Raw genomic sequence first — 144179 nt, forward strand, 5'->3', positions numbered from 1 at the left:
CTTTAACTGTGGAGGATGAAGTAACAGTACATCCTTCTAAATGTAAATTGTAGTCTAAGAGATTCTGTGTACAGGTTTTTGGTCCAATAAGTAATACTTCAGTCTTATCTGAATTTAATAGAAGAAAATGACTGGTCATCCAATGTTTTAACACACTCTGCCAACTTGGATATTGTAGAGATTTCATACGGTCGCGATGAAATATATAACTGAGTATCATCGGCATAGCAGTGGAAACTAATTCAGTGTTTTCTTATAATATCACCAAGTGGCAGCATATATATTGAAAATAGCAGATGGCCTAAAACAGACCCTTGCAGCACTCCATAATTTACTGATGTTAACTTAGAATTTTCTGTTTAAATAAACAAAATGTTAACCGTCTGATAGGTACGATCTAAACATATGTGTGCATATATATACAAAATTTATTCAGACACCTTGAACATTTCATTCATTAATACAGTTTATTCACTATAGTTTAAAAAAAAATGGTAAAATATGACAAGATCTCAGAGTTAAACTGTGTAAGAAAAATTAATCTTAATTATGTCAGATAACACTTGAGCAAAACATGGTCAGGTCAAAGTGTCTGAATAATTTTTGGTTCCAAATTTTTATCAATTTTTCTGGTAGTCCACTATATGAAGATTTTTTGGGTATAATTGTTACGGTTTGATGTTGTCAAAGACGAGGCTTTCACGGACGTCCACAACAATATGGGTATTTATTGATACAACGTGGAGAAACAACATCCAACACAAGGTATAACATAAAAGAACAGACAAGGAGTGAAGGGAGTGAGTCCATATATATAGGGAGTGCAAACGAGGAAGTCCAGGTGATGGTGATGGGTGATGATGAGGAGCTGACGAGGGAAGTGAGTGCAGGTGTGGAGACAAGAGGATCATGGGATATGGAGTCCGGGAGACAAGGGATCCGTGACAATAATATGTCACAGTTTACTTTATTTTGCTATCCTCACTTACATAAATGAACTCTAGTGTCCTGCACCCACTAGTAAAAATATATCAAAAATTATATCTAGTGTCTGAATAATTTTTGGTTTGACTGTATATATATATATATATATATATATATATATATATATATGTCTTTTTTATTTTTATTTTTTACTTTTTTAAACTATACTTTTTATTTATTTTTAATTTATTTCGAACTTAATTTTTTTAAGTCAAATATATCAAAAATATCAAAAATGTCTGAATAATTTTTGGTTTGACTGTATGTATGTATATATATATATATATGTGTGTGTGTGTGTGTGTCTTTTTTTTTTTTTTTTTTTTATTTTTTTAACTATACTTTTTATTTATTTTTAATTTATTTCAAACTTAATTTTTTTAAGTCCTTCAATGCTGTTGAAAATGTGTCCCAGGATGCACATCAGAAAAACATAATAAAAAAAATAAATAAATAAATACATTTTGCCTTGTTATTTGTTTCTTTATTTTACTTTTACTACTTTTTACTACTTTAATTGTTAAAAATCTCATTTAATATTTACATTTCTTTTTAAATGAAACAGTTGGACCAGACAGAGAAAGAAAGGCATCCAGATACATTTAAACTTCTTCAATAAGGTTTAAAATACACCTCATAAAATCATCTAAGAGAATGCCCAGGGTGTGCAGAGCTGTGATCTTGACAAAATAGTAAAATAGTTTGGATTTGTTTAACATAGTTTTGGTCGGTGGTTCCTGTCATGTTCTTTTTAGACTAATATTGTTAGTGTGAGACTTCCCGTCGCTCAAATCCCTTCTCTGTATTACAGAGCCTCCCTTGGACTCCTCTAAAAGAATTAAACTCAGACGTGTCTGACTGTGTGATCCCGGTTTAGCTGACCTCTGTTGGGATATCTGTGCCACATCCCATTGACGCACACAGACACTGGGCTAATTTAGGGATTTAATGCGTGTCATGAGGGTGGGATGGGGCAAGGATTATAAAGGAAGGAACAGACTGAAGGGACACAGTCTTCATGAATGGAACGTGTGTCTCAGTGGAGCCTGAACCTTGACTGATATAATACCTGCTATCTTCAGCTCAAGCCTGTGAAGCTACTTCAACTTCTGTACCTTCAACTCTCCCGAAGAAGAGCCAAGTGAACTGAAATTTTCCGCTGACGGAAATCATGGAATCCGTGTCGCATACGTTACCTCGCGCAGAAGGATCCGTACCACGGAGAGCCCTAAAGGTCCCGACTCGCGGGGCCTCCTCACATTTCGTGGGCTCCACCATTGTCATTCTCTCCTCTTACGCTGTAGCGACACTGGCTATGAACTGTGGGAAAAAAATCCAGGATCAGCGAATGGGCACTTTAAAAAACTGAAGCAAGAACAGTTCTTCAGGACTCGGAGCACTTTAGCTCTAATGGCTCATATGGAATTGCCTTATAACTCTGTAAACTCAGTTCATGTGCATGAGCTGGTGTTAAGAGTGTCTGCTGGCTCCGTCAGTGCTGCTGAAGAAACTCAACAACGAACAGAGCTGATATTACCATCATGTTGACAGGACAGCATGAATGGATTCAGGATGGCATCTGAGGAACCATCATTCCTGTGGACGCTCAGCGGGGAGCTGATAATACAACAATAATGTCACAATTTATTTTTCTTCTGAATGTAACATCTAGAGAGATCCATTACTGTAGAATCAATTTGTAGATTTAATGTTTAATTTGCAAGTTAGATAATAAAGACATTTAATAATGTCATTATTTTTTGTCTGTCCTTATTGATACATCCTGACAGATATTATTTATTATTCTATTCTAGTATTATATTATACATAATACTATTGTATTTATTAATATTTTCAGTTTTCATTTTAATTTTAGTTTACGTTTTAGTAATGTGCTTTTAACATTTTTAGTTTAATATATACCTTTATTTTTATAACAGTTTTAGTATTTTAAGTAGTTCAACTTTAACTTATTTTATTTCAGTTAGTTGCCAAGACAAAATGTTCAGTTTTATTTAAGTTTTTCTTCTAATATTTATATTTAATTTTATTTTATTTCAGCTTTGTTTTAATAAAGAAAACAAATGTATAGGCCTTTGAGGTAACAATAACATCATTAATACATATGTAATTCATCAGCGATTGTGTGTTTAAAATGTCTAAAATATCGTATTCATCATGAGGTGCTATAATTTAATGCCTCACATTGTGCGCTCAATGAATAAAGTTAGCTAAAAAAGAAAACCTGCCTGTTTAATCTTTTTTAACAGAGGTTTTAAAATAGAATAGAACTTGAAGATGTGACCTGACTACGCATAGATCATAGATTAGAGCAAATGAATGGAAATGCAGGTTAAGGTTTATTATAGTCTAATTATATGAAAGGTCAACAACCTAACTAAGAGAACACACTGTTATTATTGGATTAAATGTAAACCTGTAAAGACTAAAGTAGAATAGACTAGAACAGAGAAGATTAAAATAGCAAAAGCAGATCTTCACCATCATAAAAATATTAAAGGTGCAATATGTAATATTTTCTGTCCGCTAGAGGTTACTAGAGACCTATTCGAAACAAAGGCATAGCTTGATGACGCCAAGTTTAAACGCGGAATCTTGGGACATGTGGTCTTCACCTCAACGGCTGGCAGAAAAGAATTGGGATAGGACTCGGGAAGAAATCATGTTCATGGATGCGATTATTAACGTTACTGTAGTATGAAGCAGAGCTGGGCCGAGTGTTGTGGGAGCTGAACGAGGCCGCTGGAGCGATTGCACAACACACGCCTCATGAGCAGCAGATATTTTATGCCACAGTCGCCGGCGCTGCTTCCGCTTTTCCAGTCATGAGTATGAGGTTACACAGCTCTGTTTATCATATTAGATACATTTGATTGTGTTGAAAATTATGTTATAACGTTACTCTGTGCGTTCACTCGGCGGCTGCTGCGAGACACTTGTTTGAGACACACTGCAGTAAGATAGATCGATTTTAGATTATCATATTAAATGCCGGATGCCTTGTGTTGATAAATGGCATGCAATTCATTTTAAAACGTATTGTATGATGGAGAAAATGCTGTATTACTGTTACTAAAAATAAAGCTGCATCTGATTATGCTATGTTAGCTACTTCACAAAATAGTGTTTTTCTCTGAGGCATGGTAAAGCATGGTACTCGCAAAAAATCAAGAAAATTAGATTTAAACAACAAGACTAAACGTGTTGAGCTATATAACAATAATTAGTTTTCTGTCTATAAATATATCAAAACAGTTGTTCCCTTGTCTATTAAAACATGTTCAAATATTAAAGCGTCTTTGGTGTTTCCATGGTTTCTACAAAATAAAACCGGAAACCGAGGGTAACGCGGGTATGACGCAATTGACAGGCGACTCCTCACACGTCCCGGAGCCTTGGTTAAAATTGCAATTTCTCACGATTTACAAATAGTTGCAAACATTTGGGATATTGTGAGTACTCAAGTGAACAAAATATATAACACTGGCTTAGTTGGATATTTTTACTGCAAACCATATTGCACCTTTAATAAAACAAGGTAGGAAGGCATCAAGGCACTTAATCCAATGTTAGCTCTTGAGATACCTTCATCTGATCTATTTTAGAAGGCAGCATAAGATGTATCCTTTGATATCCCACATTCCTGTGCTTTCTTTCTGTTACAGTTGAGCTAAAAAATAAAGATGGCGTCCGAAATTGCGGTTGCTGGTCGGTTTGTGTGTACGTTTTTGATCAACGTTTTCCACTTTAATAGCCAGAAATTACTATTGTAGTAATTAAATATTCGCTTAGTTATCACCAAAGCTCTCTCTATTTTGATGTAGATCATTAAACCGCTACACTGCCTCAGAAGTTTGTCCGAAATCAGTTTCGTGAGATACTTTCGTACAAAAACGCATGTCCACTAGCGAGGCATCAAGTCAGCTGCCTATTTTTCTCGGACTCAGCCCATCTGTTGTTGTTCCCGGCATAAGCCATGATAATTCCAGGCCGGCAGGTGGCAGTATCGCGTCTGCTATGTGTTCTGTATGCCGCCCTACAGCCAGCAAAGAGCAGGACGTTGTGAATCACTCCGGGAAAATAAATAATACTAACTGAACAACAGCGTCCCGGACAAATTGGTCTTTTTACATGATGACTGTTGAGTGAACACTAGACGAGCGTTATCGGCTCCTCTCACAGACACATTGGTCTGTTTCACGCGAACACAGTCACATCACCCGGAGCCGGTTCGGTTGTGTCAGTCACCCATGAGAAGTGAGTGAATTGAGTGTGTGGTTCTGATCCTCAGGGATGTGTCATGGCATCGGTTCGGGTGGCAGTTCGGGTCCGGCCCATGAACAGACGGTGAGTGCGTGTTAAACACACAAATACACCAAAAAACATACACATGAACATGTTGGCTTTAATGTCGACACAACTGCGGAGGGAAACACAATGACACTAGTAAAGCAAAATATTATTAAACCAATCTAAAAACTAGTGAGCTGTAATTATTATCATTATTAACATTAAATACATTATTAATATTCCGTTTAATTATTTCTGTTTTATTATGATTATTTTTATCCATTGGGAAGTTGACATGACGCAGGGCAGATTCGAACCCGACTGTCCCTGACACGACGGTTACCCGCTGCGCCATGACTCTGACCAAATCTGTGTGCGTCATAGGCACTTTCAGAGTCAGCATGTCCTTAATATTATGCAGATAAGTGTGATTTGATACTGGAGTGTAATTAAAAACAATAAAGTGAACCAGATAAAATGACACACTTCTCTTTGATTTCATACTGTCTGGCCTTGAAAGTGAACTCTGATCTCTTTTTAGTCCATTAATGGGGTCTCGGTTCACCAACTTTGCCGGGAGACTTGTTTTTTGGATCCCGGATCAAATATTTATTATCATAATAATTGTTTAATATTTTGTTATTATTGTTTTGTGTCTTTTTTTTAATAATAATAATGGACCATTATTATAATGTAAAAAATATCTAATTCACTTAAGCGTCTCAACATTAAACTTTAAAGTATTTAGAAATATTATAATATGTAATTTAGTTGTCTAATTTCTGGATAGCTAGGTGTAATTAGTCTATTTAAAGTCTGTTTAAATTAATCAGATCAAAAGTGAACTGAATGGAAAATGCTCCATTTCTCTTTGATTTTATACTGTCCCTGGCCTTGAAACCAAATATAATATTTGTCTAATAGTAATAATAATAAGATATCATAATAAATACTTATTATAATTATTTTATAATTATTGGTTTTGCCTTTAATTTACATTTACAGTGTACAGATATTAAGTATTAAAGTAATGTGAACAAGCAATCATTAATGAGAATTATAAATAATCTGTAAAGTAAGACTGAGAATTTATGGCACTATATGCAAACAATGTATTATAAAAGAGCAGAAATATCTGTTTTATTTTATTTAGTATTTTGTTCCTGTGTTTCATTCAGGAACCAAAAGTTTTACTAAAAAATACTAATACTGTGAATTTTTAATTTCAAATGTTTTTTCTCTTAATCATTATGCTGATTATTTGTAATGAAACACATTTTTAACCAGTAAAATCAATTTTTTAACTCTATATATTCTGCTTTCTATCTTAAACAGCTCATAAAAGCATAAAGTTGACGATAGACTCCTGGTTTGATCTGTCAGTTGCTCTAAATTAAATCGTCTCTCGAGAGAGTAAATGCCTGTGGACTTACACAGATATACACTGTGCGTCAATAATGAATGAAGTGCATAAATATATGTTTTATTAATGTTTTATTGATTTTTGGCACAGGGAGAAAGACCTGTCTGCCAAATGCATCATCGAAATGGAAGGCAACAAGACCACCATCACCAACTTAAAAGTATGTTGAGCGACTCTAAGTGATTGAGTTCCACAGATGAAACTGTCATTTTTAGGCTCATTATTGTGTTGTTTTTTACATCAGATACCAGACGGAGTGACTGGAGACTCTGTGAGAGAGAGAGCAAAGACGTTCACGTATGATTTCTCTTACGACTCATCGGACTGTAAAAACGCCAGCTTTGTCTCACAGGAGAAGGTCAGTGGAAATATGAACAGACTGTCTGCTGAAGATTGTATAATTGTATGAAGATTGCAGTAATTTGTTCATTAGCTGTTAGCAGTTAGTGCTCAGGCAGGGATGACCAAGGCTTAGGTATTTATGTGTTCATTAATAAATAAAATGAATTAAATAAATAAAACAGAAACCAGGAAAGAAACTGATTTTAGCCCTGATTTTCACTCGCCAGTTTTGTGGAAATTGCTGACAAATGCCCAAAATTAGGAAGCAAATCGGTGCTGGTTTACATGAGTAATGTGTATTCTCAAAGACATGATCTGAGAGAAATGCTGATGCATCACTGATGCCCAATGCTAAATATCTGGACCTGTTTGCAACGACCTACAGCCAATGAGAAAGCAGGAGAAAGTTCAGGGGGAGGAGTCATAGACCTGCAACAGAACATCAGCAAGCAACCATTCTCTCCTTCATGTTCTTCTTTTTTTTTTTTTCTGACCCTGTTTTTGCATAATAAAAGAATCAGATCCGATTAGGAATTAATCCTCTTAGCATTTGTGTTTAGAAAGGTTTGTAACTTGCACTGAGATGTAACCACAGTCTTGGGTGTTGTATTGTAGAGGAAAAACTAAAATATTGGTATGGTTTCCCAGAGGCAGATTAAAACAAATCCTGATCTTAAATAAACTGTAAATGCCCAGCTATTATTAACAGTATAGTTGAGCTTAACAGAACATAGCTTGACTTTATGATTAGATTTTAGTGTTTTTTGGTTTAGCTTTGTGTTGTTTCTTATAAAAATACAGTAATGTCACAGGCATGATATGTGTGTGTTTTCAGGTGTTTAAGGATCTAGGCACTGATGTGCTGAAGGCAGCATTTGAAGGATATAATGCCTGCATCTTTGCCTACGGCCAGACCGGATCGGGGAAGTCACACACCATGATGGGCATCCCTGTAAGCTCTTCCTGTTTAAAGGATTAGTCCACTTTTAAATACAATTTTCCTGATAATTTACTCACCCCCATGTCATCCAAGATGTTCATGTCTTTCTTTCTTCAGTCGAAAAGAAATTAAGGTTTTTGATGAAAACATTACAGGATTTTTCTCCTTATAGTGGACTTCAATGGAGCCCAAATGGTTGAAGGTCAAAATGACAGTTTCAGTGCAGCTTCAAAGGGCTTTAAACGATACCAGACGAGGAATAAGGGTCTTATCTAGCGAAACAATTGGTAATTTTCGAAAAAAAATACAACTGTATATGCTTTATATACACAAATTATAGCCTTGCACGTGCTTCCGCTTTCCGTATTCTTCAAAACACTTATGCTGTATGTCCTACGCCTTCCCTATTCGACTTACAAAAGGACTAAACTGGTGCCGTGTTCGTTCCGTAAGTAGAATAGGGAAGCGTTTTGAAGAATACGGAAAGCAGAAGCAAGTGCAAGGCGATATTTTGTGTTTATAAAGCACATACAGTTGTATTTTTTTCAAAAATGACTGATCGTTTCGCTAGATAAGACCCTTATTTCTCGTCTGGTATCGCTTAAAGCCGTTTGAAGCTGCACTGAAACTGTAATTTTGACCTTCAACCATATGGAGTCCATTGAAGTCCACTGTAAGGAGAAAAATTCTGGAATGTTTTCATCAAAAACCTTAATTTCTTTTCGACTGACGAAAGAAAGACATGAACATTTTGGTTGACATGGGGGTGAGTAAATTATCGGGAAATTTTTATTTAAAAGTGGACTAATCCTTTAAGCTCTTTCAATAATACAAGTGTTTTTCTTTTTAGGTTTTGTCATTTCAAATTTGCTTTAGTAAATTTCTCAGGCAGTTGATTTATACCCTCGACTGCTTGTGGATTGTTGAATGTTGGCTCTGAATCGTGACTTGCTGTGCCGTAGGGTGATGTCGGGCTCATCCCACGGATCTGTGAAGGATTATTCAGCCGCATTTCAGGAATGACTCGGAGAGATGAAGCCTCTTTCCGTACAGAAGTCAGGTAAGTCGTATGTGAAAATCCTGCACTGAGTGATAGCTAAAGCATGACAGTCAAATGATAGCCACTCTTTACAGACACAGATTAAAGAGGTCATATTATGCCCTTTTACAAAGTCTTGATTTTGTTTTTGGGCTCTACTAGAATAGGTTTTCATGCTTGAATGTTCAAAAAACATTATTTTTCACCTATTTGACATATTTGAGTCCATGTCAACGCACTGATTGTTGCAGCACCTCTCTTCCCAGTCTGTCAGTAACGCTCTGGGGTGAGTTTCCCGAAAGCATCGTTGGTGAACCATGGTCGCAAGTCCCATTGAACTCTATTGGTAACGACGGAACTTGCGACCGTAGTTCGCTTTGGGAAACGCACCCCTGTTTAGTTCCTGTCTCTATGAAGACCCTCCTTCTGAAAAGTACAACGTGCTCTGATTGGTTGGCTGGACCAGTGTGTTGTGATTGGTCAACCGCTTCCAGCATGTTTGGGAAATGTCATGCCCCTTATAACCGCGAGTTTCAACACACTATTAACTTAACCAGGCCTCGTCCCTTAATTTGCATATGCCTTGGGTGGGAATTATTTAAATAAGGAATATTGTGACGTGTTCGTTCCATAAACGTGACTGTATTCAAGCAGTCCCCTGTCCCAAACTCATGCATTCATTGTTTGAGCCAGTGTTGCAGTGTCCACCCCAACTGACATTTGGTGCTGCTAGTAGCACAGAAATGATACACTTCACATTTAAGTCTTTAAAGTTAAACCAGTTGCAGATTGCATAAAGAAAACCTGTTCTTACTCTTATGTTTTGGTTATGTTGGCAGCTATTTGGAGATTTACAATGAACGGGTGCGGGACTTGTTAAGACGAAAAATGGCAAAGACGTATAACCTCAGAGTCCGAGAGCATCCTAAAGAGGGACCCTATGTAGAAGGTAAGACCATGACTTCAAACCTTATCCAGATCTCTGCAAATCAATGCATAATCATAAACATTGTATTAGTTTTACGATTCCCATACTGATTTCATTGATTTAACAGTCCTCTAATAAGAAAAAATTAAACATTAATATAAATAATCAAAACAATGGCATGTAGCCTTCTAGTATTGTTTAATTACGTAAACATTGCTTGAATTTTTCAAGTACTAGTTTAAGTAAATATGAAATAAATATTGAGAAAATATTGAAATATAAATTACATGAGTATATATTGACATTTTAAGTGAATTTTAAGAACATTTTAAAAACATTTTAAGTAAAATTAAGTAAATATTAAATAAATATTGAGTAAATACTGCAAAATTAAGTCAATAGTAAATATTGCAGTGTCATGTAAACGTGTAAATATTGCAATATTAAGTAAACACTGAGTAAACATTGAGTCAATGTTACAATATCATGTAAATACTGAGTAAATATTTATTAAATATTGCAATATTAAGTAAACTGAGTAAACATTGCAATATTTAGTAAATAGTGAGTAAAGTAAATATTGCAGTATCATGTAATCAAGTAATCTGAGTGAATATTGCAATATTATGTAAAAGTAAATATTGAGTAAATATTGCAATATTGAGTAAACATTGAGTAAATGTTGCATTATCATGTAAGCATTGAGTAAATATTGCAATATTGAGTAAACATTGAGTAAATGTTGCATTATCATGTAAATATTGAGTAAATACTGCAATATTGAGTAAACACTGAGTAAATGTTGCATTATCATGTAAACATTGAGTAAATATTGCAATATTGAGTAAACATTGAGTAAATGTTGCATTATCATGTAAGCATTGACTAAATACTGCAATATTGAGTAAACACTGAGTAAATGTTGCATTATCATGTAAGCATTGAGTAAATACTGCAATATTGAGTAAACACTGAGTAAATGTTGCATTATCATGTAAGCATTGAGTAAATATTGCAATATTGAGTAAACATTGAGTAAATGTTGCATTATCATGTAAGCATTGAGTAAATATTGCAATATTGAGTAAACATTGAGTAAATGTTGCATTATCATGTAAGCATTGAGTAAATATTGCAATATTGAGTAAACATTGAGTAAATGTTGCATTATCATGTAAGCATTGAGTAAATATTGCAATATTGAGTAAACACTGAGTAAATGTTGCATTATCATGTAAGCATTGAGTAAATACTGCAATATTGAGTAAACACTGAGTAAATGTTGCATTATCATGTAAGCATTGAGTAAATATTGCAATATTGAGTAAACATTGAGTAAATGTTGCATTATCATGTAAGCATTGAGTAAATATTGCAATATTAAGTAAACATTGAGTAAATGTTGCATTATCATGTAAGCATTGAGTAAATATTGCAATATTGAGTAAACATTGAGTAAATGTTGCATTATCATGTAAACATTAAGTAAATATTGCATTATCATGTAAATATTGAGTAAATATTGCAATATTGAGTAAATATTGCAATATTGAGTAAATATTGCAATATTGAGTAAATATTGCAATATTGAGTAAACACTGAGTAAATGTTGCATTATCATGTATTTATTAATTTATATATTTAATATATTTAATATTTAATAAATACTTATTAATATAAGTATTTAATAAATATTGCAATATTTAGTAAATAGTGAGTAAAGTAAATATTGCAGTATCATGTAATCAAGTAATCTGAGTGAATATTGCAATATGTAAACATGTAAATATTGAGTAAATGTTGCAATATTGAGTAAACATTGAGTAAATGTTGCATTATCATGTAAATATTGAGTAAATATTGCAATATTGAGTAAACATTGAGTAAATGTTGCATTATCATGTAAATATTGAGTAAATATTGCAATATTGAGTAAACATTGAGTAAATGTTGCATTATCATGTAAATATTAAGTATTTATTAAATATTGCAATATTAAGTAAACATTGAATAAATATTGCAATATTTAGTAAATAGTGAGTAAAGTAAATATTGCAGTATCATGTAATCAAGTAATCTGAGTGAATATTGCAACATTATGTAAAAGTAAATATTGAGTAAATATTGCAATATTAAGTAAACATTGAGTAAATGTTGCATTATCATGTAAACATTGAGTAAATATTGCAATATTGAGTAAACATTGAGTAAATGTTGCATTATGTAAATATTGAATAAATATTGCAATATTATGTAAGCATAAATACTGAGTAAATGTTGCATCATCATGTAAATATTGAGTAAATTTTGCAATATTATGTAAACATCGAGTAAACTTTGAGTAAATTTTGCAATATCATGTACGTGTAAACGTAAGTACTTTGTAAATATTGCAATATTATGTAAACATTGAGTAAATGCTGTAATATCATGTAAACATTGAGTAAATGCTGTAATATCATGTAAACATTAAGTAAAGATCAAGTAAATATTGCAGTTGAAGTAGCATTCAAAGGTGTCTGCATTTCTAGCCGCTGTGAGTTCTTACAGATGCTTCCTCATTGATTTCAGACCTGTCAAAGCACCTGGTGCAGAACTACAGTGATGTGGAGGAGCTGATGGAGGCAGGAAACATCAACCGCACGACAGCCAGCACCGGCATGAACGACGCCAGTAGCCGCTCGCATGCCATCTTCACCATCAACTTCACACAGGTGACTGTAGCGCATTACACATGGAACTACACCTGGAATGTCTTGTGTTGTTGCCACAGAATGTTCATTTGCATACATTTTGTTATTATTCTCTTCTTCTCAGGCTAAGTTTGATGCTGAGATGCCGAGTGAGACGGTCAGTAAGATTCATCTGGTGGACCTGGCAGGAAGCGAGAGGGCCGATGCCACCGGGGCCACTGGTGTGCGACTCAAAGAGGGCGGCAACATCAACAAATCACTGGTCACTCTGGGAAATGTCATCTCCGCCTTAGGTGAGAGGAACTATTGGGCACTATCGCTCTTCTTATGTATGAACATTTAGGTGCAAATGCCAGAACTTTCTTGAACACAAATGTAGTCTCTTTTAATTGGTATTCTGATGGCTCCTTCTGTCTTTATAGCTGATCTGTCACAGGAAGGAGGGAACAGTCATTTGAAGAAGAAGCAGGTGTTTGTTCCTTACAGAGACTCAGTGCTCACATGGCTGCTGAAGGACAGTCTGGGAGGAAACTCAAAAACCATCATGATCGCTAGTAAGTGAGCAATAATGTGACATGCATTCTTATGGACATTTTTTTTTAAATCTTATGTAAAAATGTTTTACTTGGCCTTTTTAGATGCACTACTGTTCAAAAGTTTGGGGTCAGTAAGATTTTTAATGGTTTTTGAAAGAAGTCTCTTCTGCTAACCAAGGCTGCATTTATTTGATCAAAAACGGTAACATTGTAAAACATTATTACAATTTAAAACGACTGTTTTCTACTTGAATATATTTTAAAATGTAATTTATTCCTGTGAACAAAGCTGAATTTTCAGCATCATTACTCCAGTCTTCAGTGTCACATGATCCTTCAGAAATCATTCTAATATGATGATTTGATGCTCAAGAGACATTTCTGATTATTATCAGTGTTGAAAACAGTTGTGCTGATTAATTTTTTGTGTTGTTGTGATTTTTTTTTTTTTTAACATTATAAATGTATTTACTGTCTCTTTCGATAAATTTAATGCATCTTTGGTGAATAAAATTATCAATTTCTTTAAAAGAATCCTACTGACCCCAAACTTTTGAACCAAAAAGAGCCAAACTTTAAAAAAAAATAACATGACTACAAAGAGTATTTCTGAGGAATATCACTACTGTGAGATCTTACCTTATTTGCAAATATATTTCTACAGCTATATCGCCTGCTGACGTCAACTACGGCGAGACACTGAGCACGCTGCGCTATGCTAACCGTGCCAAAAACATCATCAACAAACCCACGATTAATGAAGATTCCAATGTGAGACTTATCCGTGAACTCCGGGCAGAGATCGCTCGGCTGAAAGCGCTGCTCGCACAGGGAAATCAGGTCTGAACGTGAACTTGGCAATTTTTATTTACCCTAAATGATTATGAGCCTTTTAATTAACTTTATATTGTAACTGCCTAGTAATCGTAATTTCAGCTTTAATAATTCTTTTCATTTGCTATTATATTTTGTCATTTTCAGATAGCGCTGCTCGATTCCCCCACAGCGTTAAGTATGGAGGAGGAACTGCATCATAATGAAGCCAGGGTAACATACACCCCTTCATAATCACATAGCAACAGCTCCTGTACAAGCTCCTCTCAGCTGATGCAGTCACACTGAATAAGCAGTTTCTAAATCTACTCATTGTCAGCAGGCTATATTTTCACTAATACAGGGCTTGATGCTTACTTTTTTTCCCAAGAAGAACATGTGCTCCTAATTTGAATAATTTTGTAGTGCATAAAGGATTTTAGGGGTGCATTTCAAATTCATCAAATAATTAGCTTTTCCTTAGTAAAGGAGATATTTACAAGCAAAATTATTTAATTTATTAAATAATTACACTAGGTTTTTAAATAATTCTGCTTCAAACTGTATTTATTTAATAATTATAGAATTATGTGTATTCTAAATATCAGAATAATTCCAGATAGTTTATTTTGTAATTGAAATACCAATAATAATCAGAAAAAAATGTTCTGCATAATGTGGGACTTTTAATTATAAACAAGTCCGAAATGCGCTGGGACTCTTATTTTGAAATGGTTTTAGCTGCTCATTCAAACATATGATGGAGATAAAATATGCACTTTTAGTTGAATCATGCAATGTGTTTACTAAGGATTGCGGTAGTCAATTTACTGGTATTTGCGCCATTATTTACCGCCCAAGAAATGTCCTAACCGTAGATCAGCCGCACAACTCTCCACTCCCATTGGCTCCTTTATTAGATTGCAAAACCTCTTAAAATGATAATTAATGCTTTTGTCATACCATTTAAGACTTTTTATGACTCTAAATGAAAAAAAAAGAAAGACTTTTTAAAGACCCGCGGGGACCTACTTTTTATTCGCACAAGTACTCCTAAATAATCAAATATATAGTTTACACACATCTATTTTTAGTCGCAAATACGAGTGCTGTCAAGCACTGTAATAAATGCTGTGTGAAATTCTATTCTCTATAAAATGAAGCCCAGTATACCTCATGATGAAATCAAATGTAGGTTTTGGGATATGAAAAAACTCACACGGTCTTCTGCATGTTTTTCTGTCGCAGGTGTTGGAGCTGACCAAGGAATGGACAAACAAATGGAATGAAACTCAGAACATCCTCAAGGTTTGTCGCAGTGAACACACACAGCTGTCACACGAGCGTCTTATTTTTGTCACCTCATCCACTGAGTGTTTATGACGTGTGTGTTGAACAGGAAGAAACTCTTGCTCTGAGGAAGGAGGGAATCGGAGTGATCCTGGACTCAGAGCTGCCTCATCTTATCGGGATTGATGATGATCTGCTCAGCACCGGCATCATTCTCTATCATTTAAAGGTAATGGACGTCACAGAGATTGTGCAGTCAGTCTTAATTTTTACCTGCCACTACAGATAAAAGTATTCTGTATCAGTCTGTAGTTTACAGTAGAGTGTGCGTTGAGTGAATGTGATTGGTTTGTGTTTGTTTACAGGAGGGAAGGACGTACGTTGGCCGTGATGATGCCACTAATGAACCGGACATCAGTGAGTTTCATTGACTGAGCTCTCTCTGCTTCAGTTTAGTTACTGTTGAGTCAATGATGACTTGATTTTCATTTTAGGGTGAACTATCCCTTTAAACTGTGAAGGTTTTAATAATATATTTAATTTTCAGTTTTCAGTTACTTCGCATTTAAAATAAAAAGAAAATGATTTTTTCCTGGCATTCCAATTCAACATCCTATGGATCATATCATGTAATTTAGCCTGTGTAAATGTTTTCTCTCTCTCTCTGTGCAGTTCTTCATGGTCTGGGTCTGGAAAGTGAGCACTGTCTGATTGAGAATCGGAACGGGACGGTCACTCTCATTCCTCTGAATGACGCTCAGTGTTCGGTCAATGGAATTCAGATCACTGAGCCCTGCCAGCTCAACCAAGGTCACATATATACCCCTACTGACATCAAAAACTAGAATCTTATAAAATAAGGATTATCATTTATTAAGGCAAGACACTACAAGTGAATATAATCGACATCTCTATACAGTCCCTCCAGTTTTTTGCATCCGTGACCACTCTATACAACGCAAAATCAACAAAATGTAACTTTTTTTGTGATCCTGCATAATTAATTTCACTGTAAAAGTGGAAAAATTGTCCATAGGTTGTTTTAAAAGTTCAAACATAAGCTGTCAGATTTTGGTAAGAGACCAAAATAAACAAGCTTTATGGATTTTGTTTTTTCTTTGTATCATGGATGACTATTGTGCATCTAACATAATACATAATATAGCATCCTAATTATAAAATATATTATCGCAATTTTTTCCCAAATTTCTGGAAATTACCACCACAAAATCATTTTGGTAATTTTGATTGCAAAAATCACACAGACACACATCTTGAAATCCTGGTGGGACTGACTTTGCTTATTTTTTTAATCACAGTACAAGACATTTGTTTTGTATTAAGTTTAAATATGCAAATGAAGCATTATCTAATTAGAAATGCATGAATTTGCATACATTTCCATAACAGAATTCTGAACATTGGATAAAGCTAGGCTCAGAATTATTGGTTAAATTTGGTGACATATTAGAGTAAATGTGTATTATGTTCCCCCCCCCCCCCCCCCCCACTAGTGTGAAAGAAATGTTATGAACGCAAAATAGCCCAAAATATCAAAAATGACCAGTGCATGAAAAAGCAATAGTTTTGCTTTAGTGTCTTTCCTTAAACAGCAGTTTAATTTGTGCATTTGTGTTTCTCAGGTGCTGTCATTCTCCTCGGCAGAACCAATATGTTCAGATTTAATCATCCTAAAGAGGCGGCTAAACTACGAGAAAAGAGAAAGGTGAGAGAAATTCACACATGAAACTTCAACATCAGACACACGTGTGTTGAAGTCGACATGAAACGAAAGGTGCGATAGTATTTCTTTCCCTATTTTGATGTATATCTGAGTGAATTGGCGGTTTGAACAAGAACAAATGTTGGGCGGGACTTTTGTCCATTGGGAATTGATTGGATGCTTGTGATTTGCTATTGATGGAACTCATGTGAGTGACAGGTTGCCCCGCCCTCTCGGCATTAAATGCATCATCAGAGAAGAGAAGAGCTGCAAGAGCTTTAATATTTTTAAATCTTTAATATTTTGATTAAAGAGTACAAGGGCACATTAATTAAAAAAATAATGACGTGCACGGATGAATCATTTATAATAAACAGTGTAATATTCCATAAAAAAAATAAGGATTGTCCATTTTGATTTCATGGTGACTTTTTTCCCTGTTCTCCAGAGTGGCCTCCTAACCAGCCTGAGCTTATCCATGTCTGATCTTTCCAAATCCTGTGAAAACCTCTCCACGGTCATGCTCTATAACCCAGGGTAAGCCATCGCCTGTGTGCATATACATGTGCCTTAGAGCGAGTGGTATCTTCCTCCCCACGCCGCCTCCTCTTCCTCAGCCCTCATCCCTCTCTTCCTTCCCAGGAGCCTCCTCTTCCCTCCTCTCTCCATCCTCCTCTCTCTTCATGCCCTTCGGCGCCATTGCTGGTACTGCTGATGCCCAGTTCATTAAAACAGCTGACAAAAAAACACTAATTCAAACCCCGCTTGCCAGATCACCAGAGATCCTACCCCAAAACAGCCAATAGGGATGCACGATAATACCAGATATATACCAGATTGGTATTTACCAATGAAGGATAATGCACATATGTAGAAGTATGAATTGGGACAAGTATACAATAATGACCACCAACAGCCAATAAAATGTAGTTTATACACAAGAATTTGATATCATTAAGATTTTATTTATTGAAATTAATCCTTTTATTCAGCAAGAACACATTCAATTGATCAAAAGTGACAGATAAGACATTTATAATGTTACAAAAGATTTTTATTTCAAATAAGTGCAGTGCTTTTGATCAAACATATGAAGCATCAACATTGATGATAATCAGAAATGTTTCTTGAGCAGCAAATCATCATATTAGAATGATTTCTGAAGGATTATGTTTACAAGTTTTCATTTTTTTGAGAATCATCCCAAATGTTACTCCATAATGATTGATTTTCATCTAAATAATCCCCAGTGGTTTGATTTGGTCAGTAATGGATGAAAATAAAAATGAGTAAACATTAGTAAAAAGTACTAAACACATGCAACAATTTTGCTGTACATATTTGAATATTTCAAGCATGTATAATTATAGGTTAGACCTGGTTGTTCTAGTGAGAACACGTTTACAAAAATAAAAACAAGCTAAACTACAGATTTATCGGCTATAAACTTTTTTTTCTTTTTTATATTGATGCATCCCTAATAAACAACAAAATGCATGTTGGCTTTTTGCATCGTATATAATATAAAAATGAGTTTTATGATGGTTTTGTTGGTGAGGTTCTGATCTGCGATCACGCATGATGATGACCCTTAACAGTTGTGTTGTCACGACGGATCATGAACCTGGGCAATGACCCACTACACCAACTTCATGTCATGAATGAACGCCAACCACTCTCATTTTTACACAACTAAGTGTTTAATTTATTTCATTATTTGTTGTTCACCCAAAAAATCTGTCATCATTTATTCTTTTGAATTGACTTCAGAATTCAGACTAATGGTAAGGATTTGTGCAGCAGTTTTTGGTAACATTTGCTCTTTCTGAACTTCTTCATGGCAGTCTCTTCACTGAAAAGGGTCCCATCTTTCTCAGGTAGAACCAAAGCACGACTAGTGTTCTCATGTTAACTGTCGTGATTTATATGTATATTAATCATCAGTATTTGTTGGTTTAGTCTCTACACTTCTCATTCATCATGCTTGTGAGGAGCACATCATCATCCTCATAACACTTTAGTTGAACATGTGTGTCCATCTCTTGTTTTTTTTTTAGTTGTGTGTTCTGCAGCATGTGCTTATAGTTGCAGCGCATGCCATGTGACTGCTGGATGCTCATAATAATGCAGACCCTCATCCCATGTGCTGGTGTGAGTTTGCCGTGTGTGTGTGTGTGTGTGTGTGTGTGTGTGTGTGTGTTCTAAAGGATGGAAACTAATTATGTCTTATATGTCCCAGACTGGAGTTTGAGAGGCAGCAAAGAGAAGAACTGGAAAAACTGGAAACTAAAAGGTGTGTCTTGTGACTTATCAACAATTAATATATGCAAAACACTTCAGTGAAACATGTAATTGACATAAAGCAGTCCTGCCCACTAATTTACATTTAACATTTTATCCAAATTACCTTATGCAAATACACAAAAACATTATTGTAAAGTGTTACTGATTAACATTAGGTAACTACATTAGTTAACATGAACTATTTATGGTAAATTTTTAATTTCACCCTCCACTGGTTGATTTTGGGCCCTGGCCTGTCCAATCACCATCTTTCCCTTTGTTTTGTTGTTGGTCCAGGCGGCTGATAAAAGAGATGGAGGAGAAGCAGAAGTGTGAGAAGGCGGAGCTTGAGCGCATGCAGCAGGAGGTGGAGTCTCAGAGGAAGGAGTCTGAGCAGGTGCAGCTGCGCATACTCAGACAGGAGGAGAGCCTGCGCAGACGCAGTCAGGACATCGAGAGCCGTCTAAGGGACTTGATCGCTGAGAAAGAGCGATTCCAGGTCAGACTGCGTTTTTATGGTTGTCAATTTTAACAAGATGATAATATATATCATTGCCATAATGCAGGAATTGTTCTGTTCTTCCCACTGATAAAATCATAACAGTTATTTACATAAACGCATTAGTTTGTACTTGGGTTGTCTAATCTCCAGCCATTTCCACACCAAGAGGCAAAATTCATCTCATCGAAATAATGCTTTCTTATAAACCATCTTTGAATGTCAAGGCATGTCTGTTTTGTTCAGGAGGAGAGACACAGAGATCAGAAGGAGCAGGAACAGCAGAAGCAGAGGAGACTACAGCCAAAGCAGAAGCTGGAGGAGAAGGAGAAGGAGGAGGTGGTGCAGGAGGAAGATCTGGAGGAGGATGAAAAGGCTCAGGCCCAGCGAGAGCGAGCAGAACAGACCGAGCTCTTCCGTGAGCTGGAGCGGCTCAAAAGAGAGCGGGAGGTGCAGGCCGTCAAACTCCAGCTAGAACGCAGGTGAAAAAGTCAAAAACATTTACCTGTTGCTAATGCCTGATTTGGAAAATATTTTTAATTATATATCTATATCTATATGTCTCAGTATTACATATTAGTGTGAAAGCAAATTTAAAAATGTAAATCATTTATTTTTTCTTTTGTAACAACTACAAAAATAAAATTAATTATTAGTAGTATAAATGATTTAATTTAATTAATTTAATATAATTATTGAAAAATAAAATTAATAATAGTAGGAATTTATTGAATTAAATTATTATTTTTAATTATTATTATTAATAATAATAATTATATATATATATATATATATATATATATATATATACTGTAAGTATTCATATATTGTTAAATGTAGTGCTATGTAAAAAAATGGTATAATATTATTTTAAAATTTATATACATAATATTAGTATCACATATTATTAGTATATCTAATTATTTAATTATTATAATATAATTATATAATTAAAATTATTAAATTAACAATAGTAGTTATTTAAAAATAATAATTACTATGACTATATATATTATAATAATTTTAATTAATTACATATAGTTAAATGTAGTGTTGTGTAAAAGTAAATGTAATAGTTTTATCAGTTAAAGGTATAATCATATTATTTTAAAATGTATATACATAATAATATTAGTATCACATAATTAAAATAATTAAATTAGTAATAGTTATTCGTAAAATATATATATACATATATATATATATATATATATATATATATATTTATTAAAGTTATAATCATTATAAAGTTATATTAGAAGTGTTATGTTATTTACATAATAATTATAATTACACAAAAATAATCATATATATATATATATATATATATATATATATATATATATATATATATATATATATATATATATATATATATATATATATATATAATTATTTTTATTTGTTAAAGTTATAATCATTATAAAGTTATATTAGAAGTGTTATGTTATTTACATTTAGATTTTTTTAATATTGATATATTTGTATGGAGTGTCTACTTTTGAAACCATGTCGGAATGAATGTCTTCCAGGCGTCTGGAGGAGCGTGAGAAGGAGCAGCTGAGTCTGGTCGGGCGTCTGGAGGAGCAGCTGAGGGAGCGCAGCGAGGAGGCAGCCGCCCTGCTCACTCCAGATGAAGCTCGTCGACTGGAGGAGGAGAGACGGACGCTCACCGAGCTCAGGGAGGAGCTGCTCAGAGCAAAGGAGGCGCGCATTGATGGAGAGGAGGAGAGCGGGGAGGAGGCCCGGAGGAGCGCACAGGCACGCTATGAACATTTCAAGCAGATGCAGGTGGAGGAGCTGGGTTTGCTGGAGGAGTCACTGATCCAGCAGAAGGACCGGCTGGAACGGGAGGTGGCCAATGAACGCACGTCTCTCGGCCTGCTGCTGCACACGCACAAGGACAAACAGAGACAGGTAAAGCTGGACGTATTTCAAAAGCACACTGAAACCAGATATATAACTTTGTGAACAGGCCTATTATTTGGGTATTATCTAGAGTGTTATCTTTAACTATTGTGATAAGAGTGTGGCACATTTCCTGGCACTTATATACTGTTGAATATGGTAATGTTGTTTATTTTTATTTTCAAATATATATTCATATATTTTTGTACCAAGTTAGAAGAAACAAATATACATTGTGACCAGTACAGTCGAATTCATGAACTTTCTTTTTAGTGAATCAATAAAAGGGGTCACACACTGGATGAGAAGCGCAGTACAGACTTAATATCATGATGTCCTTAAATATAACATTATTGTTGACCACAGACTGACAATAGAATGGGCGCGTCTGGTATGCGATACCTCAAAGTTGTCCTAGACGCCCTTATTAAATCAAATCATGATGCAGTTCAACCTGTGTAGGTCAATTCATGTACAAATGATTCTTTTGAGCTGGTTCTTTTTTGTGAATCTATATAACATACAGCGGGACCAGTGTAGCATGATTCACAAACAAATGACTCTTCTGAGAATATTCTTTTAATCTTGTGATGCAGCGTGACCTGTGAAGGCCAGTTCACAAAAAAATGACTCTTTTGAGCTGGTTCATTTTTGTGAATCTACAACATACAACACAATCAGTGTAGCTCTATTCCTGAAACAAATGACTAATATGAGTCATAATAAATGGTTCAATAAAAAAGTGATTCAACAGTTTGAATCAGTCTGAAAAAGTGAAAAATTTAAAGCATTAGCAGAAAGAATTTCTTTCAAATGTGAATAAAAAGAAACAAATAACCTAAAAATAACCAAAAGAATCAGAATCAAATCAATATGAGATTTAAAATCTAATTGAATCGAATCTGGTGATTCACTGTGTCTCATCCTCTTCTCCTCTCTGCAGGTCCGTGACATGATGGAGCGTGGCGTTCAGGACGTGTCCTCTCTGAGTCAGGAGGAGGTTCTGATCCAGCAGGCCGAACACAGGCTGCAGTTTAAAGAGAAACAGCTCCTATCTCTCCGTGAGAAACAACTCCCCGCTGTCTCCGAGGAGCGACAGAGAGCCAGTGAGCTCCTGGAAAGAGTGAGAGGGGGAAGAGGGTCTCCTAGTTTGGACAGAAGTTCAGAAGAAATGGACAAAGAGCTGGACGAGACTCTGTATCAGGTAACACTCTGAAAACTCTGGTTAAATGGGATGATAAAATGGGCAAAACAGCTCCTGTAGACTTGCATTGAAGGAGGAGCTTGAGCAATACCAGAATATCTTGTTTAAACCCAAGATTTTCACCCTAAGAACTTGTTTTAGTAATAGCATCTCAAACTTTCCTTTATCTTTCTTTGCTGTCTGCAGGTTGAGAAGGAGCTAGAGGAGAAGGAAGAGCGCTTGTCTCAGTACAGCGCGAGCGCCGAGCAGTTGCAGCAGCTGCAGCAGTCGTACGAGTTCACGGCAAACGTGGCCCGCCAGGAGGAGAAGGTTCGCAGGAAGGAGAAGGAGATCCTGGAGTGGAGGGAGAAACAGCAGCGGGAGGCTCTGGAGCAGGCGGTCGCGCGTTTGGAGAGGAAACACACGGCCTACCGCAGGAGCCTCAGCCTGGAGCCGGACACCGAAGGACCCCGCAGGAGGTCACAGTCCGCACTAGGACAGAGCACTTCCAGGTTTACAGGAACACAAGACATGGACCAGGACAGGTGAGGAGTTGTTTTTTAGGAGCACACTAACACAGGGGTTTTCAAACTTTGTGATACTAAGGACCCTCAAATACGATGATCCTATTTTTGGACCCTGTTCATAAATATAAAGGTAGCTGAGCTCTATATTTTTATGTATAAAAATCCATTTATACTGTGTGAGAAAATGATTAAGCTATGGTAAAAACTTTATTAATCCCATTAAGAACATTCTAACCCTAGGACCCCCTTGCGGCTCATAGGCGTCTCAGAAATGAATGTGATAAATCTAGAGCTCTTATCCTTATGATTTTGTTGTGTAGTTTTCTCAGGATGGAGCGAGAGATTGCCCAGCTGAAGCAGAGGATCAGTGAGAGTGAAGGAAGCGTGCGGAGTCCAAGTGTGAACGGGGAGGATAAGAACAATGTGAACCAGTCGCCTGTCAGCCCCATGCAGACCCTTCCCTCTGTACTGTCGATAGGAGATGAGAGGTGCACACACTGCTCAATGCTCTCAAATGAGCAACATGTAGTACAGTTTTACTGCTTGCTTGTGATTTGGTCAGAACTTTCATTTTTGACTGAACTGTTCCTTCCTAATCGCTCATATATCCCTCAGGATAAATGCATATATTGAAGAAGAGGTGCAGCGGAGACTGCAGAAACTGAACCTGCTGAACAGAGAGAATAACAACACACTCTCACTGTCCTCAGACTCAGGTATGTGGTATGGTATGTGACTACAGCTCACTTTAAACTGAAACAACCATAGTCGAGACTAAAGGTAATGAGACACGGGGCAACTTTTGCCAAGCAATGTCACCAAGTGATAATGCTTGGGCACTTTCCCATTGAGAATGGGCAACAATTTTCTATCTGGATACTTTATATCGAAATTTGTTTCCCATTCTCAATGGGAACGTGCCCAAGCATCATCACTTGGTGGCATTGCCCAGCAACATTGCTCAAAAAGTTGCCCCGTGTCTCATCACCTCAAGAATTAAGATGAAGAATTAAGTCCAAACTCTTTAAAGTCTTTTGCAGTTAACATGCGTATTTTCTTCTCAGCCTGTTTTTTTTGGGGTGACCCTGCTGCCCCAATGAGCAATTTTTCCCCAGTGGTCAATTTCCAATTTCTTGCACTTAATTTTGCAATTTCTATAGTATTGCATCCTTCTCATGGGCATTTAATAATTTTTGACTTCTCAGTGTCATTTAAAACTCTTTTTTTGGCCCATTTTTCTTGTAAAAGAAAACCTGCTTAATAATTATGCACATCTGAATATAAGGTGTTTTTTCACTTCCAGCCCTCGTTAACAATTATATATCACTTATAGATGATTATATACAAAATAGTATATAGTAATTATTAAGATTGATAAGTTTGGAATTGGTAAAATGTGCTTGGAAATAAATAGGATCATAATATAAATATATGTATGAAATAAAATAAAATCACATGAACAACTTAAACTTAAATTAGAAATGTTGCCTGTTTAACTAACTGAAATGAATAAGTTTAAGTTGAAGTATTAAAATTACTAAACCTAAAACTGAAAAAAAAAAAAATAAAGCTAAAAAGATATGATAAAAATAGATAAATAGACAAAAATGACAAAAGCACATACAATTATTCAAACTTTACAGCAGAAAAAAAATATGTTTACAGCCTGGTACAAAAAGTGTTTTTGGTCTATATAACAAATTTTTGAGGGGTTGAATTTTTTCATAACTCATCCGTTTAAATTATATTAAGCCTTACAGTTTTGCATAATTAAGGGTGTGGCCACTTGAGTGACAGGTGGATTGCCGCTGCTGTCACTACTAGCCGTTTGTCTGCTGTCTATTAGCTCCACCCACGCCCCGCCTCTTTGCCCATTTTCGGTTACCCGGGAGTGACGCGCTGTCAAGATGGCGACGGCCGGCTCCGCCCACTTTGGGCTTTAAAAATGCTCTTCAGAAACCTACGGGTGATGTCATAGACACTACGTTCATTGTTTTATGCAGTCTATGAATAAAACCTACAGGATTGTTTTTGGCACCAACTCAGTTGTTTAACTCTACAGGAGGAGGAGCAGGATAGTGACGGTAGCTCTGTTAGATTGACGGATGAGGTAAGCACAGGACTCAGCCAATCAATGCCAGCTGAGTGGACTGTGATTTGCATGATCCAGCCTTAATAATTTGCATATCGCTGGCTCACAATCTCTGATGTCAGTAGATTGGGTCTTTCCTCTGAGGTTTTCCACTTTGGGAGCATGCAGCCTGCCCACCGATATCTCGCACAGATGCATTTTCACCTGCTTTTGCTCTCTAGCTACGTTTCCATCCGCTCGCTGTGATTTTGCCAAGTAAGACATGCTCCTGGATCAACATCTTTTGTTGATCCTGGAACAACATTCCTGTCCAAAAACATAGTCCTAACCCTATCCATAACTTCTCCCTAAAATCAGAGGGAAATGATGAATGTAGAAGCACCTAACCCTGGCTATAAGCTTAACAGCGACATAAACTCTAAACTTGTCCCTCAAATCTGATTGGTTGATTGGTATGTTGTTCCAGGAGAGTTTTGTCTGCACACTCTTGAGATGCTAGTCATTTACGATATATAATAAAGAGCCACAGTGACTTCCTTGATTGCAGCAACTTCCATTTTTATTACAGATATTTCGCGGCAATTTCAGGAAGTGACGATTTTATTCTCTTGAACAAATGGGATGGAAGCTAATGCAATATTCCAGTTAAATTCTAAGTTAAATTCACAACTTTGGATGGAAACCTAGCTATTGATGGGAAATGACAAAAAAGTGCTTGCTTGACCGCTGAAATCAGCTTTTTTAATTTGTGTTAGTAATTTTGTGACCCTAATAAACTTTCAATCTCTCAGGACAACGATAAAAAACGCATCGATCTGCGCAAACTGAAATACGAGGTATGATCTTACGGTATGGGTTTAGGAAATGTTATTTCGCTAGCATGTTTTCTGACCATCAGTTGGTCTTTCCACAGCGACTGGTGTCGATTCCTCTGGATCCAAGTCCAGAGAGTCTTAAGGATCCGGTGAAGATCAGTATTCCGCGTTACGTCCGGTGCGGACAGGGCAAAGACGAACACTTCGAGTTTGAAGTCAAGGTTTGTCTGCGTTTTATACAGTCTCAATCAGTGCATTAGAACTGTTGAATTGACCATCTGGTGACCTCCAGTAAATGAAATCTCTGAAAATCCTTGATGTTTAAGATATGGGGTTTTGCATTTGTTTTTAGATCACTGTTTTAGACGAAACGTGGTCTGTGTTTAGAAGATACAGTCGTTTTCGGGAGATGCACAAATCTCTGAAGCTGAAATATCCAGAGGTATGACCTACATGTACACATGGAAACATATGTGACACAACAAGCAGTGCATGACGCTAGCAACGGCAAGGTTATGGGTTTGATTCCCAGAGGATGCACATACTGATGAAATGTATACCTGGAATGCATCACAAGTTGCTTTGGATAAATGCATAAATATAAAATTTCAGATCAAATTCATGTATGTACCTTTTCAATTTTTAATGATTTTTATTATTTTTTATTAATGTATTTCAACCCAAAAGAATTATATATTATGCTTAATGTAAATTTAAGCACATTTTTAGGACCATCAATTTTTTATTTTTTTTTCATTATTTTCATGCAATAAGTTCTGGATAAGTGCATAAATCCAAAAGATTAAATTCACTTTCGATCAAATTTATTTGTGTAACCTGTTAATAAAAATAAATAAATTTAAAAAAAAAATTAAAAAAAAAAATTATATATATATATATAATATGTGTAAATAATATATATATATATATATATATATATATATATATATATATATATATATATATATATATATATATCTCACCAAAAAAAAATCTATATTTTGCTTAAAGAAAATTTAAGCACGTTTTTAGGACCATATTTTTTTTTTTTTTTTTATTGAATTTTTTTCATGCAGTAAGCTTGTTGTTCTGGATAAATGCAAAAGATTAAATTCATTTTAGATCAAATTTATTCATGTAACCTGTACATTTTTTTTTAACAAATTATCATTATTTTCTATAAATATATTTCACCTCAAAATAATTCTATATTTTTCAATTCTTTATTTTAGGAAATATTTAACCATCAATTTATTATTATTTTTTTCCACTTGATTTTGTGGTAAAATATGATCTAGACATGTTTTTGTGAGATTCACCCAACTATGTCATATTTTAATTTTGTTCTAGCTCGCAGCTTTAGACTTCCCTCCCAAAAAGATTTTTGGAAACAGAGACGAAAGAATGATTGCGGAACGCCGGAGTCAGTTGGAGGTAATCAGATGTTTACTGTCGTTCACCTTTGAATGAGAAACTTCTGAAATTTACAGGAGTTTCTCCTAATCTAAGATGCTGATTGTGTTTTCCCAGCAATACCTGCGGAACTTCTTCCATGTGATGATGACATCATCCTCCTCTTCCCCACTGAGAACGGATGAGTTTGGATTAAATCTCTCAAAACACGCCGTGTGCGACATTTCTCCTTTCTTTAAGAAGGGAGTGTTTGACTACAGCAGTCACGGGACGGGCTGACACACACATACACATGCACACACACACACACACACACACACACACACACACTCCACATAAACACTCATTGACATGCACTTTATGCAGCTCTCTGATATACACACACATAAATACAAACATTTCACTCACAAAGAAATTTCACCCTAAAATAAGAAATTATATTCTGCATTAAAAAAAACATTGTGACATTATTTGCATGACAATTAAGCACATTTTACCTTCAAATTACATTGTTTTTATTTGTGAGGTTTTTTTTGTAGTCTGGGGTGATTCAGAATTTGCGTTCTGTATTAAAATTAAAAATGACCCCAAAAATTATTATAAAAACACTACCATACTTTACAATCAGTTTAAACACTATCATTTTGTTTTTTGCGTATTGTCATGAAAATAATACCATAATGGAAACAATCCTAACAATACAAGGTTTTGAAGTGAAATATGACCTGGTTTCACTCGTATACTCATGAACACACTCAGGAACGTTGGAAATCAGGTGAAGCAGGAATGAAAAAACATCCAAAGTAGATGTAAATAGTTTTGTTAGTGCCTTGTTGGCAGTAATTGAGCTTTAAATGCTTCAAAAATCAGAAATATGGAGTTAATCTGACAACAGATGGTCATCATAACCTGCTTCAAACATCTTGTGTTTACATCGAGGACCATGAAGCCTGTTTCTGTGGACAAACAGGATGTCCTGTAGCTGCTACTTTGGTTAGTGATTCACTTTAAATCATGTTCATGTTTAAGTTGCTGCATATAATGAATTGCCACTGCTTTACTCTGTCCGTAAGAGTTGTAACTGCCATTAATGAGGCCTGTGATTGGCTCCAATCTATATATACTCACTATTATCCATTATACTCATGCTAACATTTAGCAGATATGTTTTTTAATAACCACTAAGAGGTCAAAGCTCACAAAATGGCACATGTACTGTGAGCCAATGTCTTCCAGAAAAGAAAACTAATGCATGTGAATCAGAATTATCGTCCTGCTCACTGCCCTGGACGCAGTTAAAGGGCTTTTAATGTAGAATATGCTGTAATTTGAACTCTAAAGAAGATTAATGTTCAGCACTATAAAGCCATATGTATATGCAGAATGTATATGTAAATGTATTGTACACTTGATCTGTACAGAGGAGCTTGTTCTCGTGATGTTTGGTGGAAAGGGATAGTACTGCTATATTAGCCGCTAGGATTTTCTTGAGGACTGTAGAACTGGACTTGTACTGAGAGAAAGATGTATACATTTTTAAAACAATATTTTCATTTGATTTTTTTTATTTCTGAAACTGAATGTAATAATTTGTGAGTAATATGATTTGGTAACTGTTTAGCACCATATTAAATTCATGGTTTATTTATGTTGAGTACATTTGTCAAACAAGCTTTTGCAAAAAATACAGTTTGTTGATGCAACATTTCAGTGTAATCATGTTCGTACAAGTAAAGCAGATCCTTCATAGCACAGAAGTTGATTTGAGGGATAAAACTTCTTCTTTCTATCCTAGGACTTGTCATTGATTTTCTGGTGGTCGGTCGTAAGTTTGCCTATTTTTGTCAAATCGGCAAACGAGACATTCGCCGAACCCCGTTTTGCTGGTTTCGCCTGTAAATTCATCACAAGATGGCAAAGTCAGTATCTGAATACTGTTCCATTTTTGGAGGAATGTGATTGGCTGTGGTTTGATCCATTCTGATCAATGAAAATGTAACAGACCTGAGAGTCATGAGGCTTCCAGCCAATCATGTAGAGGATCTGAAACGTGGCTGGAACTGAGCCGTCTTCACTGCCGTACATCTCTAAAAGAAATGACGTTAATACAATTACACTATATCTAGGATCATTTAGGTAAACGAAACACAATTTAGCGTTTCACATCAGTGGTTTCCAACCTTTTTGAGACAAAGTCAATATTTGAAGGTCCAAGATACTTCTGCTATAATGACAAAAATGCTAATTTTCAGAAAAAAAAATTAAAATAACTAAACCTAATTATAAATAAATTCCATAATTCCAATAACTGAATGTTCTTCGTACATTTTTTATTACCAATGAATTTACATGACTTTTGTTTAAATAGCATTTTCCTACCCAATAAAAGGTTTAGGGCTTGACTAAATTTATATAAACATACATATATAAATTATACTGGTGTAACCGAACCGAACCGAAAAACTCATGGCGTTCCGAACGCGCCCCGCCCCATTTGAGCTACACCAGTGTTGCCAAGTCTGCATTTTTTCTGCTGAATTGGGCTACTTTAACACTGCTGCTGCAGGGGTTTTTTTTATATCCGCGGGTTGAAGCGACCCCAAATAACATGATATTTTGCCCCTGGAATGCAAATTTTACCAGGGGAACCTTGCCAAAAATGCAGATTTTACCCCCAGAATGCGATTTTTACCAGGGGATCCCCTTGAAACGCGATTGGGCTAGTTTTGAGTAGCAATTTGGCAGGTTTTGATCAAGCGGCAACCTCCCCCTGTTTCTCGTGAAGCCAATACGGCTCGTGAATTAAACTGCAATTCATCGACTGGCCGCTAGGGACAGGCTGCAGAAGTGAGCAGAATCTCATTGACCATCATGTTAAATTAGCCAAGTTTACAGCAGAAAAAAACATGTTTACAGTCTGGTTCATATTGTGGTTTTGGTCTATACTGCGAATTTTGCCCTTCATGACAACTCTGAGGGGGGTGAATTTTTTTATAGCTCATCTGTTTAAATTATATTAAGCCTTAAAGTTCTGCATAATTAAGGGCGTGGTCACTTGAGTGACAGGTATGCCGCTGCTGTCTGTGAGCCGTCATGTTACCTCAGCAGCTCATTTCAGCCGCTGAATTTGGCATCTCAGTCGTAAATTTGTGCTTTTTTCTGTATTTTATACAATATGTGGCTTGCTGCATACTCGAGACAGATGTCAGTCTGTGTACATGTGCTCGCATGCGGAACACACGTTGTTGGATCGTCGTGGCATTGGCTGAAATCTCACGATGAAATCTCACGGTCTCTATTTCATTATAAAGGTATGAAATCCCATTTGATTTGTGTTATTTGCACACCCCACACAAATTAATTAGCCTATTGGTGTTGGAGCATCTATAACGTTATCGTAAAAAAATCACCGTAGATTGACAGTAATCCTTTAGTACTTTCTAATGATATTATTATCTTTATTAATATTTTAGATAGTATCTAAGATAGATAGCTAGGGCGGGCGTGGTTTCAGCAACAAGTCGCATGGGCTCCAACTTCGTCCCGCCTCTTTGCCCATTTTCAGTTATCCGTGAGTGACGTGCGGTCACGTGCAGCTAAGATGGCCGCGGCCTCATTTACGCGTCAAAACTGCTGTTCAGAACTCTATGGGTGACGTCACGGACACTACGTCCATATTTTTTTACAGTCTATGGTTTTGATGTGAAAACTTGGCAACCCTGATCCACACGACGCATACAGCGATGTAGCCTAACCACTAATAATCGCAATAAGCTCCGTGTTTTGTTACTTTCGATAAGAAACATCTTTCAAATTCTGTTCATTTTTATCACGAAATTACAAAAAAAAGCCGTTTTGACGCTCTTTAATGTGACGTGACAGATCACGCCTCATTTCAGGCTGGAGCGCGAGTGAATGCGATCATCTCTTCCTCTTTAATACTAGTTACAGAATAAACACGAATGAACATCTGAAGGTATGTTGAAAGATACAGCACAGCTTACTGAAACGAAACGTATAATATCTTGTGTAATCGCTCAATCAGTGTTTCAACGGCTGAAAAACGTCAATAAAATGTCCTCATATACTATAGCATATCCAGGTTGTCCAAAATCATGAGGATTACATGATTACATCTTAATTTTTGGGGGGTTTTTTACATTGTTAGCTATCTTTCTGCCACATTGGAAGTGTTGAGAACCACAGTTCCACGTAAAATTATTATTGTTGAAATAATAAATATATAATAAAATACTATGGAAATTTAAATTGTCATTAAAATGTTAATTTAAAATAAACAATATTTAAATATATATCAGCACATTAGTTATTTTTCCATCAAAAGTTGCGAATTTAACTTGGAATTAAATTGGAATACTGCATAACACATTTGTGAATAAAGCAACGTTTCCATCCCATGTGTTCAAGAGAACAAAATCGTCACTTCCTGGGAAATTGGTGGAAAATATCTATAATAAAAATGTAAGTTGCTGCAATCGAGGAAGCCACTGTGGCTCTTTATTCTTATATATTAAAAATGACTTCTTTTTTGTACATCATAATTGACTTACTTTGTCTCAGAATGCACAGACAAAATGCAATAAACGCGGCCATATTATCATTTCATAACAACGAAACTATCTGAGATGCTGTGCAATGTGATTGGTCCACTGGTTATCCAATCACATTCACTGTTGAGGCAAAGTCACGTGAGTTTTTTGTTGCGCATCGAGGGATTTATTCACTAAACATGTTTCCATTGTAGTTTATGCGCATGTCTTATCAGAATTAAAAAATGTATCTGCCTCAATTGAGCGCACACGTTTATTTTGCGCATTTTTAAAAATTATGCAAAAACTTGCCGTTTCCATCCAGCATTTTTATGAGATATCCCAAAACTTGCATAAAAATAGGTTGTTGTAAACATAGCTATAGTTACATTTGAGTGCAGTTCTCGGTTTGCGGTCTCACCTTTATAAATGGCAGCTGCCGCCAGTATAGTGTCTCTTTGCAGGAGTGACTTCCTGTTCCACGCACAGTTGCTCTCACCCATACCTGAAGTGGATGAATAAACCGTAAACACATTCTCCTTCAACTTTACAACAAATCACCAAATTTATAAGACTCAGAGTTTACCTTGTAAATCTCTCATGACCTCCAGGATACCAGGGTAATGGACCTGAACTTCATCAATGTCCTGGATTACAACACAATAATGAGCCTCAATATGATCACTCATACTTCAAATCAAACAGATTTATATATTTGACTATCATACCACAGTGAGCATGTTGAAGCCGGCCTGGCCCAGCAGGTTGCCCAGGTCAGTGACGGCTGTGTAGGGTGAGATATGGGGCGCAAACCCGCCCTCCCTCTCCAGCTCGGCTAACTGCAGAGAACATCGCAGCTCGTAGAGCGTCTCACCGCCGACCATTGCTCCAATGAACACGCCATCTGGCTTCAACACCTGCTGGATCTGAACGACAAAAAGAGGGTATTGTGGTTTATTTATTAGTTATGCACCACAGGATGGCACACTTGCTTAGATCCTCATACCTGTCTCAAAGCTCCAGGAAGGTCGTTGATCCAGTGCAAGCTGAGGAGAGAAATACAGGTTTATAAATGAGAGTTCATCCTTAAATTTCCCATCATGCACTGGGGTGGTACAGTACCTCAGGCTGCTGAGGACTAAGTCAAATGTGTTTTCTTTAAAGGGCAGGAACTCCTCATCTGCCAAAACACAATGAGTAGGAATCTCACATTCCCTCCTGTTCCTCTGAAAAACGAGGAGAAAGAAGGTTTGAGTAAATGTGAGTTTGTTTAAAAGTTTGGGGTCTGTAAGAGTCTCTTCTGCTCATCAAGGCTGCATTTATTTGATCAAAAATACAATAATATTGTGAAATATTTGTATTATTTAAAATAACTGTTTTCTATTTTAATATATTTTAAAATGTAACTGAATTTTCAGCATCATTACTCCAGTCCTTAGTGTCACATGATCCTTCAGAAATCATTCTAATATACTTATTTGATGTTTAAGAAACATTTCTTATTATTATCAATGTTGAAAACAGTTGTGCAGCTTAATATGATGAATAGAAAGTTCAAAATAATTTGAAATAGAAATCTTTTGTATCATTACAAATGTATTTACTGTCACTTTTGATCAATTTAGTATGTCTTTGCTGAATAAAAGTATTAATTTCAAAATGTTTTAACAATACAATCATGGGTTAGTCCCAACTGCACATCAATAAAATAAAGAAGACATGTGCAATCTCTTACCAGGGAAGAGTCGGAGATGTCTGTTAAGAAGAGACGTTCAACAACCTCCTGAGAAGAGAGAGAATCAGTGTCACAACTGGATGGAAACAATTTACGGAATAATTTACTTGCCTTCATGTCGTTCCAAAACTGTATGACTTTCTTGCTTTTGAAGAACACAAAAGGAGATGTTGTAAAGAATGTTCATGCTGCTCTTTTCCATACAATAAAAATACATGGTGATGAGGGAATGTCAAGCTTTAGTGTCTCAAAAACAATACAGCACACTAGGAGCTTGACAGCCCTAGTTTCCATTTACTTTCATTATATTTCTGTCATGACAACTCTCAGTGTTTGGCATGGTAATGGATATGACAATGATGATATGTTTTGGTCTAGGAATAGATCTGCTACTTGCTACTGCCAATACACACACAACAGACTGCTGTGAGCAAATAAGACATGCTGCTGCTGTACAATATAGCGTACATGAATTACCCGTAGCAGATCTATACAGGTGGAGCTGGGGAAGGTGGAGGGTTTGCACTGCCACAGTAAATGCCGACTAAGTATTTGAAAGTTGAGCACAGGAGGTCATTGGCTACTGATACAGCAGGAACCAATCAGCTGTGCCCTATAGAGAATGATGTGATTGCAAGCAGATTGAGTTAATCAGCCTGCGCCATCTAGAGTTTCATGACAGAACTTTGTATGAAAAAGAGTAATGTGAACATTCGTCAAATTATCTTATGTATTCAGAAAAACAAAAACATGAAGGTATTGCAAATTTTAATTTTCCAATGTCATTCACTGTATAAGAACAGTTCTACCTTACTTAAGTGCTCTGCGATGTGACTCTTCCCACATCCTACATCCAAAGCCAGAGGGAAAGTCCTGCAATTAAATTTTGTTATTATTTTTTCACCCTCATGTATTTCAAAACCCACATGACTATATTTGTTTGGGTTAAAACAAAATAAGATATTATTCGAAATGTCAGAACTGCCGTTACAATGAAAGTGGATGTGGACTGCAGTTCAAGAGCTCTCAAAATGCAATAAAAAAATACATAAAAAAAAAAAAAAAGAATAAATTTGTCTGTTCATTACCCAGAGCAAGTGTTGCCAAGTGGGTTGTTTTTCATGTCCGCGGGTTGAAGCGACCCCAAATAACATGATATTTAGCCCCTGGATTGTAACTTTTGCCCTGGGAGCCCCGCCAAATATCTGGATTTTACCCCCGGAACTCGATTTTAACTGTGGGACCCCCCCCGTGAAACGCGATTGGGCTAGTTTTGAGAAGCAATTTGACAGGTTATGTTGTGAAAACCTGGCAACCCTGCCCATATCCTCCTGGGACCCAGAAATATAGTTTTTTAATTTAGTATTTTTTCATGTCATTTTATTGTTTAGAGCACAAGAAACAAATGAAAAAATATTATATTATATTATAAAAATATTATATTAATATTACATTTTTGAAAAATTATATTTTATTCATATGTTATGCTATGTCCTCTGTAGTACACCAGGACTAATTTGTTAAAAAAAAAAAAAAAAAAGACATGAAATGACAAAAATAATGATTTTTTTAATCACCAATCAATTTTTAGGCTTCAGGATTTTTTTTAACCAAACTTTGTTTAAAGATGATTCTCAACTATGTTATGAAAGATGTAATGGAATTAATTGATATACCATTTTATTTTATGCAATATGTGGGTAAAATAGCCATGGATTTTCCTATTCAATACAATGCATCTATACACTATATCTAATTTGCATATTAATATATTCTAAGGGCAACATGTAATGAAAAAAGAAGTGTAATAATGGGAGTAATAATTGGCAACATTTTCATAATAATATCTAATAATTAATAGGAATATTGATATATAATTTATTTCGCTATTCACTTGTGTCTCCCAAAATGCCTGATAAACATGATTTAAGTCCTGTTGTCCTCTACAGTGGTAATGTACGAAATCAATGTCCTGTTTTGTAACAGAAAGTCATATTTTGATTAGAAACCCCATAACATTTTCCTGAGATGTTGAATTATGACAAACAATTTGAAATTATTCAGATGTAAAAGATAATAACAAAATATGATCATATTTCCATAAGGGTGTTAAATTTGATCATTAAATCAATGTCAGTCATATTTAAAGACCAAGGAGAGGGAGTGCTCACGGTGAAACCTCCAAACATTTGGTATCTCTGAAAAGCCCTGAATGTGATCTTTACAGGACATGAATGATGTCAGAGAAAATCACTAAAATATAATGTCCACTACAGAGGACAAAAGTCTATTCCTGGGTCCCAGGAGGATATGACTCCAGCAGACTTGAAGTATAGCACACAAGTCGTATGGACCACTTTCATGGTGCTTCCCCATTCACTGCTATTGTATGGTAAACAGCAGATCGGACATTCTGCTCGATATCTCCTTTTCTATCCCACAAAACAGAATAAAGTCAAACGAGGCTAGAACGACATGACATATAGTTAAAAAATACTTAATTTTTAATTTGCTGAACTGTTCCTTTAAGAACTAATGACATAATATTTAACATGCATGTAATATGTGGACAGTGACCTTGAGACATCATAGACTCTGTCTGCCACTCTGCTCCCCACCTGCACACACAACGACAGCAGAAGTTCAGACACACACTCTGACTTCTCATAAAAACAAATATCAGGAAGTCATCTCACCTCGTCTCGAAGGTAATCGTACTTGTCGCTGTCCAGTAAAGATGATGCCCATTCCTTCTGTCTGCGCTTCATGCTCCTGTCAAACACGTTCATCGCGCCTCCCTGCCGGGACGAGAAACACCTCCATCCTCGAGACAGACACCGGAGGCTTCTCACACTGATATTCATGCTTCCTTATTAATTCTCATTTTAACCACACATTTTCAAACACATTTCACCCGTGTGCCTCTAAACCGCTCTAAACAGAGCGCAGCTTTGCGTCAAACAACATGGAGATATGAGGGAAAATGTGGACTGGATCAAACCCGTACACTGGACTGGAACATGGACTGGAGTCAGTTTAAAGCGATTGTTCAACCAAAAATGACTATTCTATTCTATTCTATTCTATTCTATTCTATTCTATTCTATTCTATTCTATTCTAAAATGAAAAGCAACATAGATTAAGTACGAAAAGGAAAACGTCTAAATATACAGAACAACTGACAAAAATAAAAAATGTGACTTTATTTCGAACTTAATTTTCATTCTTTAACGGTTAATAATAATAATAATAATAATAATAATGGAAATAAATGATAATAGTAAAACTGCAAATATTAAAATTAATATATTATTATATTATACTATATTATACTATTATATTATATTATGTATATTACTATATTAATATTAATATTTAAAATAGTGATATTTAGGAGTTGTGGTCATATTTTTCTGATTTAAACTGATGATGAATATGGAAGTGAGCGAATATTTTCTTATTTGTACATTTATTTATTTATATATTTCCAGCTTAGCTACAATGTCGATTTAAAAAAAAATCTGTGTTATTTTAGTAGCCTAATCTGTTTTTATTAATATTTTATATTTTGTTTTTATTTATTTTTTAGTTATAGTTTTTATTTTCGGTTTTTATTTTAATTTAAAGTTTTAGCAATTTTGTTGTGTGTTTTTATGAGTTAGTTTTTTTCTAAATATGTCTATAAAAAATTTTATTCATTTTTTTATTTCAGTCATAGTTTTAGGCTAGTTATTTGAATACATCAATATAAACTAACGTTAAATGAAAATGAGAAATGTTGCCTTGGCAATTCGCTGAAATAAAATACGTTTAAGTTGTTTATATTTTATTTCAAAAAACGAAAAAGCATTTTTTCGAAAATGTGTTTTGAGCTTTTCGTCGCGCCGTAGGAAAAAGAAGGCGGGGTTTCAAAGAGGTCACAGCGGAAGTAGAGAAGCATCACGGGAAAACACGTGTGGAGCTGTGCAACATCGCACGAAAACACAGTAGGTCAGTATTGGCCTTTAAATATGTGTTTTTATCTGTCGTGTAGTCTGTTTTGTACTGAATTCTTGTGTTTTAAGTTGCTTGTTGTTACCTTCATAATAATACAGATATACAATTGTGCAAAATGTAAAAGAAAATACACTGTAAACAAATAATTGCACAACCAAAAAAGAAACCATAAATCCATATAGCCTAATGACAAATATACATTATAAAATATAATGCTCTGTTATTGAAAATATAAGATAAATTTACACTAAGAAGTACTGCAGTAAAAATTGTGACAACTAGCCCCGCTCTACCCTATTCTCCCTTATTTGTCAGTTTGTTTTGGTTTAACATCACTTGTTAAAATCAGTAGTTGACACTCAAGAACCACATTCTTTGGGGTTGTCTGTAATATTTTGTGACATTTCTTTAAATGGATATACATTGACAGGTATGCCAGTTGGTTTCACATGAACCAGAAATGAAGCTCTTTTGTGTTTTCCACAGGTTACTGCTTTCATCTGCTTCTCCTAAATAATCACCATGACTTCCAAAAACACTGTGAGCGGCGATGACCGCTTCTCCAAGGTTAAAAAGGACCCTCGCTTCTGGGAGATGCCCAACAGAGAGCGCAAAGTCAAGATCGACAAGCGTTTCCAGTCCATGTTCCACGACGAACGCTTTCAGCTGAAGTACACAGTGGATAAACGCGGCCGACCCATCAACCACTCGTCCAGAGAGGACCTCAAGCGCTTCTACAAGCTCTCTGACTCCGAACAGTCAGACGAAGAAGAGGATGACGAGAAGACAGAAGAGACTGAGAGGAAGAAGAAAGAGGCTGATGAGGAACCTCAAGACGAGAGTGATGAATCTGAAGAGGAGGAAGAAGCTAAGAAAACTAAAGAGCTGCCGATAAAGGGAGTGAGAGTGTTTGAAGAAGGTACTGCCGCAGAAACCTTTCTTACTGGGTTTATTGTCATTGTTGATCCGATTTATGTAACTTATGTTTTGGATCAGTCATCTTAAAGTGTTTATATTCTTCTGAAGACAATATGAGTGATGTCTGTTTGTTATTGATGACTTGATACCATTTGGTTTTATCAGATGAAGATGAGAAATCTGATGTTGAAGAGGATGATGAAGATGGTTCTACTGAAGGTGATGATGATGAAGATGATGATGAGGAGGAGGATGAGGATGATGAAGAAAATGATAGTGAGTTAGATGAAGACAGCGACAATGGACCGGATCTGGCCAGAGGGAAGGGTAACATTGAGACCAGCTCTGATGAAGATGAAGATGATGATGATGATGATGTTAAGTTGGAGGAAGAGGAGATTGAGCATGACTGGGGAGAGATGTGGAAAGATGCTCCACGCAGTGACAATGTGAGCTTTCATCCTTTATTAATCATATACACTACCGTTCAAAACTTTGGAGTAAGATTTTTTAATGTTTTAGTCTCTTCTGCTCACTAAGGCTGCATTTATTTGATCAAAAATACAGTAAAAACTGCAATATTGTGAAATATTATTACAATTTGAAAGAACTGGTTTCTATTTTAATATGTCAGCATCATTACTCCAGTCTTCAGTCTCACATGATCCTTCAGAAATCATTCTAATATGATGATTTGATACTCAAAAAACATTTGTGGTTATTATTATTATTAATGTTGAAAACGATTAATTTTTTGTTTTTTTTTGAAAATGTGATACATTTTCTCAGGATTCTTTGATGTATAAAACAGCACTTATTTGAAATAGAAATCTTTTGTAACATTATAAATGTCTTTTCTGTCACTTTTGATCAATTTAATGCATCATTGCTAAATAATAGTATTAATTTCTTTCAAAAACAAAAAATCACACTGACCTAATACTTTTGAATAATAGTGTATTTGTTAAATTAAAAATATATTTTATAATATTTGTGCTATATAAAAATATATTTAACAATAATTTATATTGTATTAAAATTGAAAATAATAATAAAAAAAACCTTTTCCCTACCAAATTTATGTTTTAGCATAATGCAATTAAAAGAGGCAGCAGCTATTTGCACTAAGTGAAAATAGCGATATATTCTGTTTACACTAGGGGTGTGACGAGATTTTGCGAGATTAAAATGCGACAAGATTTCTCGTTGAGGTTAAAGGATTAGTTCACTTTTAAATAAAAATTTCCTGATAATTTACTCACCCTCATGTCATCCAAGATGTTCATGTCTTTCTTTCTTCGGTCAAAAAGAAATTAAGGTTTTTGATGAAAACATTCCAGGATTTTTCTCCATATAGTGGACTTCAATGGACTCCAGACGGTTGAAGGTCAAAATGACAGTTTCAGTGCAGCTTCAAAGGGCTTTAAACGATACCAGACGAGGAATAAGGATCTTATCTAGCAAAACGATCGGCCATTTTCTAAAAAAATACAAATGTATATGCTTTATAAACACAAATGATCGCCTTCCAAGTGGTTCCGTCATTCCGCTTTCTGTATTCTTCAAAACACTTACGCTGTATGTCCTACGCCTTCCCTATTCTACTTATGGAAAAAAATTGAACTGCCGCCGCGTTCGTTCCGTACGTTGAATAGTTAAGGTGTAGGACATACAGCGGAAGCGTTTTGAAGAATACGGAAGGCGGAATGACGGAACCACTTGCAAAGGCGATCATTTGTGTCCGATCATAATCCTGGAATGTTTTCCTCAAAAACCTTAATTTCTTTTCAACTGAAGAAAGAAGGACATGAACATCTTGGATGACATGGGGGTGAGTAAATTATCAGGAAAATTTTATTTGAAAGTGAACCTTAAAGCTGTCTCGCGATATTGCCATGACGAAGTGTGAGGGTGAAATTAGGATAGAATTTGCCACCGCTACGTTTACATGACGCCTCCACTGTCGTTTTGCTTTTTATAGAAAGACAAAACATTTAATTCAGTTGGGGGCTCAGTTCAGGATTCGTTGCACAGCGGAGCCTAAGCGTCTGACAGATGTCTTATCTCAGCAACTACACCTACCCCTAACCCTACCCGATAAATACTTAATTATTAAACGCTCGTTACACACTTTATTTCCACTTTTCAAATATTTTCTTCATTTTTAGTGAAAATAAATGCCTTTCTGATCTGATATTTGATGGGAAAATGGAGAAGAGCGAGTTCAGAAAAAGGCGGATTCGAACTTTGCTCGATTGCATCAAAAGCTACTTCCACCAGGGTTTCCACGGGTCATGGAATTTCTGGAATATCGTGGAATTTTAAAAGGTCTATTCCAGACATTGAAAGTCAAGGAATTCTATATTTTTTTGTCCAAGTCATGGAATATCAGGGATTTTTGTTTGTCGCTTTAAATTTTAGTTTCCATTTATCAAAATGTAATTTTTCTATACCGCATTTTTTTATTGCGTTGTTCAGCTGCATTTTATTCCCTTCCCGCTTGTCAACTTCGGGAAGGGAATTTTGTAATTAAAAAACAAGTCAAACGCAGTCACCTGTACCTGTTAACATGCAGGAAAATGTAAATTTCAAGAGCTTTGGCTACAAAATGACCAATTCAAAGCCACGACATGAAAAAGGATTCTATTTTTGAAATGGTTTCTATATTTCTGGGATTTTGCAGCTAATAGTTCAGGTCATAGAGAGGGAACAAGGACTTAAATGCACAAAGAAAAGTATTTATTACTTACAGTTTAAATGTTCTTGTCTCCTTTTATTTCTTCGCTCTCATAGTGGCTATTAAAGTTATGCAAAATGATATTCAAGCTCAAAACATTTTAATATTAAGCAAAGCTCAAACAAGTGTATTTCACCGAGTATATATTTTGAATAATGTTTTATGGTTTAATTTTGTTTAGTTTTCATGTTTAGCTGTGAACAGAGCCCGCCCACACACTGTTATGATTGGCTGTGATTTATGATTGATTTTATCGTCTTGTAGCTTTGTCAAGTCTGGTTAGGACACAGTAAGCCGCCTTTTCACTGGACGATTGTTGCATTTCACCTCCTAGTGGCAGTCGCACAGAATTTTCAAACTGGTTATGCGTAGCCGTTACCTTCGCTTATTCACTGTGGTAGAATGAATAAATATGAATAAATTAATAAATGCACATTGGATAAACTTCCAACATTACTTCTGAAGGAAAAATATTATGACACTTAATGATTTAATAATTATTAATTATTTATTTCAGACTTAAATAATCATAACACAGAAATAGCCTAGTGTCAAACAGTCTAAGACGGTCTGCAAAAACTAAATGTGAAGAAATCAAAAGACTGAATGATGAACTTGATGAGAAACAGTAAATCCTTTAAAGCGTTTAACCCCTGAAAGCATAAAAACTATGAATTAATTTCTGTAGAAAAAGTACAGAAAAATATCAAAGTGCATTTAATGGGTAAAAGTGCAAAAAAAAAAAAAAAAAAAAGTAGTGTATGAATGTTTAACTTAGTTTTGTACTAAAAACATCTGTGAACAAGTAAATAAAGCTTGCAAATGGATGGATTTAAAATACTGTCTGTTTTTTGTCTGCTCAGTGCCCAGCACAACAGTTTTTCCGTTCATTATAGGTCATGGAAATTCAGCTTTTTAGTTAGTGAAAGTCAGGGAAAAGTGTGGGAATTTGACATTTGGCTTAGAGCGGGAACCCTGTTCCACATGCCATACTCCCTACGGCCTACGCCACTGCAGACATTGAATGACACGCATCTTTTGTAATCTTGTGTGGAACAACCAGACATTGGTAGGCGGAGTTAGTGTAAATAGCCTTTGCCAACAAGACACTTAGTGTAATTAGACACTCCGTTTAAACAATTTGCTTTTAAAAAGTATTTATATATATTATATTGGTGTTTGTGGCTGGTGTGTTTTAGTGTGTTATTTTCTGTGTTTAGACTTCACGGCGGTTGGCAGTTTGTAACATGAACTGGGACAGACTGAAAGCTAAAGATCTGCTGGCTCTCTTCAATTCATTTAAGCCCAAAGGAGGAGTAGTGCTGTCTGTAACGGTAACTATCCCTTCTCTTCCTCCTCTGGCTCCTCACGCAATCGCATTATCATTTCCGTTCTGCTGCGGCTGTGAGTCTGAATTGTTGGCGTGCGTTTGTCAGATCTATCCGTCTGAGTTTGGGAAGGAGAGGATGAGCGCAGAGCAGACCCAGGGTCCGCTGGAGCTCGCCAGCCTCCCGGAGGACCCCGAAGCAGACACAGAAGAGCAGAGGTACTGGACACAATCTTCATCTGGAGGTTTTACATGACCTTTCAGTGGCTCTTATTGGGGTTTGTCTGGACAAGATTTGCAGTACACTACTGAGGGCAACACCAGAATGCATTGCAAACAAACTTGGTGGCAAAAAAAATGTTATACTGATTTAAAGCATACTTCTAATTCATTCAATACTTAAAACCAGTCTATAAAAATTATTCAGTCTAATTAAAATGTGAGTTAAAAATAATATTTTATTTTTATATTCACTCTGGATTTAGAGTGGATCAGAGGAACCGTCATTTTATCCAGTAATTTCATGATGAAGGTCTTCCATGTGCTTTCAGGATCTACCGAGAGAAAGTGCGTGACTATCAGTTCAAGCGTCTGAGGTATTACTACGCCGTGTTGGAGTGTGACTCTGTCGAAACGGCTGCAAAGATTTACGAGGAGTGTGACGGCTTCGAGTACGAGAGCAGCTGCTCCACCATCGACCTGCGGTGAGTCCCTCCCATCTCCATTCGATCAAAACTTCGCTTGAAAATGGTGTAAATGGTTTTTAAAACTGAAACCATCAATATAATCTGATTACATTTCTTAGCACTTGGATATTTCTTTAAAGGTCCCGTTCTTCGTGATCCCATGTTTCAAACTTTAGTTAGTGTGTAATGTTGTTGTCAGAGTATAAATAAAATCTGTAAAATTTTAAAGCTCAAAGTTCAATGCCAAGCGAGATATTTTATTTAACAGAAGTCGCCTACATCGAACGGCCAGTTTGGACTACATCCCTCTACTTCCTTCTTTAATGACGTCACTAAAACAGTTTTTTGACTAACCTCCGCCCACAGGAATACACAAGAGTTGCGTTTGTAGAGTGTGTTTGTCGCCATGTCGTCGAAACGCTGTTATTTTCATCCCGCAGTCCAATCACCGGGTCTGATTCCGGCTCAAATTGATAGGGTAAAATTAAAGACATGTTTACAATAACACTGAGCGCGTACATCTCCACGTTATGGTAAGAGGCGTGACCTTTCCGGGCAAGGAGCGCTAAACTACTGTCGAATCACAACACAGGATCCGCTGGCACAATCAGAACTCGTTACGTATTTCTGAAGGGGGGACTTCATAGAACAAGGAAGTCATCAGCCCGTTTCTATGACAGTGGAAACAGCGGTATACAGATAAGTAAATTATGTGAAAAATACTGTGTTTTTTTACACGCGAAACATGAACACATGTTGTATTGCACACTATAAACACAATCAAAGCTTCAAAAAACGGGACCTTTAAAAATATCTCAGTTGTCATTGGTTCATGTTGTTGGCTGTGGGTGTTTTGCAGGTTCATCCCTGATGATGTGACGTTTGACGATGAGCCGAAGGACAGGGCGACGGATGTGGATTATGGTTCCTACAAGCCCAAACTCTTCACATCGACGGGCACCACCACAGCCAAGGTCTGTCACACTGAACACAACACAAGATCTGAGCGGCTGAACTCGATGTACGGTAACGTCTGTCTGCTGTGTCTGCTGTCTGTCATCAGGTTGACCTGACGTGGGATGAAACGGATCACGACCGGGTCACGGCTCTCTGCCGGAAGTTCAATAAGGACGAGCTGCTGGACATGGACTTCAAGGCTTACCTGGCCTCCTCCAGTGAGGAAGAAGAGGAGGAGGAGGAAGAGGCAGAGAAACAGACGGAAGGTTAGTAATGACTAAATCACATCTATCATATGGAAAAGAGCAGCAGCATCAACATCCTGTTAAACATGTCCTTGTGTAGGTGAAGTTGAAAGTCTTGCTGTCCTTGAAATGTTTTGTCTTGAATGTTCTCTCAGCTGAGAAGCCGGCTCAGCCTCTTCCTGAGGAGAAGAAGGGCAGTAAAGGGAAGAAAAGCACAGAGCAGATCGCTAAATACAGAGATCTACTGAAGAGCATTCAGGACAAAGAAAAGGAGAAGGAGGACAACATGGACATGGAGATCACATGGGTTCCAGGTATCAGAGTTTCCTGATTATAAGAACATATGTATGTGTGGTTGTGGTTGTGTGTGTGTGTGTGTGTGTGTGTGTGTGTGTGTGTGTGTGTGTGTGTGTATATATATATATATATATATATATATATATATATAACATTATATATTATATTGTGTATATATATAATATATATGTATGTATGTGTGTGTATATATTATATAATATATACACATACATACACACACACATATATATATATATATATATATATATATATATATATATATATATATATATATATATATATATATATATATATATATATATATATATATATATATATATATATATATATATATATATTAATAAAATAACATAAATATAGAACAAAAAATAACAATTCTATATTATATATATAAATTTTTTACATTATATTACACCTATTAATATAATAAAAAATGTATTAAATATAATGTAGAATATATAAAATAATACATATTATATATGTGTGTGTGTTTTAATGATTGCAGAAACTGTTTTTATATATTGTTTAGTTATATAAGCATTGTGTGTGTATATACTATATATATATATCTATATATAATTTATAATTGTTAATTTTTGTTTTATATATATATATATATATATATATATATATATATATATACACATAACAATTATATTATTAATATTATAATATATATTTCATTCTTTATTCAATATATATATAAAAGTAAATATAATAAATCTGTACATCTGTATTATATATATATATATATATATATATATATATATATATATATATATATATATATATATATATATATATATATATATATATATATATAGATATATATATATAGATATATATATATATATATATATATATAATGTTAATAATTATTCGTTTTGTTACTTCATTGTTTTTAGGACTAAAAGAAACAACCGAGAAGCTTGTGAAGAAGAAAATGATGGGCACAGATGTACTGACTCCATGGCAGGAGTACCTGCAGAAGAAAAAGGAGAAAAAGAAAGAGAAAAGGAAAGGAAAGAAGGTAAACATGTCACTGAGGAATAATTATTCCATTTGCCCTTCATTTCTGTATTTCTGACTCACTTATACACTGTCTTGTCTGGTGCAGGAAGCGATGGAGGCGGAGCCTGTGATTAGTGATGATGAACTTCCTGCTGATGTTGACCTTAACGACCCCTTCTTCTCAGAGGAGCTCGGTGCGGCAGGTTAGTCGGTGCATTATTCCCCTCACGCTTTATTAAATTCAACATGAGAGAGATTAAGCATTGAGGTCTATGTTGTCTCAATTCTATTGTAGCACCCCTGAAAAACAAAAAGAACAAGAAGAACAGGAAGAAGGATGAGGAGAAGACACCAGAAGAACAGGAAGAGCTAAAGAGACAGAGGGTACGTTTCTGTGACAACTTGTGTTTATGGGTAATGTATCATGGTTACCAACTGTGTCATGATCTCTAGGCTGAGATGGAGCTGCTGATGGATGACGATGAAGACGGGAAGCACAAACATTTCAACTACGACAAGATCGTAGAGCACCAGAACCTGAGCAAGCAGAAGAGGAAGAAGCTCCTGAAGAGCAACACACCACTGGAGGACGACGACTTCCAGGTCAGAAACATCACCGTCACTCTTACTCTCACTTGTGACTTTCGGGAGAGCAAAAATGTGTTTTTTGTATTTGTGTGACTCACTGAATCAGATTTTCTGAACTGATTCTATGAAATAAATCAAACTTATCAACTCTAACTCCATTTCTGTCATTCTTCTCCAGGTGGATGTTCAGGACCCACGCTTCCAGGCTATGTTCACGTCCCATCTTTACAACCTGGACCCGTCCGACCCGGCCTACAAGAAGACCAAAGCATCGCAGATCATCTTTGAGGAGAAACTACGGCGCAGAGAGGAGCACCACAGTCAGGACGAGACGCCGAAGAGCAAAGCCACACAGGAGAAGCTCGAACCAGAGACTTCATCCACCACTAAAGTCATGGACTCTAATTTATCACTGCTTATCAAATCCATCAAGAACAAAACTCAACAGTTTCAAGCGCGCAAGAAACAAAAGACAAAGTAGACTGAGAACGAGAGACTGTGGAGTGGATTATTTGCTGGATTGTGCAACTTTTCTGGATGTCTTTTTGCATTGCCTCATCTGTGATAGAAGACGAAACGAAAAGCTGTTTGATAGTAAACTTCATATTTTGTGTGCAGTATGATTACTGCTATGAAATCATCTCCTTGATCAAAATCATTAAAACATCTATTTAGACTTATTCATGCTTGACCTGCCATTTTTGGACAAAAACATCATGGGTTTGTTCACATTACACAAAAGTCAGATTTTCCAGTGTTATCTTTTCTTTTAGAGATATTTTTATGCTGCAGAACACAATTTTTGATATTCAGTATTATTATTTTGAATTCTAAATATATATATTGCGGTCTAATGTTTGAGATAATCACGATTTTTAAAGGTGCCCTAGATTCAAAAATTGAATTTACCTCAGCATAGTTAAATAACAAGAGTTCAGTACATGGAAATGACATACAGTGAGTCTCAAACTCCATTGTTTCCTCCTTCTTATATAAATCTCATTTGTTTAAAAGACCTCCGAAGAACAGGCGAATCTCAACATAACACCGACTGTTACGTAACAGTCGGGATCATTAATATGTATGACCCCAATATTTGCATATGCCAGCCCATGTTCCCAACATTATGAAAGGCATTAGACAAGGGCAGAACGTCTGGATCTGTGCAGAGCTGAATCAACAGACTAGGTAAGCAAGCAAGGACAATAGCAAAAAATGGCAGATGGAGCGATAATAACTGACATGATCCATGATATCATGATATTTTTAGTGATATTTGTAAATTGTCTTTCTAAATGTTTCGTTAGCATGTTGCTAATGTACTGTTAAATGTGGTTAAAGTTACCATCGGTTATTACTGTATTCACGGAGACAAGAGAGCCGTCGCTATTTTCATTTTTACACACTTGCAGTCTGTATAATTCATAAACACAACTTCATTCTTTATAAATCTCTCCAACAGTGTAGCATTAGCCGTTAGCCACGGAGCACAGCCTCAAACTCATTCAGAATCAATGTAAACATCAAAATAAACACTGAACTTATGCGATTAGACATGCTGCATGACGAACACTTTGTAAAGATCCATTTTGAGGGTTATATTAGCTGTGTGAACTTTGTTTATGTTGTTTAAGGCAAGCGCGAGCTCTTGGGGCGTGGAGCACGAGAATTAAAGGGCCACACGCCCTGAATCGGCTCATTTCTAATTATGGCTCAAAATAGGCAGTTAAAAAAATGAATTAAAAAAAAATCTATGGGGTATTTTGAGCTGAAACTTCACAGACACATTCAGGAGACACCTTAGACTTATATTACATCTTTTAAAAAAAAGTTCTAGGGCACCTTTAATGTCTTTGAAAGAAGTCTCTATTATAAGTCACGATTTGTCTGAGACACCTAAAACCTTCAAATTTAAATCAACAATTTTAAAACTGCTTCAAGCTTTTTAAACTCTCTTTCAATTTAAACTATTTCACAATTCAAGCCTTTACAATTACTTCAAACTTTCAGGTTAGGCTTTCTCAAGTCAACATCAAAGTTTGTTCACAAACTTTATTTATCTAATTTATTCCTGTGATTGCAAAGCTGAATTTTCAATACATAATACATTATGTATTAATATAATATACAACATGATATATGTTTTAAAAATATTTAGCAATATTACTGTTTTTACTGTGCTTTTCATTAAATAAATGCAGCTTTGGTGAGCAAAAGAGACTAAAAAAATGAAAATAAATTTTAATTATTCCAAACTTGTGACTGCCAGTGTCTGTATATATATATATGTTTTGAAATATTTTTTTTTTTAACAAATATCTTATATATTCCAAATGATGACAGAACTTTCATTTTTGTGTGACCCATACCTGATGTGCGCCCCCCATAAAAAGATTTTTGCTGCATGTTTAAACAAAGCCAAAGAGCCTTTTTTCAGAGTAACACTTTTACTGAAAAACAAGACATGTAAAAGCTGGAGTTAAAGTTAGCTTTATTCATAATGACACAAACGCTGCTCACACATTCAAAAAAGTCTGTTGGCACTTTCACGGGCACCTCATGTTCTACATAACAGAAGAAACAGGCTTGCTCACATGTGCCATATATCAAAATACAGCTGTGAATGAATGAATGAAAACCTCTCATCACACTTACAATTCCAGTGAATACAACCAGTGCTCAGAGCATGTAAAAACACCTCAATTCACGGTCCAGGAATATAAAGTGTACATGTAAGAACCGCTTGGGTAGTTCACACCATCAAACCCAACACAGAAAAGGCACAAATTGCAGATTTTAAGTTTGATTTGACCAAATAACATGGAGCTCCAGTCTAGATCACAATGGAGCATTTCGAGAGTGAAACCAACAGAATGAAATGAATCTAGATTGTGCCACAGTGTTAAAAACAAATAGTGCAATTAAAGTTTGACATCGACATGTACGCCATCTGAAAGAGCTCGAGTGGAGTGTCATGTTTCAGGTTGTTTTCCCACAAATATTTCATCACCACAATATCATTTTTACAGTTTCTGAAGAAAATGCGAGTGGTGCTCCGCCTCACTGCCACGACGTTAGGCTGTTACAAATGACTGACATGCCATTTCTGTGGTTGCTAAGGTGTTCAGGGTGATTTCTTACTGGCTTAAGTCAAAGATCCCACAAACTATGACGTTCTGGTCTTTAGATATGGCTCAGGACCCTCCTGCAATGTCCATGTTTGCCATTTCTAAGTCTGATTGTTTGGAAAAGCGTCAAAACACCTTGAGTTGCGCACCAAAGTTTAATACTTTAATAAAATCAATAACCAAAGTTTGAGCAATAGTAATAGTGATTTTTGTCTTAACCAGCACCACTAGTTATCTCTCTCCTAGTCTTCTCTCTTTGTCTTTGTAAAACCCCTTTTAACTTCACGCCACTAACATACAATGTTGTGTTGCACCAAAATGCTATAAAATATAGGATTACATGAATATTAAGTAGAGAAAATAAGTTCTTAGCGAAACGCTTCAGGACAAATTGTGCTTCACGTGTAAAAAAATTATACAAATACTTTAGAGTTCAGTAAAATACAGTTTCATTACGATACGACGCACAAGGTGATACAAATATGATTCTGTAGAATAAATCAAGCGTGTGACTTCACTAATTATCATCTTTCTCACAAGAAACACAACAGGTCTGCTGTTAGTCAGAGCAGACGGTAAACATCAACGGAATGACAATTCAGCTTAAACGCTGTCAGTCACAAGATAATCAATCATGTGACCTGTGAAACAGAAAGAGACCCTGTGTGTCTAGAGGGTTTTAGGCCCGGTTTCACAGACAGGGCTTTGACTAAGGCAGGATTAGGCCTTAGTTCAATCAGCTTTTATACGTACCCTAGAAAAAAAACATTACTGGTGTGCATCTTGAGACAAAACAATGGCAGTGAAATATTTTAAGATGTATCAGAGCAAGTTTCTTTCAGTTAAAACTGCTCAAACATGCATTTTAGTCTGGGACTAGACTTAAGCCTTGTCTGTGAAACCCGGGGTTAGTGTTTATGTGGATTTATTAGTATTTATGTGATCAAGATGTTATTAACTGTTAAGATTTCTATGTATTTTTAGCAGACTTGTTCTTACTAAAGTCATTTTCATGAATGCTTTGAGACAAAGATGTGTCCAGCTAAATCAGAGGATCTTAATCTCTGTTCTTAAAATACATCACACAAAAATGAAAATTAGGTCATTTGCTCATGTCACCTATTTGAGTTGTGCACCATTTTTCCCCCATGTGATCTGAAGTTTTATAATAGCTTTATGTGAGGAAATTCAAGTAATTTTTAATTAAGAGCCATTCCTTCCAATCTCATTTGCATATGCATATTTAAACTGGGCATTTAGTTGCAAACCTTGCAATAACCAATTGCCTTCGGCTTCAACAATGTCAAAAATCGCAAGACGCATCTTGACATAAATAACAAATAACTTTGCACTACTGTTTTAGTAAAGTTTGGGGTCGTTCAAAACTGTTCAAAAGTTTGAAAGAAGTCTCTTCTGCTCACCAAGGCTGCATTTATTTGATCAAAAATACAGTAAAAACAGTCAATATTGTGAAATATTATTGCAATTTAAAATAAGTTTTTTTATGTGAATATATTTTAAAATGTAATTTATTCCTGTGATCAAAGCTGAATTTTCAGCATCAATACTCCAGTCTTCAGTGTCACATGATCCTTCAGAAATCATTCTAATATGATGATTTGATGCTCAAGAAACATTTCTTATTATCAATGATGAAAACAGTTGTGTGCTTAATATTGTTATGGGAACCATGGATTTTTTTCTTTCAGGATTCTTTGATGAATAGAAAGTTCCAATGAACCGCATTTATTTGAAATAGAAATCTTTTATAACATTATAAATGTTTTACGGTCACTTCTGATCAATTTAATGCATCCTTGCTGAATAAAAGTATTAATTTCTTTTAAAAACAAACTTACTGACCCCAAGATTTTGTATGGCAGTGTATATTTCACAGTGTATATTATAGCGCACAAGTTATATGAGCCACTTTTGAGATGTTTTAAAGGTTTTTTGTTTGTTTTTTTGCTCTTTCTGAAGCCTGACTATGGAAGCTTGTTTCCGTCGCTAAATAAAAAAGGTATTTTTGCAACTTTTTATCTTGCAATTGTGAAAAGAAAAGTCAGTATTGTGAGATACATAGTCGCAATACTGATTTTTTTCTCGCAATTGCATTTTTATCACGCAATTCTGACTTTTTTGATATAAACTTGCAATTCTGAGACAAAAAAAAAGTTTTTTTTCCCCTTACTATTGGACATTATAACACGCAGTTCTGACTTTATCTCACAATTCTCACTTCATAACTCAAAATTCTGACTTTATAACTCGCAATTGTGAGTTTATATCTCACAATTATGTGAAAAAAAGTCAGAATTGTGAGATAAAAAGTCACAATTACCTTTTTTATTTTTTATTTCATGGTGGAAACAAGCTTCCCTACCTGACAGCCCCAATCTTCATTGACTTGGTTTAAGAGTATAAAGTTGAACACATTTTGGAAAGACATGAGGATGAGTAAATGACTGAATTTTCCTTTTTAGGTGCACTAACAGTTATAATATAGTCTATAAGGATTGTCAGTAATCTCTAATACTCTTTTTGCAGCCTTTGTGCAAAATCTGAGCAGCACTTCATTAAGGAACAAAACCGTTGGTTTCTGATTAATCAGTTGTGAGCAGGACGCTCTCTCAAGCATAAAATATGAGTTCAGGTATCTGCCCCCCTTGCACACCCGTCCCGTTGGTGCTGTCCGACGAGCACTGGAACTGGAAGGTCACCTTCCCACACTGGACCTCGGTCATGCCCTCCTGGCCAAAATAACTCAGCTCGTTCCCGTCCAGAACCACGCTGGCCGTGTAGAAGGTATCCGGTTCGATCTGCACCGGGTACTCGAAGAACACAGGGAAGGTGTTGCTGGAGCCGTCGGAGAAGTATTTGATGATGGCGACGCCGAGCGTCACTCCTTGGCGCTTCAGCTCGATTTTGGCCTGGTACTCCGCCGAACCGCAGCTGGAGCCGTACAACCCAAACCCGGCGATGAAGACGCGCTTGTCCACGGCGAACTGGATGCTGTCGCAGCGCCCGCGGTACCGCCACTGATTGCTGCGGTACGCGCACGACTGAAAGCGGTGGCACTTCTGCGGCGTCAACCCTTTCCGTGGTTTGCAGACGAACTTCAGCTCCGGTTTCTTGGCCGCCGTGTACCACAGGAAAATATCGTTGGTCTCGGTGAGCGTCAACACGCCCGACTGAGCAACGCCATTAGCGAAATCGTCGAGCGCCATCGCCGGGATCCGTATCAGATAGATGGCCTTTCCCAAAACAAGCCGTTTATTCTCGATGGTTGGCTGGAGTTCCTGTCGGTGACACTCGGCCTCCGCCCAGCTCAACGCCGCTTCGAACACCACCATCTCCTTGGCGTTGAGCGTCTCACGGCGCAGGATGCTCTCCAAAGTCTGAGTGTCGATGTCGCAGAATCCCTCCGAGCGGAGGGCGAGTTCGGCCTGTGCGTCGATAACCTCCCAGCAGCGCTGAGTGAGGTCGGGCTCCTCGAACAGGCAGCTCTGAGAGAGCAGGACGCAGGCGTTTCGAGCGCTCAGGCTGGTCTCCAGGAAGTTGACGCAAGCGCGGGCCAAGTGGGGAACAATGTATTTTTTGGCGGCGTACAGTGTGGCGAGGACGGTGTCTGCACACAGGTCGATCTCATCGCAGTAGATATACCTGACAACAGAGTGCAAAAAAATAACATTACATTCTACTGAATGCTGCTGTCATTGAAGCGAGTGAGAAATTAAATTCATTTATTCAACTAAATATAATGCTAATGACAATATAATTTGAAATGCGGTATTAGATTTATAAATAAATAAATGTAAATGTATTTAATGTAAAATTATACTATAAAAAAAAAAAAAAATAAATAAATAAACCTTTTGGACCCTACCATAACATCAAAATCTGAGTTTTTGTAATAAAATAAGAGTAAATAAAAAGTAGAATTTTTAATTTATTTTGCTAGGGAGATAGATAGATAGATAGATAGATAGATAGATAGATAGATAGATAGATAGATAGATAGATAGATAGATAGATAAGTAAATAAATAAATATTGTTATAAAATAAAATAAAAGTAATAAAAAAGTAGAATTTTAAATTTATTTTGGTAGATAGATATTGTTATAAAATAAAATAAAAATATGTAATATATAAATATTCACAAGTGGTCTCTAGTGAACTATGTTCATCTTTAAAGACACCATGACATCAAAATTGTTGTTTTTGTAATGTCTTATAATAGGAAAACAAAAATAAATATTAGATCTATATTAATTATTTATTTATTAGAAAATCTAATATATATATATATATATATATATATATATATATATATATATATATATAGAAAAAAAATATATATATATATATATAATTTTATAAAATATGAATTTATACATATTCACTAGTGGTCTCAGACTTTTGGACCCCACATTACATTTTCCTCTTTAAAGACTTTAAAATACATTTATTTTATTAAATATCCAATAAAAATTATATAATTTCATATAATATAAATTTTTTTTTTAAATTATATAATATTAAAAATATAATTACTTTATTAGGAAAAGAAATTCTCTAATGCTCTCAGACCTTTGGACCCCACATTATATATTCACTCTTTAAGACCCCATGACATGAAAATGTGACATTTGCATCTTTTAATTCATGATTATTAGCTTTGTGGCTATGTTTATGCTAGAGTCTGAATGTCATACTTTAGCATGGCAAGGAAAGAAGGAGGCTCCACATCAGGGATCCGGATCTCATCCTTATCTTCAGCCAGTTCTCCGTAGAACATGGCGTGAAATACAGAACTGCCCACAGCCAGGACATACTGAAAGAGAGAAAGAAAATGAATTCAAACAGAGATTATGAGCATCACTCATTTTCTGTTTTATTTATTCCTGCATTTGCTAACAGTGAATCTCGTGAAACCTATCAAGAACATGTCCCAGTCCAGTCAAAAAAATATATATTTTGCATTAAGAAAATTGAACAAGTATAAATAAAATTTCTTATGTGTGTGTGTATTTATATATATATATATATATATATATATATATATATATATATATATATAAAATGTGTATATATCTTAGCTCAAACAGTGGAGCAATGGTCATGGTTTGATTCCCAAGGGGGAAAAAATTTATAGCTTGAATGCAATTTAAGTTGCTTTGGATAAAAGCATATGCCAAATGCATATATGTAAATGTATGGACATGTTTTCACGAGATTCACCATTCTGCAACAAACTGGAGTGATTCGATGCCCATATTTTGATTTTGCACGGCTGAACGGTGATAATTCTGTACCTTGTGTCCCGGGACTCTCTGGGTTCCTCCAGGGGGCCCCACCACAAAATGAATATCGGCCATCAGCTCGTTGTTGAACATGACTGAGTTTCTGCAGAGGACAAATGAATAATGAAAAGACCCTTTACATCCAGTGCCATCAGTGCAACATCACATGCTGTCTAGGTAGGCATGTGGAACAGAGAATTACCTCTCTCTGATCGTGGGATACAAGCCTTGCCAGTTACATCCCTGAATAGTGTTGTTGTTGCTGACGTTCTGCTGTTGGTACTGCTGGACAGCGGTGGCTGTGACAGTGGGCAGTTTTTTGGCAGGAAATAGCTCAGCGGCCATTTTACCAACACGTCAATTAATCAGGAGGATTTCATGGCAGAGGATCTGGCAACCTGAGAAACTGGAAAGATTGAGGGGGAAAAAAGACAAAATGCACTCCAGATAATCTAAATTACACAAAAAGCATTTTAATATAACATTTGAATATAAATGCTTGAAATTATCATTATATATTTACTTATCTTATTAGTAACATGGATGTATAAGCTATGATATTGTCAATCTTTTATAAAACAATTTCACTGTCATTACAGTCTATTTGATTTGATTTTTCTCATCCATGCAGACTTAAACTCGTTTATTAAACCGAATCAGTTCACATACGAAGCGAAGTTAATTCACATTCATTGCTGGACTCACATAAACACAGTTAGCATCCACAGCTAAATATGCGATAATCATCAATATATTCACAGAACAGCAAAAGATATTGTTAAATGAGCGTTTAAATGATCCAGAAGCACATGCATTTCGTAAATCCTTTGATATCAGTAATAACAGATGCTGATCTGAATTCAGATGCAAGCAACAGGAAATAAACAAAAACAGCCACCGGACTCATAAACCTTAAAAAACCCCAAAACATCAAACTAAAACACCATCACGACATGCCTGCGCTCATTATTCCATAACAGCTCAATAGTCGTAATTACCAGAGGCTGATTAATGCTGCACGTTTAGTGAAAGAGTGAGGAAAGTTTGCAGCTGGTTTACACATCAACATCCTCCATGATCGGAGGATCCGCCTGACGGACTGCGCAGTGCGCATGCGCCATTCAAACAAGCACTTTTTTCCAAATATATTATTATTATTATTATTATTATTATTTATTATTATTATTAAGGAGACGAAAGAAGAAGAAAATACTACTCGCATCTAGCTGTAGGTACTACTAACTTTTCATCCTTTATTATATTTATACATTTAATCAATTATATACTATTGCGATTCATTTTCTCAAGAATTACTAAAATATTTTATTTGGGATGTGTTAACATTTAGAGCCTAAAAACTGGTGTTGAGGGCAACCACAGAATAAATTTAATACAGCTGTGCCTTGATGTGATAAGGTGGTTATTGCAAACAATATTGTAAGCAAAATCGCTGCCAAATTATTTACTTAATGCCAAAGAAAAAAATTAAACAAAGAAAATATTTATTTTTATGTAGGTCTATTTTTTTTTATTCATGCTGACAGAGTGAATAAAGACCAGCAGGTGGCGCTCGATGCAAAGTTTTAGAATATTTGGTAACCTTTTTTTAAATCGTTATAATGACGTCTGTCCCGAGCCAAATTGACATATACATTTTTTTTTTTATTTATTGTATATTTATTGTATTTTTTGTCTTATTAGTATATTGTTATTTCCTATTATTTGTCATAATATTATAATGTCATAATATAATTTGTGTATATTATATTATATTATTTATATTATATATAATATTTCTTTTCTGTCCAGTAAAACCCACTCAAAGTTAAAGGTTTTAGCCAGAAATTATCAAGCTAAAACTCTGAAAAATAAATTATAGAATAGTATATTTTATTTTGAGTAAAATAACAAATTATTGTGGCAATTTCCTCAGTTGGTCCTCTTTTCAATTTTCATCTACACTGCCCTCCAAAAGTTTGGAAACACCCCTTGCAAAGTGTGTTTTTTTTTTTTTTGGTGCAAATACATTAAAGTAACTTGACATTATCATTGAAGACCAGCAAGAATAATTTTCATTTTGATTACATAATAATGGCAATATATACATGTCAAAGTCAGACATGCCCCTTTGCCAGCTGTGATGCCTGGTTACTGGTTTAAACTTGGCCCAGGTTTGTAAAAGATTTTTGGGTCAGCACACCTTAATAGCTTCAACAACTGATTGCCAATTAAGTTTAGAATACAATGAACCAATCAGAACCCAGTTTAGGTCAGATAGCTGCTAATGGTGGATATTTTGAGGAATCGAATATTTAAGTTTTGTCTATGTATAAACTGTTTATGTAATAAAATATGTTTTCGTAGTTTGTGTTGTCCCTTATCAGTGCAAAATTATCACAAATTAAAAAGGATTCATGCCAATATTGTCCAAACCCCCACTTTTCTAGGGTGTTTCCAAACTTTTGGAGGGCAGTGTATGTAGCAGATTTTTCAGTTTGCCAGCCATATCAAGGGAATTAATGGATAATTCTAATACAAGAATATTAGCTCAAAAATAATTGGCAAGACTATCTAATAATGTTTTTGAAGTACAGTTGCAAATAATTATAGTCTTGCATGTTTGAATCTTGCCATCATTGACAAAACATGCATTGCAAAACGGCATTGGATTTTTGCACCTTACACACAGACATCTATCTGCAACCTTAAACATAGAGGTCAGTGTGCGAAATTCACAGACTGCAAAGAATCTCTCTTAATAGTGATAAAATAACAAATATTCAGATGCATCACTGGAATCCCACGGCCAGCAAACCTCTGACTGAACATTGACCCTGAAAAGCAGCTTGACTGGAGCTTAACAGCAAAAACAGTCACAGGAATGCGACGCTGCCCTTGTTGCACTGATGCAAAGGCTTTACGTAATGATTTACTAATTACACTATAGAAGCCTCGGCCGTGGGGGATGGTGGGTAACGGGTCTCTCAGTTAGACACCGGCAGGCACCGACCTAATGGAAGGGGTCCATAAACAAGCAGCACTTTTATTGTCTGGGCATTGATTTGTATCTCTCAGGCCTATTCTAGGCCGTTTAAAAGCTATTTAGAGGTTTTTAAACCCAGGAAATGACCATTGTTTGCCCGACTACAGTAGTTATGGTCGGCTTGAACACAAAATGTTCTTTTTGAATGTTCGTGTGGAGTCCTGCTCTGTGTTTACTCTTCTATTCATAGATCCATTTTAAGACAAACTTTTCGTTTTCCATAAAGTCTGTGGTAAAGCTTGTGAAATGTCATATTAAAATATCAGTTTATTAAAATATCAGTTTGCTTTTATAGAATGGTTATGGCAGACACTAAAACATTATGCAAACCAGAATGGGCCCAAGAAGTATTTGGACACTTAGCCACACTTAAAAATGTCCGAATTTCATTGCATTTGCACACAACTTCTGCTAAAGCTTTTCTCAGAACTTATTTTACTTTTCAGACATCATTTTAGTGAACGTATGAAGTCAGTTCACACAGGTTTCCAATCAGCAGCCTCAAACTATAACCATTTTCCACTTGACCCTCAACAAGTGTCCAAATATTTAATATCTTTATTTTCAATAGTTAGCTAATAGCTAATACCTAGCTAACAGGGAACGTTGTGAAAACTTTAGCTAATGTTCTGGCAAGGTTTTCTCAAAGTTCTGAACATACATGTTCTTCCAGTAATGTTAATAGAGTGTTCATTCAAAGTTATTTGGTCTTTAATAAGGTTCTCAAACATTAGCAAAAAAACATTTTTATTGTTCAAGGAACAATGTTCTCTGAAATGTTTGAGGGTACGTTTACATGACAACTATGTACTAAAAACGGAAAAGTTTTTTCTTTGTACAGATGACAACGTTATCAAAACTTTCCCTGTTCACACGGATCCGTGAAAATGACTAAAAACGCTGTATTATGCATGCAGACAAGCAGGCTAGTTGACTACGCGCCTGCGCATATGCATTCTTTTACAGCACTCGCGCCAAAACGTGCATACATGCCACCTTATTTTTACAGTTTACTGCACTTTGATATTCTTCTCGTTATTTCCTTATAGCGGCTAATAAATCGGAAGTCTCGCACATTCACAGAAAACACGTTGAAAAATAAGGTGGATAGACCAAACTAAGACGTCGCTTCTTTTTTTTTAAAACAGATTTGCATTTTTGCCGTTCACACTGAGATAACAAAGGGATCGTTTTCAGGCCACCAAAACAACAACAACAACAACAACATTTATTTATAAAGCATATTGTTCCAAAGTGCTGTACAAAGTACAAAACAGATCTACACAAGAATAATTACAGGTTTCCAAATGGTAAAGAATAAAAATACGATTTAAGAGAAGATTTAAAAATGTCCAATGAAGGAGCAGACCTCACATGAAGGGAACCATATAAAGGGAAAACAATAAAGGTCCCAAAATTGATCCCTGGGGCACACCACACAAAACAGGTGCAGATGACGAGGAAAAATTCCTATTCTTGAGGTAAGAAGCAAACCATTGCAATACAGTGCCTTTGACACCTACCATACATTCTAGTCGTTCAAGAAAACGCCATTGTTGTGTAAATGAACGGCCATAACGCATAAAAAGTTTTCAGTTTTTAGTTGAAAATGGTGTCGTGTAAACAGCCCCTAAGTTGGACGTCTAACATTTTTAAATGTTACTAATTGTTTCACACGACGCCCTTTAAACTGACATGGTGAAGGGGAAAAAATGATGTGAAATGTTTTGCGTTCGCTCGCAAAGAACACACATTTGTGCAGTGAATGCAGTTTTGTGGGGAACGCAAAGGTTTTGCTAGAGAACGTAAAAGCATTGAAATATATATTTTTTCCTCCCATTTCAATTTTTTTCCATCACCATATCCCTTTAGGAGCTCCGTAATTTCAATGAACATTAAAAAATAACATTTCCATAATGTTTGAAGAATGATAAAATGGAATGTTACATTAACATAACAAAGAAAAAATGTTTTTAAAATATAAAAGAGTGAATATTTTGAACGTACAGAGAACATTCAGAAATAATGTTTTCATAAGGTTAGCAAAACATTCTTAGAACATTTTTTATTTTTGCATTTAAACCTGACAATCTTCTTTTGATGAAATGTTGCATAAAAAGTATGCGTGTGCTGATTTTCTTTAAAATATATGTAATTTGTTTTATTTTTTTGTTATTTAAAAGATTTCCTGACATTTTTAAGTGAAACTATAACTTTTAAGTAATAATAACTTTTTGGAGCCACTGTATTTGCAGTTAATATTTGAGTAACCATATATAATGAGCTGTGGTTAACAGCATATGCAGTTATATTTACACATGTAAGTCATGGTATTGTTTTGTGTGCATATTAAATATAACAATATCTGCAAGTACAGATATTGTATCATTTTAGGTGAACGTCAGCTGCTAGTGAAATCCAGTGTTCTCTTTTTCCTCTGCAGTGAGCGGCGGTGATTTATGCCTCAAGTGTATTGTGGGATATCAGAGTCTCTGAACACAGGGTTGGTAAGACTTTTCCTACTCATATTGATTTAAGTTTGACCTTTGTGTGCTTTTTCCTTCCTCTATTAGATTATCTGTCATTTTGCAAAACTGACCTTGTACCACTGCACAAAACAAAAATGCACTTGAGATATTTCTTAACATTTCAGCCCACAATTTGTTGTTAGTGTGATAAGACATAATGAGATTGTTTCTGTTCATGGATATTTGCACGTAATAAATATTTAATTTCATTATTCTGCTGAAAGAGGCCACAGCAACCCTGACTGGTCTGTGGCTATGCAGCGCCATACGCAACAAACTGTGATGCACTGTGTATTCACACCTTTGACACCTATGACACCTTTCTATCAGAACCAGCATTGACTACTTGAGCAGTTTGAGCTACAGTAGCTCGTCTGTTGGATCGGACCATGCGGCCCAGCCTTTGCTCCCCACGTACATCAATGAACCTTGACTGCCCGTGACCCTGTCGCCGTGAGGATACATCTAAAAGTGCAAATGAAAACAGTGAATTGAATTCAGGCTACTGCAAAGAACATAGGGAGAACCCCCAAGCAGATCTAGGTAAGTGGTGCTGGGGAAGGTGGAGGGCTAGCCAAATCCAATGGCGCGCTGCAATGAACTGATCCAATTTGAAGCAAGGAATAAAAAGGTTACGTGGATAGAACAAACAGGACGATTGGATGAATGGCTTTAAGTGAACCAATCAGCTGCTCAGAAGAGTTTCATGACTGAACTATATACATGCGTTATCACAAACAAAACAATTGACTCCAAGCACAACTATGCAATATGCTTACAAAATCTTTAACACATTTTAATAATATTTGAATAAAGGGGGTAGATGTCAATTTTCCTAGGCTGGACATCACTATTGGCTAGTTAATATGAGCATGTTAAATATTTTTGACAATTGAAAAGTGTGCACTCTTTTTTTTCTCTCTCTTTTCCTAACAGTCCTGTCATGGTGTCACATTTTAGGGTTGTTTTGCTGTGAGTGGCGGCGCATGCATTCAACCCCAAACCCCCCCATGTTCCTTTTAAGATCCTCGAGTGAGCAGATTGGCCAAAGTCAATTAGAAGTCTATTACAATGAAATGCTGTTTATGGAGATAAAGGATGAATTAGCAATACTAACTCTCTTCATTGAAAGCCTCTCTCTTTCTCTTTATCTGTCAAGTGGCAATAATACGTCTCATGCCTGGGAACCGCAGCGTTTGGACTGAACACATGGTGTGATAATGGGGGGCTCTGTATTCATAGGCTGGTCAGTTCCTGCCCCTTGTATTGTGCGCAGGCTTTCTCAGGGCTCAGCTTGTGTGTTGTGGAGAAGAAAAGGGTGGTAACAGTGTTTCATGAAGGGTATTGTAGTATTTCTTAGCAAGGGCTCTTATTGTTCATTTTGGCTGCAAGTGGGAGGAACAGACGGTGGGGCTGCACATCCCAGGTGCATTTTGGGATCCTGTGTATCTTGATTCAGCCCCTCCTTTCTCACATCATCCATTGTCATGATCTCAAGCCGTGTGTGTGAATCTCATAGACAGTCATTTTGAGAGCAAGAGTCATTACTACAGTGGGTACGGAAAGTATTCAGACCCCCTTAAATTTTTCACTATTTGTTATATTGCAGCCATTTGCTTAAATCATTTAAGTTTATTTTTTTCCTCATTAATGTACACACAGCACCCCATATTGACAGAAAAACACAGAATTGTTGATATTTTTGCAGATTTATTAAAAAAGAAAAACTGAAATATCACATGGTCCTAAGTATTCAGACCCTTTGCTGTGACACTCATATATTTAACTCAGGTGCTGTCCATTTCTTCTGATCATCCTTGAGATGGTTCTACACCTTCATTTGAGTCCAGCTGTGTTTGATTATACTGATTGGACTTGATTAGGAAAGCCACACACCTGTCTATATAAGACCTTACAGCTCACAGTGCATGTCAGAGCAAATGAGAATCATGAGGTCAAAGGAACTGCCTGAAGAGCTCAGAGACAGAATTGTGGCAAGGCACAGATCTGGCCAAGGTTACAAAACTGCTGCACTTAAGGTTCCTAAGAGCACAGTGGCCTCCATAATCCTTAAATGGAAGACGTTTGGGATGACCAGAACCCTTCCTAGAGCTGGCCGTCCGGCCAAACTGAGCTATCGGGGGAGAAGAGCCTTGGTGAGAGAGGTAAAGAAGAACCCAAAGATCACTGTGGCTGAGCTCCAGAGATGCAGTCGGGAGATGGGAGAAAATTGTAGAAAGTCAGCCATCACTGCAGCCCTCCACCAGTCGGGGCTTTATGGCAGAGTGGCCCGATGGAAGCCTCTCCTCAGTGCAAGACACATGAAAGCCTGCATGGAGTTTGCTAAAAAAACACCTGAAGGACTCCAAGATGGTGAGAAATAAGATTCTGTTCTGATGAGACCAAGATAGAACTTTTTGGCCTGATCTCAAAAATAAAACATAATCCGGCCCGCTAAATTATTATTATTATTATTATTATTATTATTATTATTCACTAGTTGCTACCGGTCTGATATGCAAAGAAAAAGTCGCCGTTCTATGAGGGCATTCACATATCGCGTCACATAAGAGGCCGCGCCGCATTCTCCTCCTTTCCAATGTGCTTTCGCTCCAGTGGCGTCTGTCGTTGCTATGCAACTATGAGCCGCGCTCTCAACCGCGTCGCTTCTATTACGAGCGCGCTTGCCTAAATTACAGTAAAAGCACTCGACTTTAAATCACGAGCGTCGATTTAAACCACCGAAACGCGTCCGATGCAACTATTAAACGTTACCGATGCTCAAACGGCATCTTGGACAATTGTGTCTCAGCTGTGTAAATGTTAAAAACTAATAATGTATGTAACAATGAGAGATTTTTATTTTTTGGCAAAATAAAGTTGATATATAGCTCCAGTTTTTTGTTTATTTCTGACCCCTCCACGCCACAAGTGTTGCTGGTTTTGTTCCTAAATTACTAATTTTTTTATTCCATGCACCTTGTTGGATGTGAGAAGTTGCACCAGACTATTGCAATTAATAGTATTATATTAGTAGTATTATATTAGTATATTAGTAGTATTATAAGTAGTATTATATTAGTAATAGTATTATATAATTATATTACACTCTGTAACAATGAGAGAGACACTGCTGTTTACATTTAGTGTGGTAAAAAAAAAATATTTATAGTATAGTTATAAAAATTTTTAGTAGGCCTAATGAAATTTGAAGTAAATGAGAAATAATGCAAAGGAAAGTAAATTTTCTGAAATTTTGCGCTTTCTTGCGCTTGAATGTTAATATGGCCCTCCTATGAGGTGTCAATCACAGAAATGGCCCCCTGCCAATTTGAGTTTGAGACCCCTGCCCTAAGCACACAGCTAAAATAACGAAGGAGTGGCTTCACAACAACTCCGTGACTGTTCTTGAATGGCCCAGCCAGAGCCCCGACTTAAACCCAATTGAGCATCTCTGGAGTCTGGAGAGACCTAAAAATGGCTGTCCACCAACATTTACCATCCAACCTGACAGAACTGGAGAGGATCTGCAAGGAGGAATGGCAGAAGCAAATGGCAGAGTCCCAAAAAGACTCATGGCTGTATTAGATCAAAAGGGTACTTCTACTAAATACTGAGCAAAGGGTCTGAATACTTAGGACCATGTGATATTTCAGTTTTTCTTTTGTAATAAATCTGCAAAAATGTCAATAATTCTGTGTTTTTCTGTCAGTATGGGGTGCTGTGTGTACATTAATGAGGACAGATAGTTAGACAGACAGACAGACAGACAGATAGAAAGACAGACAGATAGATAGATAGATAGATAGATAGATAGATAGAGACAGACAGACATAGATAGTTAGACAGACAGACAGACAGATAGAAAGACAGACAGACAGACAGATAGATAGATAGATAGAGACAGACAGACAGACAGACAGACAGACAGATAGATAGATAGATAGATAGACAGATAGATAGACAGAGACAGACAGACATAGATAGTTAGACAGACAGACATAGATAGTTAGACAGACAGACAGATAGATAGATAGATAGATAGATAGACATAGATAGTTAGATAGACAGATAGACAGATAGAAAGAGACAGACAGACAGACAGACAGATAGATAGATAGATAGAGACAGACATAGATAGATAGAAAGACAGATAGATAGATAGATAGATAGATAGATAGATAGATAGATAGATAGATAGATAGATAGATAGATAGATAGATAGATAGATAGATAGATAGATAGATAGATAGATAGATAGATAGATAGATAGATAGATAGATAGATGTTTCCATGCATTATGTGGTTATACAATCATTCGGCTCTCAGTTTAGTGGTCTGCCAGGCCATTACCAAACCAGCACTAACCAGCATAAACCAGCCTGAAAACTTTCTGTCTGTCCTCCAGTGGTCATTCATACAGCAGTAGGGACCTATGTTCAGCAATGAATAGTCAGTAAAGAGCCCATCACTTTCCGCTGCATTTGCTTGAAAGAAAAGCACCTCAGAAAGCTCTTCTCCAGCCCAAACCGTCACCCCTGCCATCTGTGCTGCGGTTCTCCGCCCTCCTGCGCGTGGTTGAAAGGGATAATGGAGTCTTGAATAAGTTTTGAATACTTGAGAATAGACCGTCCTGTATTATCTCTGCCAGCATCTGCTTGCCGCTCCATTGATGTGCTCCGTGTATTTACTCCACTCAATTAAACCACTATAAACTCCATTAGCAACAACAGAGCCAATCAGAAATGGCCACAATAGAGACGGATGAGGGCCCTTCCCTCACTTCTTCAAGGGGAGGAGGTCTCTATTCAGAGGAGCCGTGCTCAGCTCTGGAACAGCTGCTGATAATCTGCTTCTGCGCTGCTCGCCGTGTCTTTCTTATTGTCGTGTCAATGGTTTCAAACAGGTGTTGCTTTAATTAATGTAGCATTCGTGGGCATTCAGAGGCCCTCTGCCTCATAAGGGCCCAATGACATAGAAAGAGCAGCCAAACTGACATGCCATCACTCTCTGGACCAATACTACAGGCGTTAATGACTTTAAATGGGGTTTAAATGAGGCCGTTATGCAAATTTGTCCACTTTGCAGACACTGAAATGAAAACACACATGTTGAATGTTAGAATGTGGTGTTTTTTAAAGACTCTTAGGTCTTTTTTGTAATTTTTGTCTTACAAACCCGATTCCAAAAAAGTTGGGACACGGTACAAATTGTGAATAAAAACAGAATGCAATGAAGTGGAAGTTTCAAATTTCAATATTTTATTCAGAATACAACATAGATGACATATCAAATGTTTAAACTGAGAAAATGTATCATTTTAAGGGAAAAATAAGTTGATTTTAAATTTCATGGCATCAACACATCTCAAAAAAGTTGGGACAAGGCCATGTTTACCACTGTGTGGCATCCCCTCTTCTTTTTATAACAGTCTGCAAACATCTGGGGACTGAGGAGACAAGTTTAGGAATAGGAATGTTGTCCCATTCTTGTCTAATACAGGCTTCTAGTTGCTCAACTGTCTTAGGTCTTCTTTGTTGCATCTTCCTCTTTATGATGCGCCAAATGTTTTCTATGGGTGAAAGATCTGGACTGCAGGCTGGCCATTTCAGTACCTGGATCCTTCTTCTACGCAGCCATGATGTTGTAATTGATGCAGTATGTGGTCTGGCATTGTCATGTTGGAAAATGCAAGGTCTTCCCTGAAAGAGACGATGTCTGGATGGGAGCATATGTTGTTCTAGAACTTGGATATACCTTTCAGCATTGATGGTGCCTTTCCAGATGTGTAAGCTGCCCGTGCCACACGCACTCATGAAACCCCATACCATCAGAGATGCAGGCTTCTGAACTTGTTTAGATATGGCTTCTTTTTTGACCTATAGAGTTTTAGCCAGCAACGGCGAATGGCACGGTGGATTGTGTTCACCGACAATGTTTTCTGGAAGTATTCCTGAGCCCATGTTGTGATTTCCATTACAATAGCATTCCTGTATGTGATGCAGTGCCGTCTAAGGGCCTGAAGATCACGGGCATCCAGTATGGTTTTCCGGCCTTGACCCTTACGCACAGTGATTGTTCCAGATTCTCTGAATCTTTGGATGATATTATGGACTGTAGATGATGATAACTTCAAACTCTTTGCAATTTTTCTCTGAGAAATTTTCTTTCTGATATTGCTCCACTATTTTTCGCTGTAGCATTGGGGGAATTGGTGATCCTCTGCCCATTTTGACTTCTGAGAGACACTGCCACTCTGAGGCTCGTTTTATACCCAATCATGTTGCCAATTGACCTAATAAGTTGCAAATTGGTCCTCCAGCTGTTCCTTATATGTACATTTAACTTTTCCGGCCTCTTATTGCTACCTGTCCCAATTTTTTTGGAATGTGTAGCTCTCATGAAATCCAAAATGAGCCAATATTTGGCATGACATTTCAAAATGTCTCACTTTCAACATTTGACATGTTATCTATATTCTATTGTGAATAAAATATAAGTTTATGAGATTTGTAAATGATTGCATTACTTTTTTATTCACAATTTGTACAGTGTCCCAACTTTTTTGGAATCGGGTTTGTAGAAAAAGAGGAGGGATGGCTCAAATGTGTCTGGAGTATATATGAAGTGTTTTTCATTTTCTCCATGTGGATTTCAGGAAATTCTTAAGTATAAAGGCACTGAACCAAACAAACCAGATCTAATCACAAATTTTTGGTTGGTCTACAAGTGACACTGTTGCATTATAGCAAGTATTTGAATAGTTTTGTAAAATGGTTTGGAGTCTGCACTGACAAAAACGGCAATAACATGACCATTTCGAGAAAGGAAAGTTTGGGATGTATTTGTCATAAAGCTAAAAAGTAATAGTTGAACATTCTGCCGTCATTTGTTCACCCTAATGTGATCCAAATTCTTTCTTCTGTGCAAAAACAAAACAAGATATTTTTGAAGAATGTTTCAGCTGTTTTTGTTCATAAAAATGAAGGTCATTTGGGACCAAAACACCATTAGACTCCTTTTGTTGTTTAGTTATACAGGTATGAAACAAGGTGATAGTGAGTAAATGACAGAATTTTCATTTTTGGGTGATCTATACCTTCAAAAGTTGTAAAAAGGCCTGTAAAAAGGTTGGTTGCAATTTTGATTGCACTTTGCAAAAAAGAAAAAACTATTTTAAAACATAAAAACTAGATGTTTTCTAGATTTTTTTCTCACAACGCTATGAGAATGTTCTTAGAACATAAAATTGTTGGTTACATACTTGTGATGTAGAGTTAATAGTAACTTGTCATTGTTTTTTTTTTTTTTTTTTTTTTACATTCTTAACTTTCTTTAGAGTTACAACAAAATGACTCCAAAGGGAGTTAGTCTCTATATCAGTGTCACTGTTTCTGAACTCCCTGAAACGCCTCCATTATAGTGTTGTGTTTTCTTCTGGGAATGAACACGTCACAGTATTCCTCATTTAAATAAATCCCACCCAAGGCATATGCAGAAAAAAAATGGGTGAGACCTAGTTGAGTTGAGTTAGTAGTGTGTTGAAACTCGCAGTTATGGTAAGGACGTGATATTTCCCAAATATGCTCGAAGCATTGACCAATCACAACACACTGATCCAGCCGACCAATCAGAGCACATTGAGCTTTTCAGAAGGAGGGGCTTCATAGAGACAGGAACTAAACAGGTGTGCGTTTCCCGTACAACGACGTAACTCGCTGCTTCATACCATACGATGCATCGTTGAACAAATCTACTAGCTGGTCACGACTGTTTCCCGAAACCGTATTGTCGCAAACCTGTCGTTAGGGTTATTTTTTCTGCTATAAATTACAGACATGGCATCTGAGGACTATTTCTCATTTTTCTCAGTTATTTTGCTTCATTTCCATAGTCAATCATAGGTTCGTTCTTATGTACCAGAGCACGTACGCACATACTGTACACACTCTTCAAAAACAGTGCTTAAAATCTCTTGTCAAACTAAAATATGTAAGTGACATTTGTATATATTTGAAATATAAGATATACATTGTACTTAATGTCAGCTTGCTTATTTTACTCAAGATAACAATTTAATCCAATTAATCCAAAACAAATTAATTTAAGTCCACAAGTCCTGAAAACAAGAAATTATGCTTCTAACCACAGCTTGATCTGTCGTTCTAACTACACAAGTTTGCAGTTTTCGATTGTTCATTTGAACTATGGTTTTGGGAAACACCAAATCGTTGAACTATGTTAGTTGGCTAATGAAGCTTTTGGGAAACGCACCCCAGAGCGTTACTGACAGACTGGGAAGAGAGGTGCTGCAACAATGTCAAATATGTGAAAATAATGTTTTTGGGTTTTTTTTACATTCCAGCATGAAAACATATTCTAGTAGACCCCAAAACAAAATCAAGACATTGAACAGGGGCATAATAAGGCCTCTTTAAAGGGTTAGTTCACCCAAAAATGAAAATTATCCCATGATTTACTCACCCTCAAGCCAACCTAGGTATATATGACTATCTTCTTTCAGACAAACACAATTGGAGATATATTTAAAAATATCCTTAGTCCTCCAAGGTTATAATGGTAGTGAATGGGTGGCTACGTTTTAAAAAAGAAAATGCATCCATCCATGATCAAAGTAATCCACATTACCCTAGAGCAGTGGTTCTCAAACTTTTTTCCCAGTGGGCCGCACAATGGTCCAAGTGCAAGTCTCACGGGCCGCATATAATTTAGCTACACATGACGTCACCAATGCAAACCAATCAGATTTAATGTTATGGTATTAGCAGATAATACTATTATTATACCTATATGTTGCACACAATAAATAACAAATAAAAACTAACTTACTGACATTAGCTTTACAATAATAATCAGTAATGCTCAATGAACACACAAACTGTATATACAATCACTTTAAGTTGCTATTTAATTTTGTATGACTTTATGACTCTCTTCAACAGCATCGCAATACTCAGCTCTTTTTACAAACAACACTGAACGCATTGTAGGCTAGGTCATGTCGCAATCCCTCGCGCAGCATCGGATCCGCGAGCGCGTGCAGAGTTGGGCTCATTCCAGCCGCGTGTGCACTGATGCGGTTATTTTTACTGATTTAAAATACATCAAACACACACATCGAATTCACAGTTCAGTCTTTTGAAATTGTAGGTTTTGCTTGTCAAGTACTTTACTACAGAGCAAACAGGAAGGCTGCCCATCTCGCTCATTAACAACAAACTGATTCTTCCATTCTTCTTACCTTAGCTGATGCTGCGACTCTTCTTGTTTGTATGTGTTCCTTCATTTTATGTTCCACATTTAGTTTTTCTCCTTTAATAACAAATTTGACCATTTTGAGGCTTAAATTTACAAAATGAATGGCTACTGTTTGAATTCTTCCTAAGCGCGCACTTGTGTTTGTTTCGTTAACTGAGTGATTGCGTCATTAACCAACATTGCCTGATGTCTGAAAATAATAAATACTCACCAAAATTATTTTATATGATAAATAAAGAATTATAGCTCATTTATATTTATTTAATTCACTTTAATTTAAATTTTAAAACAAAAATAAATTGTATGCGGGCCGCAGGTTGAGAACCACTGCTCCACACCCATTCAAACGCTTACAGCGTGAAGTGTCGCGTCGCGCGACTCGCGCCCAGTTATGTCAAAAGTATACGCTCACTGGATGTCATGGCAACTGAATCACGGAGGAAAACTTTAAATATCTCGCCTTCGCTTTAATTTCGGACCATCTCCAAAAAGACATAAAACACTAAACAAATGATTTTGACATGCGTTCATGGAAATCCAGATTTTTTAATCCCTTACACACAATTACTGCTGTTGAAATATGAAATGGAGGCGGGTCCGGATTGAATTCCCTCCGGGTCCGGATCCGGACCGGAGTCCGGACTTTGAGAAGTGCTGCCCTAGAGGGTTAATAAAGGCCGTTTGAAGTGATGTTATACATTTTTGTAAGAAAAATATCCATATTTAAATCTTTATAAATTCGAAAAACTACCGACTGTACGCATACTGCACAAGTCAATTTGGGCGGAAGAGCAACCCCTGACCCGACGCAATGACGCAATGATGCAATGAAGAATGCGGAGACTCAGAGGAGAGAGCAAAACAAAACACCAGTCACGAAGTAGAAGTCTTAAATGAGAAACTTTAAAGACAAATGTCAGAGGATTTCAATATAAGAGAAGAGGAGCTTGAGTTTGTTGCTCAGCCCTATTTGTTTGAACAGCGAGAGGCATCTAAGCTTACGATATTCCTACATCCTGCGTCATACATCGGGTCAGACGGTTACTCATTTGGCGCAAGTTGACTTGCACAGTATGCGTATGGTCGTCTGCCGGAAGTTAGTTATTTGAATTTATAAAGATTTAAATATGATTATTTTTCTAACAAAAATGCATCCCTTCGCTTCAAAAGGCCTTTACTAACCCTCTGGATCCATGTGGAGTACTTTGATTATGGATGGATGCATTTTTTTTTTTTTTTTTAAACGTGGCCACCCATTCACAACCATTATAAACCTTGGAGGACTAAGGATATTTTTATATAAATATATCTTCGATTGTGTTCGTCTGAAAGAAGATAGTCATATACACCTAGGATGGCTTGAGGGTGAGTAAATTTTCATTTTTGGGTGAACTAACCCTTTAAAGAGGCCTTATTATGCCCCTGTTCAATGTCTTGATTTTGTTTTGGGGTCTACTAGAATATGTTTTCAAGCTGGAATGTAAAAAAACCCCAAAAACATTATTTTCACATATTTGACATTGTTGCAGCACCTCTCTTCCCAGTTTGTCAGTAACGCTCTGGGGTGCGTTTCCCAAAAGCTTCATTAGCCAACTAACATAGTTCAACGATTTGGTGTTTCCCAAAACCATAGTTCAAATGAACAATCGAAAACTGCAAACTTGTGTAGTTAGAACGACAGATCAAGCTGTGGTTAGAAGCATAGTTTCTTGTTTTCAGGACATGTGGACTTATTAAATTGTTATCTTGAGTAAAATAAGCAAGCTGACATTAAGTACAATGTATATCTTATATTTCAAATATATACAAATGTCACTTACATATTTTAGTTTGACAAGAGATTTTAAGCACTGTTTTTGAAGAGTGTGTACAGTATGTGCGTACGTGCTCTGGTAAGAACGAACCTATGATTGACTATGGAAATGAAGCAAAATAACTGAGAAAAATGAGAAATAGTCCTCAGATGCCATGTCTGTAATTTATAGCAGAAAATCTAACCCTAACGACAGGTTTGCGACAATACGGTTTCGGGAAACAGTCGTGACTAGCTAGTAGATTTGTTCAACGATGCATCGTATGGTATGAAGCAGCGAGTTACGTCATTGTACGAGAAACGCACACCTGTTTAGTTCCTGTCTCTATGAAGCCCCTCCTTCTGAAAAGCTCAATGTGCTCTGATTGGTCGGCTGGATCAGTGTGTTGTGATTGGTCAATGCTTCGAGCATATTTGGGAAATGTCAAAATGCGGGTGATGCCAAAATGCAAGATATCAGCATATATATATATATATATATATATATATATATATATTATTATTATTATTATTATTATTATATATTATTATAATATATATACACACTCTGTGTGTATATACTCTGGTCCTTGTGGGGTCACACTTCTTGTCAGTTGATTGTTGGCTTGTTGAAGTCATATAAAATGTAATTTTAACATACAGTTGTATGTTAAACAGCACCATGACAATATTCTTTCATTATATAAAAGGCATATAATATCTGAGTGGGTATTTCACTTTGGAGAACCTGATCTGCTTACAAAGTGGTTTTGACCCTTAAAACCAGCTCTAAAAACCCACTGGGAAAACTAAAGAAATGGAAAATGTTCTGAAAAACGATATTTGAATTTATTTTCCTCTGGTGGGAAGCACTAAAGTTGCGAGAGAACAAGGAAAAGGGAGAATAAAAATGAGATTTTTAGAAAGAGGTTATGAAAAAAAGCGTTGAACCGAGCCATCACTCACCGGAGGGCCTGAACTCTGGCCCATGTGGAGATGGTGCATGGCACATTGGCTGGAAACTACGCATTCACTGCAGCGCTGCATGAAGAAGCCATTACCACAGAGAGCCATGGGAAAGACCTCCATCCATTATTCAATCAGTTAGGAGAAGTTTTCTCTTCTTTAACTGTGTGTTGAATCATCTAGCGGATAATGCAGAAGAAAACCGTCATCCGATGTGCTTGTATCAGGAATCACAGGTGATTTGTTTTTCAGGGGTTAATGGAGAACAGATCCGAGAGCGCTCATGGACGTCCACCGAATACTTCCTGTCCTGCTTGGGGACTTCCTCTTACTTTGACATATTAATGTGGTTTGGAATGGGCAAACAGTCTGAGCACATGCTGGTCGGAGTATAATATATTAATTTGGCCTTTTATATCCCAAAACGTGGCATTAATGAGATCCTCAGAGAGGAGAGCTGCTGAGAAGAGGTGTGTTTTTTACTTTCTAACCAATCAGGCTTGCTGTTTAATCAAAAAAAGTGTTAAAGTCAGCTGTGGAGCATCAGTTCTTTGCATTTGCACAAAAGTTGCAGTCTCACTCTTTCTCTCTGTGTGTCTCTTCCCTGAGGCCCATGGGATCCTGAGCTCTTGGTGTCCTCTGCTGTAGGACAATAGGAGGAATGTCCAATCCTTTCTGTGGCTCAAACAGAGCGTCAGGAGAGGAAGTGGCCTCAGCGCGTTCAGTCCATCCACAGCCTCAGGGCACAGGGAGCAGCTTTCTCATCTAATCCCTCTCTCTAATGCTGCTCTCTCTTCCTTTCTCAATCCCTCTTTCGATCAGTTCCCCTCTCTTTTCATTGTTTCATCTCTCAATGCTCTCTGTTTAGGTAGAGATAGGCTGTTTTCACAGCATGCTTTGCTACATTACAGCACCAGTGATGGGCTCCCTTTGTCCGGATCATACTGTACTTCATTATATTTTCATTATATATATCAAGATTTTTTTTGGTCTTTTTTTTTGTCACTTTTTTTTTTCATGAAAAATAAATACATTTACATATAAACACCAATACATATATTCCTATTATAAATTCCTATTTCTGTAAAGCAAAAACATTTTCATTTCCATAAAAATTATTACATTATTTAAAACTTTATTTGTTGCACCAAATTTAGTTTATGATGATTTAAATTGTATTACATTAATAAAATTAGTATGAAACTATGAAAATAGTAAAAAAAAAAAAAAAAAAAGTGTGCAATTTGGCATATTACAGCAATTTGGGAGAAAAATGAAATAAAAATTCAAATAAAATCAACAAAAATATAATAATAATAATAATAATAATAATAATAAATAATCACAATTGTGAAAAATGATTCCACAGTGGTTTCATTGGTACTTGTTTTACTTAATTTAATTTATGTTGTTGTAAATTGTATTAAATTAATACAATTGGTCATAATATAGTAGGAAATATAATATAAAAATAATATAAAGTTAGTAAAACTATAGTCACATTACAGTAATATGGGAGGTAAATGTGCTTATAAATAATAAAAACAACTACAAAATTTAATAAGAATAATAAATAATGCAAAAATTCCTCATGATACTAAAAAAGATTTTCTATTTAAATCTGCACAAATTAAAGGATGTACAACAAATACTACCATGAACTACCACATATATATATATATATGCATTACGGTAATGAGAATCCAGGATGGAAATGTGTGTAATTGTTAAAAAACACTGACACAATTAAAAGAAATTTTTTTTTTAATGGTCCTAAAAATAGGTTCATCTCTTTATTCTAAATATATTTTTGGGATGAAATGTGACTTGGACACATTCTTGACAGGCTTTGAGAGATTCATCCCACTAGAATTGCAGGTTTACTTGTTTAAATGCCCTGATGGCAAAAGAAAAACTCCAAAGCTCTGAAATCGAAGGAAACAGCCTCACTCATCAGTGGAAGGATTAGATGAGCCTCAACGACTGCAAACAAGCCAGAGAAATATTTCACGTTTGTGTTCTTCAGGGCCGTGTGTTGTTTTAATTCAGTCCTCTATGTGTGTGTGTGTGTGTGTGTGTGTGTGTGTCGGGGAAGAGGGGGTTTGATATGTTCCTTCCTCTTTGCTTAAATGAGCCGTTTAGTGGCTGAAAAAGCCAGTTTACAGTGAAAGACCCATAATAACTTGTCGAAAAACATTGAGATTCACATGAACAAATGTTTCCAACCAATGTAAAGTCACTTACAGCAGTTTATCGTCATTTGCTGTGACAGATGTTTGGAACATACAGTGAGCTGATTTTTCAGAAACTGAAAACTACAGTGACTCCGAAGAGCTTCTGGACATATAAGATACACTTCAAAAGTTTGGGGTCAGTGTCCAGCAAACATTAAACATTGATCAAAACTGCAGTATAACGTTACAAAAGATTTATATTTCAAATAAATGCTTTTGAGCTTTCCATTAATCAAAGAATCCTGACATCATATTAGAATGATTTCTGAAGGATCATGTGACACTGAAGACTGGAGTAATGATGCTGAAAATATCACAGGAATAAATTACATTTTAAAATATATTTAAATATAAAACAGTTATTTAAAAGTGTAATAATATTTCACAATATTAAAATTACACTTCTTTAAAAAAATGTTTTAAAAAAAATTACTGACCTCAAACTTTTGAACAGTGTATTATCAAAACAAGTGGCATCTACAAACAACTTTTGAGCCGTTTTTTTTTATTATTATTTTTTTTTATAATCAACTATGTGACAGTGGATATATGAACCCTCAAGTTCACACAGGTGTATTAAGCATGGCTCCAATGCTTCAGTGCAGGAGACTAAACAAATTATGCTATAGCTTCTGTAGTTTTTGGTTATTTTGTCTGTCCAGATGTGTGCTTTTCTCTGCATACTGTGAATGAATTCAGTGATTTACAAAGCATACCTGTGTGTGTGTGTGTGTGTGTGTGTGTGTGTGTGTGTGTGTGTGTGTGTGTGTGGATACAATGTCGGAAATTTTCCTCATGCATTTGCTAATGGGGCTTGCAGAATGAACCAAACTACTATGTATGGCCAGCAAGGTGTATGTTAGTGTCTGTGTCATTCTCTGCACACTGTGAAAGGGCGTCTCAGTTTGGCCAGCCGTACCTGTGTGTGTTTTCCATGCACACTGTGAAATGAGGCCAGAGTTTGCACTGACTGATTTCTGTACACACAAGATGCATGCTGAAAATGCTTCAGACAGCAGTGCTGCCCTAATAATCACCTTTAAAGACCATTCATTCAAACTATCAACACACCTTTACTAGATCTCGTCTAGCACTGCAAATAATTATACTGTTTGCATTATGACTAGAACACATCCTGAAATATCTTCCTTTTGCATCATAACCATCTGAAAGCCCCTAATTTGGTTTTATGAGATGTTATACAGTGATATCACAACCGAGAGAGATGATTGTTTGGATTAATGGTTTCGTTTGGTTTCCTCTCATGGGTTTGTGGTCGTAATTATTCGCCTCAGTTCTCCGTGTGGGATTTTCATCCAGTTGCTGTTTCCAAATCCACACTCATATACATAGAAAATAAAACGCAACTTTAAAAAGCTGTTCACATTAAAACAATTCTGTTGTCAAAGTTATAAATCAGTCGCTTAAGAGGTTCTGTTTCAGTTGAGAAGCAAACTTAAAGGGATAGTTCACCCAAAAATGATAATTCTGTCATTAATTACTCACCCTCAAGACTTACATTCATCTTTGGAACACAAATGAAGATCTTTTTAATGAAATCTGAGAGCTTTCTGTCCCTCCATTGACAGCCTATGCAACTACCAACTTCAAGCCCCAGAAAAGTATTAAAGACTTCATTAAAGTAATGCATGTGACTCCAGTGGTTTAACCCCCTTTATATGAAGTGACATGAGTGCTTTGTTTGCAAAAAAACCCCTAATAATTTAACACTTTATTTACAAAATATTAATCTCCAACGCGAGTGCATGAGAGCACCACCACCAAGCAGAAATTAAGATATTTTAGTTGAAATCCGATGGCTCCGTGAGGCCTGCACAGGGAGCAATGGCATTTCCTCTCTCAAGATCCATAAAGGTACTAAAAACATATTTAAATCGGTTCATGTGAGTACAGTGGTTCAATATTAATATTATAAAGCGACGAGAATATTTTTGGTGCGCCAAAAAAACAAAATAACGACTTATTTAGTGATGGCCGATTTCAAAACACTGCTTAAGGAAGCATCGGAGCATAAATGAATCAGCTTATTGAATCATGATTCGGATCGCGCCAAACTGCTAAACTGCTGAAACCACGTGACCACGAACCACTGATTCAACACACTGATTCATCTGTGCTCCGATGCTTCATGAAGCAGTGTTTTGAAATCAGTCATCACTATATAAGTCGTTATTTTGTTTTTTTTTTGGCGCTCCAAAAATATTCTCGTCACTTTATAATATTAATATTGAACCACTGTACTCACATGAACTGATTTAAATATGTTTATAGTACATTAATGGATCTTGAGAGAGGAAATGTCATTGCTCCCTATTCAGGCCATCGGATTTCAACTAAAATTTCTTAATTTGAGTTCAAAAGATGAACGAAGGTCTTACGGGTGTGGAACGACATGAGGGTGAGTAATAAATGACATTATTTTCATTTTTGGCTGTACTGACCTTTTAAAGTTGTCCAAATGAAGTCCTTAGCAATGCATATCCACTCACAAAAATACATTTTTGATTATATTTATGCTAGAAAATTTACAAAATTCTTCATGGAACGTGATCTTTACTGAATATCCTAATGATTTTTGGCATAAAAGAAAAATCAATAATTTTGACCCATACAATGTATTGTAAATTATGTTGTTGTTTTGCACAAACAAAGCACTTGTGTCACATGGATTAATTTAAAGTGGAACTCAGTAAGATTTGCGAAGCTCCCCCTACAGGTTCCTTCAGTGAATCACACTGTCATAAATACTCCAAGCGCAGCTCTGGACTACAACGACTACAACGCTCACCAGCGCAGTAGTTTTGCAAATACAGTACAAGAAATCTCGATGGAGGTGGGTAATTTTCAAAATTGTCTTATAAAGTCATAATATATACATTGTTTTTGAATTACCGTAAAGCATTTTGTCACTCTCGCGTGAACGTGAACATGAGGCGAGATTGTGTCGGGTCGGCGAAGCTCAACTTGCAACTGCTGTTTTTTGGCGTAGACGTGCCAGAGGGGGTTAGTGCTCGCCTCAAACACACCACTACAAGTCAATTAACCATCGTAAGGACTTAGAAAACTATTTATGAAGGTAAAAAAAGTTACTTAGTTCTGCTTTAATGACGTCTTTACTACCTTTCTGAGGCTTGAAAGTGGTAATCAATGTGAAAGTGGCTGTCAATGGAAGGACAGAAAGCTCTTGATTTCATCAAAAAGATCTTCATTTGTGTTCCAAAGATGAATGAAGGTCTTACAAGTTTGGAATGACATGATGAGAGTGAGTAATTGATGACAGAATTTTCATTTTTGGGTGAACTAACCCTTTCAAAGTTAACAAGGCAGGTCCCTGAGTATTAGAGCTCATATTCTTGCTCTTATAACCATCAAAAGTTCATCCGTGTGTCATAATTTTTCAAGAAAGGGGTTTTTGAGTTTAAGTTCTGTGACATTTCAAATGATGATGTCATTGCTCCAGGTTCCAGGGCTCCGATTTCCATCCCAGAGTGAGAATGAACGAGGTTGCCGTGGAGATCAAGTCATCAGTCATCATGAGTCATCAGCAAGCCGAGCAGTTTCCTCTCGCGTTGTGCGGCGCACAGCGCGTTTCCCCCGCGCTCGTAAACACAGTTGTATTCGATTAGCGAGGTTTGCTTTGCTTTTTTTGTCTGTCGGCCTCAATATCGCTCTGCTTTTCCCCCTCGTTTTGCCTTTTCTCTCAGGCGCGCATAAACAAAACACGATCGCAAGCGCATAAAACAATATGAAAACCAAAACCTCAGGCCGTGACAGCCACATAAGACTTTTTTGATATGTGTAAGCCATGATGATGCGGTTAGACATTCCTAAACGCTTGTGTTTATGTGTGTGTGAAGGAGGAAGAATTGTGGTTTCAAGGGAAAATGACTAGAATCGAGGCTTTCTGAACTCTTTCCTCGCTCTATGTGCGTGTAGCCTATGTGTGTAAACAGGCATTTCGTGTAATTAGCGTTATTAGCGCACGGAGTGTTTGAAGCTGAAGCCTGAGCCCTGGGCATCATCACTGGGACTACAACAGATCTGTTTACACCACAGTGAAACCGCGGGAAACTCTGTCGCATGAAGAAACACATTGAGCAATAAAAACACTAAATCTGTCATCATTTACACGCCCTCATGCATAGGCGCCGATTTATGTTTCTGCCGGTGGGTGCCCAGTAACCCCCCCCCCCCCCCCTTTTTTTATTTTTTTATTTTTTATTTTTATATATTATAGTTTCATTCTTACAGCTACATTACAATATACGTATCGAACTACTATTATATTTTAGACAAATTCGCATTTTGTCTTTCCCATTAGTCTCGTGGTAGAGTTCATTAATACAGTCAGAAATTCTTCCGTGTTCTAATTATCAGCGGTTCGAATCCGCCCTCGCATAGTTTTTTTCTCTCATTAAGATCAAAGAAGTTTATTTATGATTGTATATCAATACCAGGGAACTCAAATGAATGTCAACTGGATGTTTCATTTGAATTCGACCCAAAACAAGCACATTCTTTCCATGAGTGTTGTCGTGCTCTCGTTGAAATCTGATGATCAGACAGTAACAGGCACGTGCACAGGTAGGGCTCAACCTTTGCAGATCACATGCCCTTTTTGTCCTTACACTCCGAAGTGCACTTTTTTTGGAGGTGTTTTATTTTATTTATTCATTTTCTTCAATAAATCAATGCTATTGGTCACCCTTTAAGCATGTCTGACTGATTTACAAATATATTTAGCCTAATAAAAGGTATTAAAAAGAGCTTGTGACAAAATCGTTTTGGTTCCGCTCAAACTGTCAGTCAAACCTCTTAACTCCGCCCCCCTGAGTGCCGTGAACTGAAGGTCCACAGCCGAGCAGCTGAACGTCTTGCAACGGTAAAAAATATCTTGTTGTTTGAATAATTAGGCTACAAGTCGTTGTCTTTACGAAAGAAACACTAGTATGTCTATAAAGTTTCATATTTTATGCATTTGAAGCCTGAGACCGGCGGCGGAGAGAGAGAAAGAGGGGGCTAGCATTTGCCATCTAAGTTAGTCATAGCCAATAGCATACAAATAGCCTTAAATAGCCTGTGCATACAGTAGTATTACATCTTTTATAAATTGAGATTTTGGCCAAACGTATTTTACAACAGGAAAAACTGAGCGCTCATAACCTATTGATGATGACGTAGCCTAATGTGATGATGTTTTTGCACATTGCACATTTCCACACATATAACTGCATTTGACTTTGACACAAAGCGAGTGATCCTCGTCAGCTAGGTAAAATATATTTCTAAGAAATTTCTTATTTGATTTATGATGGCTATCTGCTGATACACTTAATTCATTAACATTTAATCATATTATATATGGTCACACAGTATGGTTAATGTTTACGATGTTAAGTATTTGCTCGCTAGATATTTTTTTTAATCTTGTATTGTATACTACTCCCCGCTTGTCTTCACATGTATAAACATAGAAAAACATGGTTTTACTACAGTAATGTTGTAGTAACTAAAAAATATTACAGAATCATCAGGTCTCTGTGCTTCTTTATATTTTATCATGCAGAATGTAGTCTGTGTATTAATGTGTGTTGAGAGGGACATCCCAGTGGATCACATTGAAGTCATAAACGTCTTCAAGCACATGGCTCACAGAAGATTGCTGTTGTAATTAGTTTTAAAGAAGCCCTGCAACCCTGTGTGTATATATATATATATATATATATATATATATATATATATATATATATATATATATATATATAATCTATATAACTGTCATTAATAGTGAATAAATATAAAGCTTTTGATACTATTATTTTGTGTTATTTATTGGGGTTGGGGGGGGGGGGGGGGTGCCCTTTTTTAGTTTCGGCACATGCCCCTCAAAAGGTCTGTGCACGGCCCTGGACAGTAACGTTACCTAAAGGTAGCCTACACTGTTATTTCGTCAGTCAGTCATGAAAGTCAGGTGGTTAAAAGCTTCTGTCAACTTTAAATCCAGGAAAGAAGACCATTTTAGGGACAGGGCAAGGACAGTTTTAAGTTCTGATTCTGAATCTGAGCGAGCGCGAGAGTGATGGAAATCCGAGTTGAGATTTGTGCTCGCTCAACACTGGACGCGCTCTCGACTTTTGCCATTAAAATAACGTCATTGAAACGGCCTTAAATAAACTATATATATAAGGATAGTTTCTGATAGCAATAGCAATCAATTTTTTTTTCTTGTTAAAATCCATGGAGAATATCTCGTAATTTTCCGTGGGTGCTCGACCATTTCCGTTGGTGCTCCAGCCCCCGAGCACCCACGGGATCGGCGCCTATGCCCTCATGTCATTCCCAACCCATGTAACTTTCTTTCATCTGTGGAAAACAAAGGAGAAGCGAATGAATCTTGAGTTGATTCATTTTAGTGAATCGTTCAAAAAGACTCATAAACTGATTCTAATGAATCATTCATTGAATTAAAGGGTTAGTTCACGCAAAAATGAAAATTCTGTCATTTATTACTTACCCTCATGCCGTTCCACACCCGTAAGATATTTTAGTTGAAATCCGACGGCTCAGTGAGGCCTCCATATGACATTTCCTCTCTCAAGATCCATAAAGGTACTAAAATGTGAGTTAAAATGTGGTTCATGTGAGTACAGTGGTTCAATAATAATATTATAAAGCGACGAGAATATTTTTTGGTGCACCAAAAAAACCTAAAATAATGACTTATTTAGTGATGGCCGATTTCAAAACACTGCTTCAGAAGCATCTGTTCGGAGCACCAAAGTCAAGTGATTTCAGCCGTTGGCAGTTTGACACGTGATCTGAATCATGATTCGATACACTGATTCATTTATGCTCCGATGCTTCATGAAGCAGTGTTTTGAAATCGGCCATCACTAAATAAGTTGTTATTTTGTTTTTTTGGCGCACCAAAAATATTCTCGTTGCATTATAATATTAATATTGAACGACTGTACTCACATGAACCGATTTAAATATGTTTTTAGTACCTTTATGGATCTTGAGAGAGGAAATGTCATTGCTCCCTATGGAGGCCTCACTGAGCCATCGGATTTCAACTAAAATATCTTAATTTATGTTCCGAAGATTAACGAAGGACTTACAGGTGTGGAACGGCATGAGGGTGAGTAATAAATGACAGAATTTTAATTTTTGGGTGAACTAACCCTTTAACATCTCGCTTAGCCTAGCCTAGCCTAGCGTACTTCATAGACATTAGTCAGGGGCTGTGTCCGAAATTGCATCTTGAGTAGGTACTTATTTTGAATTAGCTTGGAAGTAATTAGCCTACTTCACAACCACTAAAAAAGTATGTTAAGGCAGGAGCACACTAGGGATGCCACAATTCTCAATATAATATTGAACCGTTCGGTACGACATCCACGGTTCAGTACGCGCTTGTGAATTGCGTTTTTTTCGGTTTTACGTTTAAATAATTTATGTGCATTTTATTTCTCTCCGAATTGACTGTTTGTGTGTGCCTGTAAGTCTACGAGTACTCCTCCCCGCGAGTAAATATTCAATCACTATGCTCTAAAGTTAGGGGGCGCTGAACCATCATTCCACACTTTAACATGGCGAGCGGCGGGGAAGTGAGGCTACAGTACGAGGAAGCGCCGGCGTCTTTCAAATCCGTGGTGTGGAGACATTTCGGTTTTGCCGTTGAGTATAATCAAAGACTATAGAATAACACAAGACGCGTCACTCGTATTGTTTTGAATGGGAGAAAGTGAAACGCGCAATATGGTGGAATAAGTCCCGCCTTCTAAATAAGAGCCAATCGCTGACTGATAAAGTCATTGCGTCACTGCAGCGGCCGTTAGAAGCACCGGTTTCTATAGAAACAGCCAGACGAGTGTCTCCGAAATGAGGCACAAGAGACGCGCATTTAGGTCTGCGCATGCGCATTAGCTTGATCCAGCCTGAAAAGTACAGATTTTTTGTCATGATTCCAGCGTTTGAGAAAAAAAATAAAATAAAATGAGGCAGTTGTTGTCAGATTTTATTGGTGATTTCAAATATTAAATTTAATCGAAAGCTTGGTAAACAGCTTTGGAGAATTTGTTTGTACAGTTTGTACATGGGCTACCAACAGCTGTGAGATGTCAGTGTTAATTTTAAAATAAAAAATTATTTTATATTATACAATACACTAGAAACTAGTGGACTTTTCTTTGCTTTTAAATAAAATAAAGGAGTATTGCAATAAATCGTTTTTACTTTTTCTACTAACCTCTTACTGTTCCTATTGCCTAAGCATAGAATAACAAACTGAACCGAACCGAACCGAAAACCGTGGTTAAAAAACCGAGGTATGTATTGAACCGTGGGCTAACTGTATTGTTGCATCCCTAGAGCACACCAAGCCGTTGGGCAGTTTTTGTTCGTCGGCCGACTAAGTTTTCTCAGTGTGTTCCGCACCGTCGGCTGAAGTTGGTCCTCAGTGGCTTTTTTTCAGTTGGCTGCATCCGAAAACTGGAAAATGCTGCCTTCGGAGGAAACATTTCAAGGTAGCAAGGCATCAAGGCACGTCCGAATCTAATGTTAGCTTCACTTCCTGTCTCATGAGATACCTTCATCTGATCGATTTTTCAAGGCAGCATAGATGTATCCTTAGCTGCCTTTGATATCCCACAATCCTGTGCTTTCCATTCTGTGACAATTGAGCTAGAAAATTAAAGATGGCGTCCGAAAGTTGCATTTGCTGGCCAGTTTGTGAGTAAATGTACATTTTTGACCAACATTTTTCACTTTTGATGTCATTTCTAGCGAGACATTACTACTGTAGTAATTACATTTGTTTAGTTCTCATCAAATCTCACGCTATATTGTGGTAGATCATTAAACTCCTATGCTGCCTCAGAAGTCTGTCCGAAATCCGTTTCATGAGGTCCCTTCATGCACAAACGCTGACTTAAGTCATTGCTTGTTAAAGGTGCTACAGAGGATCTTTTCGTCGACTGAGAAACCAAAGACTGTTACTGAGTTTTTGAAATGAGCGCATGCGTAAGAACAACCCCCCCTCCTTCACAACTCATTTCGAGGGAACGCCTCCCAAAACTCGTGCACGAGTATTGGAACACGAGTGTTTACCACCGGCATTCGCTGTGTCGTGTTAGTGGATTCATTATGTCGGACTCACCGCAGGTAACTCATAATCTGCAGTTGTTACTCCTGTCTCCTGACAAAAACATTGCATGCGGCGCCTGTAGAGTGTGGAAAGTTACTGGAGCGTGCAGCCCTGCACGTCTCTCACAAGGAACGTCATGGCAGTGATTGACAAGCCAGAGGGCCAATCGTTTACGCGATTGGCTGATGTTTTTAAGGCCCTACCTCGTGCACAGATGATGTATATTAATATTATTCCTTTCAGTGCACCTAATAAATAGTCTTTTATCAGTTAGTAAAGACAGTTTCATGTAATATTGCAAAAATGTATAAAACAAAACATCCTCTGTAGCACCTTTAAGGCAGCGAGGCAGCAAGTCAGCTACCTAGGTTTTCGGACGCAGCCGTTGAATCGGCGTCGGAGCTCGTCGGTCAGTCGGGCCATCTGATCATTCTGATTGGCTGTTCAGCTACTGCCACCTGCTGGTACGGAAAGGCATTTCATCTTACGCAGGCGCAAAACTGACGTACTACTTGGCCGTCAGCTGTCGATCGTTGGTTTGGTGGGTCAGGGCAACTTTGGACCCAGATGCTGCCAACGTGAGCCAATCCCGCAGTCTGCTTTCGTCGCCACTAGTTCGTTGGCTACGGCTTAGTGTGTTCCTGCCTTTATATGTGTGTAGCCTAGTATGAATGTAATCTGGACGTACATTCGCCATGTTGTCATTATCACATGACCTACCAGCATCAGTTGCGTTGCTTCACTCCCATTCACAAATCCTCTCCTGTGGCCTCATGGGATAGTAAAGTGTACATCACATACTTCAGAATCTCACCAGAAGTATCATCCGGGTACTTTTTGCCTGCTCTTTTATGAGTACTGTGATTTTGGACATCTTTTGTCAGGCTACTCTTATATAGTCTATAGTAGGGGAAGTATGCGGTTTCGGATGCAGCCAGGGAAGTATCATATTTAAAGGGATAGTTTACTCATCAATTACTCACTTTCATGTCATTCCAAACCCATAAGACTTTTCATTCATCTTCGAAACACAAAGAAATTTTTAATAAAATCTGAGAGATTTCATTCTCTCTATTGGAAGTCAATTCACCCAAAACTGCTAGTTCATAAAGAGATCATAAAATAAATCCATATGAATCAAGTGGTTTAATCCAAGTCTTCTGAAGAGATGTGGTCACTTTGTATGAGGAACCGATTTTATTTAGATGTTTATTCACATGTAAACACTGATCAGCAAACATACTTAGGCCTACAGCGCTCAAATATGGTAAACAGAAGCTGAACCATTCTTGCTTTGAGTTATACTGACTAAAATATGGCACATCTCAGGGTAAAGTTGGAAGTAAAAAGACACAGCGATCCATTTTTGTATAGCACTAATTAATTTACAGTAAATGGTTACAGTGACTGAACCTTTAGCACAGGGTGTACCGCTGAGAAATGACATTTTAGATTTAGTGAAAACCAGAATGGCATTTCAGTGAGGGGAAATTACACAAAATGGAGAGGAGAACTCACAATTATTTTTATTGACTAATGCGCAACAAAGCGGTGAAGCCAAGAGCTCTTCAAGAGTCCTCCCCAGAGGCTCAGAAAGCCTCTGACTCTGGCACATCTACTCTGTGACTGGTGTGTGTTGTGTCAGACTCTCATGAGGTCAAATGTGAATGTATGTATGTGTCTGTCCAAGCGATTATATGTGTGTGTGTAATAAAAGTAAGGTCTGTGATCTGTGTCCTGCATCCCTGCTGAGAGCCAAACTGAAGTGGGACATGGCAGCTGGCCAGTACACACACACTCACACACACACACACGGTCAGAAAGGTTGGGTCTTGTTTTTATAGTGAACATTGATCTTCACCTGTAGTAAAACCAATAAATGAATGTAAATAAATTATCTTGTTAATTATCTTGATAACGTTGATCGAGTCACCATAAAGCACATTGCACGTTCCAAACCAAAGTTATTTTTAATGAAATCTGAGAGATTTCTGTCCCTCCATTGACAGTCCATGCAACTACCACTTTGATGCTTCAAAAAGTTCATAAAGAGATTGTAAAATTAATCCATATGATTTGAGTGGTGTAGTCTAAATTTTCTGAAGAGACTCCATCGATTTATATGATGAACAGATTTAATTTAGGCTAGCATTTACTGTCAGAATAATTGTGCTGAGAGTAATATTATGATCATTTTATTTTAATTTTTTTCTCTGGTAGTACTAGAAGGATAACTGTGACCTTTGACCTTAGTTATGTGACTAGAAGAGGGTTGCCAGGTCATTAGCCTGTAGTGAGGCTCTGTGCTCTGCTCAGTGTGTGTACCTGTATGTTCGTATGAGTAAAGTGCACTGAAACTCCACCAAAACCAATATTTACACTCTCAGATGAACAAATGAGGTAGAGTGTTGAAAATATCCCATTTTTGGTGTATTTTAGGCCCCATAAAGTTAGCATGTAGCAATGTAGCAAGAGAAAGATTTCTTTTAAGAGAAAGAGAAAGTGAATCATGAATCAGTTGTCACCAGATGTGTTTACAATTCTTGGGAGTTGCACAGTTTGAATTCAGTCTTGTGTGTTTGTATTTGTGATTTTCCAACTATTTCCTTAGCTGCATTCAAGGACGGACCATCTAGAATGAATACACTAGAATTTCATTAGCAGTATGATCTAATTTAGCACTTCAGAAGGATGAAAACACTGTAAACTTTTAAAGGGTTAGTTCAACCAAAAATGAAAATTCTGTCATTAATTACTCACCCTCATGTCGTTCCAAATCCATAAGACCTTCGTTCATCTTCAGAACACAAATTAAGATATTTTTGATAAAATCCGATGGCTCAGTGAAGCCTCCATTGACAGCAGGATAATTAACACTTTCAGATGCCCAGAAAAGATGTATTTAAAACAGTTCATGTGACTACAGTGGTTTAACCTTAATGTTATTAAGCGACAAGAATACTTTTTAACAACTTTATTCAACAATATCTAGTGAAAGGCGATTTCAAAACACTGCTTCATGAAGCTTCGAAGCTTTACAAATCTTTTGTTTTTAATCGTTTCGGAGTGCGTATCAAACTGCCAAAGTCACGTGATTTCAGTAAACGAGGCTTCGTTACATCATAAATGTTTTTAAATTTCAATGGTTCACCACCGGGGGGCGTGACTTTGGCAGTTTGATACGCGCTCCGAACCACTGATTTAAAACAAAAGATTTGTAAAGCTTTGCAGCTTCGTGAAGCAGTATTTTGAAATCAACCATCACTAGTAGATATTGTTGAATAAAGTCGTTATTTTGTTTTTTTGGTGCACAAAAAGTTTTCTTGTCACTTTATAAAATTAAGGTTGAACCACTGTAGTCACATGAACTGTTTTAAATACATCTTTAATAGCTTTCTGGGCATTGAAAGTGTTAATTATCTTGCTGTCAGCCTCACTGAACCATCAGATTTTATCAAAAATATCTTAATTTGTGTTCCGAAGATTAACGAAGGTCTTACGGGTGTGGAACGACATGAGGGTGAGTAATTAATGACATGCCTACTCAAACAAACCAATTGCAATTCTTTGGGTGCCCCTAGTGCTGCAGAAACGACATTTTACATTTAACATTAGTCACTTAGTCTCCATTAACGTAATTGGACTTTTCCGCACAGATGTCAACAAACAAGACTTTTGAATATTTGTGGGGAATTTCAGGGCTGGAGTGATTCAGCTGGATGTGTTTCAACAAGATTATCAAATAAATGCACAATGTTCTTTTTAGGAATATGCTGTTAAATCCAGTTTGAGTGCCGAACTTTTTTGACTTCTTTGGTCAAGTGTGTGTGCGTGTAATCGAAAACAGCTTTTGTTTCTCATGCAAACTGAATTATGGGGCTATTTACAGAATTTACAGAAAACACAAACACACAAGCTATTAACAAAGTGGTGGCCACAAACATACGATTTCAGCTCCATAAATACACGTTCATCACAGCTGTTGAGTCTGCTCAGTTTGTCATATGGCGACCACTGAACCTTCCACCAGATAGATAGATAGATTGATGGATGGATGGATGGATGGATGGATGGATGGAAGGATGGATATATGTTTCTATCTCCTCTCCAGATGTGCTTCTTGAAACTGCTGCAGTGCTGGCTCTGTTTTCAGAGTGTGAAATGTTTTCCTGACACATCAGGGATGGAGGAATTCAACTCCCTCATAGGCGCGTGCAGGCTGGATCTCTTCACACACACACAATAGACCCTTATATTACCAAATATCCCCTAAGCAAAATAGTTTTCATACTAAGCTAATGATATTTGGTGTAGTCTAACTGTAGACTTAACCCTGACACAAACCTGCTGACATTAGTATATTTAAATCAAAACCTGATTCAAATAATGAGGTACAGCTCACAAACCAGTGGTCGATGGATTACAATGTATTTGTTAGGACATTTAAAGGTGATGAACTTTTTGAGCAAAGTTGCTGGGCAATTATGCTTGGGCACTTTCCCATTGAGAATGGGCAACAAATTACTATCTAAAGTATCCAGAGAGAAATTTGTTGCCCATTCTCAATGGGAGCGTGCCCAAGCATAATTGCCCGGCAACACTGCTCAAAACATTGCCCCGTGTATCATCGCCGTAAGTCCTCACAAATATAACCAAACAAATGCACACAGGCAATAACACAACTCAGCTCAGATTCTATTGATCATTCACTCAAAAATGTTATGTGACTTTCCTGCAAGTGTTGTGTGGAGTGAATCATAGCGTTCCCGTTCTTTTCTTTGCTCGTTACTGTGTAATCAGGAAAAGCTGGTGGATGCGTCCCACCGAGCGCAGCTGCACGGCCCGCGGTGCAGGGTCTCGGCTCGAACTGGTCCCGTGTACCGCTTCTCTGGGAACGGATGGGAGCTTTGCACCAAAACATCTTAAAACAAAACATGGCCTTCGCTGCATGATGTCTTTTTACCAGGTCACAGATTCAGCAAAGTCTCATGGGAACGACACCTGTTGTGAAACAGACAGCGAGCTCATGGCCAAGAGAGGTGGCTGTTGTTATCTGCCGAATGAACACAGTCCAGACTATTTCAGCATATGGCTAAAATATATTTCTACAATTTTAGCCTGATTTGTAAAGGGTACGCTAATGTTATCAAAGGATCTCAAAACAAATATATATATATCATTCAACTTACGTACACTTACTTGACCAGCCCTGTTTATCCAATTTAGTGGAAGAAAAAACCTTATATCTCTATCTGATGTCACATTCCTGTCAGACTAATTACTGTCAGTCACTTACAGCACATAAGCTCTTAAGGAAACAATGAGGGGGAGATCAGGATACACACATTTTCAGCAGAACATGACTCACACACACACACCTTTTTGAAAGGTGGATGGTACATTCCAGAATGGAGTCAGGTGGTCAGTGGGGGGAGGTTGAAAAATAACGGCTCTGTGATGTCAGCCAAAAATGCAATGCAATAATGATGAATCATGTATAATAAGGCCATGTATGTGAATTCAAACAAAGAAAGTAAACAGTATGTAGAAGTAGATGTGCCCGTACACCGCTGAAGTGTTTCCATTTGCTATTTTATAAAAAAAAGGCCTTGTTTTCAAAGTGTTGCCAAATGTGTAAACTTTGAGCTATCTGTAATCGTAATCTTTTATTATATGTCACACTATGGGGGCCTGTTTGTGTTGTTGTAAATGTCTTCTTCGTTTTCTAATCATAGTATCTGTGGAAATTCACAACATTACATTTCTAAGCCGTGTTTTGCCATTTCTTTTGTTCTTGGGAATCTTGCCTTATGCTTATCTGTAACAAAGGTATGTGTGAGAAGATGTCCTGCTGCAAAACTTGTTAAAGACACAACTTCCTTTACTTCAATGTCCTGTCAAATACACAGCACAGCTATAAATAGAAAACTGTAGAAGCTGCAACAATTTTTTATTTAAGACAACATCTGGCTAACCTAAGAGAGATTTGAAATGTGTTCATCATGTGGTCCAGTTGTAAGTATTTACAGTGTCTGGCTTGTGTTGAGCTATTTAATCTTCAGAAAGCAAAGAAGGAGTTGCAATTAGCTGCGTTTTCCCTTCAAACAAACTCTTTCCTCAAAGCTTTCCTCAGTATGCACTCAAACATTGACAATGTTTTTTTTGGACCAAGATGCAACAGGGCTGAGCAGATGAGAGGACATTTCCGTCAGGTGCTGGACATTCCAGATGCCCTTATACAGGTGCTTTTACAGATTCGTTTATTGTTTGAGAGCTGATGAAACTCAACCATGTTCGTTTAAAGGGCCTATTTGTAGAATTAAGAAACTCTTGTTATTAGCGACACCGGTGGCCATTAAGTGAACTGCAGCCAGCAACTACTCACAGCAAAGTTCTTTTTCGAAAAAATTTGATCAGAGCGATGTGGATTTGTTTGCACCATCTCTGCAATTTGCCGGCATCATGTCGACAGATGAAGTAAGTAAAATTACACTGTGATAGTTTGAGTAGCCTATATAGACTATATAGATCTGGCTATGTGAGACTATGTTTGAATGAATCCCTTTTCTTTGCAATCCACATAGAATGGCTCTTTTTGGCATTATCCTCAACATAGCCTATATTATAAGCATTCATTTCATGTGTCATAGAACGATGAAAGGCTCTCTAGAGCGCACGCGAATGTCACATCCATTTGATTTTCCTGGGCAAAATCTTTCACAATCTTTCAAAGTCTTTCAAATAAAAATAAGTTTACAGTATGCTGTACATTTTAGGACATCCTCAAACGTCATTCATACAACCAAAAGGCGTAATGCCTCAGACTGAAAGTCTTCCGGTCTCAGGAAAAACGACGTCAGGTGTCAGGTCTCGTACAATTAGGCATCAGATACAACTGCCTCAGAATAAAAGGCATCAGATGAAAAGGCATCGAATGAAATGGACTCAGACAAAAACGTATCAGACTAAAAGGCATCATACCTGATAATTTATTCTTACAGCTTTAATTAACCCTTTGACGCGTACGATCACACCGGTGTGATTAGAACATTCAGTGCATCGCGTGATCAACTGCCAAATTCAAATGTGCGTGCGCGCTTTAACTGGCGCTAAACCAGAGACGGACGCGCGCAGCGCTTTTCATATATCACATATATGCAGTGTTGTCAACCAAATAATGTTCATTTCAGATTTCAGACATTTAAATGCACCTGAGTACTAACAAAACAATATATTTAGAGTTTGTAAAATACACAATGATGTCTATAGGAGCGGAAATAACAACCCTTTCCATTATAACTTGACAACACGTTTAATTCATATCAGATACACATTGTGAAAGTAACTTAAAAGCTTACTCTATTCTTCCCCAGTTCACCGACTCACTTTTCATGTATTTCAGGAGAAGTGGATAAATTCACGGGTTGTAAATCCAACAGATCCAATTCTCTGCGCGGTGCAAACTAACATGGCAGCGCCCATCGTTCATATGGCTCAACTAAGGCGATCGTTATAAAGGTGTTTAAACAGCAAAACACATCCACTTGCACATATTTGTCAATCGGAATATTAGATATTTCATGCTATAGTTAACAAATTTGTGAATATTTTGAATAAAAAAGGAAAAATTAAATGAAAGCAGATCATCATTCATACAGTGCTGCGGTGTGTCACATAACAAGCAATGACGCGTCACCATGGAAACCATAAAGTGATACGTTCTAAATAACGGTCGCCTTAAAAAACTCACGCTGGGGGGTCAGACAGAATATTTGAAACTTACGTGCGAAAGGGTTAAATATTACACTGGTTAGGTTTTATACAGAAAAGAGCATGGTGATTTTCACATTGGTCTGCAGAAAAACAGCAATTATCTGAATTAAAATGTAATCGAATCTCTGACAGTAGGTGGCGCTGGAACAGCAGATATAAAGCCGTTTCCTTTGTAACCTCTGTACACAAAGCAGCTGTGCTTATAACAACGCAGTCTAATAGCTAGATTTTTTTACTTCCCTTTTGAAAATTAACCATGGCTTTACTACAAATAAAACAAAAAACATGGTTATTGTAGTTAACCATGGTAACCACAAATTAACCATGGTTTTGCTACACTATAGTTTATGGTATTTGTAGTAAAATTATTGTTATACAAATAGTATCAATCTGACAAAAAATCATAGTTACCACACTTTTACTATAATAAAACCATGGTTATTTTTCATAAGTGTTCACGATAGTTTGCAATGCAAGCTAGTTGCAATATGTTATTTAGCTAACTTTTTATACATGCAAATAAAACTAGCGAATAATACAAATTTGCAAAATAATTTCAGTGGGATTATGTTTTATACAACTTAGTGTAACATTTAACAGAAAACTGTGTCCATTTCGTCTGATGCCTTTATGTCTGATGCCTTTTAGTCTGAGGCCGTTTTGTCCGATGACTTTCTGTCCGAGTCTGTTTCGCCTTTTTTATCTGAGGCTGTTTTGTCTGATGCCTATTTATACAAGACCTGACACCTGACATCGTTTTTCCTGAGACCTGAAGCCTTTCAGTGTGAGGCGCGATGCCGTTTTGTCCAGTGACTGAATCCTTTAGGTCTGAGGCATGACACCTTTTCATTGTATGACTGAGGTCTGAGGATGTCCTAAAATGTACACCATACTACAGGCTTTCAAAGACAACCTAGGAAGTTGGGGAAGGTCTCGTTTTTTTTTTAAAGTTAGGCTGTTCACATATTGCCAATAAAAAAGATAAAGACAACTGGCTATGGACAGAGGTCATGTAACAATATAACAAAATATTTATCTTGAAATAGAGAGAAAATTGAAAGATCAAGACTTGAAGTGGTAAGGTTTAGGGGGGAAAATTTACATTTTCTTAATATACTTAAATTACTTGGTTCATTTTTGCATAATTGCATATTTTCTTGCAAAAGATATTTTCAGAAAATATATTTAATTTAAATTAATGTTTGATTTCAGATGGTACATTTAATTAATTTACCAATTAATATATGTAATCAATATTAATTTATTATATATTATGTATAAATATGTCTTTTATTGCATTTGCAAATGTTTTTCTAGTTTTGAGCAAATATATCAAAATTCTCATATATATATGTATACACACACAAGAAATATATCATGTTTTAAGATATTTTACTGGGAAAAAAATACAACATTGCTGATTAAGGAAATGATTTTTGCATTGCTGATTCACTGGGTGTCTGTGAGAAATCTGAAGGACTGATGAAGCATTGCAGATTTAATATGTAACAATAGTTGCTCATTAACTCTTTTTTTCTCTCACTGACATGTTTCGCAACGTCGCTCCTGCAGGGAAATGACACACAGGTCAGAGCAAGAAAGGAGAAGAGAGGCTGTGGGAACCTCTGCTCGCACACAAACACACACGCACACAAACACAAATCGAGCACGGCATTATTGTAAAACATCCCAGTTATGAATGATCGATCTCTAAAAACGAAGTCAAAGGTAAATTGCTGAATAAACAAACATGCAAATAAACAAAAACACTGACTGATAAAGTTTTTCTCACGAGGGTGAAGAAACCCTTGCCATCAGTCACGCATGAATAGATAAAGGCGTGAAGATACAGGAAAGTAAAACTGCATACCTCATGAAGCATAAGGAGAATGAAACTGGCAGCTTGACAGCGTATCACTGCCTGCTGCTACAGGCCTGTTGGGATGCTAATATCAGTTTTGGGAAACATGATTGAGGTGCTATGATGTCACTGCGTGTATGGGTTCTAAAGAACTAGGAGAGCCTGAGATTCCTTGATAAAAGACATGGATTTTTTTTTTTTAACAGTTTTGTCAGTATCACTGCAGTATCACACCTCAAATGTTTCTTTGCACAAAGGGGTATGGAACAGATTTCAATATGCCAAAAAAAAAAAAAAAAAAGCTTCTGTAATGCACTTTGTTTTAAAGTGAAACAGCATTTTTGAGAAAAGAAAGACTTTAAAAAATTGGAATAACATGCATGGATGAATTGTGCACAATAACATCAGTAAATCAGGTCAATTTTGAATTTATGTTGACATTAAAATATAAAAAATGTAATTCCAGTCCTGGAAAATGTACAGAACAACCAATCAGATAGTTAGATGCTATACTAAAGAGATCATAATCAATCTCAATTTTTGAGCCACACTATCATTCAAAAGCAAGCATTGAATTGATGTGACATAAAAACATTTATAATAAAATATTTATATTCGAAATAAATTTATATTTATATGTTTTCAATATCGATAATAATCAGAAATGTTTCTTGACCATCAAATCATCATATTAGAATGATTTCTGAAGGATCATGTGACACTGAAGACTGGAGTAATGATGCTGAAAATTCAGCTTTGATCACAGGAATAAATTATTACAATAGAAAACAGTTTTTTGAAATTGTAAAAATAGTTCACAATATTACAGTTTTTACTGTATTTTTGATCAAATAAACGCAGCCTTGGTGTGCAGAAGAAATCTTACCGACCTCTTTCTCAACTTTTGAACAGTGATGTGCTTACTTGTTTGTGAGGTAAGCTTTTTTTTTGAGGATGAATCATACCTGCTTTCTTCATTGTCAATATATTGCAGTTCATTCCATCCAGCAGAGGCTGAGGGGGCGTGTCCCAAAGGGAGGGGGTGGGCGGCTCCTGTTTAGGCCTGTGCCATAATCTATTCATGACCGCTCTTTAAGGAGAGTGAGACCCAGCTGCTCTAATTTAAAAATAAAGACCCCCACCTTTATCATCCCCTCCTTCCTCCATCTCTATTTCACAGGAGATTCCCCTCCTGATCCCCTTTTCTTCGCCATCCCCCCCATTCCTGTCATGTTCTTTTCATTAGGGACTCCTCTAGCACGGACTGGGAGATGATTAACCGCTCCACGTTTAGCTTTGAAAAGAGCAGTTTGTCGTCCCGAGAAAGAGCCGTCTCCGACCAGCTGCCATTACAGGCATGAAAAGACTGAGGCTGTTTCTGTGGCAAAAACAATGGAGAACTAGCAGGGGTCCTGTGTTGTGATATTCATGGCTCTTGCTCATGAATAATATATGCATATTAACAGGACTGCCACAATGGCAACTTGTGCCGAAATGTGTAGCGAATGAACCTCATTAGAATGCAATCAAGTGAAGTACCGAAAATGCAATAAGGCAGAGACACCAGGAAAGAAGGTCAGAGAGCGATGCCTAATACGATTCAGACTGACAGTCTTTGGCATGCTGATGCTCAGATAATGTCTATGCAGGCTCATGGGAAAAAACTGTCAGAGATCATGTGTATGCTGACTGAGCTGTATAAACCTAGACAGGCCAGACACCAATTTAATTTTAGGTGAATGAAAATGACACTATACGGGTAGACGTACAGTCAGTTGAATGGATTGTCCTGTGTGACTTGGTGTTCATTTTTGAGACAATGAAACAAAAATATGTCTTTCTAGTAGAAAAAAAATTGTATGTTGCAAAAATTATATGTGACATAGCAAATACAAATTAAATGGTATTCACCCCAATATTTTAAATTATTTATTATACATTTTATATATATATATATATATATATATATATATATTTTTTTTTTTTTTTTTTTTTTTTTTCCCTCAAAGTACACATTTTATTTTTGAATCCTCATACCATTTGTTTTCGATTTAACATTTAACTTATTTATTTATTTATTTATTTATTATATGTGGGTGACAAAAATTGCTTTAGAACACGTCTTTCTAGTGGAACAAAAAAATTATATGTTGCAAAAATTATATGTGACAGCAAATACAAATTAAATGGTATTCACCTCAATATTATAATTTATTTATTATACATTTTATTTATACATTATATAGCCGTCTTTTATACATACACACACACACACATACACACACACACACACACACACACACACACACACACACACACACACACACACACACACACACACACACATTATATATATATATATATATATATATATATATATATATATATATATATATATATATATAAAATTTCTTTTAATTTTTTTTCCTTCCAAAGTACCAAAGTGTACTTTTTTTTTTTTGAATCCTCATACCATTTGTTTTCGATTTAATAATTAACTTATTTATTATATTTGGGCGACAAAAATCGCTTTAGAACACAGGGTGGATGTTATTTCCATCCATAGTCCCGCCCACTCATGAATATGGAAGCGTCGCAAGTGTTTGGCCACGCCCCTCCTCCGTGAACGCGCTGTATAGATGGAGCGTTCTCTCAGCCGCATTCGCAGCTTTTCCTCTCCAGCCCGTGGGCATTGTTGTAAAAACAGAAGGACAATACAAGAATAGAGTGGAGGATAATAGAGCCTCTAAAGGGGCATCAGGGAATCTGTCCTCTATTGGATCTGAGCGGCTCTGTCCTCGTGCATGAGGCACTATATGAGAGCCGTGTGTCGGCTGAACTTCTAGTTTCACAGCGAACAGACAGACAGAGGAGGCATGATTCTGAGACGGAGTCCAAGTTTTGCGGTGCTGTCCGTTCATGTGCTTTTGCGGTGCCTGTGGATGCGGGTACGTGCGGTTTGGCTTTTCATATGTGACATGATGCTTTCAGAACATTTACACTGCTGTAGATTTGAAACCAAGATGTCCTGTAGTTCTCATTTAAATTCGCAGTTTTTTTCTTGGATCTCACAAGTTTTTTTATAAACTTTTTTTGGCAAATCTTGATTCTTTATGCACATAACAACATGCTTGGACAAGATTTTGGCACTTGAGATAGATAGATAGATAGATAGATAGATAGATAGATAGATAGATAGATAGATATTTGACACTAATATTAACCATTTTCCGTGTTTTTTGTTCCAGGTATGTGAGGCATCGGGGCATTTTGAGATGCAGGTTTTGTCCATGCAGAACGTGAACGGGGAGCTGCAGAGCGGCGCGTGCTGTGACGGCGCGCGCGCCGCGGCGGACCGCACATGCACGGCGGATGAGTGCGATACGTTTTTTCGCGTGTGTTTGAAGGAGTATCAGTCGCGGGTGTCTTCGGGAGGCCCGTGCAGTTACGGAAGCGGATCTACTCCCGTTATCGGTGGGAATACTTTTTCTGTCAAGCCTTTCGACGACACGAACGATAAATCCCGGATTGTGCTACCCTTCAGTTTCGCGTGGCCGGTGAGTTGAAAAGGTTGTTTTGTTATCAAAGACGTTGGGAAATCATAATCTGATTAAACAAGTCGGCTAAACGTAGGATTACGGGAGACCGGGGCTAGTTGTCACACTCTTTAGGCTACTGCAGTAAATATTTCTCACGGTGGGATTATGTGTGGAAGTCAGTTTGTGTATTGACTATTTGGTGCCATTGAACATCCACACTGTAATTGACCATGAAAAAAGTTCAGTTTTTGTGACAACATGCCCCCATAGAGTGTAATTAAACTCTCTGTGACAACTTGCCCCGGTCTCCTCTACGCTATAGCTACCATTTCCATGAGACATGTTTGTAAACATTTCCCAGGATTCTGATTACAAGTTGTTGTTTTGTGAACGCCGGTTCTGGCTCCGTTCACGTGCTCTGTGCCATGGCATTCCTGTATGATGACTCTCAGGTTGGATAGGGGTCGGGTTACCCCACCCTGGCTCCTCCAGTATCCTCTCAAAACTGCAGGACAATGCGTTATAAAACACCTGAGTTTATCTCCAGCACCTACTGATGGACATTCAGAGGCTGTTTTACACACAATGGCCACAGGAAACTGCTTTAGATATCCAGTCAAGGCCACCATTGATCATTTAAGGAGGGTTATCTTGCTTATCTCTGTCTTTCTCAGTGAAACCTAGTGAGCTGCCTACCTAGACTGCATTTTTGGGTATCATAGGTGCCCTCCTTGTCCAAAACGTGCCTATAATGCTGGTAAATTAATGCAGTCTAGGTTGGTTCACTATAGGTTTTGAGAACCTTCAAAGCATGCATTCACATATAAGCTTTATATATGGCCAATTCTGATATGGATAACTAGGGCAGAGTGGACTAAATGCTATATACAGAAATAAAAAAAATGATAGCATGTCATAGCAAATGATTAAATCAACACCTATTTTACAAAATATTTACTTGAAATTCACACGAGAACATGGTTATTGGCTCATGCTGATCATTTTAAAACCACCCAAGCTGATTTATTAGTCTATGAATACTTTTTGCTTGTGATTGACCAAAATACTGTACATTATTTGGCCATTTTGAGTGGCTGATACCCATGCTTGATTGACAGAAGTGTTAGTTCCTCAGTGCTTTATTGTCAGTGCCAAAATCTTTTGACAACCTTGTCAATGAATAATATAAATTTTTTTGGGGTGAGTTTAAGTAAAGATTGTGCAAAATAAGTGTTCATTTCAGCAATTTTGTGCACGTCACATTTGACCAGTGACCAGAGACCACCTTCCTCTGTAGTCTAGACATTACTGAAAAATAGAATTACATAATCAACTAACTATCTAAAGTATAAATCTCTATATTTTACAAATTTATTTTTATCAAAGTTAAATGATTCCTTTTCAAATTATTTATTTCTAAATATTTTAGATTCAAGAAGTTCCTATCTAAAGTGTAAATCTATTTATTTTACTGTTTTATTTTTTTTTTCAAATTGATTCATTTTCAAAATATTTATTGTATTATTTTAGTAAAACATATGTAAAATAAATATATTTAATTGCATAAATTGTTAAAATTAAATATTAAATAGTGTGATGTCATATAGACCTATGCCACACTCTTAAAAATGCCGGGTTAAAAATAATCCAAGTTGGGTTAAATATAGACAAACCCAGCGATTGGGTTGTTTTAACCCAGCGGTTGGGTTAAATGTTTGACCAAACCGGCTGGGTAGTTTTATTTAACTCAAATATTGTTTAAAAAATACTATATTGCTTGCTCAAAATGAACTCAAAATAGGTTGGAAATTAACATTTATTAATATGTTTAATACATGAACATTTATTAGTAAGTTTAATAAATAGTAATTAAATAAAAATAATTTACTAAATTGCTTATTAATGAATATTCACCTTTTGATTATTGTTGTCTCTAGTAATTATGTGTCTGATTCTTAATTTCCAACCAATATTGGGTTCATTTTAAGCCAGCCTTATAGTCATTTTTAATCAATAGTTGAGTTAAATAAAACTACATATCAGGTTAGTCAAGTTTTTAACCCAGCATTTTTTAGAGTGCATCTTTATATCGGGCACCTGCTATATCAGCCATCAAAAAAATCTATGTCGGTCAAAGACGCTGCCATGCAGCCCCTGAAAATCTCTTATCAGAGGACCGCTACTTTTTTTAGAACGTCGCCCAAGGCTGATCTGATTCTGGCGTCCATTTTTCTCCATTCTGAATCTGAATGGTGGAATTGTTTTTGCTGAAGCCCATGTTTACTTTCACAACTCATAAGACCGAGCCGTCAATACGAGGTCAAAGCGAGTCAGTCTGATAGTCCAATTAGGGCCAGTTTCCGTGGCAGCCGCGCTCAAACATCTCACCCCCTGCCCACGTCGATCAGAGCGGTCTAGACCTGCCTCACAGCCGCTCTGAATGGACATTAATTAGACATTGTCATCTTGCATGCTTTCTTTTCCATCACAAGTCTACCTAGCAATTGAACTGGATGCTGGATTGTGGGACGGCGGTTCAACAAAGCAGGTTTACAAAGAAACACAGGGGGTCTTTGCATGAGTGTGTGTGTTCTGATCTATCTGTTGTTCGTTTTTGCATCATCAGCAGTAGTCGGATGAAAATGCAGGCTGTGTGTATGGATGTTTAGGAGGATGTCTTGGTAACCAGCGTCCTGCTGTTAATGAACTTGGAGACGCTGAAGACTAGAGAGTTTCTAGAGCGGTTGTCCTTAAATATTTCATACTTCACTCTTGTCTTTAATTGTTCCATAAATAACTTCTTGAAGAACCATTTTCACTGTATAGAGTTGCTGAGTTGCTCTTCGGTCCTTTGGAAATTAAAAAAAGGTTCTTTTATTACATTTTATAGGTTTTCGGATCCATTTATTGATCTCTCAGTCATAATAACATCCTGTTTATTTATGTGAAATTAAATATGGCGACTCCTGTAGGTCTTTAGTTTGTAAAACTCTTTTGTGATCCTTTTTAAAAGTTCAAAGTGGGTCATTCCGTGTCAAATCAACCAAATTTCGGAAACATTTCCAACTCAATTTTTTTTATTTTGTTAATATTTTTTCTGTCTACAAAGACAAACATAAATAGTGATGAAAGTCAAAATATTCAATGTCATGGATGTAATCCACTATTTTGTAGAGGGGGCTCAAAATGACAATTTTCACCTGAGATTCGGAGCCAGATTAGAGGGGTGTAAAATGACTTTAGAAAGATGGCAGCATCATTATTTTATTTTTACACAGAGATTGGTAGGTCTATTAGTAAAATCTGTTGACTTTAGCAATATTTGTTGCATTATATACCAATAATGACAGTTCAAAAATGGCAAAAAAGCACTTCTTGTGTTTTTTGCCTCAAGTTTGCATGCCTGTAACTCAAGAAGTATGAAACATATCTTAATATCCTTTTAGATTCTGGTTCTTAACAAACTTTCCTTTTAGTATCTTCATTTTAAAGACCCTCAGTGGTTCAATCCCAGAGATATGGGGATCTCAATGTGGCTCCATGAGTAAATTGGTAAATTTTACACATTTTCAGTGGTCGAAAACCAAATGTGGGTCACTTTGCATATAGCTGATACTTTTTTCTTTTACAGAGGAATATCTGAAGAACAAATAATGTTGAAACTAGAAATGTATCTTGTGTTTTTCTATCAACACAATTGCATAGACCATGCTTCTCTGAGTGCCAAAAAATTCTTTTTCCAAAGTTAAACTCTAAAAGTATATTCAAGATATCTTAATATCCCTCTAGATTCTCCAATAAACCATAACAGGGTAAATACATATACAGTGAGATATAAATATTGAATATGTTCAAACAAGCATCTGTCAGTGTGTGAAGTGAGTGCTGTCTGAGAGGTTCTTCATGTCTTTCTCAAACGGTCTCCAGTTCAAATCACTAAGGTGTCATTTGCAGATGAATCCTGTTGCTCTTCTGTGTCTTTCTGTGTGAGTTTGAACTTTGAATGGCCTGCGTGCAGCTCCAGCCCAAGCTACACACACATACTCGTCTGAATTTACCTTCATTTGTGTATGTGTGTGTGTGCGTGGATGGATGGATTAAAGTTCATAAAGGCCCATAGATCCCTCAGACTGCAGAGGCAGGAAGAGTCGGCATTGTTAGTGTGCGTGACGTGAGGTCATCTCACTGACCGAGTGAATGTTTCTGCTCTCTCTTCTCAGAATCAGACTCGTATTCTGAGAATCTTTCATGTTTTTTCCTCAAACATCATCTAACATCTTGTTGAGGATTTTCTCACGCATTCTTTCTCTCTCCTGTCTGTCCTGTTACTTATCTTCGGTCGAGATAGTGAAAGTGATGTCTGCTGATAAAGCAAAGAGTGATCAATCATTACAGTGTTTGTGCGGCAGTGCTGTATTAATGTTCCTAAAACATTCTGGAAAGGTTTGTTATAAACCCTTAACCCTGTGTATGTGAACAGCTTGAACGTATTGTTTCATAGATAGTTTCAGTTTTATTAATATAATCTCTCGATCAAAAGTTTGGGATCAGTAAGTTTATTTTTTAAAGAAATTAATACTTTTATTGAGCAAGGACACATTAAATTGATCAAAAATGATGATGTTTACAAAAGATGTTAACAGCAAATGCTGTTCTTTTGAATATTTTTCATCAAAGAATGCTGAAAAAAAGTATCAGTTTCCACAAAAATATTAAGCATCACAACTGTTTTCAACATTGATAATAATCATAAATGTTTTTTTTTGAGCATCAAATCATCATATTGGAATGATTTCTGAACGATCATGTGACACTGAAGACTGGAGTAATGATGCTGAAACTTCAAAATATGTTGCTGGAATTTTTTTAAATAAACCAGTTATTTTAATTGTCAAAATATTTCACAGTTTTACTGTATTTTCGATCAAATAAATGAGTAGAAGAGACTTCTTTCAAAAACAATAAAAGATCTTACCAACCTCAAACTTTTGAAAGTTAGTGTAACTGTTTTGGGTTTTATATTTTTAAATGTTAATTTTTTTTTTTACTTTTTAAAAGTGTTAAACTTTTAAGTCCTAGATTCAAGTTTAAAATCTCCCATAGACTTAAATTGATAGAATATTCTGAAATCTAACGGACAGTGATGGTGTCATCGTGTTATTTGCATATTGAGTTGTGATTGGTTTTGCCTTTACTGCATATATTTAATCACTTAGCTTTATCATCTAATCATTTTCAACTCATACTTAAATTCACAAGTGTTTCTGTCAGTTTTGTCTAAACCTCACCCATTTTAGTCAACTAGACAACCTAGCTTAAATCAACAGAATTAAGTGTAATATCATCAAATGTGAGATTTACTGACACTGAAGACCAGCAGGTTGTCCTTATTGTATTCCACTGGATCATTGTGAATTAAGGTGATTCTTGGGAGTGTGGTGTGTATTGATGTTTTCATATGTCTTTTTTTCTTTCTTTCAGAGGTCATATACGTTGATTGTGGAGGCTTTGGATTTCAATAATGACTCGAGCACTGGCAGTAAGTATCTCTCTCTCACACACACACACACATACATACATACACACTTTGTTCTGTATGTTTGAAGAGAGTACAGTCAGAAAGTGTGTAAAAGCAGCATGCTATTTGTGTGTATTTGTGTGCATTTCTCTGTGTGTGTGTGTGTGTGTGTGTGTGTGTTGTGGATGGCTGGCAAACACATCCTGTTACTAAACCGCTGCCTGCACCTGCTTGCATTCATCAGTCTTTTAAACACATTTTTATATGCATGAGACTACTCACACACACACAGCAGTGAGAAAGTAGGAAATTTGGGTCATTACTTGCAATAGTTTGTGTAGAAACGAAGATATGTGTGTTCATTATTTATTTCATTCAGATCTAAGTGAACGATGCCTGTGCCAAATATGAACACGAGTGCAAATATTGACTTGTATTTAACACCAACATGTCAAGTAGCCTTTAGCATGGGTCCAGCTTCTGTAGTGCATCGTTCATTAACACACACACACACACACACACACACACACACACACACACACACACACACACACACACACAGTAAATGAAACAGCAGTAAACATAAACAATCAAATGACTATTTTAGCTGCTATTTAACTAAGTTTTTAAGGTGTAGAACTCTATACTATATACTTATACTAATTGTGCAGTATATTGTAAACTGTGCATAATTAATAAACTGGGCATAATATTTGCTGTAATATTCCTTTTTAAATCTTTTTATATATGTAAATATTTACCATGACAGTTTTCCCTCTTGCACTATGGTGCGATGTTTCCAGCGTCATGCGTGAGTGTGAACGTCCGTCTCGCTCTCAGGTAAACAGCGAGGAGAGGTAACAGTGAGATCTCAGGTTTGGCAGCCTGACACTGATGTCTTTCCTCCTCTATTTCTGAAGGACAGGTTTGGGTCAGGACAGTTAGTTCTCCTAAACCACGAGCCACACACACTTCACACGCTCCTCTCACAATTTATAGCCCTTCGGCCAAATACCTCACTGCTGTGCTGGATACTGGCCTGCCCTGAAAAAATTACTACGGTATTTTTCTGCACATAAGAACAATAGTAAACAAAGAACATAGTACACTGCACTTAAAGGGACAGTTCACCCCAAAAATTAAATATCTGTCATCATTTACTCATCCTCATGGTGTTCAAACTGCAACTTTAAATTATGCCTGGTTGAGTTGAGTTAGTATGTTGAAACTCGCGGTTATGTTAAGGGGTGTGACATTTCCCAAACACGCTCAAAGTGGTTGACCAATCACAACACACTGATCCAGCCAACCAATCAGAGCACATTATGCTTTTCAGAAGGAGGGGCTTCATAGCGACAGGAACTAAACAGAGCGTTACTGACAGACTGGAAAAAGAGGTGCTGCAACAATGTCACGATATGTGAATAATAATGTGCTTTTTGAACATACAAGCATGAAAATCTATTCTAGTAGAGCCTTTTTTTACAAGACTTTGTAAAAGGACATAATAGGTCCTCTTTAAACAGAATCTCCAAGCTGCTTTTCCATATAACAAAATTAGATGATGTATACAATCAAGCTCCAAAGAGGCTAAAAGGATTAAATTTAGGTATATTTCCTCTTCAAAAGACTTGGAATAGAGAGTACAAATCATATAAGGGAACATTTATGATTCTTTAATTATGCTTTTTGTCATTTTGGGGTCTATAAATCATGTACTTTTGTTGTATATAATAGACATTCAGCCTAAAATCTCCTTTTGTGTTTCATGGGGTCATATCCTATCAGAAACCTTTCACCTTAAAGCCAGTACACAAATCTGCTTGTTGCGAACAGACTGTGTGTGTGTGTCAGAGAGTTGTGTAAGCTAGTGGCATACTTTCATAGTCACGCCGAACACAAGCGTAATTAAACTACAGCTGCACCCTAAAGTGTCCAGTTCTCCCTGTTTCTCTCTCCTCTAGGCATTAATGGACAAGTAATAGAGAAAGCGGTCCAGTCGGGCATGATCAACCCAAACCGTCAGTGGCAGCTCCTGAAGCACAACGGCCCCGTGGCTCAGTTCCAGTACCAGATTCGGGTGACCTGCGACGAGCATTACTTTGGCTTCGGCTGCAACAAGTTCTGTCGGCCCAGAGATGACTTTTTCGGCCACTATACCTGCGATCACAATGGCAACAAGACCTGCTTGGAGGGATGGGCTGGCCCAGAATGCAACACTGGTAAGGGGCGGGGCCTTGATGGTGGCCGTTGGACACACTTTCATTGCTGTTGTGCATGGAAAAAAGTCTCTTATGCTCACCAAGTCCAAAAATACAGTAATATTTTGAAATATTTAATGTTTTCCATTTGAAAATATTGTAAAATGTAATTTATTCCTGTGATCTGTATTTTCAGCATCATTACTCCAGTCAGAAATCATTCTAATATGACGATTTGATGCTCAAGAAACATTTCTGATTATTATCAATATTGAAATCAGTTTTTGCTGCTTCATATTTTTATGGAAACTGTGATACATTTTTTAGGATTTTTTGATGAATAGAAAGTTTAGCATTTATTTGAAATAAAAACATTTTGTAAATTACTTCACTTTTACTAAAATTTCCAAACCTGAAATACTTAAATACAAATTAATACATTTTTTTAAAAGTAATGAACACTTATGTACTGAATATAATTTTTATAAATTTTTTAACATGCATTGTAATAGTTTTATAAACTTTCTAATCGTTGCAAATTCTATTTTTTTATTTTTTAAGAAAAATCACAAAACACTGGAAAAGTTAGGGAAATTCATGGTTTAAAAAGTGTGGGAACTGGATTCAGGCTTGGCCAGACTGGACTTATAATGGCTCTGTATCATTGACCTCATAGGGATGTTGTTATTTGAGATTGTCACTATCACAACAAAGCTTTGGCTCTCTCTCTTTTACACACACACACACACACACACACAGCATCCCGTCTGACAGCCAGTGTGTGTTGGTGTTTGATACGATGTGGGTTTGCAACAGTATTAGGCTGGATTTTATCTCTGTAATAGTGTTTATTCCCTCATTCATTCCCGCATGAAGAAACATGAGTGGAGGGCAGGAGAAATGACATCATGTTGGCAGAGTGTGTGATGATGTTCCGAGCGGCCGAAAGGCGTGATGAGAGAGAACTGCTGAGATCACACAGATGGAGCTGATAGCAGTAACCATATTCCTCTTTCTCTCTTGTTTTCTTAGCGATCTGTAAGCAGGGCTGTAGCATTGAGCATGGCTCCTGTAAAGTGCCTGGAGACTGCAGGTAACATATAGCATTTATTTATACAGTTTTAATCTTTTAATGACTTTGTTCCAAAACCAGGTGAGCTGACTCTTCTGTCCAAATATACTGTCCAAGGGCAGCATGCTAAATAAAAGCTTAGAGCCTCATAAGTAGACCCAACCAAACAAGGCCTACTCATTAGTAGGGATGTTGCCGAAGCCGAATGCCTCATTCGAAAAGGCACAGATGATGAATAACGCATTATACGGAACCCCTAAAGGGACATAATCATGGGGAAAATTTGAGATGGGAGAAAAAAATAAATTCCAATGGACTAGTTGCACGCCATGTTGGATTTTCAATGAGCGAGTGTACGCATAAACACTTCCGGTTTCACTTTATGCCAGAGAAAGCCGAAAATGATCTCTTATAATTGTTTATAGAATCTGTTATATCACTTAAAATACAACTAAGATGATATATAGTACAATCACAAGACCCAATGGCATACTGTGTTTCTTGACAAAAAGTGTCTTACAAAAACTAAATCAATACATTGTTTTATATGAAGGAGTAGGCAGCATAATTTTTACATAATTCTGAAGCAAAAACTCTAGTCTACAACCTCCAATACCCAGAAGTCTTGTGAACACAGATTTAATATACTTTTTTTGGCCTTATTTCAGTGACTTAAGTTTTTTGTTTTTTCAATAACCACGCATAAACATTATTCCTTCAAAAATACAAACATGTACATACATGTTCCTCACATATTATTGTAGCCTAGTTTGTGTTGAATACAGTGTAATGACACTTTTGTCATTAATATGTTTATGAACAACTGAAAAAAGCACAAATGTCAGGGCATGTCAAAACTTCTCCAAGCCCCAAATCAGCCTCAGACTCCAGAGGGTTAAATGCATGCATGCATGGGTTAGATTAATGATCTCATGGTGCATATGCAAATACAATGACAATAATGCCTGTAAATATACAACTACGATTAGAGTTGTCTGCATAAAATGCCTTGTGAACATTTACAAGTTTGCCCTGTGATTAAATTTATCTCCATAAATACTATTTTCTCAATTCTGCGCATATATTTTCACTTACCTACATCAATAGCTCCATCAATACCATCATATTTTACGATTACTTTGCATCAATTATCTTTTTAGATAAAAACAAGGGCTGTGAAAAGATTGCGATTAATTTACATTTTTAATAAAGAGATCCCTGTGGATCACCGCTGAGCCTGAGCCGCATAATCATCAGGAGAAAGATTGAAAATCAAAGATTGCGTATCTCCGCGTATCTCATTGAATTACCACACAGAGGTAACGTTACACAATAATATAACAAGGATGTTTTCTTTCATCTCTGATAGACCACCATCTTCTCTTTAATAAAAATAATCTGTTATATCTAGCCAAGTTTCATATTTAAGTTTCTTCTTGCACCAAATGCTAAGACTGGAAGGGCATGAGCGAAAGTAACCATGCGCACAGTCGCAGCGCTGCAGCTCACCGGCGCCATCTTGTGCACCTAGTCCATGCTTTTGCGTTCTCTCGCAGAAGTTTCTTAGGGGAACGCGTGTTTGCGAGCGAATGCCAAAGCATCGAAATATAATTTCTGAAATCCTGTCTAGGTCGGCAGCTCACAAGGAATTGCAACAGAGCCACATTATACGTCAGTGACTTCCATGTTACAAAAAGTGTGTCTTATATTCAGAGGTAATGTTCTGCCCTTCACAGGTGTCTGTACGGCTGGCAGGGCGAGTATTGTGACCAGTGTATTCCTCATCCTGGTTGTGTGCACGGCACATGCGGCGAACCCTGGCAATGCCTGTGTGACACCAACTGGGGAGGGCAGCTCTGTGACAAAGGTATTCTATTCCGTTCTGTTCTGTTCCGTTCCATTCTATTCTATTCTGTTCCGTTCGGTTCCATTTTGTTCCATTCCATACCATGCCATACCTTTACATTCCATGCCATGCTATTCAGCTTGGCTTATTTGTTGTTTTATCTGATTTAGACTTGAACACCTGTGGCACACGGCAGCCCTGTCTCAATGGCGGCACCTGCAGTAACACCGGACCAGACAAATACCACTGTGCCTGTCCTGATGGATACTCTGGACAGAACTGTGAGAGAGGTGGGTCACATACAGACAGACACACCTCACATGAGTGATGTCCACTGCAAACATCAGGGAGGAGGACTGGAAGTGGCACCTGATTGAACTTTGTGACATGAGCTCAGCTTCCTTCATTTAGATAATTATGAAACACAAAAGCCTGAAGATACATCATGATTTCTCCATATTTACTCTACAGTTTAAATGTTTGGGGTCGGTACGATTTTTAAATGTCTTTGAAAGAAGTCTCTTCTGCTCACCAAGGCTGCATTTATTTGATTAAAAACACTGTAAAAACAGTAATATTGTGAAATATTATTGCAATTTAAAATAACTTTTTTCTAGCTGATTATATTTTAAAATGTAATTTATTCCTGTGATAAACGTTGAATTTTTTAGCATCATTACTCCAGTCTTCAGTGTCACATGATCCATTCTAATATGATGATTTCATACTCAAGAAACATTTCTGATTATTATCAGTGTTGAAAACAGTTGTGCTGAATCATATTTTTATGTAAATCGTGATACATTTTTTCAGGATTATTTGAATTGAAAGTTCAAAAGAACAGCGTTTGCATGAAATTAGACATATTTTGCAACATTATACATTTCTGTACTGTCACTTTTGATCAATATAATGCATCCTTGCTGCAAAAAAGTATTAATTTAAATTTAATTTAATTTAAAATTTAACCCTAAACTTTTGAACACTAGCGTATGTATTTGATGTAAGGAATATTCCACATTCATGGAAGATCTGGAGAAAAAACATCTTGGATAAAATACTGATTGATTTGAATTTTCCAAAGAGAGGAAAGTTGTTCAACAATGGTTTGACAGAGGTTTTCTCAAGTGCATGATTTGTATGTTTTTGATCTGAATCGCTCGCGTTGCTTATCAGCGAGTCGTCTAATTAAGCATATATCATGTTGCCGTTTAAAAATTGGCGAGAAATTCAATTTTATTTACTCGCCAAAGCCAGTTTTTACTCACATTTGGCAACTGAACTTAGGATCCTGCTTGGCAGTGTTGCATATTCCTCTTTTTCGATTCATTCTGGATTCTGTCATCTGTCTGAGATTTGTTCAGTCACTAAAAGAGAGAAGATGCCCTGCCAAAAACATGCACACATACTCTTGAAATACCAATCAAGCAGTCGGTGTCCTGGCCAAGCCAAAGAATGCAGTGTGCATTAATTTGATTTGAGCAGAAAAATCCATCACATCGTGTGCCTGCTCTATCGCATATGTGTGTTGGAAAAATAGCTCTGGTTGGTTTGGCATGATGTGTCTCCTGTCAAACACACTTCACCAGGCCATCCAGGACACAATAATAGAGATATTTTCTTGTTCTGCTGTTTTCGGTTTGTTCTGGTGTGCTTCGGTTTTTTGTTTATCCTTTTTCTTGTCGTGTCTTATTGGAAATAAATGCTCATAGCCTCTTGCTACACTCCTCTGTTTTTGTTGGTGGTCTCTGTTCGGTGTGAGAAAGGCCAAAGGGGCTTTCCCGTCCACTGACTGATCTGATAAAGAGCGATAGACCGAAGAGAGGGAGTGACTGGGAGATTGAAAGGGGGAAAACCAAGATGTGACCCTGCCTGACTGCCTGCGAACTCTTAAGAGAATATGATTTTGAGACAACAAAACTGATACTGATTCTTCTCTCTCTCATTTTAACATTCATTTGACCCTTTTCTAAACTCTGTCCCCATGATAAACTCTGCCCCCCCTTACCGCTCGTTTTACAAAACTCCCTGTGATTCAGAATCGGTGAAAGCACAGTTTTCAGTAAAGCTTAAACTTTTCAGCAAAACTTTTTGCTTTTCTTTTTTTTGTGGCAGATATTTGTGAAATGTTAGTTCAATCATGATAACTCTCTGAATAGTTTTAGCATGTTATTGAATATGGCAGTGTTAATGTATTTGGTCTTGGCAAACTAGATCTGCTGCTTTCTACTGTTGATTATTGCTGCTGCAGATCAAGTATGGACTTGCTACTGCTAATAAATACACAGACATGTTGCTGTGAGCATATAAGATATGCTACTGTTGCAGAGACATCCATGAATCCCGTAGCAGATCTAGGCAGGTGGAGCTGGGGAGGTGGAGGGGTTCAGAGGATCTCTGATAGTGCGCTGCAGGACCAGTTTATGGCGAAAACTGAACCAGACTGTTTAAATGTTGAGCAAGAAATTTCATTGGCTGCAGGATCGGCAGAGGCCAATCAGCTTGTGCCGTGTGATAATGATATGATTGCTGCCGCCTTGCAGATTCCATGTAAAGGACCTTTAAGCCTGTGCCATCTAGAGTTTCATGACTGAACTAGATATTTTATTGATACAACTGTGCATATGTATTAAACATATTTTTAAATTTAGTAAAGTAGTTTTTAATGATTTTAGTTTTAGGTTACTGCTGCTAGAACAATACCAGATGAAAATAAGTGGCTCCTAACTAATGAAATAAATAAGTAAATGAAACATGAAATATTGATTTGAATTTAAATGATTCCATTACGTGAGTAGAAAGAGACCGTGGAGCCTTAAAATGACATGAAACAGGCAGAGGCATACAGTGCTGCTGGAATAGAAGGAGATTTTCTCATTGTTTGGCAAATGTGTGGTCCATGTGTTTTATTTTGGGGTAGAATGTCTGTGTATTTTGTGCATTCCTTCAGAAAATGCTGTTCGGTCTCAGTTTTGCTTTGATTGTGTGTGGGCACATTATAACATCTCTTTCTCTGGCTCTCTATAGCGGATAATGCCTGTCTGTCTGAGCCGTGTTTGAACGGAGGAAGTTGTGTGGAGTCCAGTCAGGGGTTTGAGTGTCAGTGTTCGCCGGGCTGGACAGGACCGTCCTGCAATATCAGTAAGCCTTCTCTACAACAGCTCAAACTGCTCAGATTTGCCTTCAGTCATAGGTCAGCAATTTTCATACTTGAAAAGAAATCGAGTTGACATTGAAAGAGAGCGCCAAGCCGTGTATAGAAACCAGAATATCATAGAGACTTGGAGGTGGGCTCGGGCCTGTAAAATTTGTACCACTCACAACACTCTAGTAACATGGCATGGGACAAGTACCCCTCTTATTTATGTCAGAAAATGTAAAAATCTGATTTTATGACAGTTTTCTCATTTGTTTCCTTTTTATTTTTCCTAAAGGGTAACATCTGAGACAAAGATATTATCCTGAAATGAAACATAACTCAGAACTTCAGAAGTCTTTTAAAACATGATGCAAATCTCCTTTGGGTTTTTCCTCTTCCTCAGATGAAGATGACTGCAGTCCAAACCCGTGCAATCACAGCGGTGTGTGCGTGGACCTGGTGGACGCCTTTAAATGCATCTGTCCGGCGCAGTGGACCGGAAAGACGTGTCTCATTGGTGTGTGTCTCTTCTTTACCCCTCTCTGTGCCTCCTCTCCAGCAGTGCGCCTTCCCCTCTCTTTCTTTGAGTCAGGGTGTGTTTGTCCAAAAATCCAATTTCCGTGGTAACCGAGTCCGCTTTGGAAGAATTTAAGTAACAGACCACCATGAGACCCCACCGCTGTTTCATACTAGAGTGCATTTACAGTCCATTAACACACACACACACATAGTCGTGCAAATTCTTCAGGGACGTTTGGCTGTATGTGAATCTGTCTGATTGTAATTTAGACTACGCTCATGCTGATTTCTTTTGTCATTTTTGGCCCAGATGCTAATGAGTGTGAGGAAAGCCCATGCATCAATGCCCATTCCTGCCGGAATCTGATTGGCGGATACTTTTGCGAGTGCCTCCCTGGTTGGACAGGACAGAATTGCGACATCAGTAAGTATTTCATGATTTCGAATTAAAGCAGTCAGAGACTGACTTCTTAGGGCCGGTTCACACAGAATGCATTTTTGCTGTTAAACATGAGGCGCAGGACAGTGGAATGAAAAAAGCGCAAGATCTAAAGATGCTTTTTTAAAAGTTGAACTACTTTTAATTTGAGCGCAGCATTTTTAGAATGCCGTGTCACGTGCAAGATGTTGCAAAAGACAAGCGTAACGGTTAAAGATGTCCGTCTAGTGCGTTTACATTGAAAAACAATGGAAAAGTAGTGCAGTAGAATGGAAAAACGCATTCAGTGTGAACGGCCCCTAAGGAGCTCTAAAAAAGGTCTGCATGTTCATGGTCAACAAGTGCGTTCTCGTGATATTTGTAAATTGTCTTTCTAAATGTTTCGTTAGCATGTTGCTAATGTACTGTTAAATGTGGTTAAATTTACCATCGTTTTTTACTGTATTCACGGAGACAAGACTGTCGTTATTTTCATTATTAAACACTTGCAGTCTGTATATTGCATAAACACAACTTCATTCTTTATAAATCTCTCCAACAGTGTGTAATGTTAGCTTTAGCCACAGAGCATAGCCTCAAACTCATTCAGAATCAAATGTAAACATCCAAATAAATACTATACTCACATGATCCGGCGCATGCATGCAACATGAATGACGAATATCTTGTAAAGAGCCATTTGAGTGTTATATTAGCTGTGTGAACTTTGTAAATGCACTGTATTATAGTCGAGAGCTTGGGGGGGCAGGGAGTGCACGATTTAAAGGGGCCGCAGCCTGAATCGGTGTATAGTAAATGATGCCCCAAAATAGGCAGTTAAAAAAAAATATTTAAAAAAATCTATGGGGTATTTTGAGCTGAAACTTCACAGACACATTCAGGGGACACCTTAGACTTATATTACATCTTGTAAAAGCTGGTTCTAGGGCACCTTTAACTAAAAGTTGTGATATTACTCAGTGTTGCTATTGTTAACTAAAATTAAAACTATTATATTTTTTAAATTTAAATAAAACTGAAATAAAATTTAAATGTTATATGACAAATTTAAACTTTAAAAGCTTTAACTTAAACTTATTTATTTCAGTTAGTTGCCAAGGTAAAGTACTAAAGTTGAAGTACTAAAATGACTAAGATTAAAATCAATTAAAGCTAAATAGAAATATAAAAAATGACAAAAGCACAAAATTACTAAAACTAAAATTTAAATGAAAACTGAAAATATAAAAAAATAATAGCTAATTAAAAATATTGAATATTATAATAGTATATAAATGATACTAAATAACACTAATATTGCTAAAATATTTTTGTGAATTTAGAAACATGACAGAAGGGTTAAGTGTGGGAAAAGGCAACATTAGTCCTTAGCAAGTTCATTGAAATGAATCAGTTCCAAAAAAGTGATTCACCAAATCATTTGAGTCATCATTCTGGTTTTCCTACAAATCCCAGTATGGCATTTGACCAAACTCCTCTACCATTTGCAGTACAGACATGAATGATAATACCTCAAATCATGCAGGTGGTTGAGAAGTTTTTTGTTGTTGTTGTTGTTGTTGTTGTTTCAAAGTGACCAAACTTATAATTTTGATCTGGCTGATGATAAACTGAGCGAAATGACTCCTGTAAACTTACGTTGATGGAGGAACTTGAGCAATATCTAGATACCAAAATATCAGACTTGGCAAACTGCTTTGTCATTTTTCTGTTAGTTTATTCAGTATTATAGATAATTCGATTAGCTTTCAGCTGCTAGAAGAGTCTAGTACTCTCTGCCTTCTCTGTTTTACCTTGATTAAACCCAACATTTTATGCTCTAAAATCAGTGTGTGGGAAATGCAAAAAGGTGTGCTAATATGGAGCCTAATGTTGCTTTCTTGGTATGATTTATGAAATGTGAACTGATATTTTGATGGATTACCCCCCGCAGACGTCAACGACTGCCATGGACAGTGTCTTAACGGAGGGCTGTGTAAGGTAAGGCCTCACATGTTTCCATTGGGTTTGGCAGATAAAGCCCCCCAGACTCTTTTTCTCCATGTCTACCGCTCCGTTTCTATCACCTCCATCCATTCTTGTTTAAAAATAGTAGAAGCTGAGTCATACTTTGGAGAATGTACATAAAGACAAAGTGGTCAAAAAGACAGAGTGAGTTTGTAAAACGATCAGATTACCATAAACATTCTTGTCTCCTGCCCTTGTCTCCTGTTCATTGTTTTTTTGCTCTTTTTGTATACTTTCTTCACTCGCTCTCAGCGCTGTAGTCCAGGCTGATACTTATACAGCTGGAATGCATTAGGACATTGTCTGAGCCAGTTAGCTATAAAAACACAGCGAGCAGAGACCTAATCAGTACTGACAATCCCATGTTTGATTTGATCTAATGCAACATGTTGTAATGGACTTTAGGATATTAGTCCCTTAGACTGCAAGAAAGGAAAATATCCTTACTAGGGGTGGGCAATATTGTTTTTGCAAATTTTGTTTTTCACAAAATTTTGTTGGATTTATGCTTAAAAGAAAAAAAATATTTGTCAGTGGGCTAAGAAAAATAAACTTCAAGATATATTCTATCAAAATATGTATTTTCTAAAAACAAGACTAAATAAGAACATAATAATATTATTATGATAATAATAATAATTATTATTATTAATATGAATACAATAATTATTTTACTATATAGCAAGTATGAATTATTATTATTAAAATATTATTACATTAAGTAAAATTAAGATAATCCATAAATTATTAAATAATATTACTAATTATTGTCATCACCACCATCATTATTATTATTAATAATAATAATTATTATTATTACTATTATAAATTTAATTTGACAAATTATTATTATTACTGTTATTTTAATATATAACAAGAATAAAAAAATACAAATAATTATTAAATATTAATTATTCTCAACATCATTATGAATAATTATTATTGTTATTAATGTTTACAATAAATATATTTATCATCTTAATCTATATGAAGTAATAATGATTATTATTTAATTTAATAATAATAATAATTATTATTATTATTATTTTATTATTTTTTATTACAAATATATAAATGATTAAATATTAATTATTGTCAACATTATTATTATTATGAATAATAATAATCATTACTATTGTTATTAATGTTGACAATAATGCTTATCTTAATCTGTTTGAAATAATAATAATTATTATTATCATTATTTAAAATAATAATAATAATTATTATAATTATTATTATTATTATTTTAAATAATAATAATTAATAATAAATAAATAACTATAATTATAATAATTATAAATTAATAAATATATATATATATATATATATATATATATATATATATATATATATATAAATTATTAAACAATATTATTAATAATTATTGTCATCATTATTGTTATTAATGTTGATATTCTGTATTAAATAATAATAATAATAATAATTTTATTATTAAATTTCACAAATTATTATATTATTTTACTGTATAACAAGAATTAAGAAAATATATAAACAATATATATTATTAAATAATATTATTAATAATTATTGGCATTATTATTACTACTATTACTATTATTATTATTATAATCATTATTATTAATGTTGACAATAATTATTTAATAATTATCTTAATCAGTATGAAATAATAATAGTTATAATTATTCAATTTTACAACATGTTATTATTATTATTATTATTATTATTATTAATGGTATTATGATAAATATAATATAGCGTTATGCCGCCCAGTCCTAACGTGTGTCTCCCTCTCTGTCTCTCTCTCAGGATCTGGTCAGTGGATATCGATGTCTGTGCGCTCCAGGCTTTGCAGGTGAACATTGTGAACGAGACGTGGACGAGTGCGCTAGTCGACCCTGTCTCAATGGTGGACGCTGTCAGGACGGTGTCAACGGATTCCAGTGCTTGTGTCCACCTGGTTTCTCAGGCGTCACGTGTCAGGTGAGCAATACACACTCACACCTTTATGTTTCATGTGGTCTTTTATGTTATTAAATAAATGTGGCAATACTGAATCAACACACACAAAATGACTTAAGCAGGTGTAAGAGTCTGTGTTGTCTGTGTGATTTTGTCTTCAGCTGGACATAGACTACTGTGAAAGCGGCCCGTGTCAGAACGGAGCACAGTGCTTTAGTTTGGCCTCAGATTACTACTGTAAATGTCCGGAAGATTATGAAGGCAAAAACTGCTCCCAGCTCAAAGACCACTGCCTCATCACACCATGTCAAGGTAGGTTACCCAGAAGATTTGTGTATATCGACTTATATTAATGACGAGACAGCCATATAATTTAATATTCATTCATTTGAAGATCACCTGTTTGAAACAGTGACTGACGCTAGTGGTGCAGAAATGACACACTTCAGCTTTAAGGAACTAGTGAATTAGTGTATAGTTTGGAAGAGAATCTTATGCAGCAGTAGGTGAGGGTTGGAGACTCGTAAACCTGAGCTAGTTGAAGATATCCATGTTAGTCCTAGACCATATACTCTAGGAGTCCTGATGTCTCCAGCTTTATTGAGTGCTAATCGGCGCTCTCAGACTCCAGATCTCGACCCTCATGTGTGGGACTGTAAGATTATCTGCTTGGGCGCATACTGAGGTTTTAATGGGCTCTCGAAATAGAAGTCGAGTCTTTTTTAGTCAGCGCGGCCGTAAGACTATCCCCATCTCAAGGCCGCGCTGCGTTTGATGCCGTGCCATTGTGTACGCCGTAGCGTTGGCGATTGCTAACTCTAATCTATTGGTCCCCCGGCCTGTTTCACCATGGTAACAGCTAAGATATCGTTACATGATGCATATGCTAACCCAAAGTGAGCTTACAGAGAGGGGAAAACCCCCCGCTAGTCAGACTACATGACGACTTTGCTAATTCTTAGCATGCCGCTAACTGCTTTCATCATATTTGTCAGTGTGAAAGGGATATTTTGATGGAGACAGGGTTCCCACGGTCATGGAAAACTAAATTCATTTGATTTTACAGGCCTGGAAAAGTCATGCTACTATTTTTCTAAATTTCTTGTTTTGTATTTTTTTTAACTTTTTGCTTCTGAAATTAATTTATCTACATAATTAAACACTTTTACATGTGAAATTATGTAATTATTATTATTTATTACTAATTATTTATTAATTAATTTATTTATTTTGCTTTGTGTTGGTGATGGGTATTACCACTAAAAGAAAAAAGAGAGAAAGTAAGAGAAAGTAGAAGGAAAAATGAGGAATAACTATTGGTAAAAAATATTATGTTTTTAAAGGAAATGTTCACTTGTATAATTGTATGATTATTGTAATTATTGTATAATAATTAAATGTGCTTGAAATGAAAGACATAATAAAGTATAAAAAAATGACATGAATTTATCTTATTTAGATATCTAAAACAAGACTAAATAACAAAATACTTATATAATAATTATGAAATTATATTATTAATGATTATTAATAATATTAATTATTTTGATCATTATTTTACTGTATAGCAATTAAGAATTAAAAATAATATTAATAATAATAATTATTATTTTAATGTAAAACAAGTAAAAAAATGTAATTGTTAAAATATTTAATTTTTAAATAATATTATATTATTATAAACAACAATATTATTCTTACTAATAAGTATAATGATAAAAAAATATTATTTATTATTAAAATTATTATAATAAATAATTATTATTGTTCATTAGTAATATATTATAACATAAGTATCACGATTATATATTATTAAATAATAATAATAATTATTATTATTATTATTATTATTATTATTATTATTATTATTATCATTAATGTCTACAATCTTAATCAGTATGAAATAATAATGATACTACTAATAATATCCTGCCGGTAAATGTAGCTAAAACCAGCATCTGATGGTTTTATTTGGTTTCTAGCTGGTGTAAATTGTTGATCATCTGATCTACTAGTTGGTGGACCTGATTTTGTTCTAGTAGACCATCTTGGTCAAGTTAGATTACCAAACCACCTAGAACCTGCAACAACCAACTCCAAAAACCAACATAAGCTGCTATGACTTCGAGATGGCATAATTATTAATTTTTCACAGACTTGTCATGTAGTCGTCCATTCATGTGTGCAGTCTGGGTTGTACCGAAAGGACTCTCGATAACTCTCGATGTCCTTGTTGTTTCCACAGTGATTGACAGTTGCACGGTTGCCGTGGCGTCTAACAGCACTCCAGGCGGCACGCGACTCATCTCCTCTAGCGTTTGTGGTCCTCACGGTCGCTGTCGAAGTCATGCCGGTGGGCATTTCAGCTGCGAGTGTCAGGAGGGATTCACCGGGACGTACTGCCATGAGAGTAAGCGCGATGTTCAGCGGTGTTTGTGTTCTTTCTATCTTCCAGAGTTTTAACATCTTTTCTCTCACTCTTTACTTTCAGACATCAATGACTGTGAAAGTAGTCCCTGCCGCAACGGCGGCACTTGCATTGATAAAATCAACACTTACCAGTGTATCTGTGCTGATGGATGGGAGGGACCCAACTGTGAGACCAGTGAGTTCATGAGTTATTTGGAAATCGTAATGCAATCCAAAAACGTCTCTAATTTCTCTAATTATATTTAGCACTAAAACATTGTTTGTTTCTAAAACAGACATTGACGACTGCAGCATGAATCCCTGTCGGGACCGAGGAGTGTGTCGTGATCTGGTCAATGACTTTTACTGCGAGTGCAAAAACGGCTGGAAGGGAAAGACCTGTCACTCACGTAAGCCCCACCTCCTCATTTGCATACCATTGACTTTGGGCTAGAACATTTAAACTAACAAAATTATATTCAAAAATAAAAGATTTCGTAAACCAAACAGCCATTGTTGTCAGTAGATTCAAAATGTTTAATGTGCGAACTAAAATACAGTAATTACAGTGTTAAAAATACAGTGTTGTTTTAGTATCATCGAGATGCTATTACTGTTTTTTTTAATTGGTTTGGTTTTTATTTTTGTATTTTCTGTTATCATTTTAATTTAAATTTTTTGTTGTGATTTTATAGTTTTTATTCAGTTTTATTTTTTTAGTTTAGTTTTAATTTAATTATTTTAGTACATCAAGTTAAACTAAATGAAAATGTAAAATATTGCCTTGGCCGATAGCTGAAATAAAATAAGTTTATTTTTTATATTTTATTTTATTTCAGTTAACGTTGATTATCTTTTAACTAATCTTAGTTTTAGTTAAGTAAAATAACCCTGTTTTTTTTTTTTTTTTTTGCAAAAATAATATTTTAACTTTTAATTTAATCTTTAAAAATATATTTTATATTTTAATTTAATTCTTAATTGAATTTAATCTTTAATAATATTAATAATATATTTATATTAATTTATATAACAATATTTATATAATTTTATATAACAATTTAATGTACAAAAAATAAATACAAAATAATATAATAACAACAAAAAATGTACCATTTTCATGTATGAAATAGCATACAAAGAGTTCCCTGAACATTTCAGGGCTGTCAAACGATTAATCACGATTAATCGCATACAAAATAAAAGTTTGAGTTTTCATAATATATGTGTGAGTAATGTGTGTAAATAATATGTATATATAAATACACACAAATTAATGTATATATTTAAGAGAAATATGTTATTTATGTACAAAAAAAATTTATATATAATATAAATTATATAAAAATATAAATAAATACATATACTTGTAAATATTTCTCAAATATATACATGGATGTGTTTGTATTTACATATACATAATAATTACACACAGTACACCCACATATATTAGGCAAACTCAAACTTTTATTTTGTATGCGATTAATCGTGATTAATCGTTTGACAGCCCTATTTCTGAGTGATGATGCAAATGAATCACTGAATCAGAGTTTGAATCAGTTCATTTAAATGAACAGTTTGAATATCATTCATAGAAATGAATCACACTTTCTGACTAAATCAGAGACACTTTTATCTTTGTCCTTACGTTCTCATAGTTGCGAGACATGGAAGGATCGCAGTCTAATAAATTGTGATATTCATGATGTTGCTTAATTTTTTATGGGCAGCAAAATCATCGCAAATATATTGTACGTTTATCTGAAGCAGTCAGTTTGTCTGAAAGCTGATTTCTTGTCGTTTATAGGCGAGAGCCAATGTGACGAGGCCACTTGTAACAACGGGGGCACGTGTTCAGACGAAGGCGACTCGTTTAAGTGTACGTGTGCTTCTGGATGGGAAGGCGCTACCTGTAATATAGGTGAGCAGCTGATGACCTGAATGACCTTTTTTGTGAGCTGGGCTCTGAATCAGTTATAATGAAAGATTTTTATCCTTCACTCTTTAGCAAAGAACAGCAGCTGCCTGCCGAACCCCTGTGAGAACGGAGCCACGTGTATCGTCACAGGTGACAGCTTCACCTGTGTCTGCAAAGAAGGCTGGGAGGGGCTCACCTGCAGCCAGAGTACGGCAAAACTTCCTGTTCCACTTCCTTACTACTTCCTGTCTTGACTCCTGTCTACCTCCTGTTTCCAACTCTCACCTACTGCTGCTTAAGGTTCTCTTCCAAACTATATACTAATTGGATAGTTCCTTAAAGCTGAAGTGTGTCATTTCTGTGCCACCAAAATAATGACTGACCTTATCAACAAATGACTTACTGGTAGTTGTCTCTGCATATTACACTGGGATAGAAGGAAGTATTTTAATGTAAAAGAATGACACACATCACCTTTAACTTTAGTTGCAGACCCAAACAGAATCTGCACCGCAGAACTCCAGGTTTTCCCAAATAAAGACGGAAAATGTCTTAAATAGTCCACGGATTCTGTCTGTGCCTGTTTAGTAGTTTCAGCTCAAATATCACTGGCAGACGTAACTTTGATGAATGATTGTTCAGGTGGGATTATGATCTGCTATGTAACTATGGTAACGAAATTGCGACTGTTGACATGGTGATTTCACTCCAACAAGAAGAGTTTTTTCATGATTGTTTTTTATCTGTTTTCAGTCTGTAATAACAAAATGTTTGATGTTTTGTTTTACAGATTCCAACGATTGCAACCCACAGCCATGGTAAGCCTAATTCTTACTCAACATTGCAATTGTGTTGCTGCCTTCAAGTCAAGTTGGATTTTATTTTATTTTATTTTACTTTCTGAACTTAATTAAGTTGTAATTAAAGAAAAATGATCAAGTTTTTATTTTGATCATTAACTGTACAATTTAGTTTATACATATTTTGTGTATTGTTTATGAAGAATTGTGATAAATTTTACCAGACAATATTACAAGCAAAGTCCCTTTAAGACAAGTCATTTCACTCGGCGGCCATCTTTGAAACGCCTCTCGGGCATCCTGGGCATCATGCAATCTCTTTGAATGGGGAAACATCAAATTCTCCAAAGCTGTTCGCCAACCTTACGATAAAATTTCATATTTGAAATCACCAATGAAATCTAACAACAACCGGCTCATAAATTTAGTTTTTAAACACTCGAATCATGACACAAAAACTGTATTTTTCAGGCTGGATCAAGCTAATGCGCATGTGCAGACCTAAATGCGCATCTCTTCGGAGGCACGCGTCTGACTGTTTCTATAGAAACCGGTGATTCTAGCGGCCGCTGAAGTGACGCGATGACTTTACCAGTCAGCGATTGGCTCATTTAGAAGGCGGGACTTATTCCGCCATATTGCGCGTTACACTTTCTCCCATTCAAAACAATACGAGTGACACGTCTTGTGTTATTCTATAGTCTTTGTTATAATCTAGCCTGTTTATGAGGTGACTGGCTTGCATGACGAAACTACTTTTCCCATCATCCTCTGTGTGTGCATAGAAAAAATACACAAAGCATCCAGTTAATAAATAAATATTTAAATTAATTAAAATAATATTTTCATACAAAATTATATATCTTTTTAAAATATTTATTCTAAATTAATTATATATTTATTTATTTTTTTGAAATGTGAAATAAATAAATTCTGACAAAAATTATGCACTTACGTATTTGACGTCCAAACTTTCTCTGGAGGACTTGAATGCAGCATGTGTCCTGTTGAACTTTGACCCCTTATTTCATCACGTGTATCATTTTCGTGCAGCTATAACAGCGGTTCGTGTGTGGACGGTGATAATTGGTACCGCTGTGAGTGTGCCAGTGGATTCGCAGGGCCAGACTGTCGCATCAGTGAGTGATTAATGACACTTTATCTAATGAATACAATATATATATAGTATAGTCAAGATGGTGATTTTACAGTAATGTTGTTGTCTAAACACGTGCGTCTCACCCTACAGACATCAATGAGTGCCAGTCATCTCCCTGTGCGTTCGGTTCCACATGTGTCGATGAAATTAACGGCTACCGCTGCCTGTGTCCCCCCGGCAGGACCGGGTCCAGGTGTCAGGAAGGTACGCGGCCCAGACTACAACTCCCATTATTCATGCTTGCTGTTTAATTAACATGAATATTATTAGTCGTGATTGCTATTGCTTAAACAGTGTTTGAGGTTCTTCAAATCCCTAATCCTAAACCGTTGTGCTACAGACACCTCAAATCATGCATTTATTAGGGGAACTTTTTTGTCCCTTAGGAAATAATTTTAATGTAATTCATTTATTTTTTGTTCTAGATTTAAATGATATATATTTGTACTGTGACTATTGTGTTAATGTTATTGTTATTTTTTTAAATCATGATCTCAGAATAGGTTTGTTAGGTGTCATTAACGAAACCCTTAGTATTTTAATTTTAATTATTTTTAAATTCAATAATTTTAGTATTTTAATAGTAATTTTAATTACAAATCAATCCATTTATTTGTATTTTTCATCATTACCATCACAAATTGAAGGTGGATGTGCGAAAAATGTTAAATGTTAAACATAAATGAACCATAATTTGAAGAAGTTAAATTTTTCAAGATTTCAAATAGCCAAAGTGGCCCTAATTAAAGAATAAAAAGTGTAAATTTCACTTAATTTTTAAAATGGCTTGTTTTTTCTCTCAGTCACCGGACGTCCGTGTGTGGCTGGAGGTCGGATTGCTGTAGATGGGGCAAAGTGGGCCGAAGACTGCAACACCTGTTACTGTCAGAAGGGGATTGTCACCTGTACTAAGGTGTGTGTTGTAGCTGTTGTTTAATTGTTGACAGTTAATAGTCATTGCTATCTTACAATACTTACACTTCCTTCGTCTCGTCATCAGCTGTGGTGCGGCCCTAAACCTTGCCGTATGCTTGGCTCTGGACGAGGCGACTGTCCGCTGGGTCAGCTGTGTGTGGCGTTACGTGAAGAGCAGTGTTTCGTGAAGCCCTGCTCGTCACAGGGCGAGTGCTGGTCTGCTCACCGGCCGGCCGTTCGTGCACGCTGTCACCCCGAGAGCGACTGCGCCAACGTCACCTTCACCTTCAACAAGGACACCATGCCACAGGTGAGGCCACTGAGACTGACAGTCAGAGTTTGTGATGGGGTTGCATATATTCGATTAATGCACTCATATTAAAATGTTTTGTTGTTATATGATGTCTGTAACGGGTGTATGCTTTGGCTCTCAGGGAGTGACGGTGGAGCAGGTGTGTCGTGAGCTGAGACATCTGTATGTGACGAAGAATGTTTCGACTGAGTTTTCCATCTCTATGACCTGTGAACTCTCCTCGGCTGCCAATAACGAGATCCATGTGGCCATTGTAAGTGATCTAACGCAGTATTTAATTGGCTAGAAATTACTTTTTGTAAGTGCAGTTTCTATAAAATATTTTAATATCCTTATAGTAATAAAGAACGACTGGAAAAATCATTGAATTTCATTGTTTTTTTATATTAATTTCTTTATGGGTGTGACACACAAACCCGCTTCCCCTCACTCACTCGTTTCATTTGCTCTTGATGAATATTGTTGGTGTTACAGGGCTTGAATTTCGCTGTGGGATTGCACATATTGCACATAATTTTATTAATTCGTGCAGATTTTGTTCTCACACCCAAAGTGCATGCACATAAAGCCAACTCTCAGTACTAAATTGAGATCTTTTTTGCAGCTTATCGTGTTCACGCAAACACAGTCAGTTATGTTTTAAGTGAATGTAAAGAGTTGAGAAAGAAAACGCATGAGTAACAGTATAATGGATCTGTGCGTCAGGTCTTAAAGTGACAGCAGCCTAATTTACCAAATTATGAAAATTATGAAATAACTTTTTTTAACACCCATGCTGTTAATTCTGCTGTACTTTTCAGCAGCTTGAGTTGTAAAAAGAAAATAAAACCATCTAGGTCAGAATTGTTTTGTTTTTTTTAAAGTTGCATTTATATATTGTGTTTTCCAGCATGTGACTGAGGATGGCATTCACGGAAGAGTTCCTGTTAAAGAGATCACGGACAGCATCATCGATCTGGTGAGCAAACACAGCGCGAACAGCACCATCATCGGCTCCATCGCTGAGGTCCGCGTGCAGCGCAGACAACCGCAAAACCCCAACGGTGAGACCCGACAGGAAGTTCTTAAACCTTACAAGAAGTAGCCATTTGTCAAAATGATGGATCCTCTGATTGGATCTTGAGATAAATATTGAGATATAAACTACCCATCAAAAGTTTAGGGTGAGTGAGTTTAAAGAAATTAATACTTTTATTCAGCAAGGAAATTTAGAATGCTAAAAAAACATTTCAATTTCATATAAACGCTGTTCTTTTGAACTTTCTATTCATCAAAGAATCCTGAAAAAAAAAAGAAAGTATCACGGTTTCCACAAAAATATTAAGCAACACAACTGTTTCAACATTGATAACAATAAGAAATGTTTCTTGAGCATCAAATCATCATATTAGAATGATTTCTGAAGGATCATGTGACACTGAAGACTGGAGTAATGATGCTGAAAATTCTGTTTTGATCACAGGAATAAATTACATTTTAAAATATATTCACATGGGAAACAGTTATTTTAAAAATTGTAATAATATTTCACAATATTTCTGTTTTTTGATAAAATAAATGCAGCCTTGGTGAGCAAAAACATTGCAAAATCTTACAGACTCCAACCTTTAAATGGTAGAGTGTGTGTGTGTGTGTGTATATACATATATATGTATATATAAAATATGTATAACAATTTTGAATTACATGAGATGTCTGGTTTTGTTGCTATTCAATTTAATAACGAATAAATAAACACTAAATGCTTTGCACACAATGAGGGGATGTAATATTTTGCCAGCTTGTTTTTATTAATCCATTTTCATTGGTTCTCTCAATCTCATTCAGTAGACTACTTGGTGCCACTGCTGGTTTCCATAGTGACGGCGTTCTGGGTTTTGGCCCTGGCGTCGGTGTTCCTGTGGTGTGTGCGGCATCGACGCAAACAAAGCTCCAGCCCCACTGCCATCAACCCCGCCACCCCCTTCTCCACAGGAAGCGCAGAAGAAATCACGGTGAACAACGCTCGCGAGCAGCTCAACCAGATCAAGAACCACATCGAGAAGAACGCGTCTAACAGCAGCCTGCCAGGAAAAGAGCTCCACTGTGACGACAAGAACACCGTCAACGCCAAAATCAGGACGCATTTCACGGAATCCGCCAGACTAGCGCAGGACGACTCCAACAAGCGGCTGCAGAAGGCGCGCTTTCCACGCCAGCCGGCCTACATGTTGGTGGACAGAGACGACAGGCTCGGCTCCAACAGCACGGATGGAAAAAATCCACACTGGACTAATAAACGCGACAACAGAGACCTGGAGTCGCAGCACAGAGCTCCGGATTCACAGCAAAGAGATCTGGACACGCAACACAGCTTGCACAAAATGGAGTTTATCGTATAACAATCATTGACGACGTCTCAGAAGATCAAAGGATAGCAAATGAATCAAAAAGCTTATTGTTGACTGTGACGACAAGTCCGGACAGTATTTGTTCAGACGTTACGGTGAAGTGGACCACAGGCAGGTCCGTTTTCTTTTTATGTGCGTCAGTCAGAGCCTGAAGACGTTAACCTGTGCAGAACTTCTTGCCTGAAACACAAAACCTGAACGAGAACGCAATTGGCCAAAATCTGCTAATTGCGCAAATCTTGAAGCAAAAACATGCCCAGGTCACATTTCACCCCAGAATTCATAGACATTATGACATTATTTTAATGACAATTAAGCACATTTGTCTCCCAAATTCTCATTATTGTAATCTTTTTTTTTTTTTTATAATACTGCAGTTTCATATAGTTAAAAATTACTGTAATACTAGGATTTTTTTATGTGAATCAGCATAAATGTAGGGTACATTTACACAACAACGATGTACTAGAAATGGAAATGTTTTTCATTTGCGTTTTTGAAAAGTTTAACGTACAGACACAGATCTGCGAAAATGATTAAAAACGCTGTATTATTCATGCCAGGCCAGTAGATGGAGATGTCACTTTGTAAAGAAACACTACGCGCCTATAGACTGAACACGTAACATGCATGCGCACACAAATTTTTGTTTTTGTAGTTTACATGGAGACGATAACGGTATCGTTTTCAAAAACTTGCACTTTGAAACACGTTTTCAAAAGTTTGCGCTTTCAGGACTCCAAAACGCCGTTTTCGCGTTAATGAACGGCCAAAACACATAAAAAGTTTTACGTTTTTAGTTAAAAATGGTGTAGTGTAAATGCCCCCTAAAGGCAGAACACAATACATTTTACAATAAAAATTTACAGTAATTTAAATTATGGTTGAATTTTGCTGGGTTTTTTTGCATTGTGGAAATGAGAATTACAGGGTAATGTGCTTAAACTCTATAGTGCTAAATATAGGTTGTAAAAAATATAGTTTCTTTTCACTTTCTTATGACTTTGGGATGAAATTAGCCATGGAAATGCTCCTGAGGATTTCGTGAGTATCACCCAATCGTCGAGCTGAACGGCATGTGCAGATTGTATTAAATTTTAGAACTTAATGCACCAGAAATAGCTTGTGAATCATTTCCAAAAATCAGTGATTACTGGTGCATCATGTGCTTGAAGATTGTATTTAAATCCAATTTATTGGGTTCTTGACTGGATTTTATTTTCCCGCTCTTTCCAGCAGTTCATTTTTATTTATTCTGCTCTCTTTTTTTTTTCTTCTTCTTCTTTTTTTACATGTGTACAGTCATGCTTAGAAGTTACTGTCTATATGAAGAAATTCACTGTCAATTTAGATGTTGTATAGATGACTTTGTACATATTTTCTAATTAATCATTGTGTATATTTGATTTATTAACTTAATAATCGAGAGCCTATCGTTTGTTTTTATTTATATGCATTGTTTAGGTTTGATAATGTGACCGCTTGTGTCTGACCTTTGTATTTTTGGATGGAAAATATTGTCTCTTGTTTCTGAAATGCCAAAATAATAGTTTATTTTTGAAGAATAGCTTGTTTATTTGTGTCTAAATCCAGAATGCAATGTGCAATGTCTGTTAAGAAAACGTGCATGGCTTGTGTTTGTAATGTCCTGAGACGTAGGCTAGATGGGTTTCCCATCTAGTATTGATGCAGATACACTTTTCTAGATGTTATGACTTTAAAACCATTCCTGAACATTTTTTAGCATATTTTCTGCTCATAGCTGTGTTTAATGAATTTGGCTGCCCAGGATATCAAACAACACTTGTTTAGAGTTTTCTGATAAACCACAGTATTCAAATGAACCAAAACGTCTAAAGGGAACGAACAGTATTAGAAGTGCAATGTAATATGAAATATGAAGAAAACAGAAATGAATGTGATAAGCAAGACAAACATGAAATCAAAATCATTTTAGTAGACCATTTTTATTAATTGTACAATACAATAAGACTGTGGGGCTTTTCTGCTTCGGTCCCACTTGCAATCTGTGTTACTACTGCCATGTTGTCTAGTTCATTTTTTGAGTTTGTTCAATTCCTTTAATTGTATATTTCTTGTGTTTGTCTATGAAAAAGCAGAGCCATGAAAACAAATCATCCTGGGGTTTGTCAAAACTTTTATTTCGATTTTCATTCAGTTGTTGACATTTGGATCCATTAAATCAAATAAAATTTCACTTGAATGTTTTGAATTTAGGAATTTGATTTTTCTTTTTTGTGTGTCAAAAAAATATATATTTATTAAATAATTTGTATAATAATTTTAAAGCAAACTCTATGGTGTAAATACTAATCCTAAACTGTCCATTATACCTTTAAAAATACAACAGCAAGCCATAGTGAGGTCTGATTTGTGAGTGAATCATTCTTTGTTTTGGTTCATTTAAATGAATCAGTTGAATGGGTTCACAAATTGGTCTGAATGATTCATTGAGTGATTTTTTTTTATTTATTTTTTTTAAATCCAGTATTTACAAACTATTGATGAAAAAATAATGAAAATTCATTGATCAAAAAGTGAAGGAACTCTTCAAATGCTGATATAAAACAAATCTATATTAGTACTGTCAAATCGATTAATCGTGAGTAATCGCATCTAACATAAAAGTGTGTGTGTGTGTGTGTGTGTGTGTGTGTGTGTGTATATATATATTTACATATATACACATATAGTTACAAACGTTTATGTTAGATGCGATTAATTGCAATTAATCGATTCAACAGCACTAATCTATATGGAATTTAAAGTTTTAAGTGTATCAAATGTAGCTTATGAAACAAATGGTGTGTGACCTCTTGCTTAGTTCTGAGAATATTGTAAACATTTCCTTATTTATGCACGATTTAAATGTAACCCAGGGTCTGAATTGTAGGTCTGACATGGTGGACACAGCCGTAACCGTCCCAACAGGGTCCACATTGTGTGTGGCTAGACGTTCAGCTGAGCGCGGCGGGTGGGCGACCATGTGAGACAGGTTATGAAAGCCCTTCACACTGTCTCTCTCTCTCTGCTGTCGTGGGAAAGCTGAAGATGCGCACCAAAATAGACGGCATGAGACGCGTTTGTCTAACGTGTTTGCAAAGGCATTGCACAAAGAACGTCTTCTTCTAGATCTCCACCTCCAATCAGCTTTTCTTTGAAAACCGCGCAGTGACCCCTTTCTCAACAGGCCTGATTCACTGAAGCATTGAACACGTGCAAAACTGTTTTTCTGGAGCTAAAGTGACTGACATGCACTGATCATTAATCATGTCACTGAAAAGACATATAGAGAAAGTAGTTGGACATCGAAGACATTTAAAAATATATGCATGGCACTGAGTTAGATAATATCAAACCATGAGGTATTTGTTTTTAAGAAAGGTAGCACAAGCCCACTTTTTATAGGTTTAAACACCCCATGTCATCTAAATTTTTTTTAGTCATGTCTTCTAGCTTTATTGGCATCTTGTAATTCTAAAAAAACTCACTTTTAGCACAGATGCACATTTACAATCTCGTGAAAAAAAACACTATATACACTATATTGCCAAAAGTTTTGCGACGCCTGCCTTTACGTGCACATGAACTTTAATGACATCCCATTCTTAATCCGTAGGGTTTAATAGTTGGCCCACCCTTTGCAGCTATAACAGCTTTATCAAGGTTTAGGAGTGTGTTTATGGGAATTTTTGACCATTCTTCTAGAAGCGCATTTGTGAGGACGGGCACTGATGTTGGCGAGAAGGTCTGGCTCACAGTCTCCGCTCTAATTCATCCCAAAGGTGTTTTAGCGGGTTGAGGTCGGGACTCTGTGCAGGCCAGTCAAGTTCCTCCACACCAAACTCGCTCATCCGTGTCTTTATGGACCTTGCTTTGTACACTGGTGTGCAGTCATGTAAGAACAGGAAGGGGCTGTCCCCAAACTGTTCCTACAAAGTCGGGAGCATGAAATTGTCCAAAATGTCTTGGTATGCTGAAGCATTAAGAGTTCCTTTCACTGGAACTAAGGGGCCAAGCCCAATATATATATATATATATATATATATATATATATATATATATATATATATATATATATATATATACACACACACACACACACACACACACATATATATATACACACACACACACACACACACATATATATATACACATACATCACTACACAAGACCCTTAGCAACCACTCTTAGCAACGTAAACCGTTTGTTCTCAGCTCAGCTTGTTCATTGAAGCTTACTGTATTATATAGAACTAGAAGAGTATTGTGAGAAAAAGATAAGTGAGCGCGTTTATTACCTGCATTCAGATTTAGCATTTTTAGTCTTTTAGTCTAGTCATTTAGTCTTTTTAATGTAAACGTCTTCGCTACTGACTGACACACTCATAAAGACAGTCTTTGCCGCCATCTAATGGTGTAATAATGTAACTTCTGTTGCTGTTCACGGTCGGGGACTATTTTTTCCGGCGGAAGGAAGGCTTTTAGTGAAAGTTTACTTCATGAAAGTTGCATGATACATATTTTTGGCTTTAATATTTGTATTGTGTGGTAACTGTTTTTTAAAAGCAATAAGGTTCTCGAGGCTAGTGCTGTATCATGAATAAGTCACTGACTCCGCTTCACGTCGTGCCTAACAACGCTATTCAACCGTGATATAGATATATATATACACACACACACACACATTTTTAATATATATAAATAAATAGATAAATACATACTCATTTACAGTGGAACACTTAAAAGTACAAATATAGGCAAAGAAGTAGGTGCACTAAGTACAAACTAAATTATAATGCAGACCAAATATACTGATGACAAGTTTTTGTCCAATGAAATACTCTCTCTAGAATAAACATGATTTCCCCCCCCCAACTAAAACCAGCTGCTTCTGAATAGTAAGTAGCAAACTAAAGGATGTTGAGTGTTAAAATGGGATGAGGCCTTAGATATGCCCTGTTATTTTGAAACAAAATGTTAACACAGGAAGACAAAAACTCTTTCTTTTCTCTAACATTAGTGGAACATGTTCATCTGTGAGAACTTGAGGAGAACTGACTTCATACATCCAATGATAATCATCTTGACAACAGTTGCTTAAACATTTTGGGGAAAATGGCTTAGTTCTGAGAAAGGCTCTAGCAGCATTTGAGCACAGATGACACTAGGCTTGACATTTGAATGCAATGACATTCATTTATTTTTAAGTGTTGAATGATCCAAATACTTTCAGTGGTCACTGTATCATTTTTCATTTTAACAGATGTACAGCAAGCAGAAGCAGAACAAATGCCTTCTATGAAAGTCCCATAGTTGCCTGAAGACGTAGACAAATCCATAAACACATTCAGACTATTAATCTAACTGACCCTTCATTTCCTGGTCATCAGAACAGAAAATATGACCATTTTGCTGACTTCAAAGCCTAAGAAATGGGTCAAGCTGAAGGAAAGTCTCTCTGAAACTTGACTTGGCCGCCCTCTCCAACGCTAATGGCTCCATCACGTTAACAAATTTGTCACGGTAACTGGACTCGGTGTCCGCTTTAGAACAACACCGCGGCGCATTCAACTGCCAGGGCTGAGGTGATGTAACCTGAGCTTCCTAAAGGAGGTTTATCGTCATTTGTTCTCTAAAAGTGTATTAGAAACTGATCGGTGTGTGTGTGTGTGTGTGTGTGTGTGTGTTTGTACTGTAAGGAGAGTGATTCCAGAGCAGAAGGTTGGAAAGTACAAAGCATTTAATGCTAAGAGACATTTCCCAGCTAAGAGAATTTTGTTATGAGAACATTCTCTAAATATTCATTATTGGTTCTGGGAATGTAAAAAATGTTGTTTTCTTGATGTTAGATGAACATTTTTTATAAGGTATAATGTTCCTCAGACGTTCTTTCAACTTAATTTTGATTTAAAATTCAACATTCTAAGAACGTTGATTTGTAACATTCCAAGAACATGAAAATGTCCAGTTTCCTTAATGTTAGTAGAATGTTATTTAAAGGTTAGTATGATGTTCCTGAAACATTCTTTCAATCATTCAAACACCTGCTGTGAACAAACACTGAAAGAAAGAGAAATAAGAACACAAACTACAACTTTCTTCAGCCACAGCCTTAGATGAACTGAAGATAAAAGACATTAAATCTCTCAAGATCTGATTAAACAACTCCACAAACAGCTTTACCAGCTTATTACTAACCAGACTGCCTTTATTTCCATCAGATGTCTACAGAAGTTGATCTGCTTTATCAATGCAAAAGTTTCCCATAAACACCTGCAATTGCTGATCAATAAGCAACTTTACAAAAGTCAAGGGTCAAGAACCCAACTAAAGCAAACACTGATCTCCATGATGGTGACCCCAAACGAAACATTTTCAATAAGACATCAACATCTAAACCTCTGTTAATTCTCAATAAGAGCTTCTGTAGATGTGTGACAGAAATAAAGTCAGTCTGGTTAGTAATAAGTGAAGCTGGTAATGCATTTAAGATGGTGGAGAAAGAACTGTCGATTATAAATACCTATTACCTAAAGTATCAATAAAAAGACCAATTTGGTGTATTTTTGTGGCGTTGTTAGCTTAGCAACATACTAGCGATAAACTATTTTGAAATCAACTGTGAGTTGAACGGTTCACGTGAAGTGCTCTACTGAGCATTCGATAATCAGTCACTTATGAGGTTCCATTTCGGTAAGGATGCAGCCTTAGAAGTAGACAACAGAACCATTGCATGAATTTCAGAAGCCATATACACTCACACATTGTCCTAAACACTGACCAATATGGGTCTCTCGCAGACAGACGGACACAGTAGACAACACACAAATGCACCCTGAGGAGACGGGCGCCCATTTCCTGCAGAAACACTTTCCCAGTGCAGCCACACCCATTTTAGAGTCAATAATTAGTTCCGTACCATGACTCAGCCTGCGAATGTGTGTGTGTGTGAGACAGCGAAACAGAGACACTAGACTGTGTGGGAACTTATGCGTCCACAGATGATGATGATGATGAATCTGCAAAATAAATTGAGGAAAGAAGGAAAACAGGGAGATATTGTCAGAAAGAACAGCAGCACCCCTCAGGCTTTAGTCAGCAATTTAGACTGCAGTTGCAATGACTAATAGTTCATTTACAGACTAACAGAGGCAGTCTGCCACTGATTGTATAGTGATTTGCAAGCACATATGATGTTGTTTTACAGGCTATTAACATGAAATCATAACTATTTACTTTCTTAAAGGTGCCCTAGAATCAAAAATTGAATTTATCTTGGCATAGTTAAATAACAAGAGTTCAGTAAAGACATACATTGAGTTTCAAACCCCATTGCTTCCTCCTTCTTATATAAATCTCATTTGTTTAAAAGACTTCCGGAAAACAGGCGAATCTCAACATAACACCGACTGTTACGTAACAGTCGGGATCATTACTATGTACGCCCCCAATATTTGCATATGTGCCAGCCCATGTTCAAGGCATTAGACAAGGAAAGGCAGTATTAACGTCTGGATCTGTGCACAGACAAGGTAAGCCAGCAAGAACAACAGCGAAAAATGGCAGATGGAGCAATAATAACTGACATGATCCATGATAACATTATATTTTTAGTGATATTTGTAAATTGTCTTTCTAAATGTTTCATTAGCATGTTGCTAATGTACTGTTAAATGTGGTTAAAGTTACCATCGTTTCTTACTGTATTCACGGAGACAAGAGCCGTCGCTATTTTCATTTTTAAACACTTGCAGTCTGTATAATTCATAAACACAACTTCATTCTTTATAAATCTCTCCAACAGTGTGTAATGTTAGCTTTAGCCACGGAGCATAGCCTCAAACTCATACAGAATCAAACGTAAACATCAAAATAAATACTTTACTCACATAATTCGAAGCATGCATACAGCATGCATGACGAACATCTTGTAAAGATCCATTTGAGGGTTATATTAGCTGTGTGAACTTTGTAAATGCACTGTAATATAGTCGAGAGCTCGTGTGGCAGGGAGCACGCGATTTAAAGGGGCGGCGCTGCCAAAATCGGTGCATAGTTAATGATGCCCCAAAATAGGCAGTTAAAAAAATTTATTTAAAAAAATCTGTGGGGTATTTTGAGCTGAAACTTCACAGACACATTCAGGGGACACCTTAGACTTATATTACATCTTGTGAAAAAGCATTCTTGGGCACCTTTAATGGTTTTATTGTGCATCAGTGCACGTGATATATAAAACTACATAAATATAGAAAACAACAATATGTTTTCTATCTATGTAATCTATAAACTCAACCAATAAATAAATACATAATCACTCTTTTTCAACTCCACCCCTCCATTCACCTGGTTCATCTTTCATTTTATCAGTATTTTGTCAGTGATGAATATTCAGTTTCATGCAAGACTGTCAGATTGTTATTATTGGTCACTTTACATTTTAGTCAGACAATTTCTTCCTGTCTAAGTAGATGGTTCTTGGCCAGAATAACCTGTAACACGTACATGAGACTTGTGCACACATAACTAACATCTTGTGAAATCAAAATCGATATCATGTGTTTTGGAGAAAGTGGGAGAAATGGCAATTATAAATAATGTTAATACCTAATGTGTCAATTAAAATAGACCAATTTTTATGTGTGCGTTGTTAGCTGAGCAACATGCTAAACAGAAACACCACAGGCTTTCATGCTAATAGTATATGCAAATAATTACAGAGTCACAAAACCACACACACACACACAACACAAACACACTCCTGTTTTCTCTTTAGTTCCTTTAATCACTCTGAAACATGAGAGTGTTTAAGAAAGGTCATAAAAACAACATACGGCCTTACAACCGAGAGAGAATTTGGTCTTTATCTAGAACGTTCCTGTGTCATGGTTTTTAAGGTCTCTTTTATCTGAGCCGAAAACAAAAGCTGGATCTTTGGTTTCGGAGGCAGGAAGTGTGTGATCAAACAGAGACGGCTGGTGTAAGACTAGATTTCTGGGCTTCACCGTTGGCGATTAGCTTATCTGCAAGGCGTAACTGCTGTGTTATTCTTCAGCGTGATAACGGTCTGATTTGCCTCTCTGATGTTGAAGATATTTCCCACAGTATCATATCCTTGACATAGAGCTGCACAGGGCTACTTAAACACTTCACAAGTGGCTCATTGGCAAAGAGGTTACCATCTGAGTTCTGTTTTGGAGTAGGTTTTGTCTTATTTCTTCCCAGTATTCATTTTTAAACAACCATAAGAGAAGATAAATCTCAATATATCAAAAGAAAAAAATGAGCCACTGCTGTACCTTAAACATTTTTATTTATTGGTTGTAGTAAAATAGGCATTATTCATTAAGTTATTTATATCATTGTAGTATTGGCGTGAAAGACTCTCTTTCTCTCTCTCACACACACACACACACACACACACACACACACACACACACACACACACACACACACACACACACACACACACACACACACAATCCATTCATTTATATAGTCTACCTAAAATGCTGCCTTTGGAGGGCACTGAAGTGTTTAATCATTATCAACATATATTTTTAATAAAAATAACTCTATAAATGAGTTCCAAATGACACTTCCCAGATAGCAACTTTGTGCCGTCACAAATCCGGCCCAGATCTGCCACACGTGGAATGATGGCACTTGGGCAGATCGCTCCTGTTTGGCAGATCTGAGCCACAAGCAGGCCATTGCAATGCCACATTTCAGCCAAGAGCAAAGAAATAAACCAGAACTGGACCTTATCTGAGCCACAAAATCTTTATATGTTATTTATAGAATCATTTCAGTATTAACAAGCCTGTTAACAAGCAGAAACACTGAAGTAAAGAAGAGAACAGAAAAAAAGAGACAAACAGAAACACAAGAGCTACAACTGACTTCAGCCACAGCTTTAGATGAAATCAACTGAAAATAAAAGAAAACATTAAATCTCTCAGATCTGATTAAACAACTCCACAAACATCATTACCAACTTCACATATTATTAACCACTGACTTCTGTTAGACAGCTACAGAAGTACTTATTGAGAATTAACAGCAGTTTAACGCTCATGTTTGTTTGATTTGAAGTCACCATAATGGTGATTGGTGTTTCAAATAGTTGGGCTCTTAACTCTTATAATATGTTTGTCTTATCTGACTACAGCGACAATGTGTTTGGCAAACATTTACTGTAGCAAAAAATTTGATACGAGATCCAATGATGATTTTATAATCATTAGGATAATATGAATATAATAATTGTATTTTGCTATTAATGCATTTAAATTACAATCCCTGTTTTACTGTAACGTGTTTCAGAAATCAGTTAAAAATTTGAAGATAAAAACCACAAGCAGAAATAATAAACTACTATGGCAAACACAGATATGAGTAATCAGCGTAGGAATCGTAACAATTTTGACAACAAAATATTCAGACAATCAGATCAACTCTGGACACCACAAAATGCTACTAAATGACAGGACAGAAACCACAGCAATAGTTGCAATAAAAGCAAATAGTTGGAATTAAAGAAAATAATAGAACAATTCAGTGGCATAATTTATTCATGCTGTGATGCATGCTGGGAGTTTTATACTATTGTTCCCAGCATGCATCACAGCATGACACTTTTGATTGTCATCATTGTTGAGATTCGTGTGCTGATTCTTGATGTCTTTGTGTGTTATCTTAAGACAACTTTTGTGTGTGTGTGTGTGTGTGTGTGTGCGTTTTAATCGTCAAACTGATTTCTGCAACATAGTGTGATCTCATATTGCAATAAAAGGGTTAGTAATATAAATGTATTACACTGAAAAAAATGCTTTTCTTGTTTAGTGTTTAGTCTTGTTTCCAGTGCAAATATCTAAATATAATCTTAAATCTGAATGCTTTTAATATGTAAGTAAAATATATTATAAAGATATTTTTTTGTTTTCTGGGAAAAAAATATCAAAATTAAGTGAGTTTTTGCCTAAAACAAGCAAAATTATCTGTCAATGGGATAAGAAAAAAAATCTTGTTTCTTGTTTCTGTCCCAAAGAAATCATTTGCAAAAAGCCTCGAATCAGGCCACATCACCAACTACTCTTTTTATTCATTTGCGCGAATCCATGTAAATGGGGATTTTTGATAACATTGTCATCTGTACAAAGAAAAAACTTTTCCATTTTTAGTACATCGTTGTTGTGTAAACATACCTTTAGTGTTAGTTTTTCTCTTGCTGCTGAAAATGTGTTAGCTGTGGCAAAAATAGCAAGGGAAAATGTGGTCAGGTGATGTTGACAACTTGACGCTGAAGAGATTGTCATCATCTAGTGGTAATCTTACACAATGTTTTTTTGTTTGTTTGTTTTTTGATCATGTAGATGTAATGCAGTTAATTTCAACTTAATAATAGTCTATTATAGAGTGCATTGCGGCATGAAGCATGTCACCATTGTTGAGATTTATGTTTCTAGGTAAGGGGTTCTATGGTTGGAAAAATGTTTGAGACGTTCTGAAGTGGTCAACCTGAAGCTTTCACCTGCACACCCACTGAAGCTAAGCAGGTTTGAGTCTGGTCTATATCTAGATGGGAAACCACCTGGGAGACTGGGTAGTTGTGGGAAGTGGTGTTAGAGAGGCTGGTGGGTCTGATCAACCTGTGGCCTGAGTGGGTCCTAATGCCCCAGTACAGTTGCAATAAGCTGTACTGTATAAAGGGTGGCACCCTGGTGTAAAATAGTCCATACAACACATCACACACTGCCCAATGCCCCAGTACAGTCACCATAAACTGTACTGAATAAAGGGTGTAACCCTGGGGCAAAAATAATTCATACATTACATCACAAATGATATAGTATTTACTTATGTGGAAGCACTCTATTTTTTTCATTACTATTTTTAATGTTTTTGAAAGAAGTGCTCATCAAGCCTGCATTTATTTGATCAAAAAAAAAAAAAAAAAAAAAAAACAGTAATATTGTGAAATATTATTGTAATTTAAAATAATGGTTTTCTATTTTAATATACTTTAAAATATTATTTATTTCTGTGATGCAAAGCTGAATTTTAATAAGCCATTACTTCAGTCTTCAGTGTCACATGATCCTTCAGAAATCATTCTAATATGCTGATTTATTATCAGTGTTGGAAACAGTTGTGCTGCTTAATAGTTTTAGGAACCTGTGATACTTTTTTCATGATTCATTGATGAATAAAAGGTTAAAAAGAACAGAATTTATTCAAAATAGAAATCTTTTCTAAAAATATAAGCCTTTATTATCACTTGTAATCAGATTAACACATCCTTACTGAATAAAGTTATTAATTTTGCTTTCAAAAAAGAAAGAACAAAACAACTTACTGACCCTTAACTTTTGAACAGTAGTGTATATTGTTACAAAATGTTTCTATTTTGGAAAGATTATATATTGTTACGAAATAATTCTAACCGCAGAAAGATGTATGCATGTCTGTAAACTGTGCAGTCTGAACCGCTCCAAGCGGGATTCAAACCCAGGTCGCTGACATGGAAGGCGGGCACACTAACAGAACACCAAAGACTGTAGTTTCTAGTGCAACTTTACCTGCACAGTTCTCACTAGCTGAATAAAACCTCTAGATTCTAGTCGCACCCCCTCTGAGTCCGACTTGAACCCAGGTTGCCGGCATAGGAAGCAGGGACACTAACAAGGAGGCTAAAGCCCTAAGTATACTTCTCATAATAGAATCAACCTGACCATCAGTGAAGTCTAGTAACAGAACAAAACCAAACACCATTGAAATCGCATAATGAAACAAAAACGGTTGTCTTGGAAATCTCGTTAAGGAACAAAATAACCATCACTGAGATCACATAGCGTGAAAAACATGTCTGTCACTGAAATGTTATAACTGAATAAACCTGACTGCCATTGAAGTCTCGTAACGGAACAAAACCAACCATCATGAAATCTTGTAACGAAACAAATCTAATTGTCTTTGAAATCTTGTAAAGGAACAAAATAACCATCATTGAGATCACATAGCGGGAAAAGAACGTCTGAAATCTTGTAACTGAATAAACCTGACCGTCATTGAAGTCTCGTGACGGAACAAAACCAACCATCATTGAAATCTCGTAAAGAAACAAACTTACCGTTATTGAGAACACGTAACCGGACAAAACCTGTCGCCACTGTAATCTCATAACCGAATAAAACAGACGTCATTAAAATCTCACAACCGAAATCTTGTAAAGGAACAAAACTAACCGTCATTGAGATTACATAACCGGACAAAACCATCCGTCACTGAAATCTTATAACTGAATAAAACAGATGTCATTAAAACCGTGTAACCGACTAAACCAGACCATCATTGAAGTCTCGTAACGGAACAAAACTGGTTGTCTTTGAAATCTCGTAAAGGAACAAACTTACCGTCAATGAGATCACATTGCCGGTCAAAATAGACCATCACTGAAATCTTATAACCGAATAAACCTGACGGTCATTGAAGTCTCGTGACAGAACGAAACCAACCATCACTGAAATCTCGTAAAAGAACAAAACTATAACCGTCATTGAGATCATGTAACCAGAATAAAACCATCCGTCACTGAAATCTCATAACCGAATAAACCTGACGGTCACTGAAGTCTTGTAACGGAACGAAACCGATTGTCTTTGAAATTTTGTAAAGTAACAAACTTACCGTCATTGAGATCACATAGCCGGTCAAAACAGACCATCACTGAAATCTCATAACCGAATAAACCTGACGGTCATTGAAGTCTTGTGACGTAACGAAACCAACCATAATTGAAATCTCATAAAGGAACAAACTTACCATCATTGAGAACACGTAACCAGACAAAACAAGCCGCCACTGTAATCTTATACCCGAATAAAACAAACGTCATTAAAAGCTCGCAACCGAACCGGACAAAACTGTCTGTCACTGAAATCTCAAAACAAAATAAAAAAGACTGTCATTGAAGAAACCAACCATCATCAAAATCTCACAACCGAATAAAACAGACGTCATTAAAATCTTGTAACAGAATAAACCTGACCGTCATTGAAGTCTTGTAACAGAACAGGAACAAAACCGAATGTCTTTGAAAATCAATTGTCATTGAGATCTTGTAACTGAAAAAAAAAAACGATTGTCTTTGAAATCTTGTAAAGGAACAAACTTACCGTCATTGAGATCACATAGCCAGACAAACCTGGCCGTCACTGAAATCTCGTAACCGAAAAAGCCTGACAGTCATGGAAGTCTCGTAATGAAACTAAACCGGCTGTCTTTGAAATCTCGTGAAGGAACAAACTTACCGTCATTGAGATAGCCGGACAAAATCATCTGTCAATGAAATCTCATAACCAAATAAAACAAACATCATTAAAATCTAGTAATAGAATAAACCTGACCGTCATTTAAGTCTTGTAACAGAACAAAACCAACCATCGTTGAAATCTCGTAACGAAACAAAACCGATTGTCTTTGAACTCTCGTAAAGGAACAAGGAATCGTCATTGAGATCACATAGCTGGACAAAACCGGCTGTCACTGAAATGTCGTAACCGAATAAACCTGATGGTCATTGAAGTCTTGTGACGGAACGAAACCATCCATCATTGAAATCTCATAAAAGAACAAAGGAACAAAACCGACTGTCTTTGAAAATCGATTGTCATTGAGATCTTGTAACTGAACAAAACCGATTGTCTTTGAAATCTCGTAAAGGAACAAACTTACCGTCATTGAGATCACATATCCAGACAAACCCGGCCGTCACTGAAATCTCGTAACCAAAAAAGCCTGACAGTCATGGAAGTCTTGTAATAGAACTAAACCAGCCATCATTGAAATTTCCTAATGAAACAAAACAGAATATCTTTGAAAGCTCACAAAAGAACAAAGGAACAAAACTGACTGTCTTTGAAAATCGATTGTCATTTAGATCTTGTAGCTGAACAAAACCGATTGTCTTTGAAATCTTGTAAAGAATCAAACTTACCGTCATTGAGATCACATAGCCGGACAAAACCGGCCATCACTGAAATGTCGTAACTGAATAAACTGACAGTTATTGAAGTCTCGTGATGGAACGAAACCATCCATCATTGAAATCTCATAAAAGATCAAAGGAACAAAACCAACTGTCTTTAAAAATCGATTGTCATTGGGATCTTGTAACTGAACAAAAGCGATTGTCTTCGAAATCTCGTAAAGGAACAAACTTACCGTCATTGAGAACACGTAACCGGACAAAACCGTCCGTCAATGAAAACTCATGACCGAATAAAACAGACGTCATTAAAATCTTGCAACCGATTAAACCTGACCATCATTGAAGTCTCATAACGGATCAAAACCGATTGTCTTTGAATTCTTGTAAAGGAACAAACTTACTGTCATTGAGATCACATAACCGGTCAAAAAAGATCATCACTGAAATCTCGTAACCGAATAAACCTGACAGTCATTGAAGTCTTGTGACGGAACAAAACCATCCATCATTGAAATCTCATAAAAGAACAAAGGAACAAAACCAACTGTCTTTGAAAATTGATTGACATTGAGATATTGTAACTGAACAAAAGCGATTGTCTTTGAAATCTCGTAAAGGAACAAACTTACCGTCATTGAGATCACACAGCCAGTCAAAACAGACCATCACTGAAATTGCGTAACCGAATAAAACTGATGGTCATTGAAGTCTTGTGACGGAACGAAACCAACCATAATTAAAATCTCATAAAAGAACAAACTTATCGTCATTGAGAAAAGTCTTGTAACCGATTAAACCTGACCATCACTGAAGTCTCGTAACAGAAGAAAGCTGATTGTCTTGTAATCTCGTAAAGGAACAAACTTACCGTCATTGAGATCACATAGCCAGTCAAAACAGACCATCACTGAAATCTTGTAACTGAATAAACCTGAAGGTCACGGTCAAGTCTCGTGATGGAACGAAACCAACCATCATTGAAATCTCTTAAAGGAACAAAACTATAACCGTCACTGAGATCATGTAACCAGACAAAACCATCCGTCACTGAAATCTCGTAACCGAATCAACCTGACGGTCATTGAAGTCTCATAACGTCTCGTTACGAAATCTCGTAAAGGAACAAACTTACCGTCATTGAGATAGCCGGACAAAATCGTCCGTTAATGAAATCTCATAACCGATAAAACAGACGTCATTAAAATCTTGTAAACGATTAAACCTGACCACCATTGACCCTTAACTTTTGTTGCTTAATTTTCAACAATTGCAGGAGACATTTATGTATTGATAAAGCTTATGTCTGTTTTTAATAATAAGCAAATGACTATATTAAAGTGGTTTAAACAAACCAACCAATATTTGGAAAACGTTCTTATATTAAAATTCTGTTAGCTGGGCATAACACTGTTAATCTAAAGGGGATGATAAGGGGGAATGGTGGCTTTACAGAGGGGATGCCATGCCCACGCATCCCCTCTCAAATCGAGCCCTGCTCATAAATACCAGTTAAAGTTAAAGTTAAAAAGTTAAAAACCAGATAACTTTTAACAAACATTCTATGAACGTTACTGGATGAATGTCTGAGAACCTTGCCAGAATGTTAGCAAAAGTTCTGAGAACATTCCCTGTTTTCCTGGAAATCAAGACAGAATAAATTCTGTGAACCAACCTCCAAGACGGGACTATTGTAGACTGTAACTTTACTTTTAAGAGTGTGGAAGAGCTGATCCCATTGCAGTGTTTTAGATGAAGTGTGAAGTATGGTGCTGAGAGTCTCTCTGTGGACTCACCACTGGGCTGTTTGTGTGTATTTCATTACCCTACAGTGCAAACTGTTGACAAACCACATGCTATTGCAGTGCATGAGGAATGTAGGTCAGGCACAAGTAAAACTAAAAGTCTGACCTGTTCAGGCCCTCTGAAGTTCAAAAACAAAGTGGCCAAAAGTCAAGATTCACAGATGTACTGCCAAACACTTGAGAACACACTCACTCATTCATACACACTGCATCGCCTCAGCAGTTGTCATACATGCATATCCACACGTATATTCATTTCTGAGGTATTTGTGAAGGAGAAAAGTTTTTTTTTTAATGCAAATGCAAAAAATTATATGATGATAAATCATGTTTTAGTCAAGCAGTGATGTTAAGTTCCCAGAACAGCAGAGAGTCATTTGACTACGATTCATTCGTTCCTGTCAAACAATTACCACCTCTACCTTTGACGACATCATCAGTGCACCCTTTGTTACATCACATGTGAGAAGCTACTGGAATAAGGTGTGTCCATCAAACAACCACACACACACTGTTATCTCAGTTTAGATACATCTGCAGTTACAGGTAAAACTACAGGGTGTGTCAGTGCTGAGATATAGTTCATGTGTTCTGCGGGAGAATGTAAAAATCCAGAATGTTTTCTGTGAGGGTTGTGTTTAGGGTTAGGGGATAGAATATACAGTTTGTACAGTATAAAATCCCTAAAAACGCATGTGTGTGTGTGTGTGTACTGTAGGTCAAGGAAAACGATGCATGTTTCCTCTTAAAATTTCCTGGGAATGAGTCAGAGAGGAAAAAAAGAGTGAAGCGTGGGTGAGAGAGGGATAAGGTCTTGCACTAATGGGTGTAAATTGTTACTGTCATCTAGGAAATTGCCCTAAAGCCTATTGAAGTAATAATAGAGAAGCTACAGTACCAGGTGTTGCACTCACACAACACACCCTGGCAGACACAAACACACTTAATTTCTTCATAGGGATGTAACCTGGAGGCTATCACCTTCAAAAGTGGTAGTCAAAATGAAAATGAGGTGAAGTAATAATAACGCAACATTTCTGACAAACCACAACAAGTGTACATGTATTTTACACAAGACTAGACTGTGAATACAGTCACATGACATGTTTTTAATAGACATGTTTTTAAGAGACTGTTTAAGTGACAAGTAAAGCATCCAACCACAGTTTGCTTTTACCAAATACAAAATCCATGATACCACTATAATAGCAAACAATTGGAAAAACACTATGCAAATTAATAGTGTAATTAATTATTTTAAAGTGCCCAGGGCAGTTGCTGTAAAGCAATAACCATAAATACCAGCAAAAACCACTGTGCCCCGTGCTAAAACAAGTTGCTAA

At 36.4% G+C, this 144179-nt stretch overlaps 5 protein-coding genes across 14 annotated transcripts; 3 read left to right on the plus strand and 2 right to left on the minus strand.

Moving 5' to 3' along the window:
- The first annotated feature begins 4708 nt into the window (after nucleotides 1-4708).
- Nucleotides 4709-29399, plus strand: kif16ba (kinesin family member 16Ba). Of its 5 annotated transcripts, none has more exons than XM_048196216.1 (32): nucleotides 4709-5352; nucleotides 6809-6878; nucleotides 6963-7076; nucleotides 7896-8012; nucleotides 8963-9060; nucleotides 9879-9988; nucleotides 12539-12681; nucleotides 12785-12953; nucleotides 13083-13214; nucleotides 13861-14036; nucleotides 14178-14243; nucleotides 15258-15317; nucleotides 15409-15528; nucleotides 15665-15716; nucleotides 15972-16109; nucleotides 16943-17025; nucleotides 17471-17559; nucleotides 18867-18899; nucleotides 19262-19315; nucleotides 19603-19804; nucleotides 20051-20286; nucleotides 21337-21721; nucleotides 22656-22916; nucleotides 23103-23440; nucleotides 23752-23910; nucleotides 24038-24137; nucleotides 25479-25532; nucleotides 26306-26350; nucleotides 26428-26550; nucleotides 26682-26771; nucleotides 27680-27763; nucleotides 27860-29399. In XM_048196216.1, exons 1-32 carry the CDS (start codon nucleotides 5306-5308, stop codon nucleotides 28019-28021), a joined length of 4110 nt encoding a protein of 1369 aa, XP_048052173.1. In that variant the 5' UTR covers nucleotides 4709-5305; the 3' UTR covers nucleotides 28022-29399. The 5 variants fall into 5 exon arrangements, 4 of the variants coding, with proteins under 4 accessions (XP_048052173.1, XP_048052175.1, XP_048052172.1 ...); XM_048196215.1 differs by having other exon boundaries at nucleotides 4979-5352; nucleotides 23743-23910; XR_007185737.1 differs by lacking the exon at nucleotides 25479-25532 and having other exon boundaries at nucleotides 4979-5352; nucleotides 23743-23910; nucleotides 26301-26350; nucleotides 27860-27952.
- ndufaf5 (NADH:ubiquinone oxidoreductase complex assembly factor 5) lies at nucleotides 29348-37002 on the minus strand. 3 transcript variants are annotated; one of them, XM_048196219.1, is made up of 11 exons: nucleotides 36724-37002; nucleotides 36605-36645; nucleotides 34837-34900; nucleotides 34028-34075; nucleotides 33415-33518; nucleotides 33299-33338; nucleotides 33021-33218; nucleotides 32879-32939; nucleotides 32714-32797; nucleotides 29747-29829; nucleotides 29348-29635 (listed from the first exon to the last, which is right to left on the minus strand). In XM_048196219.1, exons 1-11 carry the CDS (start codon nucleotides 36889-36891, stop codon nucleotides 29534-29536), a joined length of 993 nt encoding a protein of 330 aa, XP_048052176.1. In that variant the 5' UTR covers nucleotides 36892-37002; the 3' UTR covers nucleotides 29348-29533. The 3 variants fall into 3 exon arrangements, with proteins under 3 accessions (XP_048052176.1, XP_048052177.1, XP_048052178.1); XM_048196220.1 differs by having other exon boundaries at nucleotides 34842-34900; nucleotides 36724-36740; XM_048196221.1 differs by lacking the exon at nucleotides 34837-34900 and having other exon boundaries at nucleotides 36724-36819.
- An 865-nt stretch (nucleotides 37003-37867) lies between these two features.
- Nucleotides 37868-47491, plus strand: esf1 (ESF1, nucleolar pre-rRNA processing protein, homolog (S. cerevisiae)). 2 transcript variants are annotated; one of them, XM_048196222.1, is made up of 14 exons: nucleotides 37868-38018; nucleotides 38511-38943; nucleotides 39108-39391; nucleotides 42900-43013; nucleotides 43116-43225; nucleotides 43558-43710; nucleotides 44552-44666; nucleotides 44756-44915; nucleotides 45050-45208; nucleotides 46118-46242; nucleotides 46330-46426; nucleotides 46519-46607; nucleotides 46677-46826; nucleotides 46990-47491. In XM_048196222.1, exons 2-14 carry the CDS (start codon nucleotides 38547-38549, stop codon nucleotides 47290-47292), a joined length of 2256 nt encoding a protein of 751 aa, XP_048052179.1. In that variant the 5' UTR covers nucleotides 37868-38018; nucleotides 38511-38546; the 3' UTR covers nucleotides 47293-47491. The 2 variants fall into 2 exon arrangements, with proteins under 2 accessions (XP_048052179.1, XP_048052181.1); XM_048196224.1 differs by having other exon boundaries at nucleotides 37893-38010; nucleotides 38506-38943.
- Nucleotides 47492-52171: 4680 nt separating this feature from the next.
- btbd3a (BTB (POZ) domain containing 3a) lies at nucleotides 52172-56343 on the minus strand. Its single transcript, XM_048196225.1, has 5 exons — nucleotides 56242-56343; nucleotides 55446-55649; nucleotides 55256-55346; nucleotides 54656-54774; nucleotides 52172-53602 (listed from the first exon to the last, which is right to left on the minus strand). The coding sequence occupies exons 2-5, from the start codon at nucleotides 55586-55588 to the stop codon at nucleotides 52570-52572; spliced, it is 1386 nt and encodes a 461-aa protein (XP_048052182.1). The 5' UTR covers nucleotides 55589-55649; nucleotides 56242-56343; the 3' UTR covers nucleotides 52172-52569.
- A 40149-nt stretch (nucleotides 56344-96492) lies between these two features.
- jag1a (jagged canonical Notch ligand 1a) lies at nucleotides 96493-128253 on the plus strand. Of its 3 annotated transcripts, none has more exons than XM_048196226.1 (26): nucleotides 96493-96836; nucleotides 97137-97445; nucleotides 102909-102966; nucleotides 104910-105167; nucleotides 106179-106239; nucleotides 107955-108085; nucleotides 108235-108354; nucleotides 111092-111205; nucleotides 111607-111720; nucleotides 112033-112146; nucleotides 114095-114141; nucleotides 115960-116133; nucleotides 116274-116424; nucleotides 118358-118522; nucleotides 118604-118717; nucleotides 118818-118931; nucleotides 120329-120442; nucleotides 120530-120646; nucleotides 121230-121257; nucleotides 122293-122378; nucleotides 122489-122602; nucleotides 123202-123311; nucleotides 123399-123623; nucleotides 123748-123879; nucleotides 124516-124669; nucleotides 125454-128253. In XM_048196226.1, exons 1-26 carry the CDS (start codon nucleotides 96765-96767, stop codon nucleotides 126005-126007), a joined length of 3750 nt encoding a protein of 1249 aa, XP_048052183.1. In that variant the 5' UTR covers nucleotides 96493-96764; the 3' UTR covers nucleotides 126008-128253. The 3 variants fall into 3 exon arrangements, with proteins under 3 accessions (XP_048052183.1, XP_048052184.1, XP_048052185.1); XM_048196227.1 differs by having other exon boundaries at nucleotides 125457-128253; XM_048196228.1 differs by lacking the exon at nucleotides 111092-111205.
- Nucleotides 128254-144179: the final 15926 nt, after the last annotated feature.

Source organism: Megalobrama amblycephala, linkage group LG7 (assembly GCF_018812025.1).
Source record: "Megalobrama amblycephala isolate DHTTF-2021 linkage group LG7, ASM1881202v1, whole genome shotgun sequence".
Lineage (NCBI taxonomy): Eukaryota > Metazoa > Chordata > Actinopteri > Cypriniformes > Xenocyprididae > Megalobrama > Megalobrama amblycephala.

What these genes read in the sequence shown, in the direction of transcription:
- kif16ba (XM_048196215.1), top strand. Translation starts at nt 5,306, where the DNA reads ATGGCATCGGTTCGGGTGGCAGTTCGGGTCCGGCCCATGAACAGACG. An exon ending in CTGAGAAAGAGCGATTCCAG is followed by an intron (nt 19,805 to 20,050) that starts GTCAGACTGCGT and finishes TGTTTTGTTCAG; the next exon opens with GAGGAGAGACACAGAGATCA. An exon ending in AAACTCCAGCTAGAACGCAG is followed by an intron (nt 20,287 to 21,336) that starts GTGAAAAAGTCA and finishes AATGTCTTCCAG; the next exon opens with GCGTCTGGAGGAGCGTGAGA.
- ndufaf5 (XM_048196219.1), bottom strand. Translation starts at nt 36,891, where the DNA reads ATGAATATCAGTGTGAGAAGCCTCCGGTGTCTGTCTCGAGGATGGAGG. An exon ending in ACATCTCCGACTCTTCCCTG is followed by an intron (nt 33,519 to 34,027) that starts GTAAGAGATTGC and finishes CTCGTTTTTCAG; the next exon opens with AGGAACAGGAGGGAATGTGA. An exon ending in TTCCTGGAGCTTTGAGACAG is followed by an intron (nt 33,219 to 33,298) that starts GTATGAGGATCT and finishes TTTGTCGTTCAG; the next exon opens with ATCCAGCAGGTGTTGAAGCC.
- esf1 (XM_048196222.1), top strand. Translation starts at nt 38,547, where the DNA reads ATGACTTCCAAAAACACTGTGAGCGGCGATGACCGCTTCTCCAAGGTT. An exon ending in GAGTAGTGCTGTCTGTAACG is followed by an intron (nt 43,014 to 43,115) that starts GTAACTATCCCT and finishes TGCGTTTGTCAG; the next exon opens with ATCTATCCGTCTGAGTTTGG. An exon ending in GGAGATCACATGGGTTCCAG is followed by an intron (nt 45,209 to 46,117) that starts GTATCAGAGTTT and finishes CATTGTTTTTAG; the next exon opens with GACTAAAAGAAACAACCGAG.
- btbd3a (XM_048196225.1), bottom strand. Translation starts at nt 55,588, where the DNA reads ATGGCCGCTGAGCTATTTCCTGCCAAAAAACTGCCCACTGTCACAGCC. An exon ending in TATCCCACGATCAGAGAGAG is followed by an intron (nt 55,347 to 55,445) that starts GTAATTCTCTGT and finishes TGTCCTCTGCAG; the next exon opens with AAACTCAGTCATGTTCAACA. An exon ending in TCTTTCCTTGCCATGCTAAA is followed by an intron (nt 53,603 to 54,655) that starts GTATGACATTCA and finishes CTCTGTTGTCAG; the next exon opens with GTATATCTACTGCGATGAGA.
- jag1a (XM_048196226.1), top strand. Translation starts at nt 96,765, where the DNA reads ATGATTCTGAGACGGAGTCCAAGTTTTGCGGTGCTGTCCGTTCATGTG. An exon ending in AAAGTGCCTGGAGACTGCAG is followed by an intron (nt 106,240 to 107,954) that starts GTAACATATAGC and finishes TGCCCTTCACAG; the next exon opens with GTGTCTGTACGGCTGGCAGG. An exon ending in CGGGTCCAGGTGTCAGGAAG is followed by an intron (nt 122,603 to 123,201) that starts GTACGCGGCCCA and finishes TTTTTCTCTCAG; the next exon opens with TCACCGGACGTCCGTGTGTG.